Below are 121,896 nucleotides of genomic sequence, written 5' to 3'. Positions count from 1 at the left end.
AGTCTACACAGGTATCCAGGGTTCAAAGGTCTGGGATGAAAGTTTCAGTGATCTCTAGGGGAGAAAAAGAGAGAAGTAGTCATTTTTATGACAGTTCTGTCTATTATTGAATGAGGAAGAGAGAATTCAGTGAGGAAATGTGGCAGTGGAATGAAATCCCTATATTGTGAGTCTGAGCATTTTGTTTAATTAGTGGAGAAGGAAAACGGGTGAGGAAACAACATGCTATTGTTTAGATATAGCTCCAGGGGCGGGGTGGCTGAGGCGGGATGTTGTCCAGAGGTGGAAGGGGGACTTCTGTGTTAGAGGTCATTTAAAGTGACCGTTCATCTCTGTGATAGCAGCGCCGTGGCCTCGGTGCATTAATTTCCCACACAGTCCTCTTTACAAATCATCTCTCGTGGCTCATTTCGGCTCAGTCAAGCATCTGTTCTGAGGCATCAGCCCAGGTCAAGACACTTCTGTGTAGCTGGCTTTCCTTGGCAGAGGGAACCCAGGTGGAATTCTAGTGCCTCCTTGTGGTGGCTAACATTTGCAGCTCTACCTCACCCTCTAGGAAGAAGTGTTTTCTACTAGTGTTTAGGAACCAACAACAGACTTTGCCCATGTATTAGTGTATCTACCCATCCACCTCTCTCTCCCTTCCTCCCACAAGTTTTACTGAGTATCTATAATATTTCATCTAGGCCCTAGAAATAACACTAGCAGAAAAAGATGAGATATTGCCTTCACAGAGTTCACAATCTGGGTATGGGGAGAGGACAAAACAAGTGAACAGTTCCTACTAGTACAAAGAGTTAACAGGAGAAGGATAGCAGGAGGGACCCATTGGCTGCGGAAGCTGTGGAAGCCACCCCAAGGAATTAATTTTCTGGAAGATAAAACATTTTAAAATTTCAATACACAGCTATAGCACTCATATATCCTGGCTGGGGACAGAGTCGGGTGTCCTTAGTTTGTCTTGTCTTCAGGGAGGGGGTGAATAGCTAAGTCACTTTTCACTCACAGCATAGACCAGGGGTGGGCAACCTTTTTGTGAATGCCTGCCAAAACCAGCAAAATCTCTGACTCAAAATTCTTCTGCGTGCCAACCCTAATTTTTTTGAGAACATGTTATGCCTACTTGATATCTCTTAAGGTGTATGTATGTGAAGAACCTTGAAGAAATAATAAAATTCATTCGAGCGACAAAAACACAGTATATGATGATGAAAAGTACATTTATTTTTTAATGTGTACATGTACACTGATAGTCTGACAGAAAACTTTATGACTCTGTTTGATATTATCCGTGGGACTTTTGCTGCTGCATCACTGATGACAGAGATTTTACATCAGGTTTATATTTCGTGACCTTCAGAGATATGCACGAGCTACTACTTTCATCCGTCAGGCTACTCCTATTACGAGACTTAACAAAATTCATCACTGAGAACAAAGATTCACAAGCATATGTGGATGAAACCAAAACACTGGTTGGATCTAGGAAGGCAGGGAGAGTTAAGGCAGAGGCGTAGAAATTGCTCTTCCCCTCTCTCGTCAATCCATGTCTAAGATCTTTAAGATAACTTGTTACGTAAAATTATTTATTTATCTAAGATGCACCTACACTGAATTTATCTGAAAAATAAAAAAGTTGATATTAAGAAAAAAATTGTAAATGGAAAATTATGAGAGGGTTTCGCGTGCCAGCAAAAGTTACTGGCGTGCCATGTTTGGCACGCGTGCCAGGGGTTTCCCACCCCTGGCCTAGACCCTTAGAAGGCCCAGATCCGAGCTCCCAACATCAGGATCCAGATATCAGAGCTCACTCTGCGCCAAAGAAGTGTGAGCAACCTGCTCCCAGATGGGCAGCCTTCTCCTCCTTTGTCTCCTCCCCACCCTTAGCACATATTGTCTGGCCAGGCAATATGTCCATCGGTGAACCCAGGAGAATGCATCTGTCTCTGCATGTGTGGCCCTATACTGGGTCTTCAACACTCCATTTTGGAGCACCTGTGAGGTCAGTTTCTGGAGGTGTTCCTGATGCACAGGGGCTAACTGGGGAATACAGCTCAACCCCCCTGGGAGGGCAGAATTGGGAAGCTTGCAGTAGACAAAGTACTGCTGGGATCCCCTCTGCCAGCAGCCAAGGGCTGGCTCCTCTGCGACCTGAGCAGGCCCTGTGCCTCCCTGGCCTGTGCCTGCCGCAGTGCACTGTTCTCGCGCATTCAGGAACCTGTATCTCCATAGCCTGTGGAGTGGAGGACCACGACTTTGCTCGTTCGGTATCCCTAAACCAGCGTCTTGCACGTCATGGTAACTGGATAAATATTTGTAGAGAGGAGCTAATCAATTTAGTTGCTCTTCTCTAGACCTCTTCTATAATGTCTTTTCTTGAGGCATAGGAACTAAAACAGGAAACAATTTTCTAGGTAGACACACCATAGGTCTGTCCAAACGTAGCACATTTGTTTCTTGTATTTTTTTCTCTTAAAGTATACCGAATACTTTACTAGCTTATTTATTTATTTATTATTATTTTTGGCTATAGCTACATACTGAGTTGATCTAAATGACTCCTGAATGCTTTTATGTATCCCAATTGAGAACTCAAAGCTCATACCCTAATAAGTATAATTTCTTATTAATGACTAAATTAATGCCATTACTGCCCACACTGAAGCTCAATTGCTTGCAAGGCAGCGCACACAAAGCTCATTTAGCAATAGTTTCCTATGAAAGGGAACCTCCCAACCCCCGCCTTTTATTCTCTTTAGAGTGATACATTTACAGATTATCTAATTGTCACAAATTGAAGGCCAGCAGGACCATAGCAACATTTGATTGCTAATTATAAGCAACTATTTATTGAAGAACTACCTCCACTTGACAACACTTTAAAAAATCTATTTTTAACTGCTCCATGTGGGGCTTTTTTGCTGATTGTAGTTTTTTTGTTTTCAAATTTTTTTTCTCATCAGAATATATTACCTCTTTTGGTAACAATACCTCCAGTTTCCTTTACAGAACCATTAGCAGGGGTCCTCAAACTACGGCCCGCGGGCCACATACGGCCCACCGAAAACATTTATCCAGCCCGCCGGGTGTTTTTGCCGCTGCTGTGTGCATAGGAATTTGTTCATAGTTTTTTTTAAACTATAGTCCGGCCCTCCAATGGTCTGAGGGACAGTGAACTGGCCCCCTGTTTAAAAAGTTTGAGGACCCCTGCATTATGGCATAGAGACTAGAAACCTGCAGAGCTGACGAATGTAGTGGCTCACCTGTGCCCTTCATAACAATGGTTAACTAGAAGTTGCTAACACCAGGCCCTATCTTGGGCTTGAAGAAAAGAAGGGGAATTTGCCTGCTGCAAAAAACAACCATAAACTTGGTAGCTTAAAACACAGAATTTATTTCTCACAGCTCTGAAGGTTAAGTCTGAAATCAAGGTGTCAGCAGGGCCGCACTGCCTCTGAAGGCTCTTGGGGAGAATCCTTCCTCGCCTCTTCCAGCTGCTGGTGGCTGCAGAGTTCTCTGGCTTGTGGCAACAGAACTCCAGTCTCTGCCTCCATCTTCACATGACCTTTTTCCTGGTGGGCTTTTGCATCTGAAATCTTCCTTTTCTTTCTCTTCTAAGGATACCAATCATTGGATGTAAGGTCCACCCTAAATCAAGGATGATCTCATCTTGAGAGCTATAATTTAATTACACCTGCAAAGATCTTTATTCCAAATAAGGTCACATTCTGAGGTCCCAGGTGGACATGCCTTTTGAAGGCCGCTCCTCCAGACCCTGAGAGACAGGCTGAGAGATAGAATCCTGATGATATAATTTGGGCATCTAGAGCCACTTGTACCTGTGCTCTAGCAGCAAGGGAGACTGGGAAATGTTTGCCTTCTATCCTTTGAATCAAAAGGCTCAGTGTCCACAGCCTGACATGACAGTAATTTGACTTTTTTGATTCTAGAAATCTTAAAACGCCATGTTTAAACCAAACCAAGTCTGCTTCTCGTATTTTGGAGTGCATTAGAATTACCTGGGGAACTTTACAAGAAAAAGTGCCTGGGTCCAAACTCAAACCTAAGATAGAATCAAAATCCGATAATAAGGCTAGGTCATCTATACATTTAGTAAGCTCATAGGGGAGTCTGCTGAACTCCAACGTTTAAAAAACAATGACTTAGAGGTTTTGTTGACTAAATTGGTCCACATCTCTAAACCTAGGTATTACTCAGTTTTGGTAAATGCTGAACTGAAGATGCAGTCCTTCTGGTTGTTGCTATGTACTCATTGTAAGGGATATGTGACTTTTAAAAAAGCTTTTTACGATTAGTCGGTAAAAGGCAATCTCTCAATCCATCTTTTCATGTTATTTTCTTAGGAGCATCACAGTATGATGAGTCAACTAACATCTTATAAATTGACTGGTGAGATCTAATCTTGTCTTTATTGATAAATGATTTGACTGGCAAACATTTTTAACTCTAAAAACCTCAGTTTTCAAATGACAATTTTATTAACCAGTATACAAGGCTGTTGAGGGGCGGGGTGGGGAGGAAAGACCAATTTAAAAGACCACAAAATATCCAGTTCAAGTGAAAACTGAAGAATGGCCACAATTTTTAGATTTATTTTCTGGCCAATATCAAATTAATCATATCTATCTATATATAAAAAGCCAGCGTCTGTAATGACCGGAATGACTGATTACTGGTCGCTATCATGCCCACTGTGGCCAGCGAACTGGCCTGATCAGGGGGTGGGGCCAGCTGGCCAACCTCCTGCAGCCCCTCCCCCAGGCCGGCCCTGCCCCTGATTGCACCCCCCACCCCAATAGGGGGCAGAGCCGGCTGGCCAACCTCCCACAGCTCCGCCCCCTGGCTGTCCCCGCCCCTGATCACACCCTCCACCCTAATTGGCTGACCAACCACCCATGGCCCCTCCCCCAGGCCGCTGGCCCCTGGGTGGCACCCCCACCCCATTTGGGGGTGGGGCCAGCTGGCCTACTGCCCACAGCCCCTCCCCTTGTCTGGCCCCACCCCCAATCAGCCCCCAACCCCAATTCGGGGTAGAGCCTGCCAATAGCCCGTGGCCTCTCCCCTCAACCAGCCCGGCCTTCATCAGGCCCCAATCGGGGTGGGTTGACTGGCCAACTTCCTGCCATCTCCTCCTCCCAACAGGCCCAACCCTGATCTGCCCCGATTGGGGCTGGGCCGGCTGGACCCCACCCATGCATGAATTCATGCACTGGGCCTCTAGTCTGTTATAAAAAAGTAGCAACCTTAGGTTAATAAATTACTTTCTTTAAGTGTGTAGTGTGAATGAGGTATAGCATTATGTATTCTTAGTTGAGTTCAGCAAAATGTGTTGCTTTCAGCCATTATCTCAAAAGATAAAAACCATCAAAACAGGATTCCAAAATGGCGGAGGATGCTACACTGATACTCTCCCAGTATCAAACTAGAAATACAACTAAAATACAGAAAAACCACCCTGAAAAATCTTTCGTCACTTCTTCAGTAGTCCCCTTCATAGTTCAGTTTCTAACTCTGACCCTATATAACAAAAAATTAGGACTTAAGAAAGGGTTAATGCCCACCCCCCACCCCCAATTAAAGAAAACCACATGAAAGAATTTAGGAAGTACAGAGAGAAAAAAAGCTCATAATCAACCAATCCAGTAAACCCACCAACGGTTAGGTAACCCTATGACATGTACAACAATGGAACCTTGGGTATAACCCAGTGCAGCCCCTCGTGCCATGGTGCTTTTCAGAGCATTTGTCTGTCTTGTCTTGTATTTCTAAATAAATAGTTATGCAGTTATATTGGGATAAGGAAAACCTGGCAAGTAAGTTGGGGTGAAATACTTTTTTTCACAGCCCACAGTGACCTGGTTGAACAGAATGATCTTTACAGGATATTCTCTTTACCAATATTGCCTGTTTGAGATAAGCTAATAATAAACAAAACAAAAATAAAAGACCGAAACTTCTCAGATACAGATGAAACTTTATTTATACATAAAAATTACACCTCAGGAATTCTTCTTTTCTAAGAAGTCTTTTAATTGTAAAGTTCAAAATAAACAAAATTGAAAGGAGCAGTGTATATAGCTTTTTAATTTTGTACACACTCCAGTCACAATTTTTTAAGCTGCAAAAAATATACCTCTCCTATAACAGGAAAAGCATGACCTTTTGTAACTGCAGACTAAAATCACATTATGGCATCAAAAGTCAAAGTGAAATAAAGTAATATTCTGAAATAGAAGACTAGGCTTTGATGCTACATAGGTATGCCCTCTAACCACTTCCCTCCATGTTCATTCTTTCTCTTAGGTATATAACAGAGAATTTTTTCACTAACATTATCATTAAAAAAAAGTGAAAAGAGAAGTGATAAGGGCTTTTGTAAAATTATCTCCCATGATCATACATATCTGAGTAGTAACATTAACATTATCCACCCTATATAAGAAACAAATAATTTATATAATAATAATTTATCTATTCTGGAGCATGTAAGCCTCAATACCATGTAAATTTCAACCTCACTTTTCAAAAAAAATTAATTCAAAGAATCATTAAATGTTCAAGTGATTAAATGTCAAGTGGTTCCTACATCCAAACAAGATTAAAAACACTTAGTAAGACATGGCCATTTTTTTTTTTTTTTTTTTTTTAGAGCAGGGCTTAATATATTACATTTTACCCAATATAAAAAGGATTTAATTTATCTGATAAAACAGATAAGTCTTATTATGGATAAGTCTTATTATGGATTTAACCACCATCTCTCATCTTTTGCCCCCTCCACCAATTCACCCAATTGCAAAAGCCACCATTTATTTATCAGTAATATGGTTACTCTTTGAAACGTCTACATTTATTTCAGATGACAATTTAGAGAAGTGAACAAAATCATATAATTTCAGGTACAATGAACTTAAATGTCACCTTCAACAGTAAAGAATGTCAAGTAGCTGCTTCACTTTTTAACTTAGTGTTGCTCTTTATCTTCTTCATTTTTAAGTTTCAAAAGAGGTCACAGTTCTATAAGACTTGGCCAAGAAGTGTAGGACATTGAAAAGTTCTTATTAGAAAATGTCAACAGTCTCAATTTTCTACCAGATGGATAGGAGACTCGATATTATAATGCCGTGTACAGCCTGAAGAGGAGATGAAACGACTACCTTTCCGTTCTGTGCAAACAGTTGTAATGTCAGTGTTGCTATACTGGGTTTAGTCTCTCCAGGAGGCAAACGACCTCTGGCCTGACATTTTATTAAAACTGGACTCAGGGTGGCACGAAGGGGCATTGGATCCGAGGCAGCAGTGAGGTGGCGAGTCATGGGAAGAAGAAGCTTCTCCCCCTTTTGCGAAGGTCATGGACACTCCAAGGGTGAGAGAAGAAATAAATAGTAAATATGTAATATAGAAATACCTCTATCCCCGTTAGGATGACAGCAAAGCAAAAATAAGTATCCAAAGATGACATTTTTACTGGAAATACCAGATTTCCCCAAAATATGTTAGGAATTCATAGAAGGATGAGGAAATAGATAACATTTCTTCCTCTCATTGAGAAAAAAAATTATAACAAAATTAAATGAAAGCAATGGATGCTCTTGCACAAGCTTTGTATTTAGACAATACCACCCACTAAAATGACATCTTAAGTCAAAAAGTAGCTCTGTTCAATTCTGTTTAGACAAGAAGCCTTTTCATAAATTTGCTTAGGAGAATAATTCATTTTTCAAAAGAGCTTGAGTAAGCTACAGTTTACACAGAAAGTATCATTGGAAAATATTGTACTACTATGATTAAAATAATAATGTGTAGCCTTTTTTGAGTGGTTTACATACTTTTTCAATAAAGCCTAAATGAACTAGGAATCAGAAGCTTTTCCCATTAAAACCTTGTGCTTTATCAAAAAAAAGAACACTGAACTAGCAGAAGTTAGGACTAATCTATAAGAAATATAACTTACAGAACTATTTAGAATTTTCTATTTAACACTTAAAAAGGCAGTACTTAAAGCATTAGAAATTTATAATGCTTCCTTAGGGTGGTTATGATTAGAGTTTCATTTTTTTAAAGGGCTATTTGTGATTGATATAAAAGATCTGTCCCCAACAAATCAGATAAAAATCTGTTAATTATAAATGGGTAATGTGAGATCATCTCAAAGCAGAGTTTGTAGACTTAGAAAGCTTTGATTGAGATCAAAGAGCTGAGTTTTAGACTTCACACTGCTCGTGGTTAATGACATGTCTTTTATATTTTATTTTATTCATTTTAGAAAGAGAGAGAAGGGGGGAAGGGAGAAAGGAGGGAGGGAGGAGGGGGAGAGAAAGAGAGAGGAGAGGAGAGGAGAGAAGAGGAGAGAAAACATCAATTAGTTGTTCCACTTGTTGAGGCTTTCATTGGTTGATCCTTCTGTCCTGACCGGGGATCTGACCGGGGATCCAACCGAAACCTTGGCATATTGGGACAACACTCTAACCAACTGAGCTACCCAGCCAGGGCCAATGGCATGTCCTGTTCCTCAGATTGCCTTCCCTAGAAATACTTATTAAAGTTTAAGAAAATTTTTCCTTAGCACATGAGATAACACAGATATTCCTCTTTCTGACTTAAAAACAAACACACCAAAAAACCCAAACAAATAAAAAGCCCAGAATGCCCAAACAAGCAAACTGTTAACGAAGCAGTCAAACCTCCATATCTTCTATTTTCAAGTAAATGTGTATTCACTGGCTGCAGTTGAAAGGGAATATCCAAACAATTTAAAATTCCTGGATTAACTGTAAGGACCCAGAACACTTGCTCCAGGGCTGGTTAGTGATACCGATGAAGACGTCCAGGCTATGGCAGAGATTCAGTGGACAGTCCTGACCAGTCTGAGAGGATACTTGTGAGCCATCACAAAAATTAGGGCACGGTGGGGGGGATCCCCCGAATAATTATTTGAAGAAAAGCCTACACTTTCTCAGAAGCCAAAGACACACAAAATTCCATTCTACATAAGAAACACCAATTTTATGTTTCCTCCAGACTCTAAAGGATGCACAGAACAAAGTGAGTTTGTATGGTTTTTAAAGTAATCTCTAATCTTAAGAAACTTAAAATGAAAGAATAAAGGTGGACAGACAATAAAAAGGTATTCTTCAACTTTTCTTCATTGTACAGGGAAATCCCCCTGAAGTAAGAAGAAAATTCAGTAAGTTGGAAAATATTTCTAACTTTATTTTCTCTTAAAGCACATGTTAATATCAATGTAGGTTTCATACAATTAAAAAAACCAATGGATGTACTGGAAACAGAAAAGTATTTCCTCCACACTATAAGTTGTAGTTATTTGGAAATGTGTCACATATTGTTTAAACTGAATCGTCCCCTCTTTTAACATCATGTGTTAACATGTTTAGAAAGACAGACCTTAGTAGTTTGTTTTCTTTGAAATACTTTCCAGTCACTAATAATTTATATGGATCATTTTTTTTTCTTTTTTTTATAGCACAGAAAACAAGATAGTTAACTGACGGTAGGGACAATACTTTATTTTCTTAGTTTGATTTTTGGAAAATCAACTGAAAATAGTTTTGGCCGTCTTTTAAAAAAAAATTTAAAAAACAACAACAAAAAACTATAAAGGTTTTTAAGAAGCAACATTAGTTTTTATGTAATTTTTAATCACCTTTATGAACTCTTGTCAGTTTGGACTATAAATGAATGATGTAATGATTTTGGCCCTTACTTTATTGAGATCCTTTAAAAGCAATGAACATTTTTCTAATTGTGATCTTATTTGACATCAAAAGATTACTAGCGCCCAGCCAGTGTGACTCAGTGGTTGAGCATAGACCTATGAACTAGGAAGTCAGTTTGATTCCTGGTCAGGGCACATGCCTGGGTTGTGAGCTCAATCCCCAGTAGGGGGCGTGCAGGAGGCAACCAACCAATGATTCTCTCTCATCATTGATGTTTCTATCTCTCCCTCTCTTTTCCTCCATGAAAGCAATAAAGACCTGTATTAAAAAAAATGCTACTAATAAACCTTTTTTCATCCTTTACACCAGCGGTTCTCAACCTGTGGGTCTCGACGCCTTTGGGGGTCGAATGACCCTTTCACAGGGGTCGCCTAAGACCATCGGAAAACACATATATAATTACATATTGTTTTTGTGATTAATCACTATGCTTTAATTATGTTCAATTTGTAACAATGAAAATACATCCTGCATATCAGATATTTACATTATGATTCATAACAGTAGCAAAATTACAGTTATGAAGTAGCAATGAAAATAATTTTATGGTTGGGGGTCACCACATCATGAGGAACTGTATTAAAGGGTCGTGGCAGTAGGAAGGTTGAGAACCACTGCTTTACACCCTCCTTTCCATTTTTCATAAACTAAACTTTTATTACAGAATTTTAAGTAGCAATGCCCTGTTAGTTATTATGAGAACAAGGCTACTTTTCCATGAACAACATTTATAAGCCCACAAAGGCTGAATTGTTTTAAAAACCACGTTTACTTATACAAAAAGATTTGCAGATTTACAATCTATTTTACTATAAAAGGAAATAGATTTTTACACATAATTATTTATAAACAAAATTTAATTTTAGCCCTGGCCAGTCTGACTCAGTGGATAGATCGAGGGCCTGCAGACTGAAGGGCCCAGGTTCGATTCCGGTCAAGGGCATGTACCCCGGTTGTAGGCTCGGTCCCCAGCCCTGGTTGGAGTGCATATGGGAGGCAACTGATTGATGTGTCTCTCTCACATCAATAATCCTCTCTTTCTGTCTCTCCCCCTCCCTTCCACTCTCTCTAAAAATCAATAGAAAAATTACCTTGGGTGAGGATTAAAAACATTTTTTTTCTTTAAATTTTTAAGAAGCTCAAATTTACTGATATAAAAATATACTTCACTGAAATATACTTACTTATAAAAACATACTGCCTTTGCCATGTGAAAATCTGGTGTTTAGTTCCCTAGATTTTCTTATTAGGGCTTTTTTCTGAGCTTCATCAAACCGATGCACCTTGAGATCCTTATCACGGTCAAATGGTATTCTTTCTTGAGGCTTATTTTTATCTTCAGCAGCCTTATTCTTTAATTTTTTTTGATGAATGTCCATAAGAGATTCTGATCTTTTCGATTCCTGGAGAAAGTCAGAAGAGTAGAAATAAAAATCTTAGTTTGTATAGATTATTGACAGAATATAATAGTGAAACAAAACATTTAAGTAGTAATGGTGAACATTAAGAGGGCTATTTACAAACCTCAACAGGTTTTTCCAAAGCCAAGACAGCATCTATGAAGAAAATATGTATCAGAGGCTAATTCAATTAAACCAAAATGAAGACATCTACTAACTACATGCCATACACACATAAAGAGCAAGACAGAAAGGAAACAAATGTTTAAATAATAGAAGAGAAAAGCATTGTGTGATGTATCAAAATTGGAGTCCAAATAAGTACAAGGGTGAGAAAGAAAGAGCAATTATATCCTCACTTGGCAGCCCGGTTAAAGCTTTATGGATGTGCTGGTCCGTGAAGCCTACAGGAGTGCCTACGAAGGGAAGGGCACTGCCAGGCTGAAGCAAAAACAAGGGCGAACCAGAAAAATAACAGTGCGGAGGTGCCGAAATCCAAGGCCCATTCCCTACACAAGAGAATGTTTGTTCCTTTCAGTTTTGTTCTTTCTCTTACCTCCCCATGTTCTTCCTTCTTAGGTGGGGCAGGTGCTCACATATATATATAAGATATATAGTGAGATGAGGTCTGAGCAAAGGCAATTGGTTTCATAAGTTAGAGATTTATTACAAACCTTACAGTAGTGATTAAAGTAAAAGACAGAATGGCCTGGATGGAAGAAGCAGAGAGTGGGATGAAGGAATAGATACAAGTAATACAGACTAGAAGCTTTCAAAGTCGGGTACATGTGTCTCTGGGGGCTACACAGAGTGGATGCCATGGGTACGAAGGCATGGATAATTTTACGGTTATCTACCCATGACTCTCAACTTCTTCTTGCAGGCTTACTTAAAATTAATTTGCCCAATAATGCATCTTGTGAGAACGTCTCCCCTTTTGTTATAGCCTCTTCCCATTGAACAAAGGTGAGGCCTCTCAGAATCTTATTACAGAATACTGTGTAAGAGAGCAAGTCTTTAGGGCATCAAACAAAAAAATCTGAAATACTAGTATGAGTGAAACTTCCTCTAATCAAGGAAGGGCTTTGTGTCCTTTTTGTCTTAAACATATTTCTCTCAGGAGTGTAATGTCCTTTTGAAATGGGTGTTTTGGCTCTTATTGGAATGTTCTGAGTTTAGATATACTGAAGAGTAGGGCCATGAAAGGTAGGGCACTTTTTGCTTAACACACCATCTCTTCCAGGCCCTGCAAAGAATGTACTTGAGAGCAAAGATTCACATGAAGACAGCCCAGTGAAAGCAAAATAACAAGGCACTGGTAAGAAATGTTAAAGGTGGCAGCATCTTATTTCATGCAGAAGACAAACTCATGGTATCTACCTAACTACTTTAGAATTCAGAAGTGTTACAGGAATGATCATAAACACATCTATTTGAGTGGAAAAATGAAGTCAGACTTCCTGGCAGAAAGTAAGTCTGACTTGGCTGATTTGACAACCAGAACTGACTTTGTCAATTAGGTTATGTGGTAGTTATTTCCTATAAATAAATGAGCCCAATTTGAAGCTATAAGTCTTTAGCAGAATATACAAAAGATGCTGTATTAATAAATATTTAAGTTAGCACTATTTCCATTCTCCCAATCCTTTTTATTTCAGAAATAAAACTTGGTCAACTCTTTAGAAACAAATTGATTTGTAATTCAAGTAGTTTCCAGTCCTCCTTCCCTCCCTTCCATTTCAGAGAGAAAGAGAAAAAGAGAGAGATAGAAACATCTATGATGAGAGAGAATCATTGATTGGCTGTCTCCAACATGCCCCACATTGGGGATCGAGCCCGCAACCTGGGCATGTGCCCTGACCTGGAATCGAACTGTGACCTCCTGGTTCATAGGTCAATGCTCAACCACGAAGTTTTTTATTTTTATATTTTTATTTTATTTTATTTTTTAAAATATATTTTATTGATTTTTTACAGAGAGGAAGGGAGAGTTAGAAACATCGATGAGAGGGAAACATTGATCAGCTGCCTCCTGCACGCTCCCTACTGGGGATGTGCGGCAACCCAGGTACATGCCCTTGACTGGAATCGAACCCGGGACCCTTCAGTCCGCAGGCCGTCGCTCTATCCACTGAGCCAAACCGGTCAGGGCGAGTTTTTTATTTTTAATAAAATAGGTAAAAAATTCAAATGAGCCGAACCGGTTTGGCTCAGTGGATAGAGAGTCGGCCTGCGGACTGAAGGGTCCCAGGTTCGATTCCGGTCAAGGGCATGTACCTTGGTTGCGGGCACATCCCCGGTGGAGGGTGTGCAGGAGGCAGCTGATCGATCTCTCTCATCGATGTTTCTAGCTCTCTGTCCCTCTCCCTTCTTCTCTGTAGAAAATCAATAAAATATATTAAAAAAAAAAATTCAAATGATGCTAAAAAAAAAAAAAAGCATGGAGAAACAGCTAACAACTTAAGGTCCGAATTCAGAAAACCTGGGTTGCAATGATGGTCCTGCTGTTTTCAACACTGGTGACCTTAGGCAAGTAATTTAAGCCCTCAATGTCTCAGCTGTAAAATGGCAGTAATCCTATAAGGCAGTCCTCGGGTCACATTGGACTCGATGTACATCATTTCATGGTTACATCGCCATCTCCCATTTATTTATATTAAAAAAAAAGTTCCATCATTTCGACGTATGTACATATGTGCTTTATGTTTTTTATTATTTATTTCCCACAAGTAAAGGTCAGGAATTGTTATCTTTCTTTTAATTTTTTTTTTTACTGTTTCACTTCATTACTGCTGTGTATGTGCTCCATGTGAGTGATGTAGGTGCTTATGTAGGTGGGTTCTGATTTAAGGCGAAAATCATGTTACGTCGCACCATAGGAACGGATCTCTGACAAACCCGAGGACCTACTGTATAATAAAAGGCCAATATGCAAATAGACCGAATGGCAGAAGGACCAGTCGCTATGACGTGCACTGACCACCAGGGGGCAGACGCTCAATGCAGGAGCTGTCCCCTGGTGGTCAGTGCGCCCCTGCCACTCAGCCAGAAGCCAGGCTCACAGCTGGCAAGCACAGCTGCGGTGGGCAGTAAGGAGCGAGGGGTCCCGGACTGAGAGAGGGATCCCGGACTGTGACATGGCACACGCTGGGCTGAGGGGACCGCCCCTCCGCGCCCCCGTGCATGAATGTCATGCACCAGGCCTCTAGTAATAATAATAATTTTAAAATATTTGGATGAGAGAGGAGTTAAATGATCTAAAGAATACAAAGGATTTAGTACAGTGTTGGCACATAAGAATCTCCCAATAAATATTAAGTGCTAGATTTACTGAGAATTTACTATATTGTAATCCACACAATATCTCTGTAAATTAAATGTTATTATTCCCATTATACAGATTTGGAAAGAGAGAATGAGAAAATAAACTAATGGAATCAATGTGAAAAAAAATTGAAGTTGGCCTGGCTGGCATGGCACAATGGTTGAGCATTGACGTATGAATCAGGAGGTCATAGTTCCATTCTAGGTCAGGGCATGTGCCCAGGTTGTGGGCTTGCTCCCCAGTGTGGGGTATGCAGGAGGCAGCTGATCAATGATTCTCTCTCATCATTGATATCTCTATCTCTCTCTCCCTCTTCCTTCCTCTCTAAAGTCAATAAAAATATATTTTAAAAAATAATAAATAAAGCCCCCCCCCCCAAAAAACCCCCAAATGAATAGCTCTGGCTGACATGGCTTAGTTACTTGAGCTTTGTCCCATGCATTAAAAGATAGCGGGTTCGATTCCTGGTCAGGGTACATACCCAGGCTGCAGGATTGATTCCTGGTTGGGGCATGCAGGAGGCAACCAATTGATGTTTCTCTCTCACTTTGATGGTTCTCTGACTTCAATGTTTTTCTCTCTTTCTCTCTCTCTTCCTCCATCTCTCTCCTTAATAAACAAAACAAAACAAAATAAAAAAGACAAATAAAAAACACATTTGATGCTGAAACCTGTGTTTTTCTAGTAGTAAGTAACTTTCATCTAAAGACCAGAAACTAACTGGGAAAAAAGTCTTTCATTAAGAGATTAAATTTACATTTTACTTTTTTACATTTAATAATTATTCATCAAAATTTGCAATATGTCTACATTGTTTTGATTAACTGGAATTATAACTTACTCCAGAAGTAAAAAAAGTGCAAACATTTAAAGACAGATACAGAAAATTTAAAAAAAACTTTCAATTTCAATTTATGTATATATATATTTGTTCCAGTAAAATAGGACTTATCAGATATAATTATAAAGCTAAATTAGGATAAAATTCTGTGGCAGGAGAAAAATAAAATTATGAATTCAAGGAGAAAACAGGATGAAATAAAATTTCCAACTGTTAGGAATTTCTTGTTTGTATATATATATTTTAATAGATAATGATAAATACTGAATTGCAATGGTATGTAGATTCCACTTTAAACATTTACTAGAGCAATATAATATGCTATAAATTCATGGTAACTATTGAAACTTAGTTAATGAAAAATTTTAGATGTCAAGTAAAAAGTTTCTTTTAGGGGATACCAAGCAGAAACACTTGAAGACCTGATTAATTGAACAGAAATAGATTCCTGCCCTGGCCAGTGTAGCTCAGTTGGATGAGGGTACTCCCGTGCACTGAAAGGTTACTGGTTCGATTTGCAGCCAGGGCACATGTCCAGGTTGCAGACTCCATCCCCAGTGGGGGTGGAGGGGCATGCAGGAGGGAGCTGATTTTTGTTCCACTCTCACATTTATATTTCTCTCTCTCTAAAAAAATCAATAAATATATATATATATTTTAAAAAAGAAATAGATTCCTGAGCCCCACCATAGTAATTTAGTGAATAATAATTGTCAACTGTAGGTCACAGCAACCTGTGCTTTTAAAAACCACCCAGGTTCTTATTCAGGGTAACCATCAGATGTGCAACCCACTGTGTAGATCATTCTTTCTGGCAGAGAATCACAACACAAAAGAGAAGTGGAGTAGGGTTAATTCTAGGATGGGGAACTATAATGTCGTATAAATATAATTGTATGTAAATGCAAAGAAATTATACTATAAAAATTTGAACTTTCAGCACCATTTCTCCACATTTTCCTCTTTCCCCATTAATGAGAAAATAATAATTCATTAATTATACAACAATGATGGAGGTGTCGAGATAGGCTATTAAGAGTTGGAAGGGGAAGGCCCGAGATATTTTTTAAACAGCTGGAGAAAACAGAGAACAAAGTTTGTAGGAGATGAGAGAAAAATGAAGTTGTAGAGGCCCTACTTTACCTAGAGCAGCGGTTCTCAACCTGTGAGTCGCGACCCCTTTGGTGGTCGAACGACCCTTTCACAGGGGTCGCCAAAGATCATCCTGCATATCAGATATTTACATTACGATTCATAACAGTAGCAACATAATTTTATAGTTGGGTCACAAGATGAGGAACTGTATTTAAAGGGCCAGAAGGTTCAGAACCACTGACCTAAAGGCCCTACTGAGAAACAGGATGAGCAAAACTGTACAAAAGATAACAAAAAGCCAACAGAAATGGTGAAATAAAGATGGCAGGTTTTAATGAACTGATCCACTATGCAGACATTTCCCAACATACGATGTTTCAATTTATGATTTTTCGACTTTACGGTGCGAAAGTGATATGCATAATTAATTATGCGAGATATTGAACACTTTATTATAAAACAAGCTTTGTGTTAGATGATTTTGCCCAATTATATGTGAATGTAAGTGTTCTGAGCATGTTTAAGGTATGGTAGGCTAAGCTGTGATGTTTAATAGGTTAGGTATACTAAATGCATTTTTGACTTAATGATATTTTCAACCTATGATGGGTTTATTGTGATGTAACCCCAGCGAAAGTCAAGGAGCATCTGCTTTAGTAAATTAAGTATCAATGAAGACAGGGAATAGATCAAACCACTGGACTATTATAGCCAATTCAAACAATTCAAGGTCTCAAATTTGTCATATCAATTGTTTCGGGTGTACTGTCTGGGTTAGCATCATCTGTACACTGTGACACACATTGACCAAACTACTGCTAGAATCATAAAAAAACAATGAAAAACACCTAGAAAAGTCAATTCACTAAAAATCACATTGAAAGCCAGTTCATGTAGAGACTAATTTGCTGATTTACCTGATGTAATCGTTTAACAAAAATGCATGTTTTATAAAGCTTTATAAAAGCCAGGGCAATTTATGTTAAATGGGACAGTGTTATAGTAGCTTTTAAAAATTCATGCTAAGATCCTAGTTTGTTTTTTATTTTGTCTGTTTAATGGTAATATTTAAAATAGTGCTTGATTTATCAAAACTAAGAATTATAAGGTGGTTTAGTCTTAAGACTATTACTATTTTGAACAGCACATCTCACAAGTAACCAAAATTTCAGTATGAGATTAAAACCCTAATTTTCTGATGCATTTTAAAGTTAATTGCACACATCACTACATGTGCCCTAACTACTTCACCAACCATTTCATTAGCTAGAGTTCAATATTTGTTTACAAGCTTTTATTTTAAAGTAAGTTTATACACAATGCAATGCACAAATCTTAAATTACATTTACTAAGTTTTAGAATTTAAACTCCTATCAAGATCTGGAACAATCCCATCACCCCAGAAAGCTCCGTATGCTCCTTTATACTCAGTCACACATTTCCACTCCAACAACCACTACTGTGATTTTTTTCCACCATAGATTCATTTGGCTTGTTCTAGAGCTTCACTTTAATGGAATCATGGAGGATGGACTTGTGTAGGAAGTCATTTTTCACTCAGCACGAGGACTTTGAGATTTAACCACATAGTCATTTGTAATTTGTTCCTTTTTTTTGTATTTCATTGTATACAGTTTGGTTTTTCTTTCTCTTTGATGGGCACCTGGGATACTCACAAATTTAGCTATTATGAATAACATGTCTATGAATATTCTGTATAAGTCTTTTCTTGAAGCTACTATGAATAAAGCATGTTCAAGTCTTCATGTGGACATGTTTTCATCTGTCTTAGATGCCTAGGATGGAGTTGCAGGATCATAAGGTAGGTGTATGTTTAGTTTTATAAAAATGCCCATTTGGAAAAAGGCACGGCTTGTGGATTTTCAGTTATTCTTCTTTTCTAACATATCTCAATATGGCTATAAATCTTGGCCAAAAGTACCACTTTATATTGCATCCCACATATTTGTATTTTTGTATCATTCAGGTTTAGATATTTTCTAAATTCCATTAATCATGTCTTCTTTGATGCAAAGTTTAAATTTTGAATCTTTCTAATTTCTTATTGTATAAGACTTTTAAGTTATTTGAATTTTAACTTAAATTCTGTGTGGTCAGAGAAGATGGCTTGAATGATTGTGACTTTCAATTTTCTTGAGACAATGACTTTTGAGTTTATCAGTTTTCATAAATGTTCCACGGCAGTTGAGTTTTTGGTCAGTTTCCAAAAATGTTTCCTGTGTGCTTAAGCTTCACTGTCTACATATGTCCAATAAATCATTCTCATTATATTTTTAATGTTTATGGGACTTTTTGTTAACTAATATCTTAGAAACAGAAGGTAATTTTCCTGAACACCTGAACACCTTCCAGGGGCCAATGGGTTAAGTGACATTTATTCTTTGAGCTGGAACACCATTTTTCTTTCTTCTCTTGATTAAGAGAATGTAACAAAATGATGATATGCCAAATGAATACTGACCATTCAGTTTACAAATTTAGATTGAACCATATTTTAAAAACATCTTTCTCCCATATTTAAATCTTCGCATAAAATATTCCAAATCTGCTTATAATTAAAAAATATATGAATTGAGGTTCTCCAGGAGTTAGTAGGGCTCTTACTTCTTGATCACGTGCTACTGAACTCTAGGAATTGAATTTCTTATATATGACTTAAGTAAAAAAATTAACTAAGAATATTCCAAGAAGGATTTTACATAAATATATATACAACAGAGTTCAGACATGTAAAAGAAAGACAAACAAGCAAAAGAAAAAACGAGGAGCATTAAAAGATAGAAAAAAGTTAAAGGTTATATATTTTATTCTGACTTACATTGTATGAGGACACCTGCTCAGCCAATCTCTTTTCCCTTCCTGACAATATATGTTCTTCATCTTTCTTATTGAATGACTTCTTTGCTTCTTTTGTCTCCTGAGGAATGAACACAGATAACACATTACTGAACCATATAATTAAAAGAAAGTAAAAAAGAAATACTACTATTTTCACTCAGATTGAATAATCAGAGACTAAACTAAACCAGGCTTGTTGAACCTCTTTCCATTAGAAATGTTAATATACTCGGTAAGATTTCTATTAGTATTCTAAGATTTTCTTGAAAATAAGAAAAAACAAAAAACACCACAACTCTATCAACTAACTGGAAGAATCACCTATTTCCTGAACTCAGACATGAGTCTGACAAACAATGATGAAATGTAAAAGATAAAATAAGGCTTAAAAAGAAATCTTGTATTATATTTTCAAATCTTGGAAAATCACTCTTGAGGAAACAAATTAAAAAAAATAAAATAAGAGGTGTACAGACTGGAAAAGAAAAATAAAACCATATTCACAGATGACAAACCGTCTAGGTAGAAAACCCCAAGGAATCAACAGAAAAACTGGAACTAGTAAGCAAGTACAGCAAAGCTGTAGGACACAAGGCCGATATACAAAATACACCAGCAATGAATAACTGGAATTCAAAATTAAGATAACCATTTATCATAGCACACACACAAAAATAAAGTTTATACTTAGATACATTTCCAACAAATTTTAGTTAGAAAAAAAAAAACAATTAACAACCATTTTTCAAAGCATACTTTTATACTATTGCTATTTGCTTATGAAAACCAATGAGGCTCTTATACAATTTTTATCTTATTAATGGACTAAAACAACATTTTATTTAATAAAGTATGTTAAAAACACAGAAATAGTTCAATTCTTACTTTTCCATAAAACATTTCCCAGAAAACATAAACTTCTAATTGTAAATATTCAGAAAAAATGATGTTACGGTAGATGGATATAAAAACCTGACCATTTAAGAGTTAATAGATATAGTCAAGACTGGGAGGTGAGAATATAACAGATCTTATTTAATTAACTTATGCATCACCCTTCCACTTCTTCCTAAGGAGCAATTTTACTTCTTTTAGGTAATGCCAGCTAAGTGAATGTGATAGGGGAGATGGCATGCTGCGGAATCAAATATAAAAAAGTAAGATGAAGTGAAGAGAACCTATTAAAAAGGAAGTTAAAAAAAAGGGAAAGGACTAAGATCTGTTACAAAAATAAAAAACTGGTCATGAACTTTACACAGGATCAAAAATATCAGGAAACAAATAGCTTTGTGATAATAGTTTGTTCCACAAATACATGTAATTCTGTGGTACTATCTACACTAATAAAAGAGAAACATGGTAATTGGCGTACGACCGCTACCCTTTTCATTGGCTAATCAGTGAGTATATGCAAATTAACTGTCAGCCAAGATGGCGGCCGACAGCCAGGCAGCTGGAAGCGAACATGAGGCTTGCTTGCTGCAGTGACTGCAGACTCCAACTTCCCCGCCTGCGCTGCCGGCCTCTGAGCTGGCAGTTTGAAACTTTGTAACAAAACCCCGGGATCTCAGAGCTGGAGTTATACATTGTTTCAATTATAGAACGCAAACAAACCAGCGGAAGCCTCAAAGCTATAGCCAGAGTTAAAGCTGGCCCAGAATAAAATTAAAAAAAGAGAAAAAAAAGGAGGGGTTGGGAGCTTCAGTCAACAATTGCCAGCCTGAAAGCAGCCCTCAGCCCCTCACCCAGACTGGCCAGGCACCCAGGTGGGGACCCCCACCCTGAAGGGTGTGTGACCAGCTGCAAACAGCCATCATCCCCTCACCCAGGCTGGCCAGGCACCCCAGTGGGGAACCCCACCCTGATCCAGGACACCCTTCAGGGCAAACCAGCCGGCCCCCAGGCCTCTATCCTACATAGTAAAAGGGTAATATGCCTCCCAGCACCGGGATCAGCAGAGCCGCGAGGCCTCCTGGCACCGGATCAGCATGACAGGGGGCGGTGCCTTAATTCCCCTATTGGCCCTACTCTGTGAGTGACGGGGGAGCTCCTCAACGCCCTGATCGGCCCTGCTCTGTGCATGACAGGGGGGAGCTCCCCAACTCCCTGATTGGCCCTGCTCTGTGAGTGACAGGGGGCAGCGCCCCAACCCCCTTATTGGCCCTGCTCTGTGAGTGACAGGGGGCAGCGCCCCAACCCCGATTGGCCCTGCTCTGTGCGTGACAGGGGGTGGCGCCGCAACCTCCCCATCGACCCTGCCTTGAGTGTAACAGGGGGCAGTGCCCCAACCCCCCAATCAGTCTACCCTGAAAGTGACTGAGGGTGGCATTGCAACCTCCTGGTCCGCCCTGCTCTGTGCATGACGGGGTGGCGCCCCAACTCCCCAATCGGCCCTGCTCTGAGCCTGACCAGGGGCTGCACTTAGGGATTGGGCCTGCCCTCTGCCACCCGGGAGCAGGCCTGAGCCAGCAGGTCGTTATCTCCCGAGGGGTCCCAGACTGTGAGAGGGCACAGGCCGGGTTAAGGGACCCCCCCCCACCCCCCCGCAGTGCACAAATTTTTGTGCACCGGGCCTCTAGTCTGTTATAATATAGTACCACATAAAGGTTAAAGGGTATTATATTCCTTTAATAGTCCTCTGTAAACACAGAACAACACATCTTCAGCCCTGAAAAGAATGACCAGATCTAAACAACTCAAGTCACTGGGCCTATAATCACTTATGTTCAGATTGTATTGCCTAGTCCAGGGGTGGGCAACCTTTTTGTGAGTGTGTGCCAAAACCAGCAAAATCTCTGACTCAAAATTCTTCTGCGTGCCAACCCTAATTTTTTGAGAACATGTTACGCCTACTTGATACCTCTTAAGGTGTACATATGTGAAGAACCTTGAAGAAATAATAAAATTCATTCAGCAAAAGTTACTGGTGTGCCATGTTTGGCACGCATGCCAGGGGTTGCCCACCTCTGGCCTAGTTTCTATTGACTCCATTTTCCTCTGAAGACTCCCTGCATATCTGGCTATAGGCTAGACACCTATTAATCTACAATGAGGAACAGAAGGACAGAAAAGTGCATAAATAAATGTAGGCACAAGTAAAAAGTCCGTGTAAGCAAGGGAGTTAATTATATTTTTGGAGATAATCAAAAAGGCTAAATCAGAAAAACACCAACATTATTTTTATAAGAGACCGGGTAAGAAAGATTACTGTAGATGGGCCTTCCAGCACCAGTCATTCAGGTGTCGCTCACGTCTACACCACATTTTTTGCTGCCTCTTCTGCCCCCATGTGTGTTGGTGCACCTCACCTTTCTACTACAACTCTCAGATTCTTTTTAATCGTCAGGGCAATAGAGAACTTATGATGCTGCCACATATTCAGGTAGGGTGCTAAAATGTTGAGACTTCAACATATTATCCACATTTTAAGAATAACACTATTTCACAACCAATTTATAATTACACTGTAACACAATTTATAGTTACAGAATGAAAATAGGAATCCTCATAAGTCTAGGTACTAATGAACAAGATAAACAGAGTGAGGGGAATGAACTAAGTGTACAACTGTTTAAGGCAGAACTGATAAAGCTATAATCATAAGGTGCTAATTAGTAGAAGATTTAAGATTTGAATGGGATAGCTTAAGGGCATTAAAACCTTTGGATGAAGTAAATTTAAGGAGGACATTGGTTCAACTCCTAATTTACAATTGAGTATTGCATAATAAGCAGAAAAGATTCAAGAGAAGAAAAATGTAAGATAATAATGTATTTTATGCATGCTTTTTTGGGTATATATTTTGTAAATATTTAATGTATTGATAAAAGTGCTTCTTTTTTATTGAGGTATAACTGACATAACATTATATTAGTTTCAGGTGTATAATGTAATGATTCGATATTTGCATATATTGCAAAACGATCACCACAATAAATCTAGTTAACATCCGTCACTATACAGTTACAAATTTTTTTCCCCTTGTGATGAGAACTTTCAAGATCCAGTCTCCCAGCTACTTTCAAATATGCAGCACAGTATTATTAACTATCGTCACCATGCTGTACCTTACATCTCCAGAACTTACTCGTTTTATAACTGGAAATTGGTACCTTTGATCCCTTCACCCATTTGTCCGCCCCCTACCTCAAGCAACCACCAGTCTGTTCTCTAGATCCATGAGCTTGGCTTTTCTGTTTATTTTGTTGTATTTAGCACTATTAATGCAAGTGTGTGCTTCTTGCCTATCTTGATAGTAACAAGAGTTTTATGCATCATTTATCTAGGTTAATCTGTGACTCTGCACCCCCCCCCCCCCCCCCAAGATATTTTAAAAGATACCTTGTAATGGAAATAGTTTGATGCTGTATAAGGACCAGTTTCAGAGTTTCTAACTCTAAGAACTTGGAGTTAGAAAAGTCTAGAATGGAATTATATTCATCACTTACCAGCATTGTAATTCCAGAAACACTGACCTCATAGAGGTTAGTTTCTCCTATAAAATTACGTCAATAAACTCGTCTCAGAGTTTTCTAGAGATTTAAATGATACAATTTATTGGGAAACGGTAAGCAAATGGTGTCACTTTCCTTCCTTCCAACTTTCCTTCAAGGGGAAATCTGTATTTTCCCTTCAGAATCATAACTTTTGAAATAGTACCGTTAAATAATTCTGCCTTGTGCCTTTTCAAAATAGAGCCAACATGGACAGAAATACATGAAAAACCATTTTCACCTTGGCTTTCCTTTCCCTGTCAGCTGGAGTATCTGTCCACACTGATCGATCTCCAGATTTGGTGTCTGTTCTTCTCTTAAAAGTTCTGGGCCCAAGACCAAAGTCTTTCAATTCCGGAGGAAGCTCAGTCATCCAGGACTCCCTTGTAATTGGTTTAGCTGAATCCTTTAAGAGAAACAAAAAGAACTGATGTTTTTATCATTATTTTACCAATTTTTAAAATCTAATTTATTGTTCTTTTGACTTTGTTATCTTTTGCCATACTCAAATGTTTCAGTAGGCAAATTTGCCAGTCTTTTCCTTCTATAGTTTTGGATTACCCAGCTCCTAAATTTTCTTTATATGTATACATACATACCTGTACATATACAGGGTGGGGCAAAAGTAGAGGGACAGTTTTTTGTATGGAAAATAATACAATACATAATAATACAAGCCCTGACAGGTGGTTAGAGCATTGGCCCATTAACTGAAGGTTGCGAGTTCGATTCCTGGTCAAGCGCATGTACCTGGGTTGCAGGTTTAATTCAGGCGCTGGTTGGGGTGCTTACAGGAGGCATCCAATTGATGTGTCTCTCTCACATTGATGTTTCTCTCTTTGTCTGTCTGTCTGTCTCTCTCTCTACCTCTCTCACCCTCTTTCCCTTCCACTTTCAAAATATCAATGGAAAAAATATCCTTGGGTGAGGATTAACAACAACAACGGAAGAATAAACTAGCCCTGGCTGGGTGGCTCAACTGGCTGGAGCACTGTCCTGTGCAATGAAAGGGGGTGGGTTCAATCCCCAGTTGGGGAGGCAACTGATTGATGTTCCTCTCACATCGATGTTTTTCTCTCTCCCAAAATATCAATAAACATATTCTCAAGTGAGGATTAACAAAAAAAAGAATGAACCATGTTTTGCACATTTACCACTGTAAATCTACTTTTGCCCCACCCTGTATATGTATTTTTTAATGTCTATTTTTAAAATTTAGATTTTTAATTTAGTTAGCCTGTTTTTCAGAGTAGAGTATATTTAAAACTTACATCATCTCCTTTAATCAGTTTTTCTTTCATTCTCTGGGCTCTTTTATCAAACTCTGCTGTTACACTATAGTTAAGTGGTCCTTTTGCAGGCATTGGTCCAACAATGTCCTCATCTTCACTGCTATCTGTTTCCTTTTGAAATAAGACATTATCTTTAATTACTTAGAGACAATAAAACAAAAAAGCAAACAATACATTGTCCAACACACTAAACTGAAAATGAGAAGCCAGAATCATAAACCCAAACCCAATCTAGGTTGTAAGTCATTTTGGTATTTTGGATGGGTTAATTAAAAAAAAAAAAAAAAGGTGAGTTATTTATTCAGAAATACAATAGAAAAATATGTACCCTACTGGTTTATATTTTGTGCTGTAGAGTTAGGCAGACCAAGTTTCAAGGCCTCAATTTGCCTATGACCTCAGGCCTGTAATTTGACATTTCTAGGCCTGTTTTGTCATTCAGATGGGGATTAAAACAGCTTCAACTAATAACTACTCTGTTGCTAAGAGAACACTAGTTTTGTTCATCCTCTTTGAAACCATGCTCTTCTCAGGAAACTGGGATCTTCTCTAATTCCTGAGGGAAAATGTTGATAATTCTAAGTCAAACACGTTGGTTTTATTTCTCTTGATCACTTGACCAAAGAAATGTGAGAAGTGGTCTATGGGAAACCTTGGAAGGCTTCCCTCCCCAGAACTGAAGGGCCTCGGGTTCAATTCCTGATCAAGGACTCATACCTCGGTTGCAGGCTTGATCTCCAGTGCAAGAGGCAACCAATCGATGTGTCTCTCTTACATTGATATTTCTCTCTCTCTCTCTCTCTCTCTCTCTCTCTCTCTCTCTCTCTCTACCTGTCTCCCCCTCCCTCCCTTACATTCTCTCTAAATATCAGTGGAAAAAATATACTTGGATGAGGATTAACAACAAAATAAAATAAAAAATAAAAAAGGGATACAGGACAGGGGCCAATCCCCTTCTATGTCTGGACATTGCCATCTGCATGTGACTCTTAGTACTTTGGCAGTCTTGATGTATAAGGGGTCAGCCTAAGGCAGTGATGGCAAACCTTTTGAGCTCGGCGTGTCAGCATTTTGAAAAACCCTAACTTAACTCTGGTGCCATGTCACATATAGAAATTTTTTGATATTTGCAACCATAGTAAAACAAAGATTTATATTTTTGATATTTATTTTATATATTTAAATGCCATTTAACAAAGAAAAATCAACCAAAAAAATGAGTTCACGTGTCACCTCTGACACGCGTGTCATAGGTTCGCCAATGAGTTCACGTGTCACCTCTGACACGCGTGTCATAGGTTCGCCATCACTGGCCTAAGGGGAGTTAACTGTAGATGATAGAGAAGATGGAAAAAAAATCAATGATCTCATTAAGCTGTTGAATTAACAAACCCTGGAATGACCCTACCCCTAGACCTCTTATTATGTATAAAACACATTTTTCTTATTTTGAGAACATAGATTATATACCAACCTGGAAATTATAAAAACCCATTGGCCAACTACATAAATTAAGACAATTCCATTTTGAGTTGAATTTTCTGTTATTTGCAGCTAAAAGCATTCTAGCTGACATACTATCCCCTAGGATTGTTTTTCGGATTAACTTAAATTTATGCTTTTATGCAAATATAAGTAAATTATGCACATATGAGTTTATATTGTACTTTGCAGTGTCTGGTTTGTGGCAAGGGCTCAACAAATGTTAACCATTATTATTATTATTATGTATGCCTTAATTTGGGGGTATATGTTACAAATGAGAGACTAAGAAAAGCCTCTCTTTGAGGAAATATGAAAACAGAAAAAGGAGGGAAATTCCAATGCTAAGAATTCAGAACCAAGATTATCTTGAACAGGTATGCTATGGTGTCATCTCTAAAACTACTGTGGCCCTCTGCTGTGTAACTGTGTTTCACTGCTCGGTATGAATTCTCTCAATGTTACTAGCATCTGTGGACTTCCCTTTCTTTAAGCTCAGCAGTGTATTAATTTTGTTGCAATCTTATTTCCCCCCAGCACTCCTTTGTGATGTGGCTGGGAAAGCCTAGCCTGAACCTGTGAGGGCTCAGCCTTCCATTTGGCTAGAATCCTACCTCTGATAATTTATTCCTGTATTTAAGCACCTTATTAGAAAGGATTTCTATACTCAGTATAAATTCTTCAAAGTTACTCTCATGGCATGGGTAGTAGAGGTGGTAATAATACTAATACTAATAGTAATAATAATAATTATTATTATTATAAATTAAATACCCACTGTTCTAATTTATCCTTACAACAACTCTGTAAGATAACGACCTGTATGCTACCAATAAGAAAACTAAGCTCGCCAGGATTCAAAGCTCTTGCCTACCTCTCTCCCTTAACTCTTTCCTCATTCTCTCCACTCTAACCATACTAATTGTTTTTAAATAATTCTTTATTGTTGAGAGTATTACATATGTCCCCTTGTTCTCCCCATTGACCCCCTCCAGGCCCCCTCTCAGTCTCTCCCCCATACTAAATTTTTTAAAGCCCTTTCTCCCTCTCCGTACTTTTTTTGCTTTCAAATAAGCTATTTGTACTCGCTGGACCAATCTTTCCTGTCCTTTTTGCTAAGCTAGTTCCTACTCATCCATCTTCAGTTTAGACATTTTCTCAGAAAAAAAGACTTCCTCATTTCTTCAGATTAGATTTCCCTGTCATGGTTCCACTATATTTTGTCTCACCTTTTGAATCACTCATATTAGGCAGTATTTGTTTACTGTATATATTCCCCACTACACTAAGCAATGAGAGCAGGGACTGTGTCTGACTTATTCATTCAGCAAATACTTTGAATGTCTACTAGAGATAAGACAAAAATCTCTGTCCTCAATGGACTCATATTCTCACAAGGAGAAGTTAATAATAAACAAAAAGAAGCAGTAAAGTAAATGGTATCTTAGGTAGTGATAAATAGTATGGAGAAAATTAAAGGAGGGAAGGGGATAGAATTAAAGGGAAAAGGAGTTAGCAATTTTAAATTAGGAGGTCAGAAATAACCTCTTTTAGGTGACAGTCCAGCAAAAATCTGAGGCAAGACAAAGATATCTAGGGAAGACCATTTTGGAGAGACTTAGCAGGTATAAAGGCTCAGGGGTAAACGCCTACCTGTTTATTTGAGAAGGTATGGCAAGGAGCCCAGTGTGGTCAGATCAAAATAGAGAGAAAGTCAAGGAGCTAATGGAGGCCAGATTGTAAAGGGCCCTGTAAGGACTTTGGCTTTATGCAGAGGAAGAAAAATTTATGGTCCTGAGTGTGTGACATGATCTGACTTTGTTTCACCGAGGCAACTCTAGCTGCTGCATTGAGAAGAGGTAATTGAGGAATAAGGGCTAAAGCATAAAAACCAATAAAAGAGGTGAAATATGATGTTGATTTGGACCAGGGTGGTAACAGAAGTGGCTGGATTCTGAATGACTTTGTAGGTAGGAACAAAATAATTTGTTGACAGATTAATTTCTGTGACTATATGCTTGACACACTGTAAGAGCTCTATAATGTTGAAAGAATGAATAAATGATTCTGAAGTTCATGATCTTAACCACTGCATAGTATTTCCTTTAATAACAACCTCAGTGTAACTGCTGAATACTCAGTAAAGATAAACATACAGGAAGCCACACAGAATAGCAGAATGAACAAGTGATTTAAAGGCATAAGAACTGGGGCTTTAATAAGAAAAAAATGTGCAATCTTGTGTATATTAGCCAATTTTTCTGGTTTCTAGCATCTGTAAGATGTGATCATATCTATTTCATAACATCTATTTCATAACAACATAGAGAAGATAAAATAATATCCATATGAGTAACATGCATTAAAAATTATAAAGCACTGTACAAATCTCAGCTTGTGTTGAAGATCTGGCTTCCAACAAGAAAACAGTCTTCACTCTTGACTCCAAAATCACTTGATCTATCTTTGCATAAAATTACTTATCCGCCAGTGCCTTTGCTATATACAGGTACCAGAGCTAGGTAGGAGAGAGTTAATTCCAAGGTAAAGATCATTATTTAAAAATTCCTCAGCTTTCTCTGTTCTGGGTCAGATCACATTGATTCCTTACATTTTTCATCATGTTCTATTTTCTAGCACTTTGAAGCTTCCTTTCAAGGATTATCATGAAAATGTAATACCCTTCCAACATTACATATTATTTTTCTAATAGAATCTCAGGTCTTATATTATAATTGATTTATCTACCTATGCCATAATCCTCAATTAATCTGAATATGACTGTCTTACATCACATTTGAGTCAAATAACTGTAGTCATTACTATTATTTAAAAATTATGTAAAGTCTTGAGTTTGTTACAGCTTATCCTTTAAACAAAAATTTTCCAAACCTTAGAGTTGAAATATGATGGTACTTGGTGTCCTGGATCATCTCTGCCTTTGTCACTTTTCTGTGAAGATTTAATAAAACCAGGTGGTAATGCAGGACCTATTATAGGCCTGAAAAATAAAATGCACCTTTATCATTTTCCCCTGACTTTAAAAAGCAGTTGTCAGAATAAAATTCACAAAAATGATAAAAAGCCAGAAAATAGAGGCCTGGTGCACGACATTCATGCACTGGGGCGGGGGGGGGGGGGGGTGTTACCTCAGCCCGACCTGCACCTCTCAAATCTGGGAGCCCTCAGGGGAGTCCTCTCCATCTGAGAGTTCCTGTCTGTCTTTGCAATCATATGAGTGAATTGTCTGAGACCCCAACTCAGTTTGGTTTGTTGCTCACAGAATAATAGAGGCATTTTTTTTTTCTTTGCTTCATTGGTGGAGATTTCCTGGAAGTTTTAGGATATCTTCCCTTTAATTTTTCCTAGACACTCTGATTTTACTTATGTCTCTGACCTTTGCTTTCCCTCCATCCCCGACTTCAACAGTAACTTGCTCCAGGCTCACTTTGCTCTAGTGTCTAGGACAGTGATGGCGAATCTTTTGAGCTCGGCGTGTCAGCATTTTGAAAAACCCTAACTTAACTCTGGTGCCGTGTCACATATAGAAATTTTTTGATATCTGCAACCATAGTAAAACAAAGACTTATATTTTTGATATTTATTTTATATATTAAAATGCCATTTAACAAAGAAAAATCAACCAAAAAAATGAGTTCGCGTGTCACCTCTGACACGTGTGTCATAGGTTCACCATCACTGGTCTAGGAGATCCGTCTGCCACCAGAACTACGATTCCCAGCATTCCTGGTGCTCCCCGCGCTCTGGTCTTCTGCTTCCAGTCCTGGGGCTGCCACCAAAACAACTATTCCCAGAAATCCTGGTGCTCCCCGCGATCTTGGTTTTCCCTTTCTGCTCTGTCTCTGTCCCATGGCCTCCCACTCTGCCAAGCTCTCACTCTCTGCTCTCACTCTGGCGGCTTGGGGAGCCAATTTCCCCAAGCCGCTCCACTCTCCACCGGCTGTCCCACTCTGCTCTCGCCTGGCACCTGTGTATACAAATTAACCCGCCATCTGTGTTGGGTGAATCTGCATACTCACTTCTGATTGGCTGGTGAGCATAGCAGAGGGATGATAAATTTACATGTTTCTCTTTTATTATATAGGATATTTTTATTTATAATTTAGTATTTTCCCACTTAATATAAAAAATCTAATTTTTGGATTTTTATTTCTATTTGTTAGTCAATGGTTAGATACCAAATCTGTAATTCTCAATCTTTATGGCAGTGGCATATACCCACTTCCTAAAAGAACTATCTATACAGTGGGGCCTTGACTTACGAGTTTAATTTGTTCCATGACGGAGCTCCTAACTCAAATTACTCGTATGTCAAATCAATTTTCACCATTACAATGAATTGAATGCTGGGCTGATGTTGTGGCGTTCACTGTGATGTTCGCTGCGCCAACTAGCGGTCGGGTATCTGAAGCTGGCTTGTAACCCGAATTTTAGCTCGCAACTCAAAGCAAAAAATCGGCCGAGAGATGGCTCATATCTCGAAAAACTCATTAGTCGGGACACTCGTAAGTCAAGGCCCCACTGTATAGGTATACTAGAAGCCCGTTGCAGGAAGATTCCTGCAAGAATAGGGCTTCACTCCCGTCTCTGCCATTCCTACCCCACCCTTCTCTGCCGCTGCTATCCAGCCCATTTCTGCCGCTGCTACCACGCCCCTCTCTGGGGCTGCTACCCCACCCGTCTCTGCCGCTTCTCTCCTGCCCGTCTCCGCTACCTCGGCTCTGTTGCTTGGCTTCCTTTTACGGTGTCTTCAGTCTTCGCTCCCATCCGGTATATGCAAATTAGCCACCATCTTGGTTGGTGGTTAATTTGCATATCACGCTGATTAGCCAATAGGAGGCGTAGTGAAGGTATGGTCAATTACCATGTTCGTCTATTATTAGATAGGATAATAGCCTAAGCCAGTGGTCGGCAAACTGCGGCTCGGCAAACTGTGGCTCGAGAGCCACATGTGGCTCTTTGTCCCCTTCAGTGTGGCTCTTCCACAAAATACCAACTTCTGTGCATGGGCCACGAAGTTTCAATTGCACTGTACATGCGTGCCTGCACGTGGTATTTTGCACTTCTGTGCATGTGGCTCATGAGCTGTGGTTTGCCGACCACGGGCCTAAGCGACTGGCTGACCAGCCAATAGCTATGTCGCGCACTGACCACCAAGGGTCAGCTGCTCAACGCAGGAACTGCCAAGCTGAGGTCACTTGGCAGTGGTGGTTGTCGGTTCTTGGGTAATGCACCTGGAATCAGAGAGGAGGGAGTCCGATTCCGATTCTGGGGTGCGTCACCTGAGAACTGCCCTCTCACAATCTGGGACCCCTCAGGGTATGTGGGAGAGCCGGTTTTGGCCTGATCCCCACAGGCTAGGCCCAGGGACCCCACTGGTGCACCGGGCCTCTAGTTTTAAATAAAAATGGTAATTAAAAAGAGTTGTTATTATGGACTAAAGCTTATGAGGATGTTTTTCTATTTTGTGCCTTGGTTTTCAGTTTTAATATTCACTGTCCACTGAAAAATACATTAGGAGCATTGTAATTATAGTCCAAACTTCTGAAGTATAAACTGAGTTTGAAGGACATGTATAGCACATGCACACAACGGATGTTAGTAACTTAGGTTACACGTATCAAAAATCTAAGCCTTGTCCTCACTAATCTAAAAATGATGTGAAGTGTACAGAAAAGAGTGCATTTGAGAAAAAGGAAAAGGTGCTGTGCTGACCACATTTCAACCAGTGTAACTGTTTCCGTAAAGTAACTTTGCCAGATATGAGTCACTCCATTTTCTAGGTGAGCAAAATAACGCTCGAAGGCAACACACACTAATAGGTGGCAGAGCTGAAGTTTGAACCCTGAACCACTTAATGAAAAGTTCATTTTCTTTTAAACTGAGGGAACAACCATCAGTCCAGAAGGGAGAACTGCCTAACTTCTGGGTCTTAAAAAGAGAATACTTTGTATAGAGGAAAAATAAAAGACATTTTCTACTCTTGTTCATACTTTCAAGTTTCTTTATCCTTTCTTTCATACCAATGTCTTTTTCCAGAGATGTCACTGAGCCATTATTACCAAACAAGATGGTGAAGTCCTAAGCTGAATTTTCCAGGTTGCACTGTGCTCAATGAGAGCCTCCCAGACAAGCTCCCTGGCAGAGGAAAAACAGTACTGACAATCAGGTCTGGGTTCTGACCCTAGCCATTCATAACCTCTTGTCTTGGTTCATAAAACCTCTTTGAGCCAAAACAATTTTGTATATAAAAAACAGGGAAGTTTGGCACTGTTAGAAAGACCAAATTAGTTATCAAAAGATATAAGGAAGTACTCCATGGATTTTTTTCTGAGTACAATTATTAGCAATTAAGGCTTAATTCTATGGCCTCAGGAAATTTGTAAAGATAAAATTACTGGTATATGAAATCTTAAAATATAGAATAAGAATATAATCATGACATATTATGGCTGTATAAAAGGTTTCTGCCTACATTATATGCTACCACCTATTTATTTTATTTTATTTTTATTTTTATTTTTATTTTTCTGTGTCAGGCCGTCAACCATCCAGGCGCCCACGGCCAGGACGCTGGGCGTAGGCGAGCCTCTCTGCTCTCTGCCACCTAATGACGCAGGCACGACACGGCAGCCATACCTGCAACGCCTCTAGGGGCAGTCACCTATTTATTTTACACATGTATTTTATTACTGCCAAAATATAATTCTCAAAAAAGATACTGCTATACATCTAATAATTTATTTTCCTAAAAGAAATATTGTATTCTCAGCAAATTTTCTGTAACAGGCCAGATAAGATATTTTAGGCTTTGAGGGCCACATTTGGGTCTCGGCTGTATATTTGTGTTTGTTTTTTAATGGCTCTTCAAAGATCATTCTTAGCTTGGGGGCCATCCAAAAACAGACAGTAGATTGTCTATCCCTGTATTTCTGAAAACAAGGAGCTGACAAATGTGATGATAAACTCTGAATATAATATGTACAACAGGCTTTTTTTTAACTTGCTCTTATATTGGTTTATAGTATTATGAATTATAAACAATTTGGTGTGTGATTTCATATTTAGTATTTCAAAATTTTGCAATTCCAAGAAGACAGGAATCAATACTTACTATGCGCTTACTCTGTGCCAGGCACCATATAAGATACACACACGTGTGTGTGTGTATATATACATGTGAAATGAAAAAGTCTGGGTTAGAAGTCAAATACCAGGATTCTAGGCCCCAGGGCTACCACTTACTGTGTGTGCAACCTTATCTATTTACAAAAAGGGGAAAGAAGGATAATGTTCCACTCAGCCTACCACAAAACACTTGTGTATCAAATAAGAGATGAGGAGGTTCTATAAACTATGAAAGTGTCATAAACATGTAAATAATTATAGAAAATTTTATTATAATTATTTAAAAGATTACTTAAAAGTTTGTTTAAATAATTATTTGCATTATATGAATTTCAAATGTTATAAAAACATGTAAGTAAAAAACAATCACAGAAAACTCTTTAATGAACTACCATGCTCCAGTTAAAATATTTAGAAAAGACTGGCCTGAAATATTATGCATTATCACCTTGGAGGAGAATCGTCCTGCTTTTTAAATCCAGGAGGAAGGGCTGGTCCAAAAAATCCTTCATCATCAAAATCATCATCATCTTGATTTCTCCTCTGTTTTCTGGAAACATAGTAGTGTAACTTTATGCATATGTCAAACATTTTTTTTCACAAGAATTTTAGTTTTTAACTTCAAATAGTTGTATAAATACTGAAAAAATTAATCTTGCCAAATTAAAAAAACCCACACACACAAATACCACAGTAAGTCGTCTACTAATCTTTTCCTGGAATTTATTTTTGGCCTAAAAGGGTTAAGAAATTGGTTACTTTTTTACAGCACTAACATATCAATTTCCTATATTTTCTGTGGTGTTAAAGATTCCACTCACAAAATTTCAAATAGTCTGTTTGCTAGATGTTTCTGAGCAATGAGTTTATGACTTTAGCTTTTAATCTCATTTAAGGAAAAGTTTTATGCTGCTATTTCTGTCTCATACATTGCATAGGTAATTTTAAAAGAATAAATCCTATGGTTTATTTAGAATATTTAGTCACTTTAATAACACCTTAAAGACAAATTCTATAAGAATTTTATTGAAATTCTAGGTATCTCCACATCTATATAGAAAAATAAAAAAATGGGACTACTATTTTAGTACTACTAAAATAAATTTCTTTGTAAAAGGTATAGTTCATGAGAAAATGCCACATGAAATGATCTCTTCCTGTGTTGTATAAATGCAGATGTGCTATCCCCCTTACTAGCTATCTGTTCCAGCCAATGTATATTAGGTTTGAAGCTTGGATTAAGAAAGTGACTGACCTTGCAGGTGGACCAGTGTCATCTTCTTCAGATTCTTGGTTTCCTTCTCCGTACAAAGAATTACTGTCCTCATCGCTGTCTGATGACTCTGAACTACTGCTCTTATAATTAGGGGGTAGAGCTGGTCCTGCAACTAAAGATTTCTCGTGTATGTCATAACTAGCCACAACTGTTCCAATGAAGCCCCAGCTGACATTCTATAAGTTCTTTTCTGAATTCATAGCATTGGCTGGCTATCTTTTATTATGGACTTTAATCTTATTTGCTCCTGTTTTTTTGTACAAGAAGAAATAAAAGGCATCCAAATTAGAGAGGAAGAAGTAAAACTGTCATTATTTGCAGGTGACATGATATTGTATATACAGAACCCTAAAGATTCCACCAAAAACCTATTAGAACTGAATTCAGTAAAGTAGAATACAAAATATTTAAAAAATCAGTTGTATTTTTGTACACCAATAATAAACTATCAGAAAACAATCCCATTTTCAATTGCTTCAAAAAGAATAAAATACCTGTGAATAAATTAACCAAGGATGTAGACCTGTACTCGAAAAATTATAAGATACTGAAAAAAGAAATGGGAGAAGATACAGATAAGTGGAAGCATACACCGTGTTCATGGATAGGTATCCTTACTTCTCAAAGCAATCTATAAATTCAATGAATTCCTATCAAGATATCAACGGTGTACGCCACAGAACTAGAAAAAATATTCCAAAACCTTATATGGAAACACAAAAGACCCCAAATAGCCTTAGCAATCCTGAGAAAGAACAAAGATGGAGGAATCACACTCCCTGATATCAACTATACTACAAAGCCATAGTAATCAAAACAGCATGGTAGTGGCATAAAAACAGACATATAGATAAGTGGAACAAAATAGAGCCCAGAAATAAACCCACGCCTTTATAATCAATTAATATTTGACAAAAGAGGCAAAAACATACAATGGGGTAAAGATAGTCTATTCAATAAATGGTGTTGGAAATACTGGACAGATACGTGCAAAAAAATGAAACTAGACCATTTTTTGACACCATACCCAAGAATACATTCGAAATGGCCTACAGACTTAAAACCATAAAAATCCTAGAAGAAAGGATAGGCAGTAAAATCTCAGACATTCCTTATAGCAATATTTCTTCTGATATATCTCCTCGGGCAAAAAAACAAAAGGAAAAATAAACAAATGGGACTACATCAAACTAAAAAGTTTTGCACAGCAAAGGAAACCATCAACAACATGAAATGACAACCCACTGAAAGGGAGAATATATTCATTGATATATCTGATTAGTACTTAATATCCAAAATTTATAAGGAACTTACTTAACACCAAAAATCCCCCAAACAATCTAATTAAGAAATGGGCAAAGGCCCTGACCAGTTTGGCTCAGTAGCTAGAGCGTCGGCCTGTGGACTGAAGAGTCCCAGGTTCGATTCTGGTCAAGGTTATGTACCTTGGTTGCAGGCATATCCCCAGTAGGGGGTGTGCAGGAGGCAGCTGATGGATGTTTCTCTCTCATGGATGTTTCTAACTCTCTATCCCTCTCCCTTCCTCTCTGTAAAAAAATCAATAAAACATATTAAAAAAAAAAAAAAGAAAGAAATGGGCAAAGGACCAGAATAGACACTTCTCCAAAGAGAACATACAGATGGCCAAAAGGTATATGAAAAGATGCTCAGTGTCACTAATCATCAGAGAAATGCAAATTAAAACCACAATGGGATATCACCTACACTTGTCAAAATGGCTATCGTCAATACATCAACAAACAACAAATGTTAGCAATGATGGGAAGAAAAGGGAACTGTTGTGCACTGTTGATAGGAATGCAGACTGGTGCAGTCACTGTGGAAAGCAGTATGGAGTTACCTCAAAAAATTAAAAATGGAATTGCCATATGGCCCAGTGATTCCACTTCCAGAAATTTATCCAAAGAAACCCAAAACACTAATTTGAAATAATACTATCTATGCACCCCTATGTTCATTGCAGCATTATTTACAGTAGCCAAGATTTGGAAGCAGTGCAAGTGTCCATCAGAAGATGAGTGCATAAAAAAACCGTGGTACATTTACACAGTGGAATACTACTTGGCCGACAAAAAGAAAATCTTACCCTTTGCCACAGCATGGATAGACCTGGAGAACATTGTGCTAAATGAAATAAGACAGAGAAAGACAGGTACCATATGATTTCACTCAATGTAGAATCTAATAAACAAAATGAACCAACAAGGAAAATAGTGACAGAGTCATAGAGAGCAGGCTGACATCTATGGGGGGTTAGGTGGGGTTGCAGGGCTGGGTGAAGGGATTGACCAAAAAAGAAAAAAAAAAAAGAGAGAGAAAAATCATGGGCACAGACAACAGTGTAGTGATTGCTGGGGGGAGGTGTGGAAGGGTATAGGGAGGATAAATGGTGATGGGAAGAGACTTGACTTGGGGTGTTGAACGCACAATGTAGTGTACAGATGATGGGTGGTAGAACTGTGCACCTGAAATCTGTGATATTTAGTTAACCAGTATCACCCCAATAAATTCAATAAAATTTAAATTAAATTGAAAACCAGAGTATATGAAAATTAAGAACTTATGTTCATCATAATATACTAATGAGAGATCAAAAACTCATAGAATTAGAGAAAATATTTGCAGCACACATCTCTGAAAAAAGATTCATGCTGAAAAATGACTTTTGTCCAGACTATATAAAGAACTCTACAAACCAGTAAGAAAAGGGACAACTCAAAGAAAAAGTGAGCAAAAGACTTGACACATATCCAAATGACAAAACAAAAAACAAACAAAACAAAAACAAAAAACCAAACCCATGAAAAGGTGATCAACTTTACTGTCACCAGAGCACAGGACCACCAGAGAACACCGGAGCCCTCACTGTTATCTTGTTGCGTACCATCTTTATGTACTACAAATTTTAGGTGACTATCTTGTACACATCAATGTAAAAGTGTTTCTTCACTTTGCTTTTTATTTAATCCTAGAGATTTCCCCGCTTTGCTTTCCACTTCCCTTAATCTACCACCAGTGGATTTCATGTACCTTCCTTACTTTTTCCCCTTTGATACTAAATACATAAAAAGAACTGCAAAACTGCCATTCTTTTGAGCATTTTCTCAACCCGTTCAGATCTTTATTCGGGGCATGTCCACAAAGATTTGGCTTAAATAGCCCCGCCGCTGTGGCTCAGTGGTTGAGCCTCGACCCCATGAACTGGGAGATCACGGGTCAGATCCCTGGGCTCGGTCTCCAGTGGGGGACGTGCAGGAGGCAGCCGATCAATGACCTCTCTCGTCATTGATGTTTCTAATCTCTGTATCCCGCTCCCTTCCTCTCTCTGAAATCAATAAAAATATCGATTTCCACAAAACTTTTCTATAAGTTTGGACACGTTCTTTCCTCGACAGCAAGAATAATCTCTAATTTACACAGTTGCTACGAGGATTAACGGACTGAATGTGCATTGATAGTTTCGCAAAGCGTCCAGCCATTTAACGCTCAGTGGGAACACATCACTATTATAATAACTACCAGATCGAAACTCGTTTCCGAGGCCCCCACGCCTCCTTCCCCCACTGGTACGGCTTGGGAAGCAAAGTTAGCTCGGGTCGCCCACACCCCTCTCCCCACTTCCCCGCTCTCCAGGCCTGACTGGCACTCAGACCGCTGGGCGGGCAGGGAAGGGCCGGGGGGGCCTGGCCGGCGGGGCGCGCCGCAGCTTACCGGGGCTGGGGTCCCGCTCCTCGTCCCCCGCTGCCCCGAGGGCCTTGAAGCCGGGCGGCAGTGCCGGCCCGATCAGATCCCTCGCCATGCGCGGTGGCCGGTACTGATCCCGCTGGCAAGTCTATATACACGGAGTCAAGCCTTCCTCCTAACCAGCCTGCGATCCTTCGCAGATGCAGGAAGTTTTCCCGGCGCGGACCGATGACGTTTCAGCTTGTGGTTGGCTGAGCCGCGTAACTCGCGATGGCGGAAGTGACGTGCGGCCGGCGCCAATTCGCACGCCGAGCTCCCAGACTGAAGGTGGCATGGCTGAGCCGGCTAGCGGGTTCGTGACTCCCGCGGGGTGGTTTTCGGCCCCGGAGCGGATCCCCACGTTGGGGCCTCTGAGCGACCCGGTCCCGCTGCAGCACAAGTGGATGCTCTGGGCCATGTTGCCGCCGCCGCCGCCGCCGTCGTCGCCGCCTCCCGCCGCGGGGTCGGAGCCTGGCTCGGATACGCAGCCCCCCACGGACACCGTGGCGCCTCCGCGCTTCGACGCCCCGGTTCTTCCCGGGACCCAGACCCTCTTCGACACCCAGTCCCGCCTTGATGCTCAGCCTCAGATCAGCGGCCAGCCTTCCTGGAATTTCCAGGCTTCGACATCTTGGCACTGGAGACCGCCTCCTAGCAGTTTCCCTCCGCATCAGACGTCCCACCACACCCCAGGTAGGCTGCTGCTCCCCCCGTGCCACCCCCTGCCTTTCCCCTCCTCCCCTTCTTCCCTCTTCACTTTTTCTGCCTTCCCCGCCCCTTCTGATTTTGCGCTGCACTCGTGGGAGTCTGATCACTCACGTCTCACAATTGGTCCGACAGGAATGTTTTCATTCAATTGAGCGGTTGGTTATGGAGTTCCAACTATGTATCGGGAACTGGGAATGTGGTAGGAAACATCTGGTGTAGGGAAACAGACAAAATGAAGGTGTGTTTGAAGGCAGTGAGTGCTACGGAGGGAGGTAAAGAAAAGACGGATAGGTAGTGCAGTTTTAAGTGTCAGTCCTAAGGAAGGTGACATTTGTGAAAAGACGTCAAGGAGGCGAAAGATCAGACCCGGGGGAACTTCTGGGGGAATAGGGATACAGGTGGGACGAACAGCAACTGCAAAGGCCTCGAGGCAGGAGCTGTACAGATCCGTGTGTCTAAAGAGGAATGAGCCTGTAGAAAATTGCGGGATAGGGCAGACCTGTGAGGGCTTTGTAGTTGATGGGACTTGGATTTTTACTGTTGTGATATGGATAGTGCAAAGGAGTGACATGATTTGATATATATATTTTTAAAAAATATATATTTTATTGATTTTTTACAGAGAGGAAGGGAGAGAGATAGAGAGTTAGAAACATTGATGAGAGAGAAACATCGATCAGCTGCCTCCTGCACATCTCCTACTGGGGATGTGCCCACAACCCAGGCACATGCCCTTGACCGGAATCGAACCCGGGACCCTTCAGTCCGCAGGCCAAGGCTCTATCCACTGAGCCAAACCGGTTTCGGCTGATCTATATTTTTAAAGGATTAATGTGACTACCAATAGGAATCGAATGAAAGGGAGGCCAGTTAGGAAGTTATTGCAGTTTTCCAGGTGAGAGATATTGGGGACTTGGACCAGGGTGGGGCTTAGGGTGGGGCTCAGGAGGTGATTCTAGATATATTTTGAAGGTAGAGTAGGACCAAAACCATTTGCTGTAGGTAAAGAGATACGAATAACTTAATAGTTTTTTTGCCAAGCAACTAGAGAGGATGTGGATAGAGCAGATTTGGAGAGCAGACCAGGAGTGAGTTAGAAATATGTGTGTCAAGTAGAGATGTTGAATAGGCTGTTAGCTATTTAGTACTTTCAGGGGAGATTTGTGGCTGGAGTTGTAAGTTTAGGTGTCATCAGCATACAGATCATATTTAAAGACATGATATTGTTCACTATTCTCCAACTCTGCATACACTTCCTTTTACATTACACTGAATCTAAATCAGTGTTTATTCTGTGCCAAATGCTAGGAATATCAATGTGCCTAAGGCAGTCCTAAGTCAGGTGAGATGGTTCATAAATGTAAATCACAATACGGTGTGACTGGTGATAGAGGCATATAAAAGGTGATTTCTGAGTGTTGAGGCTTTGGGAACAGCTTTTGGAAGAAATGTCTTGGGAGATGTTTAGGAAGAGATACTTTTAAGGCAGAGGCAAAGAGGTGTCAGTACAAAGAGAGTTCTGAAGATTACAGTGTTCTAGTGTGACTGAGGCAGGGAATGTGGGAGGTATGGGGAAAGAGTGAGAAAATATGCCAGGATCTCATGAAGGCCTCTAGGAAGCCATGTGCAGATTTTGAGTAGAGTTGTGATGATTGGAGGATTATTTTTTGTGGTGTCAATGTGCAGGGTCTGTTCGAAGAAACTGGCAAACAGTTTGGGAGGCTGTTACAGTAATCTGGGTGAAAGATCAGGGCTTCAGAGTTGAGTCATGGCAATAGGGAAGGGAAAGAATTTAGGAGAAAAAGTATTTCACGAGGTTGTTTTCTGGTGTAAAATTGATGTTGAAAGAGCTGTAAAAGGGTTTTTACTGATTACATTTCTAATGTTTGAAATAACTACATTATTGCACATAATGTTTGAAATAATCTGAATTTTATCAGATTAGCTTGCCCATTGCTTAGATGCCTAAAGCATTTATGGACACTTAATCTTGCCACCATGTATTAATTGGAAAAATGTTTATTTGATAGACTAGTCTTAATCTTTGATAATTTGTTCAAACTACTATTCTTAGAAGGTGCAGTTTACCATTTTTTAACTCAAGTATTTGTGACATGCTACAGCAAATACAATTTTAAATAATTGTTTCATTGCAAACATTTATGGATCTCTTTTTGTTTTTCAGTTAAACATTCTTATTTTCCACAACAATATGATGCAGAGTTTACTGACTTCAACTTCCCTCCCAGTAGAAAACATAAAAAAAAGGTATTTTTTAAAATGTTCTTGAATGTAACACTGGTCCCTATGTTACTCTTCTATATCTGTGCTTCTATCATAACTCTCTTAGTGTTTTGCACCCATTATTGACACAGTGGAGCTTTGCTATAATAAGATCTTTAAGGATCTTAGCTTAAGTAAAAATTTCAAGTGAAATCTTTTTGAGAAATAAATGAAAAAATTATAGATAAAGGAAACATTGAATTCATTTTATTATAGTGTCAGGAGTATTATTGAGAATTAGGATTATAGATAAATGTAAATGTTATTAAACCTCAATGAAGTAAAACATATATAAATTACATATGAATATTACTAGAAGATTGGTAGGGGTGATGGAATTAAAAATCTTTTGAATGTTTTTTAAGGAGGAACAACTCTTGGTTATGTTCAGAAACCAAGTTTTAAAATGGGCTTGCTTTATTCTGATGTTTACAATCTGGCCTTTCAACTTCTAAAGTATATAAATAATGTTATTAGTTGAATAAGATTCTTTATTTTGGCATGAAAATATGTAGCTAATATTAACAAAATATTGTGAAAAACTGTACTATACTTATTAACATCTCAACATGAAATATTTCCTATAGAGTTTCTCATTGTAATTTTTTGTTTTATATTTAGGCATAAAATAGAAAAATTGGTATAAAAAATAACTAATCTTTACCTAAATAATTCTTTTTTCCCCTAGTGTAGTTTTAAACATATATGATTTTTTTTCCAAAAGATGAAATGCTGTTTTTTTTACACTAAATACTTATTTCTAGATCATCTTGATATATGCTCTATTAAGTCTTAATTAGGTTACCACTTTGTAAGCTATTCACTTTTTCTTATTGATTTCAGAGAGGAAGAGAGAGGGAGAGAGAGATAGAAACATCAATGATGAGAGAGAATCATTGATTGGCTGCCTCCTGCATGCCCCCTACTGGGGATCGAGCCCACAACCCAGGCATGTGCCCTTGACCAGAATCAAACCTGGGACCCTTCTATCCACAGGCCGACGCTCTATCCACTGAGCCAAACCAGCTAAGGCTATTCACTGTTTATATTAGCTCTACTCAGATTTAAATTTTTTGTTGTGCCTGACTTGTCCTAATATCTTTGCTTAAAAGAAAAGAAACAGCATTATCCCTTTATTAGTAATACTAGAGGCCCGGTGCACAAAAATTTGTGCACTCGGGGGGGAGAGGGGGTCCCTCAGCCCATCCTGTGCCCTCTCGCAGTCTGGGACCCCTCAGGATATAATGACCTGCTGGCTTAGGCCTGCTCCCGGGTGGCAGAGGGCAGGCCCAATCCCTAGGTGCAGCCCCTGGTCGGGCTCAGAGCAGGGCCGATTGGGGAGTTGGGGCGCCGCCCCCTGTCATGCACAGAGCAGGGCGGATGGGGAGGTTGCGATGCCACCCCTAGTCACGCTCAGGGTAGGGCCGATTGGGGGGTTGGGGCACCGCCCTCTGTCACACTCAAGGCAGGGTCGATAGGGAAGTTGCGGCGCCACCCCCTGCCACACACAGAGCAGGGCCAATCAGGGGGTTGGGGCGCTGCCCCCTGCCATGCACAGAGCAGAGACCATTAGAGGGGTTGGGGCTCCGTACCCTGTCACACACAGAGCAGGGCCCATCAGGGGTTTGGGGAGCTCCCCCTTATCATGCACAGAGCAGGGTCAATCAGGGGTTTTGGGAGCTCCCCCCTGTCATGCACAGAGCAGGGCCGATCAGGGGGTTGGGGAGCTGCCCCCTGTCACACACAGAGCAGGGCCAATCAGGGGGTTGAGGAGCTCCCCCCTGTCACACACAGAGTAGGGCCAATAGGGGAGCTGGGGCACCGCCCCCTGTCACATACAGAGCAGGGCCCGTGGGGGGGGGGGGGGGGCGTAGTTGAGGTGCCACACCCTGTCACACTCAGGGCAGGGCCGATGGGGAGGTATGGCTCTACCCCGTCTCACACAGAGCAGGGCCTGTGAGGGGGTTGGGGCGCCACCACTGTCACACACAGAGCCGCAGGGCAATCAGGGAGTTGGGGCGCCGCCCTCTATCACCCACAGAGCAGGGCTGATCAGGGGGTTGGGGCGCTGCCCCCTGTCACACACAGACCCGCAGGGCAATCAGGGGGTTTGGGCGCTGCCCCCTGTCACGCTGATCCCGGTGCCGGGAGGCCTCTCGGCTCCGTTGATCCCGCCCGGCAGGGTCACAGATCCGGGTCCCAGACCGCAGACAGCCTTGCCTGCTGCCGCCTGCCTTCAGTATGCAAATTAGCCGCCATCTTGTTGCTTCAGGGTGGGGGTCCCCACTGGGGTGCCTGGCCAGTCTGGGTGAGGGGCTGAGGGCCGTTTTCAGGCTGGCGGGCGACTGAAGCTCCAAACCTCTCCTTTTTTTCTTTTTTTTTTTTATTCTGGCATTTATTTACCTTCTATGGCTGTCACTGGAGCTGAGAGCCGGCTTTCTCTCTGAGGCTCGGCTGAAAGCAGGTTTCTGGCCTTTGTTTTCTGTATTCAAAACAATGTTGCGGCTCCAGTTCTGAGATCCCGGCTGACTGACAGGAGCTTTCTGGAGTTTTGTTTATCTTCTATAAATGTTACTATGTTTCCAACTGAAGCTCAGAGGCCAGCGGGGAACGTTGGAGTCCACAGCAAGCAAGCCTCCTGTTAGCTTCCAGCTGCCTGGCTGCCGGCCGCCATCTTGGCTGACAGTTAATTTGCATAAGGATACGCTGATTAGCCAATGGGAAGGGTAGCGGTCGTACGCCAATTACCATGTTTCTCTTTTATTAGTGTAGATATTCAGGAGTTTCTTCTATGTATAAAGATTATGTGAAAAATCAAAGTGTGTATTACTAGAAGGATAGTTCTATTTTTATTACCGATGAAATATTTTTCATCTAAAGCCTAATGCCTCTTCATTTTCCTTTGCAGAAAAGAAAAGAACCAGTTTTCCACTATTTTTGTGATACCTGTGATCGTGGTTTCAAAAATCAAGAAAAATATGATAAACACATGTCTGAACATATGAAGGTAGTTTTTTTTTTATTTTTATTGATTTCAGAGGAAGAGAAAGGGTGAGAGATATAGAAACAAATGATGAGAGAGAGTCAACGATTGGCTGCCTCCTGCATGCCCCCCACTGGGGATCAAGCCTGCAACCCCGTCATGTGGCCCAACCAGGAATTGAACTGTGACCTCTTGGTTCATAGGTTGATGCTCAACCGCTGAGCCATGCCAGCTAGGCTATCCTGAAATAATTTTAACAAAATGGGTATTATTTGGTAGAAATTCTGTGCTTCTATTCCTTAAAAGCTTATAGTTCATAGAAATGTTTGATGATCTGACAAATTGGAACAGTGACCCTGGGATTTGCAGTTTGAGGGTGGAGAGCCCACTGCTGCAGGAAGAGGTAAGAAGGACAGTCTGGCAGCTGTCAGTATGTGCGGGTGCCTCTGCCTCGTAAGAGGGCTGGTTCTCCCCTCCAGTTGCTCTGTGCACCTTTGTAAGTTCTTTTCCTTTTAAGGCTGCCCTTGACCATTGATCACACTCTAATTTGCCATGGCCCATCACACTCTAAGGATGGTCTGGATCTTATTAAGTACTTAAATTTTTTTTTTTTTTAACCAGAATATTTGAGAAGCAAAATTAAAGAGAAAGTTCTTAGTTTGGAAAAGATTCTCTTTGAGGTTATAGAAATGCCCCTCACTTTTAGGAATAAAGTAAATAATACGTATTACTGTACTATATACTTTGAAAATGTCATTTCTTTTTAAAAATATATTTTTATTGATTTCAGAGAGGAAAGGAGAGGGAGAGAGATAGAAACATAATGATGAGAGAATCATTGATCGGCTGCCTCCTGCACGCTCCCTCCTGGGGATCGAGCCCACAACCTGGGCATGTGCCCTTGACTGGAATCGAACCTGGGATCTTTTAGTCCACAGGCTGACACTATCCACTGAGCCAAACCAGCTAGGGATGTCATTTCTTTTTAAATAACTCTGTTCTGAAGTGATCTTTGTTTTGCTATTGACATAACTATGAGTGACAACACCATATAGATGGGATAACTATGTAATATGACTAGAAGACGGCTGTATATGTAGTAATGGGTATATTTAACATAGAAAACATTGAATAATCTTTTTTGTTTAATTTTTACAGTGTCCGGAAGTAGATTGCTCTTTTAGTGCACATGAGAAGATTGTCCAATTCCATTGGAGAAATGTAAGTTCTTGTGGTTTTGTGTTTTTTCGATATGTGCTCTTTTCATTTCGTTGATCTATTATCTTCAATAGCTCTTCATTTTACATAGCCTAATAATAACTAACATTTATGCAGTACTTTGTAAGGCAATTTTACATCTATTAATCAATTTTATCCTCACAAACAACTATGTAAAGTAGATAAATATTGGCCCCATTTAAGAGATGAAATAATGATTTGCCCACGTCCTCAGAAACGGATTCTTGCATTTGAGTTTTTTAACTCCAAATTCTATGGTGGTTTTTCTACACCATGCTTCTTCAAATTGTTTTGTGTATTCATTATTTCTTTAGCTACTTCCCTCAATTTTGGTTGTTAGGTCATTAATTTGGGTCTTTAATGTCAGTTGAAAAGTGGATGCATTTACTTTGTTACCAAAATTATGTTACTCCTTTTTTTCTTATTAATAGCACTTATCTACACTAATAAAAGAGAAACATGGTAATTGGTGTACGACCGCTACCCTTCCCATTGGCTAATCAGCGTATCCTTATGCAAATTAACTGTCAGCCAAGATGGCGGCCGGCAGCCATGCACTGAAGCAAACAGGGAGGCTTGCTTCCTCCACGGACTGCGGACTCCAACGTTCCCCGCCTCACTTGCCGGCCTCTCAACTACAACTCTAGGCAACTATTACTATGTTGCAAATAAGAAGCTAAACAAAACCCCGCTTTCAGTCAGCCCCGGACTGCAACATTGTATCCATGTTTTCAGCAGCGAGGCCTCAGAGCTAAAGCTGGCCCAGAATAAAAAAAGAAAAAGAAAACAAGGAGCGGTTGGGAGCTTTTAGTCAACTGCCAGCGGGAAAACAGCCCTCAGCCCCTCAGCCAGACTGGCCAGGCACCCCAGTGGGGATGCCCACCCTGATCCAGGACACCCTTCAGGGCAAACCAGCTGGCCCCCACCCATGCACCAGGCCTCTATGCTATATAGTAAAAGGGTAATATGCCTCCCAGCATCGGGATCAGCGTGACAGGGGGCAGCGCCCAAACCCCCTGATCAGCCCTGCTCTGTGCCTGATGGGGCGGAGCTCCCCAATCCCCCAATTGCCCTGCTGTTCTGTGTGTGACAGGGTGCAGCGCACCAACCCCCTGATCGGCCCTGCTCTGTGTGTGACAGAGTAGAACCATAACCTCTCCATCGGCCCTGCCCTAAGTGTGACAGTGGCGGTGCCCCAACCCCCGATCGGCCCTGCTCTGTGGGTGATAGAGGGTGGCGCCCCAACCCCCCTCCACAGGCCCTGGTCTGTGTGTGACAGGGTAGAGCCATAACCTCCCCATTGGCCCTGCCCTGAGTGTGACGGTGCAGCGCCCCAACCCCTTGATCCGCCCTGCTCTGTGTGTGACAGGGGGCAGTGCCCCAGCTCCCCTATCGGCCCTACTCTGTGAGTGACAGGGGGGAGCTCCTCAACCCCCTGATGGGCCCTGCTCTGTGAGTGACAGGGGGCAGCGCCCCAACCCCCTGATGGGCCCTGCTCTGTGAGTGACGGGGCAGCGCCCCAACCCCCTGATCGGCCCTGCTCTGTGCGTGACAGGGGGTGGCGCCACAACCTCCCCATCGACCCTGCCTTGAGTGTGACGGGGCGGTGCCCCAACTCCCCAATCAGTCTACCCTGAAAGTGACTGAGGGTGGCATTGCAACCTCCCGATCTGCCCTGCTCTGTGCATGACGGGGCGGTGCCCCAACTCCCCAATCGGCCCTGCTCTGAGCCTGACCAGGGGCTGCTCTTAGGGATTGGGCCTGCCCTCTGCCACCCGGGAGCAGGCCTAAGCCAGCAGGTCGTTATCTCCCGAGGGGTCCCAGACTGTGAGAGGGCACAGGCTGGGCTGGGGGACCCCCCCCCCCCGCCTGAGTGCACAAATTTTTGTGCGCCGGGCCTCTAGTCCTATATAATAAAACCCTAATATGCAAATTGACTAAACTGTGGAACAACTGGTCGCTATGATGCACACTGACCACCAGGGGGCAGATGCTCAACACAGGAGCTGCCTCCTGGTGGTCTGTGCGCTCCCACAGGGGGAGCACCACTCAGCCAGAAGCCGGGCTCATGGCTGGCGAGTGCAGCAGCAGTGGCAGGAGCCTCTCCTGCCTCTGCAGCAGCACTAAGAACCCCTTGGGGGATGTCCGCCTGCCGGCTTAGGCCTGCTCCCCTAAGCCCGCAGACGGACATCCCCCGAGGGGTCCTGGACTGAGAGAGCGAGCAGGCCAGGCTGAGGGACACCCCCCTAAAACCCCTCCACCCCCCAGTGCATGAATGTTGTGCACCAGGCCTCTAGTCTAAATATACAGGTCATTCTTTAAAGGAAAAGTCATAGTAAGGATGGATAAAACCCACTTACTTAGTTTTAAATTTTGGGGTATAGAATCTCCATTATCCCCCATAATGTTGAGATTTACTAGTAGTCAAAAGCATATATAAGCTTCCTGATGTTCAGCAGGCTTTTTCCCCCTAGATGCATGCTCCTGGTATGAAGAAGATCAAGTTAGATACTCCAGAGGAGATTGCAAGATGGAGAGAAGAAAGAAGAAAGTGAGTAAAGAGTTTAGAACTAGTGAAATAACTTTCTTTTACTGTGGCAAGGCTGAGTACTTAAAAATAATGACTTTGCTCAAGCTGCTGCTTCTAGAAAATCATACCTCCTCTCTCTTTCAAGTTCTGCTCATTGCTTTAGCCCAGCTGAAGTCCTGCCACTTTGGGGATAGTTTTCCTCATCTGTCTGCAAGAATATCTTGCCCTTCTTTGAATAAGGTATCTGGTAGCTGCTCTGCCTCTTAGTTTAGACAAGCTATATTGTGCTCCTATTGATGAACTTTGCAAATGTATCTTTTTAAAAAATGACTTATAGGCCCTAGCTCCGTGGTCGGCAAACTGCGGGTCGCGAGCCACATGCGGCTCTTTGGCCCCTTGAGTGTGGCTCTTCCTAAGCCTTAGGAGTACCCTAATTAAGTTAATAACAATGTACCTACCTATATAGTTTAAGTTTAAAAAATTTGGCTCTCAAAAGAAATTTCAGTCGTTGTACTGTTGATATTTGGCTCTGTTGACTAATGAGTTTGCCGACCACTGCCCTAGCTGATTTGGCTCAGTGGATAGAGCGTTGGCCTGTGGACTGGGGGGTCCCGGGTTCGATTCCTGGGTTGCGGGCTCGGTCTCCAGTGGGGGGGCATGCAGGAGGTGGCCAATTCTCTCTCATCATTGGAATTTCTATCTCTCCCCCCTGCCTCTTCCTCTCTGAAATCAATAAAAATATATATTTTTTAAAAATGACTTATAGGCTTTACAAATGTAAGAACTATCTTTTACATGGTTGTTTATACGCCACGGTGCCATAGAAATAAGGGATCTTACAAATGTTGATATATATAAATGGAGCTTGGGAATATTTTTATTATGTGTATACTTCTATTTTGGTACATATAAGTAAGTGGTTGGAGAAATCTTGCTGAGACTTTTTGTTGTTGTTAATCTTCACCTGAGGTTATTTTTCCTATTGATTTCTTAGAGAATTGCAGAGAGGGAGAGAACGTGAGGGAGGGAGAGAGAGAGAGAGGCAGAGAGAAACATTGATGTGAGAGAGACACATCTATTGTTTGCCTCTTGCACGTGCCCCGATTAGGCCAGGGATCAAACCTGCAACCCAGATATGTGCCCTTGACGGGGAATCAAACCCATGATCCTTTGGTGCGAAGGGCCGACACTCTAACCATTGAGCAACATGTTAAATTCATGTTTTAAACTATACTTTTGTTATTTTTAAAGAAATTGGGCAGAAGAGAGCCCATGAATTCATTTTGTTTGGAAGTATCTTACAGCTCATTTAGACACCATGAGCAAAGCTCGCCCTCCCTAGTTAAAAAAATGTATAGACGAGAAGTTATCGTTGAAATCAAATGGTGGCAGACATGTCCAAGGAATATTGCGGGAATCTTGTGATAGATTAATGTGTGGAGATGCAACAGAACAATACTGGAATGGTGGTAATATGAGAAAATGTTAGAAGTCTTGGAATGAGTATAAAGAATGGCTATATTCACCAGAGAAATCAACTGCTTCCACATGTTCCCTCTCCACAGCACTTGTTTTATTACAATATAAAAATTGAGTCCTGCCGAAACCGGTTTGGCTCAGTGGATAGAGCGTCGGCCTGCGGACCGAAGGGTCCCGGGTTCGATTCCGGTCAAGGGCATGTACCTGGGTTGCGGGCACATCCCCAGTGGGAGATGTACAGGAGGCAGCTGATCGATGTTTCTCTCTCATCGATGTTTCTAACTCTCTATCTCTCTCCCTTCCTCTCTGTAAAAAATCAATAAAATATATTTAAAAAAAAAAAAAAATGAGTCCTGTCCATTTTCATATTGAACTTTTGTTAAACTTTTGTATTGGTCAAAAGAAAAAAATAGAAATTGGGCAGAAATGTGTTTATCTGATTAATAATTATGGTTGTAAATTAGTAATATAACTAATACTAATTAAATGGCTGTGGTTTTGAACATTAAATTCTCACTACATTGGACAATCATTGAGACAAATCAAATTGATTGTATTTGAATGCAGTAGTTTCTACAGTAGCTTTCCCCATAGGTGTGTGAACTATGCCCCCTTGTGGTGTTGTGCAACTAGTGCTTTAATGGGAAAAAAATCTGTTAGAGAAACTGAGGAATTTTAAGATGCAAACTAGCTTGGGTATCATGTGTTTATATAAAGTCCCTGATAGAAGACTAATTTGATTTTCTAATGTTAGTGAAAAATCTCAGCAAACCTTGCATTTATGTTATATTACGAAATCTTTGAATATTTTCTTGACAATAGTTTATCTTGAAAATTAGAGGTAAACATTCAGTATTTGGAAAGGCAAAGATTTTACTATATATGGTCAAGGTAACTGAAAGTAGATAGGTGTAGACTTTTGCCTTGAATACTCTCACTCATGAGATGTAGGATCATTGTACATGATGTGCCCATGAGATTATAGACAACTGGAGCATTTTTAAGTTTAGCTATCTATCTATATAAAAGCCTAAGTGACCATCGCAACCGAACGAACGACCAAACAGGCTGTGTGAGGTGACCAGGCTGGCAGGAGGGTTAGTGAGGGATGACCAAACGACCAAGCAGCAGGCTGCGTGGGGCGACCAGGCCGGCAGGGGGGTTAGTGAGGGGTGACCAAATGACCGAGCAGCAGGCTGCGTGGGGTGACCAGGCCGGCAGAGGGGGCAGTTGGGGGCAACCAGGCCAGCAGGGGGGGGTGGCAATTGGGGGTGGTCAGGCCGGCAGGCAGAGGCAATTAGGGGTGATTAGGCCGGCAGGGGGGCAGTTAGGGGCAACCAGGCCTGCAGGGGCGGCAGTGAGGGGCAATCGGGCCAGCAGGCAGAGGTGGTTAGGGGTGATCAGGCGGACAGAGGGGCAGTTAGGGGCGATCAGGCAGGTAGGCAGGCAGGTGAGTGGTTAGGTCCAGGATTGTGAGAGGGATGTCCGAGGGGTCCTGGATTGGAGAGGGTGCAGGCTGGGCTTAGGGGGACCCTCCCCCCCATGCACAAATTTCATGCACCAGGCCTCTAGTGTAGGGATAATAATGTCTGGTCAAGGGATACTTGGAGTCTCTGGAAAGCAGGTCATCAATTCATTTTGAAAGGTTTCTTGTAAGAGGTCTAGTTCCTGCCCCCTCCTCTCCATTTATTTTAAGGTATGTTATACATACAGTGAAACTCCCCTCTTGAATGCATAGTTCTGACAAATGTGTATATCTATGTAATCACCACAGTGAAGATAAAGAATAGTATTCTGTCACCCCAAAACATTCCCTTATCGCCTTTGTGGTTGACTTCTCCCCCAACCTTCAGTCCCTGGCTACCACTGATCTGTTTTCTGTTCTTATTTGTATTTTTGCAGAACATTATATAAATGATATCATACTGTCTGTAGCTTTTGAATTTGTCTTTTTCACTTAGCACAGTGCATTTGAGATTCATTTCTGTTGTTGCACGTAGCAGTAGGTTATTCCTTTCTATCGCTATTGTTCTGTCCCATATGGGTGTCACATATATGAATATATCACAGTTTGTTTATCCATTTCCCAGTTGAGGAACATTTAAGATGTTTCCAGTATTTGATGATTATGAATAAGCTTTCACAAACTGATGTTCATATTTTTGTTTAGAGCGTGGGTTTTTATTTGACTTAGGTAAATACCTAGGAGTTGTATTGGTTGGTCATATGATAAGCATGTTTAATTTTATAAGAAACTGCCAAAGCTTTTAGGAGGTGAGGTTTAAAATCGAGAGATGCCTGGTTGGGTACGGAAAGCATTCACATTACATAGGATGGCTAGGATGCAGTGGTGCTTGTATCAGTTAAGATTGTGCTCCAATAAATGGAACAGCAACCTTACTACTGTGGCTTAGACAAAGATGTTTATTTTCCCCAAGTAGAAAAAGTCCAGAGCTACTGTTGCTGCTCAGCAGCACCATTAGGCACAGTCTCTTTCTTGTTACTCCTTAGTAGGTGGTTTCATTTTCATGTCCACCAGGAATTTCCACATATCCAAATTTTTTTTTTAAATATATATTTTTATTGATTTTTCACAGAGAGGAAGGGAGAGAGATAGAGAGCCAGAAACATCGATGAGAGAGAAACATCGATCAGCTGCCTCCTGTACATCTCCCACTGGGGATGTGCGCGCAACCAAGGTACATGCCCCTGACTGGAATCGAACCTGGGACCCTTCAGTCCGCAGGCCGACGCTCTATCCACCGAGCCAAACCAGTTTCGGCATATCAAAATATTAAGTCCACTTTCTAGGCAGAAAGAAGAGAAAAAGACAAAAGGCACCCATAGCCCAGTTTGCCCCTATGCATTAGGAAAACAATAGCTTTGTTTTTAGCTCCAACCAGGAGACTTCCATGTAGCTCTCATTGAAGAAGGTTTCTTGGCCACCTTTAGTGACAGCAAAGTTGATGGAATAGTCCCAAACAAAGGAAAGGGGAGAAGAGGGAGTAACATTTGCCTAAGTGCTTGGTGGGATTGTTGAATTTTAAAACTCTAAGACAGCGGTTCTCAACCTGTGGGTTGCGACCCCTTTGGGGGTGGAACGACCCTTTCACAGGGGTCGCCTAAGACCATCGGAAAACACATATATAATTACATATTGTTTTGTGATTATTCACTATGCTTTAATTATGTTCAATTTGTAACAATGAAATTGGGGGTCACCACAACATGAGGAACTGTATTAAAGGGTCGCGGCATTAGGAAGGTTGAGAACCACTGCTCTAAGAGATACTTGAAAGCAGCTCTATTCTGAATAAGTGATAGATGAGCAAGTGTTTAGTATGCTTATTGGTGATTCTTTTTGTGTGGGATAGGTGGGGGTAAAGGGGAGAGAGACTAGTTGTAGTTTCTGGAATGTAATCTGAAGGTATCACTATGACAGTGAACAGAGTAACTTGGAAGAAGACTGGGCAGCACCTAGGAGTGAATAAGGAGGTTACAGATTTGTGAAATTATAAAATGCTTGAAGAGAATGAGGATGACAATTTTGGATGAAGTTTACTTATACCTATAATATTGCTTTCTAACAAAGTGTTCTGAAATTGTCTTTTGGTGCTTGCCGAATTCATCTGAAGTTCTTCCATATCTTGTTTTTCCACTTGCTCTTTAACATAGTCAGAAATTATTTATATAAGTGTACTTTATTAGTAAAAGTATGATAAACATTTCTTTTGGCATATTTGATAGATTTCTCAAAAATACACTAATATTCTCTCCACTAGTAGTTTTTTAAAAACCTATTATGAAAATATATTTACTTTTAAAATTTATATTACCCTCAACTTAAAAAAATGTTATTTGAACTAAAAAGAGTACATTTCACATTGATATGGCAGAATAGTCCTTATGTCTTGAATTTTATCTTTCTTGTAAGAGCTATATTCTTTCTGAGGAAGCCATTGTATTTTTTGACAGGCAGGAAAGAAAGACCACGTTCCACAACTAACCTGCAAAAAAAGCCAAAAACAAACCAGTTCTTAATTCCTGACCTATGAAGTAGAAATGCTGTGTGACTTGACATTAGAGAAAATGAGTGGTAGAGGTTTATCTCCTAAGCCTCTATTTTAGAAACACTGAGACATGTTTTACAGCAGATGGGAATCCACTAGGTGGCGTAGTTTTGTGACGTTTATTTCAGTAGTTGCTGTAGGTCAAGAAATCCTTTGAAATTGTGTCCCCAATTATTTCAGAATTCCAGCAGAGGGGGTCTGCTCCTAAAGAATGCTACATTTTTTTGAAGTTCAGAAAGACTTTGAAATAAAAATATAGTTGTAGGGCTTGTGTTGAAGCAGTTGTGGGTCAGTAAGAGTAAAGAGAAATTGTGTTTTTATAGAGAACAGGATTAGAGGAGAAGTCACTAAGTGGGTGGTGATTTGGACATAAGGAAAAGAGTTAGAGCATAATGTAACCAGAATGATGTATGCTGAAATTATGGTTGGCACAAGTTTGCCCATTTATTGACTCTAGTGCTTAAGGATTGTCACTGGAGGTGTAAAGAGAAGGTAAAGAGGTGAGATGAAATGAATCAGGAAGAAGAGAGAAAAAGGGCTTATGGTTTCAGGGCCAGTTCCTCTGGGGTATTGAGGAAAGATGGAAGTACAGGAAGAAAAGAGATTTTAGCAGATAAAAATAGAGAAACCAACTATGAAAATACCACTTATTCCAGTGTTTATAACTTCGTAATATCCACTTTAACAGGAGATACTGGGCTAAGTTTTATCTGTACGTAATTGTGCAGTGTAAGACAGTTTGTGATATTTTTCAACAGAGTTTGAATTGGTTAATTCCGTTGTACTTAGGAACCTGCCCTGTGGTTCTAACTTCATCAAAGCTCCAGGCTTATCTTTATTCTTATATCTCAGTATTACATTGCAGGAGCGGCTTCCTGATTGTTGTGTGTGTAACTCTGTCTTATATTTCTGTATTCCTGTTTTGGCATAATTTGCTTTCTAATACCTTTCTTTTCCTTAGTCTTTAGTCTCTAGGTTCTGTGTAAATAAGAATGGTGTAAATTTGGGGCCAAGATTTTATTAATTTAAGCACTGAAAAATAGAATCTTATAGCTTTGCAAGGGATATTGAAAGATCCCTTATCTTTAGGAAAATGATACTTGAATATGCCAGAAAGAGAAAGTGAGCTTTTTAAAAAGACTTCCACCAAAGGAGTTTCCACAATTTCTTGATGTCTCATATAAGGAATTCATTTCACATCTCACCTAAACCACTTGCTATAACATTTACATTCTTCGTTATTGAAAATCTCTTAAGGAGCATCTGCTTGTGTGTATATGGTACACTCAAGTACCACATCTTATTGTTTAGCATATGGCCTAACATGTGAAGGTCTGCAGTACTCAGAAGAAAAATGATGAGGAAACATAAGTAGTATGAATAAGTGAATTTCAGCGATATGAAGGGTGTTGAGTAGCTGTGAGTTATATGCCTAGACACTGGGGCCTGTGAAAGTTATCACCTCTTTTCTCATTGTTTCTGCTTTTGTATATTCTCTCTTCAGATTGAAAAAGCTACCATCCTCTCTGTGAGATTGTTTATTGTCACGTATCTTCCTCTTTTAAAGGCTGCAAATAATTCCAGTTCTTTTCATCTTTCTTCAGAGGTTTTATTTTTTATCCTGCTAATCATCTTTGAGTCCCTTCTGAATCCCTTCCAAGTTTTATTTTTCCTCAACCCTCCTTTTCAGTTTAGAAATATGAAACTGGACACAGTGCCGGGAGTTTCTAACCACTTTGGAATATCGTGAGAGGGAGATTTCACGCTTGAACATGTGCCAGAGGCCATTTCACATAACCTTAGATTATGTTTGCTTTCCAAAAGTGTAGTCTTATGGTACTGACTGGCTGTCAGATTTCTATCTCCTTATGACCTTGATCTTTTCCTCTTATGTTTATTTATAGCTTGTGTATTCATCATCTTTTATTTATGGAGTTTATTTTTCTTAGCCGAATAGATTGCTTTGCACTGTCCTCATTGAAATTCATTGCCTTTTTTCTGATTAGTTTACCACTTAATGTCATTTCAATTCTTATCTTCCAACGTGGCCAAACAATAGGCTTCATATTGGCTGTGTTACTCAAGTCAGTGATGCAGGTTTTAACAAAAAATAAATAAAAAAGAAAGAGGTAGAAACAATGCCAGAATAAGATTTGTTGATGTTTCTTAAAATTCTCTAATGAGCAGCTTGGCTGAGTGGTAGAGATCTGTTTGTGTTTTCCTCCTGTGCTTTTTATACTTGTAAGATCTACTCTTTTCACCACCACAGTTTGGTTCCTGCATCTCTACACAACTGTGCCAAGGAACAAAGAAAGCTTTGTCAGAGCATTTTATCTTGCACACTGCTGTCAAACTTAATCTTAATCACGGCCTTGTACATATCTCTCCCTGTTCATAACTTGCAGTGGCTCCCCATCTCCACTGAATTAAATACAAACTTTCTAGTCTTCCATTGAAGGCACATTTTGGCCTCAGCCTCTCTATTTGGTCTGATTGCCTGTAACTATGTTTCATACAGAACGAACCACTTGTCATTCCCTGGATCTCTCTCATACTTTCTGAAGCCTTGGTTAGTCTGCATTGTTTGCTCTGCTTAGAACACTCAAAAGCTTTTCTTTCTGATTTCTGTTGATTAACACCATTTAAGACAATTTCTTTCATGTTCCTTTCTTTCTGGATTTCTCTAGCTCAATATGATCTTTTCTTCCACCCTCCAATCTTTATATTCTTTGGGGGTAATTACTATATTTTGCCCTTTGTTAAAGCTATTTGTGTGCTTTTCTTATCCTACCTGGTGGACTATCTTTTTTGAGAACAGTCTCTTCTTCATCATGATAACTTTGGATGTTCCTACTATGTATTTGCATAACTGATTACATATTTTTTTCTACAGGTACGTACACACCAAATAGATGAATTGGACCAATTTGAGCACAATGTGTGATATATTTGATTTAAATTTTAGTGTAAAGCTCCTTACCTACTCACAGACTGGTAATAAAATTTGTGGACTCACAGTTGGTCTACACTTTGAGTAGCATTGTTATAGTCGACTGTTTTCCCCTTAAAAAGGTTCTAGAAGGAGGAATTAAAGGTGTATATAAATTTTATATGAAGTTTTATATAAATTATCATTTATCGTGTTAGTCCTTAAGCCAAGATTGATAAATACAGCAATTGCTTGATAGTGTACTTAAAGTTATGTTCTAAAAGTCTTTTTATAATTTTTTAAACTTTATTTTGTAGAAACTACCCAACTCTGGCCAATATTGAAAGGAAGAAGAAGTTAAAACTTGAAAAGGAAAAGAGAGGTGCAGTATTGACAACAACACAGTATGGGTAAGTTCCTTAAAATTGCTTGCATTCTCACTGCTTATTTTAAACATTTATACTTATAAATAAAAAAAGAGCGTATACCAAAATCTTAAAATCTCTACACTCCCGATGCTAAAATATTTGCTTTTGTACTCTTTTACTTAAAAATTTTTAAAATAGTAATTGCCCTATATTTGTATGGTTTTCAGAAAGATTTATAATTAATAAGTCCTTTCTGTCTTTGTCTCCCAGCTAAACAATTCTCCTTCCCAAAGACAATCCATTTTATCCTTTCACAGATATCCCATATGTATATGTATACAGCACATAGATAATAATCTTTTTTTCTTTTTTCACACTATTCTACATCTTGGTTTTTAGCCAAATAATATACTTGTAGATTGTCCCATATTAATATATAACAGATTTCCTCATTCTTTAAGGATGTGTAGGCAGCGTAAGGATATCCCACAGGGTCGTTTTTTGGTAACTATTGACAGACACTTAAATTCTTACCAATCTTTTACTAATAAAAAGTTGCCATTATTGCTCTATACATACATTTTACACATGTGCAGGTATTTCTGAGGATGGATTCCTAGAAGTGGATTTGCTGAGTCAAAAGATATGTATATTTGTAATATTGATAACTAACTGCCAAATATCTATCATAGAAGCTGTTCTAATTTACTCTTCTACCAGCAATGCATGAGACACCATATTTTCACTATCCCTCACCTTCATAGATTTTTTTTTCAGAATTTTTTTCATTTTATTTTTTAGTGAAATATATTTTTAATATAAGTAAAATATACAAATCTTAAATGTACAACTTGATAGATTTGTGTACACACATACACAAACAACTATACACCTAATAATGCATTTAGGCAATTTTGTCATTGTGTGGACATTTTAGAGTGTATTTATGCAAAGTCGAAAGTATAGTATTGCCTACTACACACCTAGGCTATATGGTATAGTTTATTACTCTTTGGCTACAAACATGTACTACCTACTGTAGGCAGTTGTTAACACAATGGTAAGTATTTTATGTCTAAACATAGAAAAGGTACAGGAAAATACTATATAAAAGATAAAAAATGGTATACCTGTATAGGGCACTTATTATGAGTGGAGCTTGCTGGACTGGAAGTTACTCTGTGTGGGTCAGTGAGTGAGTGGTGAGTGAATGAAAGCCTAAGCCATTACTGTATACTTATAATACTTACGAATTTATAATGTTTATAAAACACAATTTATAAAACATGAGATTAAATCAAGCACAAGAGAAAATCAGTCAAGAGATGCAGTAAACATGATATGTATAAGGCTCTACTAATGTAACACAGTATACTGTTTTACAGCAAACTTTTTTTATAAATAGAGTGTTCTAAAATAACAAAGTATAGTATAGTAAAAAAAAAAGTGTCATTTTTACCATTCTTTTGTGTGTAATTTCAAAATTACTTTGTGAGATTCATTTATATTGTGTGTAGCTATAAATTGTTTATTTTTATGGCTGCGTAAAACTCAATTGTGAGAAAATATATCTTCTCACTGTTGGACATTTGGATTGTCTCCAGTTTGGGCTTTATGAATAAAGCTGCTATGAACATTCTTTTACATGTTTTTTGTTGATGTAAGAACTCATTACACACACACATACACACACATACATATATATATACTAGAGGCCCGGTGCATGAAATTCATGCACTGGGCGGGGGAGGGGGCGCCCCTCAGCCTGGCCTGTGCCCTTTCACAGTCTGGGACCCCTCAGGGGATGTCTGCCTGCTGGCTTAGGCCCAATTCCCCCAGGACCTAAGCTGGCAGTCAGACATCCCTCTTGCAGTCCAGGACTCCTCGCTCCTTACTGCCTGCCTGCTCGCTGCTCCTTACCACTTGGCTCACTGTTCTTTAGCGCTGCCGTGGAGGCGGGAGAGGCTCCCACCACCACCACTGTGCTTGCCAGACGTGAGCCTGGCTTCTGGCTGAGTGACGCTCCCCCTGTGGGAGCACACTGACCACCAGGGGGCAGCTCCTGAGCTTCTGCACTCTGGTGGTCAGTGCGCATCATAGCAACCAGTCGTTTGGCCAGTAGTTCCACTGTGTGGTTAATTTGCATATTAGGGTTTTATTATATAGGACTAGAGGCCCGATGCACGAAATTCATGTAAGAGTAAGGCCTTCCTTCCCCCGGCTGCCGGCACTGGCTTCCCTCTGGCACCTGGGATCCGAGCTTCCCTTGCAGCCCCGGCTTCGTCTGGAAGGATGTCCGGTCTAATTAGCATATTACGCTTTTATTATTATAGATAAGTATATACCATACGTGTGCGTATGTGTATTTGTATATCATATATACAATGCACAACATATACTAGGTCATAAGGCATTCATGTATTTAGCTTTAATAGATACAGCCAAATAGTTTTCCAAAATGGTTGTACCAGTTTACACTCCAATTAACTACATCTAATTGCTCTGTATCCTGGTCAGTGTTTGGTACTGTTACACCTTTTCGTGTATTACCATTTCCTCGTGACTAATGATGTCGCACACTTTCTGATACTCTTATTGGCCATTTTTGTATTCTCTTATGATACACTATTTCAAGTCTTTATCTAGTTTTTAATTGGCTTGCTTTTCTTGACTTGTAGGAATTATTTACTTACTGGTAAATACAATCCTTTTTGGAGTAGAATAAATGTATTGCCCTGTTATCTCACAGCTTGTGTCTTGCCATTTTGCTCTCTTAATGGGTGTCCTTTTTTAAAAAACAACAACAATACAGTAGTTGCCAGCTAACAAGGCTCAGTAGTTGAGTGTCGACCTATGAACCAGGTGGTCACAGTTCGATTCTTGCTCCCCCGGGTTGTGGGCTCAATCCCCAGTATGGGGGCATGCAAGAGGCAGCCAAGCAATGATTCTCTGTCATCATTGATGTTTCTAATTCTCTCTTCCTCTCCCTTCCTCTCTGAAATCAATAAAAATATATTTAAAAAAATACAGCAGTCAGTTGCTCAGACATCTGGAGATAGCTGTGGTACAGTTAGACATATCTGCTGATCTTGACAAGGCTCAATTAGAGGTGGGTGTTGATTAACTGATGGCTGATCTAACCTGGCTGATGACTGGGATGCCTAAATCCAGGGTAGGGGACGTCCTGTCCGAGGGCTGGATGAGGCCCGTGAAATCATTTGGTCTGGCCCTGCCAAGACATTAGGGGTGAGTTAATTAAATGTTTGCCCAAATATAACAGACTAATTTAAAGTTGATAATTTTGTATGGCCTGTGAATGATGTTATAAATATCCAAATAGCCCTGGCAGAAGAAAGATTGCCCACCCCTGGAATAGTTGCCATTAATTTCACTGTTTTAATTCTGTAAAACACTTATAGAACAAATATCATTCTTAGAAAAATCTCCCAGCAACTAGAAAATGAGGAAACACTTTGCAGCTTGTTTGAAGAGGCCAGTATGATCTCAATATCCAAACAGTATTACGATAAAGGCAAATCACAAGCAAATATCTTTTAAGCAGAAGCATAAAAATCCTTTTAAAAATGTTAGCAGCCCTAGCCGGTTACCTCAGTGGTTAGAACATTGGCCCATGGACTGAAGGGTCTCAGGTTCCATTCCAGTCAAGGGCATGCACTTCACCTTGGTTGCAGGTTTGATCCTTAGCCCTGGTTGTGGCTTGTGGCTTGTGGCATGTGCATGAGGCAACCAATGGATGTGTCTCTCTCACATCTGTGTTTCTCTCTCTGTCTCTCCCCCTCCCTTCCATTCTCGCTAAAAAAATCAATGGGAAAAAATATCCTTGGGAGAGGATTAACGACAACAACAAAAAATGTTAGCAAATCAATCTGGCAATATGAGAAAAGGATATACATCATTGCCAAACGGGATTTATTCCAGGAGCAAGATTAGATTTGGTGTTTGAAAATCAAATGTTCTTCACTACATTAACAGAATGAGGGAGTAAAATAATGGGATTATCTTAATAAAATAAAAGAAATTTATATAGTTTAACACAGGGGTGGGCAAACTTTTTGACTCGAGGGCCACAATGGGTTCTTAAACTGGACCGGAGGGCCGGAACAAAAGCATGGATGGAGTGTTTGTGTGAACGAATATAAATTCAAAGTAAACATCATTACATAAGAGGGTACGGTCTTTTTTTTTTTTTAGTTTTATTCATTTCAAACGGGCCGGATCCGGCCTGCGGCCGTAGTTTCCCACGGCTGGTTTAACATCTATTCATGAAAAAGAAACTCTAAAAAAACGAGAATAAGAGATAATTTCCTTAGTCTAATAAAGGATGGCTACAAACAACCTACAGCCAAATCATACTTATTGGTGAAATACTGATCATTTTCCTCCTGAGGTTGGAAACAAGATAAGGATATCCATCTGCTATTACCACTTTTATTCAGCATTATATTGGAGATCCTAGGCAGTGTAGTAAAGCAGGAAAAAATTGTACATATAAAATTTGAAAAGAAGTAAAACTGTCAATTTTTAGAGTTGACATGATTGTATATGTAAAGAAATCCAAACAAATATGCAACTAGAGTTAATAAGTGACTTTAGCAAAGGTGCCAAATACATAGAAGTATTTTAAAAAATCAATATATTAGTAAAAATAATATATTCTGTGTATTAGCAGTAGAATTTAGAAAATTAAATTTTAAAAGATACTATTTACAGTAGCATCAAAATATATACCTAAGACTATATCTAACAAGAGATTTGCAAAACTTCTATAATGAAAACTATAAAACATTGCTCAGAAAAATTAAAGTCCTAAATAAATGGAGGGGCTATATAATGTTCATGGACTGGAAGACTCAATGTGTTTATATCAATTCTCCTTAAATTGCTCCTAATCAAAATCCTAGCAAGTTGGATTCTTTTTTTTTTTTTTGCAAGGGTATGGGTGGTAGAATGGTGAAAGAGGGCAGAACTGATAAACTTTAAAATTTATGTGAAAATGCAAAAGTTCTAGAATAGCTAGGAAAGTTAGAGTGATAAAGATAGTGTAGTGTTGGCTAATACCACAATCTCAGATCTATGTGTAAACAATCACCTGACTATGACAAAGGTACAGTATGATGCAATGGAAAAAGGATAGTGGTTGTGTGTGTATGTGTGTGTGTTTTGTTTTTGTTAATCCTCACCTGAGGATATTTTTTCCATTGATTTTTTAGAGAGAGTGGAAGAGAGAGAGAGGAGGTGGCTGGGAGGGGCAGGGCAGGGGTGGAAAGGTGTGTGAGACACATCAGTTGATTGCCTCCTACAGGAACCCCACCTGGGGCAAACCCTGTGGTGCACAGGCTGACACTCTAACCACTGAGCACACCAGCCAGGGCAAGGAGAGTGTGTTTTAACCTTTTCCTTTTAAACTTTTGTGTCTGTGTATTTAAAAGTGTATTTCTTTATTGACTATACTAGGGGCCCGGTGCACGAAATTCGTGCACCGGGTGGGGGGGGTGGGGAGTGTCCCTCAGCCCAGCCTGCCCCCTCTCACATACTGGGAGCCCTCAGGCCTTGACCCCCATCACCCTCCAATCGCAGGATCGGCCCCTTGCCCAGGCCTGATGCCTCTGCCAGAGGTGTCAGGCCTGGGCAGGGGACCCTCATTTCCCCCCGATCACTGGTTCTGCCCCCCGCCCAGGCCTGATGCCTCTGGCCCAGGCGTCAGGCCTGGGCAGGGGACCCCCAGACCCCTCCGATTGCTGGCTCCGCCCCTGGCCCAGGCCTGATGCCTCTGGCCCAGGATTCAGGCCTGGGCAGGGGACCCCCTCGCCCCCCGATCACCGGCTCTGCCCTCGCCCAGGCCTGATGCCTCGGCCAGAGGCGTCGACCCCCATCACCCTCCGATCACCTGATAGGCCCCTTGCCCAGGCCTGACGCCTCCGCCAGAGGTGTCAGGCTTGGACAGGGGACCCCCATCTCCCCCCGATCACTGGCTCTGACCCCCGCCCAGGCCTGATGCCTCTGGCCCAGGAATCATGCCTGGGCAGGGGACCCCCATCTCCCTCTGATCGCTTGCTCCACCCCCCGCCCAAGCCTGACACCTCTGACCCAGGCATCAGGCCTGGGCAGGGGACCCCCAGCCCCCTCTGATTGCTGGCTCCGCCCCCTGCCCAGGCCTGATGCCTTGGCCAGAGGAGTTGACCCTCATCACCCTCCGATCGCCGATCACCGGATCGGCCCCTTGCCCAGGCCTGAGGCCTCCGGCAGAGGTGTCAGGCCTGGGCAGGGGACCCCCAGCTCCCTGCGGTTTCCGATCACTGTCAGTGGCAGGGGGCTTCTTCCTGCTTTCCCTTTCGCCTCCCTGCATTGTGCCTACATATGCAAATTAACCACCATCTTTGTTGGTGGTTAACTACCATCTTAGTTGGCAGTTAATTTGCATATCGCCCTGATTAGCCAATGAAAAGGGTAGCGGTTGTACGCTAATTACCATGTTTCTCTTTTATTAGTGTAGATAATTTGGACATTTTAAAAAATCCAGGCTGAAAATGTTTACCTTTTATAGCTAGGATTTAGTTTATTTACATTTAATGTAATTACTAATATATTTAGGTTTCAGTCTACCATGGTCCTATTTGCTTTACATTTTTTCCAATTTTTTTGTTTCCTTCTTTTGGATTAGTTGAATAATTGTTAATATTATATTTACTTCTCAGTTAGCTTTTTAGTTATAATTACTAGAGGCCTGGTGCATGAAAATTCATGCATTGGAGGGGGGTCCCTCAGCCTGGCCTGCCCCCTCTCACAGTCTGGGAGCCCTCAGGGGCAGGAGGCGACCCTGAGATCAGAGGAAGGCGGTGCCCCATCACACCTCTGCTACTGCCACTGCCAGCAGCGCAAGCCTTGGATGGCCCTGGTTACCTGAGCCTCAGACGGTCCTGGGCGGCTGGGCAGCCGTCATCTAAGGCTTGCCTGCGCCTCAGGCCGCCCCGGTGGGGCTGAGGGGACTGGATGCCGCCATCTTGTGGTTGTGGGTGCCGCCACCTTTGAGGGCGGGGCACTCGGTTAGCATATTCCCTCTTTTATTAGATTGGATTCCTAATCTCTCCACTTCAAGTGCATCTGTGTTTTTATTTTCATTAAATGTTGATTAAATAAACTCTCCTTTTAAATGAGTGTCAAACAATGGTGTAATAGAACTAATCCCTCAAAGGTGGGGTGGAATGCAAATACTAAATAACTATTTTTTCAATTAAGTCTTACTGATCTCATCAGTTAAAGGATCATCCTAACTCATTACTTATTAGTGATTACCTTAAAGATGATCATTCAAAAATGAGCTGTGGTCACGTGCAGGCAGCATCTCTGAATGGATACAGGGAAGGCATTGTGATTGGGAGCCTGAGGAAAGTGGCCACTCTTCATTATCCTCATGGTGATGGTGGGCTAGAGGCAGCAACATTATTTGTTTTGGCTTTGATGACTCTGTTGAGGTATTAGCACAACATTTCTGGATGGAAATTGGTCCATGGTTCTCTGCAAAATTTGGAGCATATATATGACTGGAGGCCCGGTGCACAAAATTCATGCACTGGGGGTGGGGGTGGGGGAGGTTGTCCCTTAGCCCAGCCTGCACCCTCTCCAATTTGGGACTGCTGGCTCCTAACCACTCACCTGCCTGCCTGCCTGATCACCCCCTAACCGCTCCCCTGCCGGCCTGATTGACACCTAACTGCTCCCCTGCCGGCCTGGTTGCCCCCAACTGCCCTCCCCTGCAGGCCTGGTCACCCCCAACTGCCCTCCCCTGCAGGCTTGCTCACCCCCAACTGCCCTCCCCTGCAGGCTTGCTCACCCCCAACTGCCCTCCCCTGCTGGCCATCTTGTGACAACATGGGGGCGGCCATCATGTGATGACGTGGGGGTGGCCATCTTGTGATGATGTGAGGGCTTGAGGGTTAATTTGCATATTACCCCTTTATTATATAGGATTTTTTGGGATGGGACTTTGTAAAGATTATGGTGAATCTAAAAGGATTAAGAACTCATGCATTGCAGAGATATTAAATGAATATGGGAACAGGTGAGCAGGAATTCTTCCCAGGGTTGTGTCTCATGGAATAAAAAAATGAAGCTGAAGTGCAGATCGGAGGAGTTCAAAACAAGGCAGGAATTTATTGCAAACAAACACGGGCTCCCCAGCATTCTGCTCTTCCCCTTATATCTGCTGAAGGCCTGCTCTTTGTCTATCTGTGCCGCTCTCTGATTGGTTTCTGGCCTTTTTGCAACATTTTGTTTTGCACTTGCAAGAAAAACATCTTTGTTTCAAAACATCCTGTTTTCTGCAAAACATTTTTTTATTTGTTTCAGCTATTCTACGATTCCTCCTTCTTCTACTCCTAACCCTATCTACTAATTCTGCTTTAACTCCTTTCAGTAATAACTACCATTTATTAAGGGCCCAGTATGTTAACTTGTTCTAGAAGCACTTCATGGTAATTCTCTCTACATCTCTATGGTTCCCATTCTACATACAGATGAGGGAGTAAACTGACTCAGAGGTATTAATATTGTCAAAGACACAACCAGAAGATGGCAAAATTAACCCAGATTTCTAGTTTTTATACTCCTAAGTGAATTTTGCCTGATGACAAATTAGGATAAGCATATGTATCTTTGTGAAAACTCAGCCCCACCAAAGGATACCTTATATTACAGTCTACTGGGAATAGACCTGTTTGTTTTTTTGTTAGTCCTCACCCGAGGATATTTTTCTCATTGATTGGGAGGGAGGGAAGCGGGGGGAAGAGAAAGAGAGAGAGAGAGAGAGAGAGAGAGAGATTGGTTGCCTCCTGCACTTGCCCTGCCCGGGAGTCATCCTGCAACCCAGGTACATGCCCTTGACCAGAAATCGAACCTGAGACCCTTTGGTGCCCAGGTGGATGCTCTATCCAGTGAGCCACACCAGCCAGGGCATAAACCTTTTTTTTTTTTTTTTTTTTTATGGCCTTTTTTTGCCCTGGCTGGTGTGGCTCGGTTGGGCTTCATCTGTGCACCAAAAGATTACCAGTTTGATTCTCAGGGCACATGCCCAGGTTTCAGGCCAATCCCCCATAGCGGGTGTGCAGGAGGCAGCTAATCGATGCTTTGCTCTCACATCGAAGTCTCTCTCTCTCTCTCTCTCTCTCTCTCTCTCTCTCTCTAAAAAATCAATTAAAAAAAATAAAAAATAATAAAATGACCTTTTTTTCTCTACACGTAGTTTACATTAGAATATGCTGACACAGTATTTTTTTTCCTTTTTTTTTTTTTTAAATATATTTTATTGATTTTTTACAGAGAAGAAGGGAGAGGGATAGAGAGCTAGAAACATCAATGAGAGAAACATCGATCAGCTGCCTCCTGCATGCCCCCCAGTGGGGATGCGCCCGCAACCAAGGTACATGCCCTTGACCGGAATCGAACCCGGGACCCTTGAGTCCGCAGGCCGACACTCTATCCACTGAGCCAAACCGGTTCGGCTTTTTTTTTTTTTTTTTCCTTCTAAGAGGAGTAATTGTAGTGGTTGAGAGGGCACTGAATTTGAGGTAGCTGTGAAATTGTGCTCAGTCTATAAGTTTATCCTCCTGTAAAGTAAATAGTACCTGTCTAACTAATTTCAAAGAGCTGTCATGAAAATTAAACAAGGCAGTATATTTGTAAATGCTTCAGAAACTTTCAGGCTCCTTAAAAATGAGTAGATAAAAGTTAGCACACTTTTTAAAAATTGATTTCAGAGAGGAAGGAAGAGGGAGTGAGAGATAGAAACATCAGAAAGAATCACTACATGCTCCACACTAAAGGCATGTGCTCTGACCAGAAATCAAACCATGACCTCTTGGTTCATGGGTCAAAGCTCAACCACTAAGCCATGCCAGCTGGGCAAAAGTTAACACACTTTATGAGAAACACTTTTTTATGTACAATAGGAATGAAAGAAAGCTGCCTGTTAAATTCACCTGCTATTGATTATACAACATAGCCCAATTTCAGAGGTATTAAAATGTGGGAAGCAATGTGCATCTTGGAATTGATAAAATATGGTATATTGTGGTGTGTTATTCTTTTAAAGTTCTTCCATAGAGTTCTCTGTGTTTGGAAACCATTGAGTTTATTTTATTCTGGTCTCTTTAATGAACTAGGCTACAAGTGATTGATTGACAGATTTCTTTTGCATTCAGTAGACTTTTTCAAATATTTTTTGAAAGGTCAGTGTCTTTTATATTAAAAATAGCATATATATTTATTTTTATTTTTTTATTTTTTTCCTCCAGTAAGATGAAGGGAATGTCCAGACATTCACAGATGGCAAAGATCAGAAGTTCTGGCAGACATCACAAGTGGGAAAATGACTGTGCCAGACAGAGAGCAGCCATCGGATCAAGCAATTCCTTGGTTGATTCAAAGCCTGAAGGTCCACCGAAGGCAAATGCAGACCCTCTGAGTGTTTTGGTAAATACTGATTCTGGTAAGTTAATCCGGGAAAAGGTGTGTTTGTAAGTATAGGCAATGATGCTGAAGTTGATTCTTGACAGCATTGTTTGTAGAGAGTTTAATGGCAAATATGTAAAAATGTAGAATGATGCTTTTGCTTTTATTTTTTACAGAAATTCCTTGTAAAAAACCTCATTTCAGGACATCTTTTCTGAACTGGGGGGTAGATGTATGAGGCAGACAAGATGTGGAAGAAAGATAATATATGTTGGATAATTTTCATAGTATGATGTAATCTTGGAACTTTTTTTTTTTTGTGGTTGTCATTTTTTTTTATTCTTTTTAAAAAATATATTATAATAAGTATTACCAAGGGTATTACATATGTGTCATCCCCCCCCCCCCCCCCCCGCGCCCTTGACAATCCCCTGCCCTCCCTTACCCCCCAGTGTCTTATGTCCATTAGTTATGCTTATATGCATGCATACAAGTCCTTCGGTTGATCTCTTACTCCCCTCCCTTCTGCCCCCAACCCTCTCTGGCCTTCCCACTGAAGTTTGACAATCAGTTTGAGGCAGCTCTGCCTCTGCATCTATTATTGTTCAAAAGTTTGTAATGGTCTTTATTATCCATGAATGAGTGAGATCATGTGGTATTTTTCCTTCATTGACTGGCTTATTTCACTTAGCATAATGCTCTCCAGTTCCATCTATGCTGTTGCAAATGGTAAGAGTTTGGAACCTTTCTTAAGATTGTCCTGAGTGTTGACGCTGTAGATTCAAATTTGCTCAATTATTTGAATTTTTACCACCATAAAGTAGTAATCCCAGTGGAAGTTAGTATTATTTATGCTTCTGATCATTGGGTAAATAATATTAATTCATTGTATTTGAGTAATACTACTACTCTTCCTCGGGCATAGAATATATTTATGTGTTTATTGAATTCCCTCTAGACCTTATGGGGCAAATTTACTCTTGCTTATAAATTGATAAATTAAAGGACCAAAATGCTGCTATCCCATGCAGATCTCATTTAACCTCTGAGACTCCATTTTCCCTTCTGAAAAATGAAAATTTATATATAAATATTTCTATTACCTTTCCTTCCAATAGCATTGGGAGGCTTTATCTAATTGCATGTGTTTCCTCATTTGCAAAGGAGTATTATTAGTGAGTGGGCTAAGGTTACATTGTAGGTTTTCCAGCAGCCTCTGTTCAGCCTGGAAGATAGTGGCTTCACATGACAGATTATTGAACTTGTTTCCTTATAATAAACCTTTTACATATGTACTGTCTCTACTTTCATTTTAGAATTGAAGAACACAAGGTAAGTGATTTACCTTCGTCATACTGCTAGTTAGTGGCAGAACCAGAGTTTGAACTTAGGAGTCTGACTGCACTGGTACACCATACTTCCTCTGAATGTGAAGTCTGAATTTGTCTAAAAAATATTACGTGAGGCTAGGATAGTTGAGATGTGGGAGAGAGTTTAGAAAAGGCAGATGAAATTTTGGGTCAGCACTTAGTTTACTCTTGGGCACCAATTTTCGCTTTCCCTTCAAAAAATGTTGGTGCCTACACTTCTTCACATTTATAATGTGTGACCTTGATGATAAATTACCACCTGTACCCAAATATACACTCTCATGTCATTAAAATGCTTGAAACACAAATATGAAGACTACCATTATAATCAAGTTACTAATTTGAAAATTATTTAATTTTTCACTGATGCAGTTCTCTAAGTGAACGTTTAAAGAACTCTGTAATATTGAGTGGTCTTTGTTGTTTTTGTTTTGTTAGCTTTGGTAGATGGATAATTCTGTTTTCTCATTTTATAAAGAAAATTTCTTAATCCTCACCTGAGGATATGTTCATTGATTTTAGGGAGAGAAAAAAGGAGAGAGAAAGAAAGAAAGAAATATCGATGTGAGAGAGAAACATTGATGTGAGAGAGAAACATTGATCAGCTGCCTGCTATGCACCCCCACCGGGGATCAGAACCCGAAACCTACATATGTGCCCTGACTGGGAATCGCACCCGCAACCTTTTGGTGTATGGGACAGTGTTTCAACAAACTGAGCAACCCAGCTGGGGCTGTTTTCTCATATGTAAAGAAGTATTTCAGTATGTGCTAATCTGGTGAAATAACAATGAAAAGATGATTATATGTATCTTGCTTTTACTTAATCCTGTAGCTAGGTCTTTAAGAGACACTTTAGATATGAGCAACAGTAATAAAAACCTTTCATCCTCATTTTGTGGGGAAAAACTCATGTTATCCTTTACCTCAGATTTCTTCTGGATGTTTACATTTTCCAAATCAGTGTTTAGACAAACTGGTTTTTCAACTTTTCATTACAGGTAGAGCTACAGAAAACCACATGTACCATTTTTTTCAGATGCCCTAAATATTCTCAGCATCTCCACTCTCCAATATATCAGCCTTACACTTGTTTGGAGGTAGCTTCCTTCACCTTGGGCCAGAGCCAGTCAAACCCAGTTGTGTGCTAAATATTCAGGGTGCAGCACAGCGTTGTGATAATGGTGCGTTTGTGTTCTCATATGCACTTAACACTTCTCAGCATAAAGCTGACTTTCAGAATGGAGATCTCCCAATTCCTTATATTTTTTTGCCTTTTTTTTTTTTCTTGGCTCAGAATCTAATCCAGACATCAGCATTCACATTTTAGATAAGACAACAGTTCTTAATCTTTATAAACCTCATATCATACTTAGAAAATCTTTACCTGAGCCCTCCTTTTTGTAATACTTGGTAGTTTGTCAACTCTCACTAATTGTGCATAGGCTTTAAACGTAGGGTTGACAGTGTTTCAAGGGGAAGCATATCATTTGGAGTCTCCCAGTTTGTCACTTTTGAGTATGGCTTGTTGGCACTAGATTTTCTTTTAAACTTTTTGGTATCTCATTTGTTTGGACCACATTTATTTTGTTGCTGTTCTTTAAATATACATACAACATGTTTTATGGCTTTCCTGGCCTGTGGTTTTAATAAGTTTTAACTGAGCACGAAAGAAAGTAGCTGGTCAGTAATGTGTCCTTGATCATTGCTGACCGAAGCGCCTCAGCAGCCACAAAACAAAAAGGACCCAATTTGTCATTTATTCATTGTGATATAGCTATTATCATAGAACACTGACTAGGACAGCATTCTTTGCACTGACATAAGCTAAATGGGCTTCTGTTGTTTAAAAGGTAGATGTTAAAGTAAGAAAATAAGCAGGCCTAGCACACCTGCTGTCATGAATGCCCATTGTTAAATATCTGTTTTTGAGTTGGAAACCATAAAACCAAGTTTCCATTTTTTAAGGATGATTTTTTTTCAATAGATAGCATTTTCTTTACGAGACTTAATTTGAAAATGTTCTTGAGGTTAGAGCATATAACTAACTGTGTTTTGTTCCATAAGGGCAATAGCAAATGGTAGGAGGATGCCCTGCTGGTGTAGCTCAGTAGTTGAGCATCGACCTATGAATCAGAAGGTCACGGTTCCATTCCCAGTCAGGGCACATGCCCGGGTTGTGGGCTCGTTCCCCAATGGGGGACATGCAGAAGGCAGCTGATCGATGATTTTCTTTCATCATTGATGTTTCTATCTCCCCCTCTCCCTTCTTCTCTGAAATCAATAAAAATATATTTTTAAAAAAAGAAAAGAAAATGGTAGGAAGAGAGACAAGTAAAGAAATAAATTGTAGAAAGAAGCCAGATATGAAGCTTTTACAACTAATGTGGAGAGTTGGGCAAGGCATTCAGAAGGCAATTTTTTTTTCTGTTTTCATTTTAATAGGGATTTACTGAGATCCTGCTTTTTGCTTGCCTAGCACTATGATTCAGAGAAGTCTCTCTCTGCCTTCAAGAAACTCAGTCTAGTGATAGGTTTTAGATTATTGTATTATATTTTTGGTTAGTGGGAATATGACATGTATACATGAGAAGTGAGATTTACCATAAGAAAAGTATCAGTAGTGTTTTAACAGTAAGAGAAATTATTTGAGCTGGTATTTTATAATCATTTTAAAGTTTAATTTTATCATCTTCATTGCTACTGTTTTTATACTGATGTTTTTAGTTTCGAGAAATGTTTTGGCTGTTTTTATTAAAAAGTGAGTGAAGCCCTCGCTGGTTTGGCTCAGTGGATAGAGCATCGGCCTGTGGACTGAAAGGTCCCAGGTTCAATTCCGGTCAAGGACACATGCCCAGGTTGTGGGCTCGCCCCACAGTAGGGGTCATGCAGGAGGCAGCCGATCAATGGTTCTTTCTCATCATTGATGTTTCTATCTCTCTTTCCCTCTCCCTTCCTCTCTGAAATCAATAAAAAAAAAAAAGTTACATTTAGAAAAAAAGTGAGTGAAGCCCTAGCCGGTTTGGCTAAGTGGATAGAGCATCATACTGCGGACCAGAGGGCCCTGGGTTCAATTCCGGTCAAGGGCATGTACCTCAGTTGTAGGCTGCTCCTTGGCCCGGGCCCTGGTCGAGGCATGTGCAGGAGGCAGCCAATCGATGTGTTTCTCTCACATCGATATTTCTCTGTCTTCCCCTCTAAAAATCAATGGAAAGATATCCTTGGGTGAGGATTAAAAATAAAAAAGTGAGTGAAGTTTGTTGAGTGTTATTCTGTCATCTAGAACAGTGTCTTTGGCATAGTCCTTCCAGGGTAGCTTCTCAAAATGCCTCTGTTAGAACTGCTAGGTGTGTCTGGAGGGCTTTGGAAACAGCTTTCTCTTTTGAGATGAAAAGTCACCGTACAGGACATTTTGATCAAGTCAAAAGGGATAGCACCCCTTTTCAAAGTGTTATTTTGTGTGGTGGATTTCCAGTACACAGTTGAGGGGGAATAAAATAGGGAAGGAGTTGTTCATTTGTGTGAATTCCTAACTCTTACCTTTGGGAAGGCAGTCAGGTACAGTGAGCTTCGTGACACTCCTAGTAATCATGAAAACACCAAACACCAAGATTGTGGTTTTACCATTCTCCAATTAAAGAGACTAGACCAGAGCTTTTTGGAGAAATGATTGAAGTTTGGGAAAGGGAAAATATAAGGTGAGCCTAGAGCATCTAATGCAGTGCCAGACAGGAAGAAAGTGCTCAAAAAACAGGATGTGGGCAGGTTAGAAGGATATAAGGACCAACTGGAAGTGCTCCCAATGGCTAAACTTGTAACAATTTTGAGCCACAAAATTAATAATAATAGATTGTAGCCAAAAGAATAAAATAGATATTCATGAGTCTAACTGATATAAATAAATATGGGGAGGGGGGACAACTCTTTTTTATAGAAGAATTTCAGTAATAATTGTAGAAGGGTTAGGGAGAAATAGAAAGTCACCATTAGAACACCACAGTAATAATTGTTTCAGGCAAGAGCCACTGGTGAATGGTACTTTAAGGTAAAATAGAGCATTTATATAGCCTCAAAATATCTCCCCCAAATATTAGGTAGTGATGTTGAACAGGCAGTTAGATTATTTTGGAGTTTAGGGGAAAATTGAAGGCTGCAGGTATAAATGTATAATTCACCGGCATCTAGATAGTATTTTAAAATTTGTGATAAAATGAAATCATAGGAGGAGGCAAAAAGAAAAACTCACTGAGGATTGGAACCAGGGGCACTTGAAAAATTTGGAAGTTGGTCAATGAGGAGAATTCAGTAGGGTCTGGAAGCCACATGAATAAAATGTTTTTTAAAAAGTAAAACATGAGCCCTGGCCAGTGTGTCTCAGTTGGTCAGAGCGTTGTCTCATGCACCGAAGGGTCATGGGTTCAATTCCTGGTCAGGGCACGTATCTAGATTGTGGGTTTGATTCCTGGTCATTGTATATATGGGAGGCAGCAGATCAATGATTCTTTCTCATCATTGATGTTTCTGTCTCTGCCTCTCCGTTCCTCTCTGCAATCAATAAAAATGTATTTTAAAAAAAGTAAAACATGATTACTGTCAAATGTTGTCACTAAGTTAAATAAGATGTGAACCGAGAAATAACCTCTAGATTTGTCAACACGGAAGAAGCAGGTTAATTTTGGCAGGAAAAGCTTCATTGGTGTGGAGGGCCTGAAAGACAAATTGGAGTAAATTCTGGAGTGGGTCAGACAGCTGTAGGAAATTTCAGGCCCAGGTGATGTCCTGGTGAATTTTATCAAATAGCTGTTTGGAATTTTGCTGTAAAAGGGAGCAGTGAAATGGGGCTGTTAGTGCAAAGAAGACATGTATTAGCATTGTTATTGACCAAAGAGACATTTTAATAGGATGGCTTCATTTTTTAAAATTAAATTTATTGGGATGACATTGGTCAACATGATCATATAGGTTTCAGGTCTGGGTCTCTGTTACAAGATCACATATTGCACTGTGTGCCCACCACCCAAAGTCAGATTTTCTCCTGTCATCAAATGGTGAAACCACATTTACCACCCCCCCTTTCCCATTGGCAACCACCACACACTGCTGTTTGTGTTCACAAGTTTGTTTTATATCCCACATGAGTGAAATCTTAAGATTCTTAGCTTTTTCTGACTGACCTATTTCACTTAGCATAATGTTCTCAAGGTCCATCCATGTTGTAAATGGTGCTATTCCATCCTTTCTTATGGCTGAGTAGTATTCCACTGTGTATATGAACCACATCTTCTTTATCCACTCCTTTATCGCAAGACACTTCAGTTGTTTCCATGTCTTGGCCACTGTGAATAGTGCTGCAGTGAACATAGGGGTGCATATATCATTGCAAATACGTAATTTCCAGTTTTGGGGTATATACCCAGGAAAGGGATTGCTAGCCCATATTTCCCTAATTGCTTAGTGAGGTTGGACATTTTTTTCATATATCTATTGGCTGCTCGTATGTCTTCTTGGGAGAGGTGTTTCCAGGTCCTCTGCCTACTTTTGATTGGGTTGTTTGTTTGGTGTTGAGTTTTATGAGTTCTTTATATATTTTAGAAATTAAGCCTTTGTCAGAGCTACTGCTTGCAAATATCATCATCTCCCATCTGCTTGGCTGCCTTTTTGTTTTATTGTTAGTTTCTTTTGCTGTGCTGAAGCTTTTTAGTTTGATATAGTCCTATTCATGTATTTTTGCCTTTACTTCCCTTGGAATTGCTTCCTTTAAGAAGAGGACTTTATATCTGTAGGAGATATTCTAACCCTCTAGTTAAGAATTGGGATTTGGAGTCAGATGGCCAGGACTTAAATTTGACCCAGCTGTTGTATACTAGTAATTGTGTTGCCTAAGGGAAAATTATCAGATTCTTTGAATTTGGTTTCATCACCTGTAATTAATACTGAAAGTGATACCTCATAAGGATGAAATGTGCTCATGCTTTTAAAGAACAGGTATCTCTTTGGTATCTTTTTGGTATCTCTTTTTGGGTCTTAGAAGGAAATAATACAGTTTGGCCTATCATCATTCAAATAATGGGATGAACAATCTCTATACTAATATTGTTGTAGATTGTTTTTAATCCATTGAAAATATATATCAGTATTAATTATACTTAGAGAGATAGATAAAAACAATACATATTTCCCTTTCCCTTTATAAATCCAGGAGAAAAGGTGATAAGTTAGCATAAAAATGCCTGGCCGGTGCAGCTCAGTGGTTGAGCGTTCACCTATGAACCAGGTCACAGTTCAATTCCCAGTCAGGGGGTGTGCAGGAGGCAGCCAATCAGTGTTTCTCCCATCCTCTCTGAAAAAAATTAAAAAAATTTATTTTAAAAATTGACAAGCAGTTTTTGGACGGTCTGGTGCTGGGCAGTGTGGATGGGTGGAGGAGAAAGGATTTAACTTCACTAGATTTAACCACTAGAACAGGGGTGGGCAAACTTTTTGACTCGAGGGCCACAATGGGTTCTTAAACTGGACCGGAGGACCAGAACAAAAGCATGGATGGAGTGTTTGTGTGAACTAATATAAATTCAAAGTAAACATCATTACATAAAAGGGTACGGTCTTTTTTTTTTTTAGTTTTATTCATTTCAAACGGGCCGGATCCGGCCCGCGGGCCGTAGTTTGCCCACGGCTGCACTAGAAGGTGGTAGTTCCACATTCATAGAAGAGTATACTCCCATTTTCTATTGGCATGTTTTGCTTTCCCCTAGATTTAGTGGACATTAAATGCTGTCTTGAAACATCTCATATTGGTTGTGGGTTAAGTTAGTTCATTACATAGACAAGTTACTTATTGTCTTCATTCTTCAGTCAGGCTTTATTTTTATTGGTTGTTTTGAATACATTTAATATATTTTTAGACCTGCCAAAAACAAATGTAATAGGTAGCGTCCTGGGGCTACAGCTAGGCTTGTTGGGCTCTGATCAAACACTTTACCTTTGGCAGGCTTTTGAGTACTTCAGTTCTCATGCGTGGCTTGTTTAGTTAAGTTCTTAGAAGTTCACATTCCAAATAATAAAAACGTTGGACAGATTAATTTCAGCAAAATTCTTTGATTAAGCTTTTATCTATAAAATGGCATAAATATTACTTCCTTAAAACCAGTCTTAAAAATAACACAGGTAGATATTGTTATATTTTATTCCTAAATCTAATATTCAAAGTCTGATCCTAATCAAGGGAATTTAATACATTTCTGGTCTTTCTACTATCTTAATGAAATTAATTAATAGCATACATAAAGTAAATACAATAAATTAATAGCAAATACTGTAATTAAATTAATATAAAGAAGGCCCAAATTCCATAATCTGTGAAATAACAGTTGTGTATAGCTTCCATTTGCCCCTGTGTCTTCTCTTTGGGGCAAATTACTTCTCTGATCATGAAGATTTAAACCAAGGAGAAATTTTTCAGGTCCTTTGAGTTTTGTTCTTCGGGAAGATTTAGGAAAAAATTATTTTCCTAACACATGAGGAAGTAGGGGCTGTCAGCTTTCTTTTTATTGTGGTAGATATTTTTGGTATACTGTTTTACTCTTGGTTCTTTTTCTGTTTCAGAGTCTGATAAAGAGGAGAAACCACAAAGTACTGTCATACCCAAGGAAGTGACACCAGCACTGTGCTCATTAATGAACAACTATGGCAGTCTGTCAGGGTCAGAGAGTGAGCCAGAAGGTAAGTTATGGCCTCAGTTGTTGCAATGGGTTTGTTTTATTTTGTTGCTTTTGCCTTTGATATATACTATGCATCAGTAGTGTCCATTCATCCGAGGAAATATGTGTCATGCACGTTCCTATTTGATATTTAAATTCCTATTTCATTTGATTCAGAAGTAAAGTTAACATGGGACAAAGGAAACAAATGGGGAAATGTATTGCTATTCTGGGAGAAAAAGGTAAACATAATACAGTGAGAGAATGGGAAGAAGAGAGAATATCGACTAATGGTATTGAAGAAAATTCTAAAAGATATAACAAAGGAAGTTAATTTCTTGTCTCTACTCTCCCTGCACCTTTGGTGGGTAAAAAGAGGTCCTTTATGACAGAGATGATGATAGACTTTCCTAAATATATATAGGGTATTGCTCTTCATAGAGCAGATTTACATAAATTACCTAACTTTTTAACAAAGCAACCCTGTACTTGTGGTTGCATTAGTTTTAAAGGTTGGAAGAAATGAATCCTTTCAAGAGTCTTTCTGAGAAGTCAGTTATGTTCAGAAGACATATTTTACCCTTAAAGATGATGATGAGCCAGTTTAATCTCTAGCATCTCTTAAAAGAGCTGTGAGTTGCCTTGGCTAGTGTGGCTCAGTTGATTGAATATCATCCCATGCACCAAGTGGTTGCTCGTTTGATTCCGGGTCATGGCATGTGCCCAGGTTGTGGGCTCAGTCCCCAGTGGGGGGTGTTCAGGTGGCAGCCGATCAGTGATTCTCTCATCACTGTTTCTATCTCTCTCTCTCTCTCTCTTTGTCTCTCTCTCCCTTCCTCTCTCTAGAATCAACAAAAACATATATATATATATATATATATATATATATATATATATTTTATTTTATTTATTTATTTATTTTTTAAAGAGCTGTGAGTAGGCCATTGATCTGTTGTAGTGTCATTTGCAGTTCTTAACCCAGTGTTCCTATCAGTAATTCAGCATATGCTTTCATGAATAAGCCTGTGTCCTGCTGTTGTGGAAATCTGACTCTTCATGGTAATTTTATTTAGGCTTTACCAACCATGAGAGAATTCATGTGTATGTATCACAGGCCAAGATGAGTAATCACAATAGGAAATGTACTGAAGATCAGAATATAGAGTCTAACAGTGAATATACAGAATGAAGGGAATATGTGAATGTAAGTGGATGAGGATGGCAGCACTTTAATGTTGACTAGGCTAGAGATAATCAGTGTTTGTATAGTTGGAAGATGTTAAAGAAGAAAGAATTGGGTTTTAATATGAAAGATAATGTTTAGATCTATCTGTAATAGGAATTTTTTTTTCTTTTTAAAATGGGTTCTGGCTTACTATGGTAGCTGGTTAAAAGCTACTTGAAGTTTTTGAAATATGAACTACTTTGGCTTTATCAGATAGTTGCCCCTTTTTTAAAAAAAATGAAAGTATTATTTATCTCTTTACTCTTGTTTCCATTGCACTGATATGAAGATGGAGTTATTCTTTAAACACATATTACATTTTCTGCTTATCAGTTGTATTTATGACAGGTGATAGCAAAGAAAGCTATTACCAGATTACAGAATCCAGTAAAAACAAGCTGTGTGAATGCTTTCTTCTCTCTCTCTTAAGATAAAACATTTAATGCTTTTATACTCATGACTTCATTTTGAGGCTACCACCTTTTTTTAACTAGAAGGAAGAAAAGAAACGAAGGGATCTTTGAGGTCCCACCCCTTCACTTCATAGAACCTTAAGCTTAGAACGGATAAGCTTTCAAAGCTAGTGTGAGTCTGAGCAGATGCAAAGCTTAAGTTTAGGGACTTAAACGTGTAAAGAAGCCAGCTATATTGCCTTCCAGTAGACCCTCTCTCTGTGTGGCATTTGTTGTCTTCTTGCACAGTAAGTCATAACCTTTTTTTTTTTAATTGGGGTGACATTGGTTAATAAGATTGCATAGGTTCAAGTGGACGTTTTGATAACTACCATCTGTGCCTATGAGTTTCAGTTTTGACATCATATAGTTCTTAGCTTTTTCTGATGGGCTTATTTTGCTTAGTATAATATTCTCAAGGTCCATCCATGTTGTCGCAAATGGCAGTATTTCATCTTTTCTTATGACTGAGTAATATTCCATAGTGTATATGAACCACATCATCTTTATCCAATCCTTTATCGAAGGACACTTTTGTTGTCTCCATGTCTTGGCCATCATGAACAATGCTGAATGAACATAGGGGTGCATATATCTTTGTGAATAAATGTTTTCGAGTTTTTCGGGTAGATACCCAGAAGAGGAATTGCTGGGTCATATGGTAGCTCTATTCTTAATTTGTTGAGGAACAGTCATAGTGGTTCTACCAGTTTACATTCCCACCAGCAGTGACTGAGGGTTCCCTCTTCTCCACAACCTCTCCAACACTTGTTATTGCTTGTCTTGTTGATAATGGCCATTCTAACAGGTGTGAAGTGGTATCTCATTGTAGTTTTGATTTGCATTTCCCTAATAGTTAGTGAAGTTGAACATCTTTTCATATATCTGTTGGCTATTTGTATGTCTTCTTGGAAGAAGTGTCTGTTTTAAGTAGGCTGCCTATTTTTTAATTGGATTGTTTGTTTGGTGTTGACTTGTATGAGTTCTTTATATACTTTGGATATTAACCTCTTGTCGGAGCTGTTCTTTGCAAATACGGTAAACCCTTGATTTTGCGGGCCTTGGTTTAACAGACTTTGGATTTAATGGATAAACTATCCAGTCTGTATGTCACTTGTGAAAATTAACAGCCTATTAATTTTAAAATGCTTTTAACCAAGATTTGCTGAGGATTTGTCATATATGGCCTTTATTATATTGAGTTACTTTCCTTCTATTCTTATTTTATTGAGTGTTTTAATCATAAATGGGTGTTGTGTCTTATCAAATGCTTTTTCTGCATCTATTGATAAGGTCATCTGATTTTTATTTGTTGTTATGTTAATGTGGTGTATTACATTGATTGATTTGCATATGTTGAACCATCCTTATGCTCCTGGAATGAACCCCAGTTGGTTGTGATGTGTCATTTTTTTATGTATTGTTGTATTTGATTTGCTAGTGTTTGTTTAGGATTTTTACATCTGTATTCATCAGTGATATAGGTCTTTAGTTTTCTTGGTTCATGTTATTCTTGCCAGATTTTGGTATCAGGGTTATGTTGGCCTCATAAAAGCTGTTAGGAAGTGTTGCCTCTAATTCAGTTTTTTTTGGAAGAGTTTGAGAAGGATAGGTATTAAATCTTCTTTGAATGTTTGGTAGAATTCACTGGTGAAGCCATCTGGTCCTGGACTTTTATTTTTTGGGAGGTTTTTGATGGTTGTTTCAATTTCCTCATTGTTGATCAGTCTATTTAGATTTTCTAATTCTTCATGATTCAGTCTAGGAAGGTTATATATTTCTAGGAATTTACCCTTTTTTCCTATGTCATTGAATTTAGTGACATATAGTCTTTCATAGTATTCTAGTATGATCCTTTATATATCTGTGATGTCTATGGTAACTTCTCTTTCATTTCTGATTTTGTTTATATGAGTCTTTCCTCTTTTCCTTAGTGATTTTAGCCACAGCGTTGTCAATTTTATTAATCTTTTCAAAGAGCCTGCTCTTTGTTGCATTAATTGTTCTCTATTTCATTCAATTCCGCTCTAATTTTTATTATTTCCTTCTAACTTTGAGTTGCTTTTGTTCTTTTTCTAGTTCTTTAAGATGTAATGTTAAGTTGTTTACTTAGGATTTCTCTTGTTTCTTGAGATAGGCCTGTAATGATATAAACTTCCCTCTTAATACTACTTTCACTGCATCCCAGAAGTTTCGCATTGTCATTCCCATTTGTCTCTGTATATCTTTTAATCTCACCTTTTATTTCTTCACTAGAGGCCTGGTGCACGAATTTGTGCACCAGTGGGGTCCCTCGGCCTGGCATGTGGGATTGGGCCAAAACCGGCTCTCCAACATCCCCCAAGGGGTCTTGGATTTCAAGAGGGCGCAGGCCAGGCTGAGGGACCCCACTGGTGCACCATTGGGGCTGGGGAGGGACGCGGGAGGTTGGCCAGCTGGGGAGGGTCCGTGGGAAGGCTCCAGGGCATGTCCAGCCCATCTCCCTCAGTCCTGATTCGGCTGGACCCCAGCAGCAAGCTAACCTACCAGTTAGAGCATCTGCCCCCTGGTTGTCAGTGCATGTCATAGCAACTGGTCAACCAGTCGACTGTCTGCCCCCCCCCCCCCCCCCCCCGCCCCCGGGGTCAGTGCACATCATAGCGAGTGGTTGAGTGACATTAGCATATCAAGATATTACGCTTTGATTGGTTGAACAGCCAACAGTCGATTGGACACTTAGCATATTAGGCTTTTATTATATAGGATTGACCCAGTCATTTTTAGTAGTATGTTGTTTAATCTCCACATATTTGTGCATTTCCTTTTTCCAGGTGATTCCTAATTTCAAAGCATTGTGGTCAGAGAATATGCTTGGTATTATCAGTATTCTTAAATTTGTTGAGGCTAGTTTGTGACCCAATGTATGTCTGTCCTTGAGAATGTTCCATGTGTACTGGAGAAGAACATACAATCCGATGTTCTGCGAAGAAAGGTTCTATAAATGTCAATTATGTCCATTTGATCTAATGTGTCATTTAAGGCCGATATTTCTTTTCTTTTATTTTCTTTTTAATATGTTTTATTGATTTCAGAGAGGAAGGGGAGAGAGAGATAGAAACATCAATGATGAGAGAGAATCATTGATTAGCTGCCTCCTGCACGCCCCACACTGGGGATCGAGCCCACAACCCCCCTGTCCAGGAGTCAAACCATGACCTCCTGGTTCATGGGTCAACGCTCAACCACTAAGCCATGCCTGCTCGGCAAGGCTGATATTTCTTTATTGATTTTCTGTTTGGTTGATCTGTCTACAGCTGGCAATGGAGTATTTAGGTCTCCAACTATGATAGTGTTTTTGTCAGTTTCTCCCTTTAGTTCTGTTAGTGTTGTTCTATATATTTTGGTACTCCCTGATTAGCTGCATTAGTCTTCTTGATGGTAGTGTTCTTTTTATCATTATAAAATGTCCATCTTTGTCTCTTACTACCTTGGTTATTTTGAGATATATTTTACTAGACTTAAGTATGGCTATGCCTGCTTTTCTGTGGATGCTGTTTGCTTGGAGACAGTCTTTCTCTATCTTCACAGATTAGATGTGTCTCCTGAAGGCAACATATGGTTGGATTTTGGGTTTTTTTACCTAACCTGCTACTTTGTGCCTTTTTATTAGTGAGTTCAATCAATTTACTTTTAGGGTAATTATTGATATGTAACCCTTTTATCCTTTGTTTCCTGTGCCTCCATTGGTTCTTTTTCTTTGTATTTCTGTTTGTTGTTTTTGTTTGACGGTATTCCATACTTCTATCCTCTATTTACTCTTTTTTTTAAGTGATGTGCCTCAGTTTGTTTTGTGTGTGTGTGTGTGTTTACCATTAGGTTTATGAAAAAGAAATTTCCACATATACAGTAGTCCTTTTTCTTTTGAATGCATCTGATCTCCATCCTCCGAAAATTCTGACCTTTTCCCCATCCCTTTTTATGCTTTTGTTGTCACAAATGATCTCTGTTCATGCTGTAAGTTTGTTAACGATCTTACTTGTAGTTTTGCCTATTCTTATAGGTAACAAAGGATGCTGTTTATTAATAGATGTGTTTGATTTTGTGTAAATTCATTTTGACTAACTATCCAAAATGCCCTGCCTTATGGAAACGCCCTTGCCAAACATTTCTAAGCTATAAGAATTATTTTATGTAGTTTGAATTCAGCTTTATTAAGCCATCAAGTCACTAACAAATTTCTAGCTTTCAGTATTAATTCTGGCTATAGAATAGGGTACTGAGACATAGGGACTTTGGAATAAATAAAGGAAATAAAGTGGGCCTTCTCTGAGCCATGAAATAGCATTTAGAAGGCTGCTCATTTAAGTGGATTCTAGATTAAGAGAGCTGTCTGATTTTCACAGATATTAACAATTGTTTCTTTTTTTTTTTAAGATACATACCCTCATAAAAAATTAAAGAGCTGTACAGAATGATATGCTGTCTGTATCAAAATGAGGAGCATAGAGGAATGCTTATGAAGTCACTCTGTGACTCACCCAGCATACCATAGGCACTCCCTAAGCACTTACAATAATACATAGTTTTTTTTTCCATCTTTATTGTTGAGAGTATTACAGATGCCCCCCCCCCCTATTTTTCCCCCATTGGCTCCCTCCGTCTGACTTTTGTCCTACCCCAGGCCTTCACCACATTATTGTCTGTGTATCTTTATAGCTAAAATCTGTTTCAATTTAGGGATTGACATAAAAATGTATAGTAGATCTTAAACATAAGTAATGTTTTCCTGGAAAGAGTTTTAAACAAGGAAAGACTCCATCAAGAAAGATGGAAGTAAAAGGTGAGGCTCTGCTTCACCCTGCACATAGGAAAGAAAATGTCAATGAACAGTATTTCCTACTTTTTTTTCCCAATATATTTTTTTATTGGTTTCAGAGAGGAAGGGAGAGGGAGAGAGAGATAGAAACATCAGTGTTGAGAGAGAGTCATTTTTTGGCTGCATCCTGCCCGCCCCCCCTAGGGATTAAGCCCGCCCCCCCCCTCCCCCCCCCCCAGGGATTAAGCCCACAACCCAGGCATGTGACCTCCTGATTCATAGGTTGACGCTCAACCACTGAGCCCCGCAGGTCAGGTAATGAGTAGTATCTTCAAATGGGTTAGTTTGATATCTGTTCTGAGTGGGTTTTTGTTGTTTTCCTCGTTTAGTTATTTGTTTTATTTTGCCATATTAGAAATTAAGTGCAGTTTTACAACTCCCCAAAATTATTGTTTCTTCAAATTGTGTTGGCTATGACTGGGGATCTTTAAATTGACAACTCATTCAAAAGGCTGTAAACCAAAAAGAGTGATTTAGGTTTGAAAAAACTCAATGGCTATATTTTAAATTTATTTGGATTGATAAATATTATCTTCTACTAGAGGCTCGGTACACGAAATTCATGCGGGGGCGGGGGGGGGGGGGGGCGTCCCTCAGCCCGGCCTGCACATCTCGCAATCTGGGACCCCTCGGGGGATGTCCAACTGCCAGTTCAGGCCCGATCCCACAGGAATTGCTGCAGGATCGGGCATAAACTGGCAGTCGGACATCCCTCTCACAATCCGGGACTGCTGGCTCCTAAACCGCTCATCTGCCTGCCTGGCTGATTGCCCCTAACCACTCTGCCTGCCTGCCTGCCTGCCTGATGCCCCTAACTGCTCGCCTGACTGCCTGATCACCCCTAACTGCCTCTGTCTGCCTGCCTGATTGCCCCTAACCACTCTGCCTGCCTACCTGATCACCCCTAACTGCTCGGCTGCCTGCCTTATTGCCCCTAACTGCCTCTGCCTTGGCCCCGCCACAGCAGCTTCGTCCGGAAGGTTGTTTGGCCGTCTGGTCTAATTAGCATATTACACTTTTATCATTATAGATATATATATAAAAACCTAAGTGACTGACCGTTCATCCGACTGATACATCTGACACACACTGGCAATTTGAAAATAAACGTTGACTCGCGCATGCGTGATACATATAAAGCTCTCAGTGCCAATCGCACAGGTGTTTTGATCTGTCATTGCTGATCGTGAATTTAGTGGTTTCAATCGTGAATTCAATTTTCCCATTGAATTTCTTAATAGTACTCCTTCGGGAATGCCATGTCATAAATTAAAATTGAAAGTAGGTGCAATCATCATGCTACTGAGAAATCTTAATAGTAAATGGGGTCTTTGTAATGGTCCTAGATTTATTATCAAAAGATTGTGACCTAACATAATTGAAGCTGAAGTATTAACAGGATCTGTGGAAGGAGAGGTTGTTCTGATTCCAAGAATTGATTTTTTTCCATCTGACACTGGCCTCCTATTTAAATTAATTCAAAGACAGTTTCCCGTGATGCCAGCATTTGCGATGACTATTAATAAATCACAAGGACAAACTCTAGACAGAGTAGGAATATTCCTACCTGAGCCCATTTTCGGACATGGTCAGTTATATGTTGCTTGTGATGTTAAAGTTGTAAATACTTCATCACAAGGGAAATTAGTCAAGCACTCTGAAAGTGTTTTTACTCCTAGTGTGGTTTACAGGGAAATATTAGAATAAATTTAATCAGTTTATTAGTCATTGTTTTTATATCATGTTTTTGTTGTTCTTATATCATGTTAAAATATTAAAATATTTCTTCTAATTAATATCCTTTCAATGTTCACGAATCCGTGCACCGGCCACTAGTATTAAAATATTGCCCTTGCCAGTTTTGCTCAGTGGAAAGAGCATCAACCTGTGGAACAAAGGGTCCTGGGTTCGATTCCGGTCATGGGCATGTACCTTGGTTGCAGGCTCCTCCCCGACCTGGGACCTGGTCAGGGCTCGTGCAGGAGGCAGTCAATCAATGTGCTTCTCTTACATAGATGTTTCTCTCTGTCTTTCCCTTTCTCTTCCATTCCTCTAAAAATCAATGGAAAAAATAGCCTTGGGTGAGGATTAACAAAAACAAACAATAAATAAAGGTGATTAAATGTTTAAAAAAAATGACACTAAGCTGGGAAATGTGGATCTTGAGAAAAATATAAATGGTTCCAATTTCTCATTCTTAAACAGCAAATTGACAATATAGCTCTGATTCATTTGACTTCTGTACTCCTGGGTTGGGAGAGCAGTACTTGAAAGGGCAAGGAATAATAGAAAGTAATGCCCTCGTTTTTCTTTTGCCTTTATTATTCCCATAATTTTGAACTCTATGAACCACTTTGAATTCTTAGCTCCATTCTTTTATGGTTATATTTGTCTTTTTCCCCCTTCATCACTTTGAGGCACATCAAAACTACTATTATCATGACAAGTTATTTTATAGTGCTTACTCTGTATCAGGCCCTATTTTATGTGCTTTACTCATTTAATTATTTCCATAACCTTATGAAGTACATACCATTGTTTATGAGGAAATTTAGGAAGAGTTAAGTAACTTGACCCAAAATCACATAGTAAGTGCTAGTTTTGTGACATTTTCCTGCATGTATATTGACACTCTGTTATTAGCTGTTACTGTTCCATGTTCTTGATACATTTATTTCTTTATCATTATGAACTGTCCCTCTTTATCCCAGGTGACAGTCTGTCCCTGTTCTGAATTCTCCTTTGACTGATATTGATATAGTTTTCTTATGATTTGTGTATACTTGTTATCTTCTATCCTTTTACTTTTAACCTGTGGCTTTATATGGGCAGTCCTCACTTTGCACTGTTCTTTGGTAACTGAGATTTAATCTCAGTTCAAATTGTGTAAAGTAAGGATTACCTATGATTTTAAAGGTTTTTTTGTTTGTTTGTTTTTTTGTAGACATCATGTAGTTCTTTTTCCCCCCTCAGTCTGATCTTAACCTTTTAACTACAGTGTTAAAACTATTTACATATATTGTAATAGTTGATATGATTTGTTTATTTTTGTCTCGTCTCATCTGTTTTTTGTTTGTTTTGTTGTTGCTGTTGTTAATCCTCACCCGAGGATATTCCTCCATTGGTTTTTTTAGAGAGAGTGGAAGGGAAGGGAAGGGACAGAGAGAGAAACATTGATTGGTTGCCTCCCACACATGCCCCAATCAGGGCTGGGGATTGAGCCTGCAACAGAGGCATGTGACATTGATCAGAATCAAACCCAGGATCCTTCAGTCCACGGGCCCACGCTCTATCCACTGAGCCAAACCAGCTAGGGCTGTCTCACCTGTTTTATTTTCTTTTCCTGCCTTTGGATTAATTCTATATTTTTAGGCCAGTGCAAATGTTGGTTTATTAGATATATTCCTTTGTTTTCTTTAATAAGAGTTGGTCTAGAGTTTATAGTATGCAACTTTAACTTATCACAGTTTACTTTCAGATGATGTTATAGCATTTCACATACAATTTAAGAAATTTGTAGCAATACTAGAGGCCCGGTGCATGAACTCGTGCACGGGTGGGGTCCAGCTGGTCCTTGCTGATTGGGCCGGCTGGTGGAAGGGGCCGTGGGTGGTTGGCTGGCCGGCATTGCCCGCTGGTCGAACTCCCGGTCGAGGGGACAATTTGCATATTAGCCTTTTATTATATAGAATATTTACATTTTTCTCTTCCCTTCTTTCGTGTTATTGTTATTATAGATTTTATCTCTACAGATGTTATAAACCCCACATACATTGTTATTATTTTTGCTTTATATTATCATTATATTTAAAAGAATTTTCAAACAAGAAAACAATGTATTTTGTATTTATTCACACATATTGACTGTTTCTGGCACTCTTCATTCTTCATTTGTGTAGATCCAAGTTTCAATCTTGTATTATTTCTTTCATAGGGATCACTTTCTTTAATTCTTTGTGGTAATCTCCTCAAGTCTTGGCAGTTATAATTCCCAATTTTTAAAAAGTATTATAATACATAGTAAATGCCTAGTTCTAATTAATAATTAGGAAGTATTATGGCTGGGAGAAGTTATTATGGTTTTTGTTGTTGTTGTTGTTACCTTTTAGAAGGATAACCTGTGTTTTTGTTTTTAATCTTTGTGGTTTTTATCGCATTTAGAAACTCCCATTAAGACCGAAGCGGATGTTCTGGCGGAAGACTGGGTTCTTCATAGTGATACTCCTAAGGGACCAAATCAAGATGTTAAACCAACTGTTAGAAATTTCTCAGAAGCCAGAAGCCAAAAGAAAAGTTTCAAAAAGACAAACCCTAAGAGGAAGAAAGATTGCCACAACTATCATGCTTTATTTGAACCAAGAACACATCATCCATATCTCTTGGAAATGGTAAATGATTTTCTTTTTCCCCTCTTTATTTTATCTTTATTTCCCCCCATCACCATTTATCCCTGATATGGGTCTTCCATCTCGACCCACCCCTAGACCCCCCACATTCACTACACTGTGGTTCATGTCCATGAGTTATTCCTCTCTTTCTCTCTCTCTCTCTCTCTCTCTCTTTCTCTCTCTCTCTCTCGTTTCGGGTTAATCCTCACTCGAGGATATTTTCCCATTTATTTTTAGAGAGAGTGGAAGGGAGGGGGAGAGACAGAGAGAGAGAAACATAGATATGTGAGAGAGAGATATCATTTGGTTGCCTCCTACACGCACCCCACTCGGGTCGAGGATTGAGCCTGTAACCGAGGTATGTGCCCCTGACCAGAATCGAACCCACGACCCTCCAGTCTGCAGGCTGACGCTCTATCTACCTGAGCCAAACCAGCTAGGGCTCTTTCTTTCCCCCTGCCCCTTTCCTATTTGCTTAATCCTACAATTTTCAAAACTGCTTAAAATAAAAGAATCTAGGTTTAACTGATTGGTTACAAAAAGTGTATTGAGGTATACTGACACATAAAGTTTTCACTGAAAGCACAGCTAAATACACTGGCAGACTGAAAGGAGAAAAGGTTTTTTTGTTTTGTTTTAATCTTCACCCAAGGATATTTTTCCATTGATTTGAGTGGAAGAAAGAAAGAGAGGGAGAAAGAAAGAAACAAACAAACATTGATGTGAGAAAGAAACATCTATTGGTTGCCTCCTATAGGCGCCCTGATCTGGAATCCAACCCACAACCTAGGCTTGTACCCTAAGTGGGAATTGAACTTGCAACCTTATGCTGTACGAGATGATGCTCCAACCAACTGAGCCACTCAGCCAGGGTGAGAAAAGGAAACATTTGTGCATTATTGGCTTTATTCTCAGTGTGGTATGCTAAAAAAATCTATTATCTTTTTTTAAATTATAAAGAGGAAGCAATGCATCTTTTGATTCTAAATAATGGACATGAAACTATTCAAAGGTCCAAGGCTTTCGTGTATAAGAGTGATAGAAATAGAAATATTCCTAAATTTTTAATGGAGTTGTAACACTGTTGACATTCTGTGAAAATTCTGTTTGGTTTTGCCTTGTCAGATAAGTGCTTGTGCTGTAGCTAAAGTGTTCTGTGGCTACACTCCATGAGGGTTACATGTAGACACAGTTGCTTCTGATTAAATGGATCTGAAATGAGCACTCTGTTTTGTAAATTTCAGTGCTATATAAAGTAAATTGTATTTTTAAAATGTTTGCCTAATAGGGGCAAATTAAATCATTTTTCCACTGAAAGTTCCTTATGTGATGTTTTCAAACTACAGTGGGGCCTTGACTTACGAGTTTAATTCGTTCTGAGACCGAGCTCATTAAGGAGCTCGTTAACTCAAATTACTCTGTCAGCTCAATACAAAAAATCGGCGGAGAGACAGCTGGTATCTCAAAAAACTCGTTAGTCAGGACACTCGTAAGTCAAGGCCCCACTGTATATTAAGGACACCAGAAAATAACTTGAGGTCACTTTTATCTTTTTGACAAATTACCAATGACTCCTTGGATATGTACTTATTCTAAATACCAGGGATTTTTAGCTTTCTTTTAATTACAATAAGCACAAAAATGGGAAGTTATAAAAGTCCAGGAATATTGGGATTTTTAACTATTAGATTAGTATTATTACTCTCTTTACTATACCTACTTACCAATTTGTATACTGTTTATAGATTTGGGTTTGGTAGGATCCTGTTTAATATGATTTTTATATTAAAGAATTGCAGGCTTTTAAACCTATATTTTTTGTCCTTTGTCAGATACTCCTAGGGAAGAACCCAAATGTTAACATTTATGCTGTTAAAAAGCTAGATAATCTTGGTATAAATTAAGAGGAAATGTTCTTTCATTCTTTTTTAGCAAATAATTAGTAAATATAATGTACATCTTTATTGTTCTGTGTTTTCATATGGGGAAGGCACACGTAATACTGTAGATTATATTTCTTGGCTATATTTTATTTACTAGCTAATCTCTGTATTTATTGTTTTTTAGCTTTTAGCTCCAGACATTCGACATGAAAGAAATGTGATTTTGCAGTGTGTTCGGTACATCATCAAAAAAGACTTTTTTGGACTTAATAGTAATTCTATGAAAACTGAAGATGTGTAGGTGTCTGATGTTTCAGCACTCAAAATTGAAGCATTTAAAATAGTGCTATGCTCAAGTTAGTGGAGGAAAACTTCTTTTTAAACTGGATTAGTCATTGAATTGTAAGCTTCATATGATACTATGTTGGATTTTTTATTCTTTTCTTTGAATCTGTGTAAATAAATACACAACTGATTTTTAATACTGTGTCTTCTGTATTGTTATTGAACATAATTGCTGGCAGAATTATCTTTATTTGTATATATTGTATGTATTGCTGTCATGTACGGAAATCTGCTCTTGGACCAGTTAAGAATTGAGGATATTGGTGTAGTAGTAAAGAATAAAGCTTTAAAAATGTTTAATTCAACTGAGCAAAGCTGTAGGTTAGAGAGAGAGATATAGTTATTTTGTTTTTAATGCAGGAGAGAAGTATCATTCTTTAACTGTAGGAGGAGGAAATATTTTTAAAATAAACCAGGTTAAATTAATGTAATAGAAAGTGTTGAGATTTAAATTTTTAGTTTATTTCAAAGAACATTTTGAAATTCACCTATTGCCACTACTTAAGTAGCTCAAATATTGAATGTTTGAAATAGTAATATTGATATGGCCTCTGTGTATATTTAGATTCAGTTAAAGTGCTTGTTTTGGTATGGTTCAGAATTGGACCTTTTTAAATTTCCTCATGAAAAAGTATGTTAAGTATAGTACTTGAAGAGGTTCAAATAGTTTCTTATAGCAGAAACAGTTTATGAAATAGTTACCTGAGTTTTAGGTTTAGTTAAAATTTACCCTGTGAAGATAGTAATTGAATCTTTTAAAAATGTTTTAAATAAAAGTTCCTGAGATCTTTTTGTTCTCTATAATACAGAGACTTTGATTTTATGTTCTAGTCACCTGTGCTTGCTAGAGTTAGAGCTCTACCCTTTTGACAAATAGCTAAGAGGGGCTAGGTTTTTAAAAATTAGTCTGTTTTTATAGTTGAAAAATTAATTTTATCTGACATTGTATTTATCGAAGTCCATGGGCCTTGTTTGCAAGAAGGAAGGCAGGAAAGCTGATAACAGCCCTCAGCCCTCTTGTTGCTCCTCTGAGTCTTAAGATCCTACCTGAATCGTGGAACACCTGTCGTGTGGCACCGTGACATCGTAGACCTGAGGTTAAAATTCATGTGTAGATCAGTTTCCCAACCTTGTAACCACCACCCAGATTTTTTTATTCTGTTTTATTCTGTTTCTCCAGTGAGCCCCATATTTTGGAAAATACCTGTCCAATACATGAATTCAGTTAATATAATACTGTTGTATGTTTACCTGTGCCACCACTGTGCATAGATTAAACATATAAAAAGGAATAAAGCCTTGCCTGACTTTAGGAATTCAGTTTAACTTTTATATTATTCAAAGATGTTATTCCTAACCCAATTCACCTCGTTAGGATGAAGTAACCAATATTATAAATTGAGCTGATATTCTAAAATATGACTTAGTCTGCAGTTTATCACTAGTTAGCATGCAAATTCCATGGGCCTTGAATACATAAATGAATTCAGCCTCCTAGGCTACTGTCGTGGACCGCCGTATCTCCAGAGATACTAACAATCATTGCTTTAAGGTGTATTGTGCAGAGGTTTATTTTCATTCTTGTTTTCTAATAAATGAAGCAGTGCCTTGGCTGTGTCTGACAGTTTAGCTGAGGTGACTGTTACTCATTTCTAGTGGGTAATTTCACATTCAGCTGTCTGTATGTTTAACCCAGAAATTATTTAAGTGTGTTTAAAATTTCCAAGCGGGGCTGGGGTGGTAGGTGTAGGGTGGAGAGGGGAGTCAATTTTGGGGGTGGGAGGGGGGAGGGAGGGGATCTGTAATACTTTCAACAGTAAAAGTAAATTTTCAAAAATTTCCAAGCAGATAGATTATCGCCCATGTGGTTTCTACTTTATGGAATATATGCTCAATATTTATAAGTATTCTATGGGTTTTGGGGGTGGAAGGGTGTTTTACCACTTCTTTTGGAGAAGGGTTCAGTGAGGAGGAAACTATTCAGAGCAAACAGCTCAATGGTGCTACAGTGTGGCTACATGCCAGGTTAGTTTTTTGGTTTGCTGCAGCATATCATCAAGTAATTCAATGTTGACTCCATTAAAGTTGTTTGAAATTGAGTTTAGGGTGTTAGGTTCAAAGTAATGGCACTTCAGAATTTTGAGGCTGTAACATGATTGCTGGCACTCAGTATTGCTGATTAAAAGTCAGATACCAATCTGGTTCTATTTATTGGTAAAGACCTTTTTTTTTTCTTCCTAAAAAACTTTTAGGACTTCTTTTTGTGCTTGGAGTTCTAAAATTTCACCAGCATGTGCCTATGTATGTGGGACATTTGTCATTCGTACTGTTAACCCCATGGTTTTTTGACTGAAGAATTGTACCATTCTTGGATTAAGGGCAATTTTGAAAATCTTTAAGTTTACTAATTTGTGTTTTTTTAATGTTTTATTTTATTTTATTTTTTTATTGATTTCAGAGAGGTAGGGAGAGAGCCATAGAAACATCAATGATGAGAGAGAATCATTGATTGGTTGCCTCCTGTATGCCCCCTACTGGCAATCGAGCCCGCAACCCCTGGCATGTGCCCTTGACCGTAATCAAACCTGGGACCCTTCAGTCTTCAGGGCAACACTATCCACTGAGCCAAACCAGTAAGGGCAGTAATTTGGTTTTAAATATTCAAGATTGCTTCTTGTTCTAATTGCTTTTTTTTCATAGATGAACCCTTACATTTCTTAGGATACCAATTAGAATTTTCACATTCTTTTCTATTCCTTGAATTATTTGGTTTTTTTCCCCCATTGATTGTCAACCTTCTGTTTGTTCACTTTATTGATTATCTGTCCTGCTATTTGTTATTTTTAAAGGATCATTCAAGAGATTCACTTGATAGGTAGTTGGTGTGGATTTTTCCCACATTTGTATAAGCATTCCTTTCTCCAAAAGATGTTTACTTTGAGAAAAGGGGGCTTGTTCACACAGACCTTTGAGAATACACAGATGGGGAGTGAGCAGAAGAGCTAGGCTCTTGTCCCATCCTCACTTCCATCTCTTTGCCAGAATACAAAGCACTTTATTCTGAGGATGGCGCTCTTCTGCCCTGGGCGGAACTATCTCCCACTCTCACCAACCATTGGCTTTTGAGGTGGGCAAGGTTAGGACCTGACTGCTGCACCTGGAGGCCTCCAGCTTTCTGTCACTTGTTGACCCTGAGCTTAGAGTATCCCTGTAATTCCTTTTCCTTTCTGATGGTTGTCTCGGGCTGGTTTGGGCTAAGGTTTTCTTCTCTTGTTTCTTGTCAGTCTCATCAGCTTTACAGCGTCCTGGAACTTCATCAGAATCACATGGAAGGCTTGTTAACACCCAGATCACATGGCCCTACCCTCTAAGTAGGTTGGGATGTGGCCTGAGAATTTGCATTTTTAACAATTTATCAGGTGATTTTCCCAGTTATCTGAGGGACCACATTTTGAGAACCACTTTGAGGAACTTAAGAGGAGCCTGTCAAAACCACTGGAATCCTAATATCATCTTTAATCTTCACTATTACAATTCTTCAGTTCTTTTAAAATATATCATTTCAAGGAATTTGGAGCAAAGGAGAGAGATAATACACTGTTTTAATCTGAACTCATAACAGTCTCTTCACTCATTCCTTAGTTTTTTAAGTAGGCATCTTTGTTTAAATTTTTTTCTCCTTTTTATGACTTTTTAAAAAATTGTATTTTAGAAAATTTAAAACATAGGCAAAAGTATAGAAAGTAATGTAATAACACTCCCTTCCCAACCATCACGCAGCTTCAATACTTGATCCATCCGTGGCCAGTCTTGTTTTCATATATAACTCACCCATTCCTCCTAACCCTACCCCACACACCTGAGATTATTTTGAAGCAAATACCCAGTGTCATTTTATCCCTATATATTTTAGTACTAATCTCTAGAAGATAAAGGACTTTTTAAAACACCACATCTTTAAAAATTAATTCCCTACAGCTTTTAACTATCCAATCAGACAAATTAAGTTTCTGTAACTTTTTAAGATAACATAGTTAACATCATTCTGTATATTCCATTTGTGCCTTGTTTTGTATATCAAAGGTGCCATACTGGAAAACTGTATTTTGGACATATAAAAAAAAAAAGAATCCTATATAATAAAAGCCTAATATGCTAAGTGTCCGACTGTTCGTTTGACCGTTCGACCACCAGTGCACTGACCACCAGGGGGCAGACACTCCGATCAGTAGGTTAGCTTGCTGCTGGGGTCCGGCTGATTGGGACCTGGCGAGATGGGCTGGACACACCCTGGAGCCCTCCCGCAGCCCCTTCCCGGTCTTAATCGTGCACCGGTGGGGTCCCTCGGCCTGGCCTGTGACTGACCTCTCACAATCCGGAACCCTTCAAGGGATGTCAGAGAGCCAGTTTTAGCCAGATCCCTGCAGGCCAGGCCAAGGGACTCCACCGGTGGCACCAGGCCTCTAATATATATATTTCAGAAAGGGAGAGGGAGAGAGATATAGAAATATCAACGATGAGAGAATCACTCATCAGCTGCCTCCTGCATGGCCCTTACTGGGGATCGAGCCCACAACCCGGGCATGTGCCTTGACTGGAATCGAACCAGGACCCTTCAGTCCTCAGGCTGACACTCTATCCACTGAACCAAACCAGCTAGGCCTATTTGGGACATATTCAAAAGCTCAACTCATTTATTGTACTTACTATTATTATCATCATTTTTCCCATTAAAAATAGACATTTAAATTCTGAAATGGAGAATGTATTTTAATTGAAATGTGAAAATGGTAGTGCCAAGTACTGTAGAGCTCACTGCTGCTGCTAAGCCATCAGAAGGCAGTCAGGGGAGAAGGAAGACAGCCCTGGTGATGGAGCAGGGCCAGGCAGTTTTTCTAGTGATGGTTTTTAACCTCCACAGCCCACATGCTGAATTAGCATTTGAAACTTGCCTGTTCATGTCCTTTGTCCAGTAGCTATTTGTCTAGACTAAAATGGACTGAATGGCCACTTGGAGGAGAGGAGGAGCCATTTCAACTGTGATGGAAGCAGGAGCTTCAGAGGGCAGACTGGTTCCAGAGCAGTCTCCTGTTACTATAGCATAAATAGAAACTTCTTGAGAGTGGCATTGGGAACAAATGATTATTTCTTCCTACAATTGGAATAGGAGAAAATCAGTAAATGTGAATGAAGAGAGTAATGAAAAGGACAGAATATTCAGAATGTACCCCAAATTGAAATTCTGTTCTTTGCAGCTGTTGCCATAGATTGTGCCCTGCAGTGCACACATACTGTGACACACCAGTTGTGGCTGATTAGAACACTTTCTGGGTGTTTTCATAATGAGAGCAACCAATGTCTTCTATTGATCTTATACCTTATTTAAGGTGACGACTTAAATAAGTCTGTACACACCCAGTAAAAATGATGTCTTCACTTCAGGACCTTTCCAAGGTTGTGTGAAGGTTTCCACATCCCAGTTTCTGGCTGTCTTCATCTCTGGTTACTAGCAAGTAATGCCACCATTTCCTGGGCCAAGTATTTGCAGTTTTGTGTCTACATGTTTTTCTAAATATTTTTATGTTTTTATTTAATTTGTAAATTAAACTATAGGCTTTATTTGGACTTCACCAGTTTTTTTTATGAATGTTCTTTATGATGATTCAATCCAGGATGCCACATTGCATTTAGTCGCTATGTCTCTTAGTTACCTTGTTTTTAGTTCTTTTTAATGACAAAAATAATATGCTCATTGTAGAAATTAAAATAATCCAGTAGTATATGAAATTTTAAAAAGTAAAGTTTGTTCTATTCTATTCCCTTCTGATCACATAAACAGTTTGGCTTGTATTTCCAGACTTTTAAAATGCATATGCCTACAAGTATCTAAATATACTCATATGAATTGTTCTGCAATTTTTTTCACTTAATGTCATAAATATTTGTACATGTGTGTATATAAATATATTTGTATGAATGCATGTTTGTATATATATGCTTTCACTTTTTAAATCATTCCCTTATGGGAAAATTCATTTCCAATTCTTCTGTAATGTTAATGACACTGCAGTGAACACTGCTCTGTGTGTGTCTGTGTCCATGTATGTGTGCACCAATGAATATTTCTGTAGAAAAGAGTCTTAGGTTCAAAGGTCAAATGGCCTTTAAAAGGCTATATCAAATTACATTCTTATTTAAAATGTTTTAAAAGGAAGGAGGTCAAGATGGCAGTGTATGTAAAGGTATTGGCCTCCTCCCATAGCCACATCAAAATTACAATTAAACTACAGAACAACCATCATTCAGAACTGCCCGATATCTGGCTGAATGGAAGTTCTACAACTAAAGAATTAAAGAAGAAGCCACAATGAAACTGGTAGGAAGGACAGAGGCACAAACCATGCTGGTCTAACACCCACGTATGGCATTTTTTTAAATCAGGAGGGATGTCTTGGCTGCTGACATCACTCATGGGGAGCACTGGGACGCAGACCCACACCAGACCCCTCAGCCCAGGGTTCCATGCCAGAAAGAGAAGTCCCCATAACTTTGGGATATAAAAACCAGCGGGGATTGTGGCCGGGGGATTGAGGGATATGGAAGGTTGCTGAAGTCCCAGGCAGTTCCTCTTAAAGGGTCGGCACATGGACTTACTCGGATTCACTCCCTCTGATCTCCAGTGCTGGATGGAGCAGCAGCTTGAAAGGATCCAGGTACATATGGGAGGAACTAAATTGTCTGGTATCAGGGCAAGAACTGGGGGCACCTTTTCCCCAGACAAAGCTGCTGGCTGAGGTCATTGTTCCTTTGCTGAGACCTTCCCGCCACAGAGTCAACAGGCAGTCCCAATATCTGAGTCTCTATCAACCTAGCCCACACTGTTCACCCCACCCTGGTGATTCCCTGAGACCTGACCCACCCAATTTGCAGTCCCACCCAAGCTGGTTGCAGTGGCTTTTCCATATGAATGGCCTGTCCTGGCTCAGGCTTCAAACTTTCCTAATATCTCTCAAACAAGTAGCTGGCTTTGGCATGCCCCATACCTCTCAATAAGTGTCCCCAGGCCTGGCACTAGCAGCAGCCTGCCTTGGTTCACAGTTTGGCCTCTCTTGGGCATCTCCAAGCCCAATACAAGTAGCAGCCATTTGCAATTTGCTCTGTACCTTGTGCCAGGTGGCCCCAGGCAGGGCACAGGCAGTAGCTGACTTTGCACCTCCCAGGAGGCTCCAGAGCCAGTGCACTCAGTGGTCAGCTTCAGACCCTCCACGCCAGATTACAACCCTACAACATCCATAAGTGACACACTCAAGGGGTGGACTTGGTGAGCACCAAAGCCCCACTGAAGCAAGTCCTGCTACATAAAGGCATTTCCTCCATAGCAGCTCTTTTACTGTAGATGCAGCTGATCCTCACAGCCGATTGGCCTGGGGGTCAATCCCTCCGAGTGATGCCAATAGCAATCAAGGTTCAAACACAACAGGATAGTGCATACAGCCCACACAGGGGCACACCTAGAGTGCTCAGCTCAGGTGACTGGGGAGACTGAACCACTGGGCCCTGAAGGACACCTACTACACAAGACCACTCTACCAATTCCAGGAGACATAGCAGCTCTACCCAATACATAGAAACAAACCCATGGAAGCAGCTAAAATGTGGAGACAAAGAAGCATGTCACAAATGAAAAAAACAGAAGAAATCTCCAGATAAAGAACTAAATGAAATGGAAGCAAGCAAACTACTAGACAAAGAGTTCAAAACAATGGTTATAAGGATGCTCAAGGAACTTAGTGAGAACTTAAGGAACTTAGAGCTTCAAGGAACTTAGTGAGAACATCAAAGACATAAAAAGGATCAGTCAGAAATGAAGGATACACTAACTGAAATGAAGAATAATTTGCAGGGAGCAATAGTAGAGTAGAGGATGCTGAGAATCAAATCAGCAATTTGGAATATGAGGGAGCAAAAATCATCCAATCAGAAGAGCAAAAAGAAAACAGGATTCAAAAATATGAAGATAGTATAAGGAGCCTCTGAGACAACTTCAAGTGTATCAACATTCACATCATGGGGGTGCTGGAAGAGAGGGAGCAAGATATTGAAAACCTATTTGAAAAAATAATGACAGAAAACTTTCCTTACCTGGTGAAAGAAATAGACATACAAGTCCAGGAAACACAGGAAGTCCCAAACAAGATGAACCTAAAGAGGCCCACACCAAGACACATCATAATTAAAATACCAAAGGTTAAAGACAAAGAGAGAATCTTAAAAGCAGCAAGAAAAAAGCAGTTAGTTACCTGCAAGGGAGCGCCAAATGACTGTCAGCTGATTTCTGAACAAAAACTTTGCAGGCCAGAAGGGAGTGGCAAGAAATATTCAAAGTGATGAAAAGCAAGGACCTACAACCAAGATTACTCCACCCAGAAAAGCTATAATTTAGAATTGAAGGTCAAAGAGCTTCACAGACAAGAAAAAGCTAAAGGAGTTAATCACCACAGACCAGTATTACATGAAATGTTAAAGGGTCTGCTTGAAGAAGAAGAAGACAGAAAAAATATGAACAATGAAATGGCAATAAATACACATCTAAACAATTGAATCTAAAAGTAAAAATAAACGGACAAGGAATCTAATGAACAAAATAAACACATGAATAAAATATAATCAGAGGCATGGAAACATGGAACAGATTGACCAATCTCAGAGGGAAGGGGGAGGGGGGTGGGAAGAGATTAACCCAAAACTTATATGCATATATGCATTACCCATGGACACAGTATTACAGATGCCCCGCCCCCTCTCCATATAATAGTGTAGTGAAGGCCTGGGGTGGGGTAGGATCTGGGTAGAAAAGGGTAATGGAGGGGGGGTGTAGAAAGAGGAGGGACATCTGTAATACTCTTACCAATAAAGATTTTTTAAAATAAAATTTAAAAATGGTGTTTAACAAACTGTATTGAGGCTTGAAATAAGGAAAGTGGATTACTGCATGCCCTTTCAATGTCACCTTAGAGCAGTGGTTCTCAAAGTGTGGTTTAGGAATCTCTGAGAAATTGAAACTATTTCATAATTCCAAGACATTATTTACCCTTTTCACTTTTCTTTTTATGAATGTATAGTGTAGTTTTCCAAAGGCTAGCTGATGTGTAATGCTGTCATTACTTTGACAGCTTATGGGAAGTGTGCTTGGCTGTTGTGTTTTCTAGAATTTTCTATGGTGGTAGGCTGAGGATATACAAATATGAGTTTTTAGAGGTTGACTCAAGTTGTTCTCAGTACTTTTGCTGTACTCTTACAAGCGATCTTTGGTTATCCCAGCTATAGACCATGTATAACTTCTCTAATTGTCATCAATAAGTTTTATTTGAAATCCCAACGATTTATAAGACTTTAAAATAATGCCACTGAGCTCACTAATTTTTTAAAATATGTTTTTATTGAGTTTAGAGAGAGAGGAAGGGAGAGGGATAATGAGAGAGATACATCATCAATTGGCTGCCTCCTGCATGCCTCCTACTGGGGATTGAACCCACCACCCGGGCATGTGGCCTAAACAGGAATCAAACCAGTCACCTCTTGGTTCATGGATCAACACTCAACCACTGAACCACACCAGTCAGGCTCACTAAGTTTTTTGTATTAGAAAATAGAGATTTGAAAAAATGTTATTCATGTTAATATGTAAATGGTTTTATTATTTTTAAATAAATTAATGTTTAAATTTTATTTTAATTTTTAATGCTGTGAATATTAATGGATATAACCCATGTAAACAAAAGCTTTTGGAGCTCCTTAATTTTTAAGAGTGTGAAGGAGTCCTGAAACCAAAGTGTTTGGGAGACCACTGTACGAGAGCGTTGTCTAACAGACTATCTAATGGTTAACTGACACTTTTTGTTTGTAATTGATTGGGGCCCAGACTCTGCAAAGCTAGATGTTAATTTATACAATATTGATAAGCTGTAAATGATTTTTACTTGGTAGAGTGACATATATTTCTCTAGTAGAAAGAAGGTTACAGTTGTTTAGCCTTGTAGGAGGATATTAACCATTTTACCATCTGACTGTGTAATCTTATTCCAACATTCTTTTCTGGTATCTTTTTTGTCATTTTTAGGGTCTCTTGTTAATAAGTTAAATAAATCTTTTGACCTGTGCTTACTGTGTTATGTTTCCAACTTTTTGAAAATTATTCTTTGGCAAGTACATGAGAATTTATTTTTACCCATGCTCTTACCAATGCATTACAAATGTTTTTACTGGTTTTGCTGATGCATAAGAAAAAGTAAGCATTTCTTCAAAGTTCAACTGGGGCTCACTATTCAGGTGCCTGAGGAGGATGTGAGAGGATAAGAAGAACCAGGCTTCACTTTCCAGACCCCACACAGCATTGGTTAGGGCGGTTGCCAGTCAGCAGCCCCCAGTCCAAAACAGTAGTAGAGGGATCCCTAGGGTTGGACCTTTCAAATGTAACTTGGTTATATTGAGATGACATTATTGAGAGACAAGAATATCTGAAAATAGCTAATACAGTAATTTTGTCCTCTGTCAGGTGAAAGAATGGCCTTTTCCCTGACACCAGTGAGACTAATTTTTTGTGGTGTTTTTTTGTGTCTGTGCGAATTGTCTATTCTAATCCTTTCTTTATTTTCCTATTTGCTAGTCTTCCTTGTAGGTTTTGTGTTCTATAAAAGGGTCTCTCCATTATTATTATGCAATTTTACAGTTAGTGGTTTCTTTTTAATATGTTCAGGAGCAGAGTTATATAATTAAGGCTCTTTTCCATTTTCCTAAAACTATTGAAATTGCTTCCTTGTCTTATTGGAATGGTAGCAGAAGTCACTTCAGAAATTCTGATTTTACATAATCAAAGATTGCTGTCTGGAACTGCTAAGCTGTCTTAAGATAACCAATAATAAGGGTCTTTAAAAAAAAAATGTTACAGCGACCACTCATTTTTTTGTTCCTTCTCACTGGGACTGTGGCCTTTGAGGGACGTAAGTCATATATCCTTATTTTGCTTTACCTATAGTAGACCGGTCAATATTATTTGCAGATGAGTTACATAAATCCCAGGGTAGGAAAAAAATTCTAAAGTGGAAAAATTCTTGAAAATGCTGTTGTTTGAAGATGAACCTAGGATAATAGCTATTCTTTCAGCTCTGGAAGTATTTCCTGTTTTTTGTTTTTAGACATAATATTGTCTTAATTCCTTCCATATTTATTTGTATGTCTACTTAAAACAATGCTGAATCACTATGATAGAAAATAGATTTCCTTGCAAAAGCAGGAAAAAGAAAAATTCTGATTTAGATGTATATTGTTATAACAAGGCTTCTCGCTTTTCTTTTGGATATTTTGAAACTTGGGGACATTTTCAAGAACAGGTATATAGAGTGCAACTAAAATATCAAGGTTTGATTTTGATCTCATAGAGTTTTTAGGGGGACACGATGATATGAGACTGTGAGATAAGGAGACTTTCACACAAAAAATCAAATCTGTGAAAGACAATGTTTTAAAATTGAAGAGCTGAGAAGAAAGAAGATATCAATCAAATTATGTATTGATTCTGGCTTGTAGAGCCTGTAGTACTTATTACTCTTAATTACCTGGCAAGAAAAATTGGTATTTGAAAACTGTATTACACTGATGTAGACCAGTGGCTCCCAAATGAGGCTGACCATCTGAATATAGGTTCCTACACTGAGATTCTCATTTTTGTAGATTTTTGGGTGTAGCACAGGAATATTTTTAACAAGTTCCACCAGACATTTTGGGAACCACTGGTGTAGACCCTTGTATGAGCAGTAGAAACCCTAGTGCAGTGATGGCGAACCTTTTGAGCTCGGCGTGTCAGCATTTTGAAAAACCCTAACTTAACTCTGGTGCCGTGTCACATATAGAAATTTTTTGATATTTGCAACCATAGTAAAACAAAGACATATTTTTGATATTTATTTTATGTATTTAAATGCCATTTAACAAAGAAAAATCAACCAAAAAAATGAGTTCGCCATCACTGCTCTAGTGCTTGTTAAAATACAGACTACCAGGCTCCATCTCCCACCTTTCTCACCATAGGTCTTGGGTAGGGCCTGAGAACTTGCAGTTCATTCCCAGGAGATGCTGCTGCTGGGGCCCAGGGACCACACTGAGTGCCACTGATACAGACCCTCCCTGAGACTCCACAGACCCAGACGCACCACCCTCAACAAAGAAACAACAAACTGAATTCCATGACCAGGTCTTCAGTTTCTGTGGCTCAAGCCTTTGTACTTCTTTGTCATGTTCTACTTTGTGGCTTTCCTCCTTTGGAGTGAGCATTAATGGATGGACCTCTGTCCCCATGGAACGTTTTGAGTGGAAAGAAGACCATAGTTGCTGGCGAGGGTGGCTTGGTAGAATATGAAAATGGCTGAGCAGTGTGTAGATGTAGGCTAACATCCCCATTCTTTGACCCTGGTTTTATTGTGATGTGGGGCAAGTTGCCTAATCTTTCTGTGCTCTAGCCATGGAGCTCCAGCCATGGTTCCTTGCCATGCGTCCTCCTGCCAAGAGGCCTTGCTCTTCTCATGCCTGGAAAGCTCTCCCACTTTCCCTAATGTCTTGTTATTGCTTGCTTACACTTGGATCCCCATCCATCATCACTTCCTCGGGAAAGGCTTTCCTGACTCCCTAACTAGGTCAGGTCCCCCTTTTATGCACAGTCAGCACCATGTACCTGCCTTCTCAGCATTGTCACAGTTACAGTTTTATATTTACGTGTGTGATCATTTAATTTGTCTCTTTCGCCGTAGCCGGTTTGCTCAGTGGATAGTGCGTCGGCCTGCGGACTGAAGAGTCCCGGGTTCGATTCCAGTCAGGGGCATGTACCTTGGTTGCGGGCACATCTCCAGTAGGGAGTGTGCAGGAGGCAGCTGATCGATGTTTCTCTCTCATCGATGTTTCTAACTCTCTATCTCTCTCCCTTCCTCTCTGTAAAAAATCAATAAAATATATTTTTAAAAAATAATTTGTCTCTGTTCACTAGACTGTATGCTCTTGGATTTACAGTGTAAAAAAACCTTCTCATTTCAGCCACAAGCACAGTGCGGGGCACATAGTCATTGAAGAGGTGGCAGTGAATAGGATCACATTGCAGAGTGGGAGGGGAAGGGCAGAGTAGGAATTCCCAAATTGGACTTTCAAGAGTCAGAGTCCAATCTGGAGACAGAAATCACACACATATTTTAACAGGGAACTTAATATAGAAGACTGTTAGCTAGGAATTAGGGAAGAGAAAAGGCAAAGAGGGTACTCAAGTGTCAGAGAGGTTAGAATGATAGGAAACAGCAATCACACCTAAGGCCGGGGGAACAAAATAGGAGGCTGGGGGTTTTGAAACTTAGAAGCTTGGAGCAGGGCCGGCTCGGCTGATCCGGGTTCCTCAGGAACTTAATGGGGAGACTGTGGAGCTGGCATTCAGACCTTTAATGGGGAGATGCTGGCCAGTTAGCGCCGGCGTCTCTGAGCGGGGAGGGGAGGTGGTGATCAGTCTGCATCTGGAAGCGGTGGAAGCAATTGCTGCTGCTGCCATGAAGTGTTGTGTGGCCATGGTGACACTCTTGGGAACAGAAAGCAAACAGCCTCCCAGTCTCCGTCTAGTGCCCGCTGTTGGCAGAGCCTAACAGGGGCCAGCTGGCGAAGGGAACATGCTGAGGATAGAAACAGCCAGTTTAGGATTTTTAAAAGCCTGTTTGACTCGAGTTTAGAAAGTGGGAGGAGGAAATAATTCATTACCTGGGGAGCAGTTGGGCAGTTGTCAGTTGTCTGAGTCTCCAACATTAACTTGAACTTTAGTTTCTTTCTTTAGGTCAGGGAAAGGAGTAGCCATGGCAGCTGACTTGGAGTCATTTGTTTATGGGCAATTACCTGGCCTGTTTTGTGGGGTCTGCTGGATGGATGCAGGAAGAAACAGGTTCATAAGATCCAGGGAGATAGACCTATTGGCAACTTTATTAGATTGCATACACTTTTATGGGCTTCTCATAGAGCTTGTGAAAATTCCTATGATTTTGTCCCACACCCTGATAATGACTGATATCTTTTAAGAGATAGAACACCACAGATATTTGATTATATCTCACCTGTAGTTTCTGGTTCACATGACTTCACTGTATATGAGCTGATTTGTAAAGCATGATGCCAAGGAGAAGTAGTATTTTTTATTTGTATCCTTTCTGGTCTTTGGCTGAGGTCCAGGGAGGTGATGGGTCTCTGTACCAAGGGAGGATTTCAGAGGAGAGATAGAACAGAGAGCAAAAGCTCAGAGCTTACCAAATTAACAGAGAAGTTTTATACGTCTAAGATTTGGTGTTTACAAATAATGGCCCTCCTGACCATTCCTTTGGAAGCCAGAATTTGGACCGAGAAAAATTGGACAAATATCTTAATGGAGAGCACTAGTCCATGTATTGTTGCTGTCTTAAAATAGCAGTGACTGACTTTGACATATAAGTATTTGAAAGTTTTATAGTGAACATTGTTCAAAATCCATTTATTTTATTTTTATTATTTTATTTCATTTTGCAGAAATATTGTTGAGGGACTCCTGGGTACAGCCTCATCTTTCTCCCCCACATGGAACTGTCCTCACTAATGAGTTTGGGATTCACCCTGAGATTCCAGGTGTCTTAAGCCTATGTACCTTTTGGTAGTTCTTTGAAGGAAGGTGGGGATTTTTTCGTTTTAGGTAGTTGGTGTTTGGGTAGTATTGATAAGGACAGCACATAGACCTGGACATTTTGGAGCTAATTCTAGAAGTGGAGCCAGAGGTCAAAAAGGAAAAGAAAACTGAGAAATTAGTTTAGACAAATTGTTACTGGAAAGGGAACCTAGGGTCTGCCTAGGGCCAACCAGTAGTGTGTGGGTTCTTGACTTCGTGCAGAAAAACGTTCACAATAGGAGTCCAGGTGGATTTCAGAGGACGTTTATTAAAGCTGGGGACAGTGAAACAAGAGAGGGCTGGGAAATAAGCCGTGGCTGGGCTGCTTTGGCTCACTAAGAAGTCAGAGAAAAGGGGACCTCGGGGACAGGCTCAGGGTTTTGCCCGGGATGGACTGCCACTTCCCACTGCGGCCCGGTAGAGTCCCTCAGAGTTGAGGAGATGCATGCCTGTGGGAGAAGAAGGGGCAGAGCGAGGGGGAGGAGGTGAGGGCATGGTCTTGGGAAGAAGAGCACACCAAAATCCATTTATTTTAATTGAATGGAACCTATTTACAGCCTGGAACTGGAAATTGGATGAAAGCTCATGCCACATTAGGCTTTCATGGTGGATAATAAGGTCTGAGGTGTTTCAGACAGCAATCTAAATCTAGGCGAGGGACGCTGCCTTTATTATATGTACCCAGTTTATTTTGTGGTTCTGATTGTGAACATGAAAGGCCTGTTTTGTTCTAAATATTGCCGTGTGGCTTTTAGTTTAATAGTTATCATAAGCAAACACTAATTAAATCAGTATATGGATAAGATATGTATATATAATAATTTTACTGCTGCTCAAACAAAGCTTGGAAACTTACTTTCCAAACAGTGGGTATACCCATTTTTGAAATGCTTTTACGGTGTTTCTAAATTTAAAAAGATCCCGGCCGGTGTGGCTCAGTGGTTGAGCAGTGACCTATGAACCAGGAGGTCAAGGTTCCTGGACAGGGCACATGCCTGGGTTGCAGGCTCGATCCCCAGTAGGGAATATGCAGGAGACAGCCAATTGATGATTCTCTCATCACTGATGTTTCTATCTCTCTCTCCCTCTCCCTTCCTCTCTGAAATCAATAAAAAAATATGTATTAAAAACAAACAAACATGCCGAAACCGGTTTGGCTCAGTGGATAGAGCGTCGGCCTGCAGACTGAAAGGTCCCAGGTTCGATTCCGGTCAAGGGCATATACCTGGGTTGCCGGCACATCCCCAGTAGGAGATGTGCAGGAGGTGGCTGATCGATGTTTCTCTCTCATTGATGTTTCTAACTCTCTATCTCTTTCCCTTCCTCTCTGTAAAAAATCAATAAAATATATTTTTTTAAAAAAATACAAACAAACAAACAAATAAATAGAAAGAGGGCCTGAGGTGAGAAAGATACCACCTGAGGTTAAACAGGTCAGCTGAAACTCTTCTGACTGGGTGACTGGACTTGCTCTCTACTAGGCTAAAATGTAGCTGGAGTTATCAACATCAGAACCATGTTCTGAGAAGATTAAAAATGGTGGCAGAGTGGGAGGATGCTGCATGGACATTCTCCCAGGAACGAGCTGGAATTATAGCTGAAATACAGAAAGGCTTCCTGAATAATCAACGGAAAACTCACAGGAAAGAACCCTGATACCCAAGGACCGAAGGTGGAGACCCCATAGAGACTGGTAGGAGGGGCGGAGGTGCCAAAGGGCTGGCCAGGCACCCACAGACAGCTACTGAAATCCCGGAGAGATATCTCAGCTGTGTGTGTGTGTGGGGGGGGGGGGGGGGGGGGGCGGGGGGGGGCGGGGTGTCACTGAGAACTCTGGGATCTAATCCCGAAGTTGGGCTCCCCAGCAGAGAGCACCAAACTGAGGAGGATACCCACATAACATCTAGCTGTGAAAAGCAGTGGGGTGCTGTCTGCCAGGGAGTGGCAGCTGAAAGTTCAGGCACCCTCTTGAAGGGCCAATGCACAAAAATTCCCTGTGGAGCCACCCACCTTATGCTCTGGCAGAGGGAGGGTGAAGTGGACTGGAGCTGTGAGAGCAGAACCCAGGATTGGGGACTCAGGGAACAGAGCTCAGAAGGCAGACACCCCAAGTTTCCTGGGCTGAGTCATTCCCTCACACAGCTGAGGACATCTTTCCCACACAGTCATTTGCCTTGCCTGGGGGAAGACAGTTGACACATTCTACTGGAAAACACCTTTCCCTGAGGCCACTTAAGAGATTAAAAGTAACAATTAGAGAGAAACCAAGATGGTGGCATAGGTAAACCCCGGAAATTGCTGCCTTACAAAACAAATTAAAAAATACAACTAAAAGACAAAACAGACATCATCCAGAACTACAGGAAGGCTGGCTGAGTGGAAATTCTACAACTAGAAGGAAAGAGAAAAGCACACTGAGACTCAGGGGAGCTGCGGAGGTGGAGTGCAGAGGTACGGAGGCGCATGCAGCAAGGGCTGGTGACTGAGGACATGGTTGTCTTTTTGAATCGGGAGGGAGCCACAAGCCCCTGACTGCTCTGAACTCCAGTTCTGGGAAGTCTCTGGGGACCTAGACTCATACGGGGAGAAACTGGACTGTCTGGCAGCAGGCAGAACTCGGAACTTGAGGGCGGCTTTCCCTGAGAGGTGATTGCAGCAATTACCGGGACACTAAGACGCAGGGCCCCTTAGGGCAGGGCTGAGGATCAGCCATAGCTGCTTGCTCCACCCTATTGATCCCCTGAGACCCCACCTCACCCAGGCTGCAGCAGAGGCTTTTGCATATGAATGCCCTGGCCCTTTGCAATCTGATAATTACCTAAAAAACTGCAGCTGGACCAAACAGACCCAGAACTTCCAAGAGAAGACCCAAGGCCCCACAGCAGCTTGCATTGCTTCACAGCTGGGCCTCATCTGGGCACCTCCAAACCCCAAACAAGGAAGAGGAATATGCAGATCTCTTTGTAGCTTCTGCTGGGTAGCCTCAGACAGAGGCTAAATTAGAACCTCCTTAGAGATCCAAGAGCCAGTGTACCCAGTGGTCAGAGTGGGACCATCCAGATTACAACTCCTCGGATCCATAAGGGACACACTCAGGGGGCAGACTCAGTGAGCACCAAAGCCCCACTGAAGCAAGTCTTGCCCCAGAAGGGTGTCTTCAGCACAGAAGTTCTCTCACTGCAAACACAGCTGATTCTCACAGCCAATTGGCCTGGAGGTCAATTCCTCCCAGTGATACCTACAACAATCAAGGCTTGTACAACAAGACTGTGTACAAAGCCCACTAAGGGGTACACCAAGAGTGTCCACCTCAGGTAATTGGGGAGGCTGAGCCACTGGGCCTTATAGGACACCTAACACACAAAGCCACTCTATCAACACAGGGAAGCAGCCAAAATGCAGAGACAAAGAAACAGGTCACAAATGACAGAAATGGAGGAAAGCAAACTACTGGATATAGAGTTCAAAACCACGGTTATAAGGTTTTTCAAGAATTTTCTGGAAACCGCCGATAAATTTAGTGAGACCCTGGAGGATATGAAAAAAGACCAACTAGAAATTAAGCATACACTGACTGAAGTAAAGAATAATATACAGAGATCCAACAGCAGACAAGAGGATCCCAAGAATCAAGTCAAAGATTTGAAACATGAAGAAACAAAAAATACCCAATCGGAAAAGCAAAAAGAAAAAAGAATCCAAAAATATGAAGATAGTGTAAGGAGCCTCTGGGACAACTTCAAGCGTACCAACATCCTAATTATAGGGGTGCCAGAAGAAGAGAGAGGGCAAGATATTGAAAACCTATTTGAAGAAATGATGACAGAAAACTTCCCCTACCTGGTGAAAGAAATAGACTTACAAGTCCAGGAAGCGCAGAGAACCCCAAACAAAAGGAATCCAAAGAGGACCACACCAAGACACATCATCATTAAAATGCCAAGAGCAAAAGACAAAGAGAAAATCTTAAAAGCAGCAAGAGAAAGGAAGTCAATTACCTATAAGGGAGTACCCATACGACTATCAGCTGATTTCTCAACAGAAACCATGCAGGCCAGAAAAGAGTGGCAAGAAATATTCAAAGCGATGAATAGCAAGAACCTACAACCAAGATTACTTTACCCAGCAAAGCTATCATTCAGAATTGAAGGTCAGATAAAGAGCTTCACAGGTAAGAAAAAGCTAAAGGATTTCACCACTAAACCAGTATTATATGATATGCTGAAAGGTATCCTTTAAGAAGAGGAAGAAGAAGAAAAAGGTAAAGATAAAAATTATGAACAGCAAATACATATCTATCAACAAGTGAATCTAAAAATCAAGTGAATAAAAAATCTGATGAACAGAGTAAACTGGTGAATGTAATAGAACCAGGGGCATAGAAAGGGAGTGGACTGACAATTCTTGGAAGGAAAGGGGTGTGGAGGTGCAGGAAGAGACTGGACAAAAATCGTACACCTATGAATGAGGACAGTGGGAGGGGTAAGGGCAGAGGGTGGGGTGGGAACTGGGTGGAGGAGAGCTATGGGGGAAAAAGAGGAACAACTGTAATAATCTGAACAATAAAGATTTAATTAAAAAAATAAAATATAATCATTTTTCTTGAGATATTAATGTTTATTGCATGTAACATTATATTTAAAATCATTTTTCTTAAAATATTAAGGTTTATTGCATGTAACATTTAAAAATGTGTAAATATTTTGCTTCACTATAAATAGAAAGCACCTTTTAAACTATAAAATAAATGCTTGTTACTAATATTGACATTCTGCCACATTAAAAAAGAGTAAATAAATAAATAAATAAATAATCTATATATGTAAAAGCCTAAGCGACCGAATGACCAAACGACTGAATGACCAGTCAACTGGTCACTATGAGGCGCACTGACCACCAGGGGGCAGATGCTGAACGCAGAAGCTGCCCCCCGGTGGTGATTGTCCTCCCACAGCAGGAGCGCTGCTCAGCTGACCACTGGGCGCCAGATGCCACTAGGCTCACAGCTGGCAAGCGCAGCTGCAGTGGTGGTGGTGGCAGGTGCAGTGGGGCCGGGATGAGTGGGAGTGGCGCAGCACCCGGCCCTGGGCCCAGGCTCCTTCCCGGCCGCCTGCCTCTTTGCACTACTACATCCCCTGAGGGTTCCGGGTTTGCAAGAGGGCACAGGCCAGGCTGAGGGACCCCACCAGTGCACAAATCAGTGCACCAGGCCTCTAGTAAATAAATAAAAAGATCCACATTCTGAACACCTCTCTGGGTGTGGCTCTATCACAGGCCCTGAAAATTCTTGAAACTGGACACAGTCACGGCTATTTGTTAATGCCAAATAATAAGTAGGTGTGCTGTAAATAAATAAATGACATAAAACGCTGCAGAAAGAGAAGGGGGACTGGAGCATCTGGGAGGCCTGTCATCAGAGGTCACACAGGGGTGATTTCAAAGCTATTTTGAGCGCAAAGGAGAGCACTTGCTCAAGTAGACAAGGGAGGAGGGATGTTTCAGGAAGAACAAAGGCAAGAGTCTGCCTTGCTGGGCCTCCGGTGAGGGGCCAGTCAGGCAAGCAGAAAGAAGGAGCAGGGAGAAGCTGGATTGTGTGTGTTGGTCTGAAGAAGAGCTCTGAAACTCTGGGAGACTGCTAACCTCTGGGAATGAGAGACTGAGTATACAAATGGGCTATGGCCAGACCATACATAAACACAGAACTCTGACCCACAGCCTGCAGCGAGCTGCCCAGGAAACCCAACCATGACCTACAATAAACTACCCTGCTGGAAGTCAAGGCTTGTAGGAAGTCAAAGAGCTATCTCTAGTGACAGTGCAGGAAGATAAACAATAACTTTTATACAATCTCCCCCAAATGGCCAGGATTTGATGTATAAGTCGAAATTTCCCTATTTTGTCCCAATTTCCAACTTGGGACCAACCAGAGAAAAACAAATATTCATCCTCAACCAATCATCTAGGACCTCCTGCTTCTAGTTAGCCCCCTACAGCCTCTCCATGCCAGCAGCCTCCACTAGGGCACACCTGAAGATTTCCCCTTTTCCACCAGAAAGCTTTCCCCCTCCCCTGCCTGCTTTCCCACGCTTCTGCCAAAATACAAGTGACAGTGGCTGGCTCCCTTGCTCTAGCAAGCTCGGAACAAATAGCTTTTGCTTTTCTCCTTTGGTTGGTCTTCATTTATTTCCACAGGGATATTGCTGCTGCCAGTTCTGATTCCTTTGCTGCATAGCTTCCCCCTTGAATTTCTGTCTCTACTTTAACAAGCATTGTTTGTTCTTTGCTCGGCACTTTGCCCAGGGACATATCAGAAAAAGAGATTAACAGCAATGCCGATGGGTGTCTGTTTTTTGAGGGTCACTAGGAAATGTGTTTCCTTTTAGGTAGAGTAGAAAGAACATCTACTTCAATAGAACAGGCAATGAGAGAGAGCACTGTTTTGATGTAGTCTGAATAGCTTTTTATTATTTTTTTATTGTTTAAGGTATTACAAATAATAATACATATGTCTCCTTTTTTCCTCATTGACCGCCCCCCACCCCCCGTCTCCCCTACTCCCCGGCACTTGCCCTCACCCTTCCCACCCCTCTTCCCCGCAGTGTCTTAATTTTAAGGGGATATTGCTAAGAGTATATTCAGCTCCTCCTGGATCATAATCAGTGGTCGACTTACCCTGTACTCAGTATTACACTCTAGTCCTCTTTTTAAACATTTTATAATCTTGAGAGTGAACTCCAAATAAAGATATTATTGTTTGAGAGTGTCTAATAGTTTGGGATAACTAATTGGAGGGGGTGGTTGTCATGTAGGACCTAGTAGATCATAGTCAGGATGTGACCTTTATTCTGAGTAAGATGGGAAGCCATTGGAGGATTTTGAAGAGAAAAGTGACAGGATCTGATTTTTTCCCCTTAAATATAGTTTTATTGATTTCAGAGAGAAAGGGAGAGGGAAAGAGAGATAGAAGCATCAATGATGAGAGAGAACCATTGATTGGTTGTGGGGATTGAACCCACAACCCAGGCATGGGCCCTTGACCGGAATCAAACCCAGGACCTTTCAGTCCATAGGCTGACGCTCTATCCACTGAGCCAAACCAGCTAGGGCAGATCTGATTTGTTTTAAAAGAATCCCTCTAGCTGTAGCACTGAGAATAGGCTGCTGAGGTGGGGCGAGGACTTGTAGGCAAAAGCAGGAGTGAGATGATTTCAGAAATCCAGATAAGAGGTGATGGTCACTTGGGCAAGAGGATTAGGGAGAAGATCAAATTCTGGATATATTTTCATGATAGAGTCAATAGGATTTCCTCAGTTATTGGATGTAGAACAAGCATGTCAAACTCAAAGGCTAACACGGGCCAAATAAACAAGGTTTAAGTTTATGTGGCCACAAAAAAACAAAAGCTTCAATTTTCATAGAAACGTAGGTTTATTTCGATAGAGACATGCTGAGTACAAAGGGCTGAAACAAATGAGTAATTATTAACATAAAATAATAGAACATTTTAATAAAAATTAATGTTTCTTTCTTTAACATTAACTTATCAGACACTGAATAACTGCACAAATTAATAAACATAACACAAATAAACCTATTTTTCTTGTTCTCCAAAAGCGACATATTTCCTGTTGCGCACGCCAAACAAGTCAGCCCAAGACTAATGACGTGGCAATCGGCTGCTAAAATACTCGCTGCTAGTATTAGTGGAGAGAAATGGTGTGCCTGCGCGTAAGGTGCGTAAGGGAAATGAATGCAACACGATTATAGTAACCAGTCATTAGCGAACATTGTAGTTTGTTATTAATAATTATGTATAACAGGATATTGTAAAAATTAAGTTACATGACAACCACCCCTCCAATTAATTATCCCAAACTATTAGACACTCTCAAACAATAATTTTTATTAAAACGTTCCTTACATACTGTTATATTGGCTGGGCCGCAAAAATATTCGGTGTGGGCTGCATGCGGCCCACAGGCTGCGAGTTTGACATGCTTGATGTAGAATGAGGGAATGCAATCACAGTTGATTCCAAAATTTGTGGCTGAAGCAACTGGGAGAATGGAGCTGCTATGAATGGAAGTGGGGAAGACTCCAGAAGGATCTGGTTTAGGAGAATGAGGGTGGTGGACTCTCAAGAGGTCTGTTTTAAACATGTTAAGTTTGAGATGCTCTTTAGTCATCCACGTGCAGATGGCAAGGAGGTTGTGGCAAGTAGGTTATAGCTACATTCAGAAGGGCAGAATGTCTTATGCCTTATGAATCTTTCTTCCTGGGTTGTTGATTGCCTCAATCAACCAACCAACCAACCAACCAACCAGTAAACAATAATAAAGAGCTTTCTGAGTAGAGGTTAGGAGGGAAAGTTATGAGATTTCTAGCCCTAGACTGGAGAGGAAAAACATTTATGTATTTTTGGATACTTATGAAGGAGGCAATATTTTTGAAAATTGGTAGATAAGGAAAAAGGGACCAAGGGTGTCTTCTCTGTGTCAGTATCTATGAAGACTTAGATCGTGAACTGTTTATTTTCATTGGTTTAAGAAAAGTCTATAACATCTTCACTCTCCTCTGAGGATGCCATCAGGCCTCAGAATGTATGTTGTCATTGTTGCTAAAGACATTATCATTTTTATTGTCAAAACAGTCCCCTATTTTAAGCAATATCTATAACAGTAAAGCCAGTTTAATATTAATAGTTTGAATTCCAGACAGACAAAATGCCTGGGTTTGAATCCTGCTTCTATTATCAATAAGTTGTAATACTTTAGCAAATTATTTAACCTTCCTGTTTTTCAGTTTTCTGATCTGTAAAATAGGAATCATATTAGTACCTATCTCATTAGGCCATTGTGAGGATAAAGTATTAATATATTAAAGTGTTCAGAATTTTCTGGCGCACAGTGAATCTTATATGTGATGGCTATTATTTTTAGGTCAAACACTGTCACATATATATACTGGGTGCCATGATCGACATTGAATTTGACATAATTCCTTAATGATTGTGAATCTATTGGTGATAATTGAGACTATCTCACAGGGAAAAAAGAAAATAAGTTTAGAAAGCTCACTGAACTCAGAACTGCTGGTGGGAAGTCTGAAAATGAACCAGAAATTGCTTTAACCTCCCATACAAGGTCCAACTTGATTTCCACCTAGCACTTAAATAGCAAACTAATTGAGGGTCACAGAGGGCCATAATTTAAATATTTCAGCAACTGCCACATGGAGCAGGAAATATAATGCTGGGCACATTGTTTAGATGCCAGGCCTTGGAGTCTCTGGACTCACACAACTCCAGAAAAACAAGAAAAGCTTGTCTCTGCCCCAGGGCTGAGCCCTGTAGGAGCAGATAGGGATGAATGTGAGGATGATCTGCCAAAGCGCTTCCTGTCGTAGGTGATCAGAGCAGAGGAAAGGAAGGTTGGGGTGGGGGTGGGGGGTGGGGAGGGCGGAAAGAGAGTGTCTGTGAGGTGGGGAAGGATATCAGGAGACAATGTGGTTTTGTTATATATTACTAGAGGCCTGGTGCACTGGTTGGGTCCCTCGGCCTGCCCTGTGGGGATCAGGCGGAAACCGGCTCTCCGACATCCCCCAAGGGGTCCTGGATTGTGAGAGGGTGCCCAGCCGTGGGCAAACTACAGCCTGCGGCCGGATCCGGCCCGTTTGAAATGAATAAAACTAAAAAAAAAAAAAGACCGTACCCTTTTATGTAATGATGTTTACTTTGAATTTATATTAGTTCACACAAACACTCCATCCATGCTTTTGTTCCGGCCCTCCGGTCCAGTTTAAGAACCCATTGTGGCCCCCGAGTCAAAAAGTTTGCCCACCCCTGCAAGGGACCCCACGGGTGCTGCGGGAGGGCTCCATGGTGTGTCCAGCTCTTCTTGCCCAACCCCAATCGGCCGGACCAGCAGCAAGCTAACTTACCGGTCCGAGCATCTGTCCCCTGGTGGTTAGTGCACATCGTAGCGACTGGTTGAACAGTCAGACACTTAGCATATTAGGCTTTTGTTATATAGGATAGCTGCTCAGATATTGAAATTATGGCTCACTGAGACTCTCAGTTAGTTGCTTTGCCACTCAGATGCCAAGTGGAAACCAAGACTATTCCTCTGGGATTGATTGATTGATTGATTACTGAATGAATGAATGAATGAATGAATGAATGAGTCAAGTAAGCCACCAGTCAAACATTTACTGAGTACTACTGATGTATCAGGAAAGATACCACACTTTGGAGATATTTTTACCGGCTGAGGAATGTTTTCTTCTTGTTATTTGCCGATTTAGGGGGAAAAGTAGCTTTTATAGGAGGGTCCCCAAAGAAATGAAGACATTTTAGGAGATTGATTCATCCGGTAAATACTTATGTGTGCCAAGCACTGTGCTAGATGCTTGAATACAACAAAATAAGACCTGGACTCTGCCATCAGGAGTTTACAGGAGAGAGAAGCTGGGGAATTCATGTAGCCCAATGATTGACGGGCGGCCCATAAAACTTACTCCAGTTTTGGGAGTTCAGGGGTATTTGCCCTGAGTCACAGGATGAGTAGGAGTTGCTAGACTTGGGGGAGAGGTGAAGGACAGAGTTATATAATCTAAACAAGCCCCAAGGAAGCTCTGTCATCCCAGTGGCCTCCTGAGCTCAGATCTAATTTTAGAAATGAAGCCTAATGTTAGGCCATGAAGATTAAGTTACCCCAACAGGGGCAGGTGCTGTTACCCAAACGAGCTTTGAGGTTAACTTTGTGCCATAGGCTGGGTCTCTGCTGGCCAGAGCTCTCCTTGGGAGAGTGGAATTTAATGGGTGCTTATTTTTGATGCCCTTATAAAGGGTAATTCCTGAGCTCCCTGAAATGGAAACCATCTAACTCCTAGATGACTGGCAGGCAAGGCCCTGAATCACACCCACCTCTTGGGCTAATGTAGATGCCAGGCAAGTACAATATGTCTGGGGCTTCACTCCAGTATCAAATGGTGGATGGAATGGGACAGCTGCCCAGCGACTCAGCCTTAGATGCATGGGAAAGGAATAGCTGTTCCTTGTGTCAACAAAGAGGCTTTCTTTGTGTGTGTGCACCGAACTAAAGAAATGCAGCTCACTTATTGGTCTGGCTAAACTTCAACAATCTGTGTGTTTTTTTCCCGCCTCCTAGGAACATTTTGTTCATGCTGCTGGTTAAAAGGGGGCAGCTTTCACACATAAGTACAGCAGGAAGTATTTACGTTAGATAAAAGGAAGAACTACTTGGCAGAATGAGTGCAGGACTGGGTTCCCAAGGGGATTATGGAACCTGATTTTTATTCATGGAGTTCTTATTAAATAACTTAATAAGGTGGCAAGGCATAAACCCCCATCACATTTTTAAAAGGCCTGTGCTTTGGGATTCAGAGGAAATGGGAGTGACCTGTGGCCAGGGGGACTGACCTGGCATTGGGGTTTGGATCAGATATAGAAAGAAGAGTGGGGAGGACAGTACAGAAAGAGGTGGAGCAAAGGGGTCAGAGCAGGGAAGCACGAGGGACAAGAGGGCCAGAAAAAGTGGGGTAATTTGGAATGTGGTCTCTGAGAGGAGTGATAATATTAGCAGGTTATGTGAGGACTGGATTATGGAAAGCCTGGAAGGCTTGCCCAAGGTGGTAGATTTTACTCAACAGGCAACCAGAAATGTTGTGGTTTTTCCCCTCCATGTTTTTGAGCAGAAATGAGAAATGATAGAAATGGTGCTTCAGGGATCATGGTCTTTCAGAGACCGAAGGGAACTTACTGTCATGTAGGTCAGTGTTTCTCAAACTCTAATGGCATCAGAATAATTTTTGAGGGGAAGTGCTTGTTTAAAGTCAGACTCCCAGGCCCTGTTCCCAGAAGTTCTCATTTGCAGAATCTGCAATTAAACTAAGTGAATCTGCAGTTAAACAAAGCCATTGTTGATCCTGGTACCACTGGTGTGAGACCCAAACTGGGGGAAGACGGCTGGCCTTCTGGAAGGCACTGTCCCAGGGGTCGAAGCAGGGAAGCCTCTGAGGAACCCACTGGGAAAAAGAGTCGGCCCTAAAATATGTTCAGGCCCAGAAAACAGGCAGCTGGCTTTTGACAGTACCAGTCCACAAGAATCTTTGGTTCCCCTTCCTCTACACTCCAATCTTGGAGGTCCTGGGAGCCTCGAAGGGAGAAAATGGGAAGAAATGAGAAGCAAGCAGATCACACCCTCTTTCCTGGAAAGCAGACCCTGGCTGTGTTGTGCTGTTAAATATTTAACCAGGTTATCACTATTTTTTAACCAGCCCACCAACTCTCCAAGGTAAAAAAGCCCTATCTTGGAGCACTTGCCTATTTCTGTGGTGTAAACACTCCCAGCATGGCCACCTCAGGCTACCGATGTGATGCCACTGACCACAGCGTTGGGAAGAGAAGCCCACGATTGTGAGCCAGTAGGAGCTCCATCCTCCTCGCCATTGCCCCTCACCTGAAATCATGCCCAAGCCTGGGAGGTAGAAAAGAACTAGAACAAAGATTGAGTTGTGGAAGCATATATTGTTCTTGACTGTGCTTTATTATTTAAAGTGACCATAGGGCTTCCTGTTATTGTTCAAGTTTTCATCCAGTGGCAAGGGGAAAAGTGGACAAATTTCAGTTTGGGAATAATAAGAGACAAAAGTAAAGTTGCATTTTGGCAATATCCTAATGATGGTGTCTATCTGATGTATGTATCACATTGACAACTTTTATCTCTAAAGTTGTTAAGATGCTTTAAAAAATAAATGATCAAAACTGAAAGGTACATGTGAAATCTCAACCTCCAAATTGAGAACCACAGATGTAGGGGATTGTATAGTTGATGAGGCTTGTTTTGGAGAGTTTTCCAAAACAGATGTCCCTCAAAGGAAGGCAGCTGTCTCAATGATTGAAAAACAAACGGTTCAAAGATGCTAAGAGAGCATAGGAAGAACCACCAGAAGATGCGGATAAGACCGTTATACTGAGGGAAGGCAGGGGAGGACGGGAGTCGGGGTAGGGGCAAGTGATCAACCAAAGGGCTTGTATGCATGCAGATAAGCACAACTAATGGACACAGACGTGGGGGGGGGGGGGGTCGGGCAGGGCATGTGCTGTGGGGCAGAAGCGGCAGGAAGGGGGCGGGGGAGGAGACATAGTGTAATACTTTCAACAATAAAGAATTTAAATTAAAAAAAGACAGTTATACTGACTTATACCTCACAGATATACTGTTTTAAATGAACAAACATATTTGCATGTGTCTATCACCCACAGTAGGTTTATAATCAGTGGGACCTAGTTTTTCTTCAGAGCTTCATTGTTTCAATGATGTGGGTCCTGTTCATTCCCTGTTAGGGAGCCTCGTCCATGTTAATAAATGCAAGAACAGAACGAACAGAATAGTCTCTCAGGTGTCTTCTCCCCTCTCCTCTCGCTGATACAAGCCTCAGGGAGCCTCCGTTAGGGAGAAAGCGAAGACCTTCTAAGTCCCTTTGACAGGTGGGGAGGAGGAGGGAGGCCCGAGAACCAGAATCAGCGTCCGAAAGGGCTCCGAAGGGCCCGCCGCGAGTCAAGACAATTGCCTGCCGCGCAAGCCGCGGCGAGGACACCGCAGACCGGGCTCCGCGTGCACTCCCCGAACCCGCACAGCACGTCGCAGCCGCCAAACTCTCCCAGCGCCACGCCGCTGCCGCGGAGCCGGGCTGGGGAACCACAAGGACCCCGTCACTCGGACGGCTGCGGCAGGGACTCTGTCCCGGGCTGAGCCGCCTTTACAACCAGCACCGCCTCCTCCCACGACACAAAGCCGCCGGCGGCCGTTGGGTCGACAGAACCTGGAACGCCGCGGGCGGGCAGGCGGCCCTCGCCCGTTTCTGAAGGATGGACCTGTCGGGGACGGGCTGTACCGACGCCGTGGGAACCCGCGGCCCGGCCGCTGCAGGGCCCCGGCCCGGGGGTTTCCCAGGTGCGGGACGCACGGGGGTGGCTCCGCGAGGGCTCCGGGGAGCTGAGCTGGTGCTCGGGCGGCCGCGCTGCCGGGACGCCGCGGGGTCAGGAGCGCCAGCCACCTTCTGGCCTCCGCGGCGGCGGTTTCAGGACCTCACACAGCTCTTGTTTCTTATTAATGAGTCTGAAATCCAAACACCAGGCCTTCTGTACTTGGAAACACCACATCGGTGTATATCTGGAGTCTGGATGGAGTAGAAGGGGATTCACGGGCCTTCGGTAAAGAGCGAAGGGCTACACCGCGAGCCGGCAGGGGTTAACCCGGCGCAGGTTTCGCGCAGGCGCACAAGCAGCGCTAACACCCGGGACTTGCGCAGCGCGGCGGGCGGAAGTGAGAGACTCAATTTGCCTCAGCTGGGCCTCACCCTTGTCGTCTCCCACATGGTCTAGCGGTTAGGATTCCTGGTTTTCACCCAGGCGGCCCGGGTTCGACTCCCGGTGTGGGAACGCCAAGTTCTTTTTTTATTTTTTATTCTATTATTACTAAAGCGCCAATTTAGGTTTAATAAGGCAAAGACTGGTCTTGTTAGAAAACGCTTTAACCCCATTTCGGAGCAGCCCCGCGGGGGATGGGGGAGGGATCGAGGCGGAGGGAGCTGAAAGGGCCTCTGTCTACCTCTGGAGTGGGCGTGACGGTAAAGCAGAGGGAAAGGTATAACTAAACAGTGTGAAAATAGTTCCTGAAATAAGGAATTAAATATGAGGTGAAAAAACGGGAAACAGCCAGTCCCGTGCTAAAATATATGTTTCAATTGTTTTTTTCTACCATAATTTTCCCTTTTACTGTGGATTTGGAGCAAATGATCAAAAGGTGCTCTTGTTTGAAAGAAGGCACATTTTAGGATATTGTAGGGCTTTTTAAGTTGCCTAAAGCTATTCCTTTGAGAAGGACAGCAAGATTTCCAGAAAAATAAACAAACAAAAATTGTTAAGTGCAGAGTAGTTCGGTGTACAAGCTGTGTGTTTGCTATTCAAAGAGCTCACTCACTAAGTCAGTTAATTGGGGAGGGGGTGGGTGGAGAAAAAAGAAAATTGGGTATTACAAATATTGAGGAGTGGCAAGAATTCATGATATACTCGATTAATATTAGAAATCTTAGTATTGATGTGACGAGTCAGTTTCAAACTGTTACCAAATAAGTGCAGCCTCTGCTATAATCGTTTATCTTGCTTACTCTCCAAACAGTTGCTATTAGGAAAAAAACCTCAAGGTGTTTGAAAGCCACACTTCATTCCCACTGGTGTTGCACTCTTTGCAGGTTCCTCAGGTTCTTCCTAGACTGCCATTAACACCGAGAAATGACTGTGAAAAAGACTTGATGTCATATAACTTTGTTTGGAATTTGCTATATTTTTAAGTCCTTTGGGATTTTAAGGGACACAAAAACAAATGTCATCCTTCATGAGACAAATACTAGGCTAAATATATGCTCATTCAAAATTCATAATTAAGAGCTTGGAGGAGAAATTGATCATCAGCTGGTAATTTGTATTTATCCAATCAAGTAGGACAGAACTGATAGGAAAATAAAAAGCCCAACCATAATAATACTAGGTAATATTTAGAGAGCACATACTCTGAACCAGGCTAAATGCTTTACACACCTTTTTTTCAATTTAATCTTTATTTTGTTATGAGCTAATATTATTATGACTATTAACCAGTGGCCTAGTAGGAAACTGATGACACATTCTTAGCAGAGAGTTTAACAAAGGGACAATTGAGGGTTTAGTTAGTGTTTAGGGAAGCAGCAATAATGCAATCCTCAGGGCTGATGAAGAGGGCTGCTACCCAGGAGCTGTGTTTTTTGTTATTGTTTTAAAACTTGCTTTTGCTTTCATATGGCAGGTGAGTTTCATTCAAATGAAGGCTGTCAAATCTATTCATCCTATTAATCATTCATTTTCATAAAATAGATTTTTGGCTTCATGGATTTGACAAAAACTTTCTTTGGGTACCTATGATATGTAAGAGACTCAGAGCATAGTAGATGCTTCTACAGACATGTATCTAATAAAAACTTTACCTTCATGGGGAGATGACTGCCTGAGTTATATCTGGTATTTTCACAGTCTTGCTTTTTTCAAAACAGTTTGCCATAATTTTCATTAATCATCCTCATAATCAGTTTTTAGATGCCTGGACTATTTGAGCTGCAAAGGCCCTTAACAGTCATTTAATAGAGCCCCTCATGAAGCATTGGGTCTGGGATTTTATTCCTCCGAGTGCCTGGCGTTGGACTTTAGATAGTATCCACCAAAAAATGGAATCTTCTCATGATGTTCTAGCCAGATACCACTCCCTCAAAATCCTGGCTTCAGGATTGGGTAGAGAGGAGATACATTTTTAAAATTCTGTTGTATCTTACTTTTGGTTAGTGTTCACAGAACAATTTTTCTTTCTGAGGTTGTGAGGTTTTTTGTATTCACCATATAAACATTTCTAAAAAGTGATGATCTTAACTTATTTGGGATATTTGAAATAGCCATATGTTCTCAATATGTTTCCTTTTCTGCTTACAGTCAAAAACTCTGAGGGATTCTGCATTAAAAATCACCTTATACCCATACACATATGTATTTATAGTTATATGTATTTGTATGTTCCCTCTGAGGCATATACTTTATCCAAAAAAATACCTTAAATAATTGCAACCTTAAAACTTCACATCAATACAGGACAGGGAAGGCAAATATGAATTTTAAGTCACTCATATTGTAAAGCTCAAGAACTTGGAAAAACACTGAATACTTGGAAAATTACTGGAGCAAATCATCAAAAAAATCAATTTGCAAACACCTAGAAGACCACAGGGTACTGGGTAATCATCCCACATAGCTTTGTGAAAAACAAATCTTATCAGATGAATCTAATTTCCTTTTGTCACAGTGACAGGCATGGTGGATGTGGGGAGCAGTCAAGATAATCTGTCCTGATTTAAGAAAGCTTGGGATTTTCTACTTTGTTGTGTACTCTCGAAGAAATCGAAGAAGAAGAAAATGTAGATAAGGTTATTACCCTCTGGCAGTAACACATTTAAACCTGAAATTCAGGGCTCAGCTTCACCCAGATAGGCAACTGACACTCTGTGCAAAAATGACCTCATCCTCCTCCCCAAGTCTCTCTTGCCTGGATTCCTTATTTTTGTAAGTATCATTCAGGTTCTGTTTGCACAAATTACTT

At 40.5% G+C, this 121,896-nt stretch overlaps 2 protein-coding genes and 2 non-coding genes across 7 annotated transcripts; 2 read left to right on the top strand and 2 right to left on the bottom strand.

The window, feature by feature from the left end:
* Positions 1 to 3,383: 3,383 nt before the first annotated feature.
* Positions 3,384 to 38,885, bottom strand: GPALPP1 (GPALPP motifs containing 1). 4 transcript variants are annotated; one of them, XM_070409039.1, is made up of 9 exons: positions 38,704 to 38,885; positions 34,951 to 35,083; positions 34,144 to 34,245; positions 29,439 to 29,547; positions 25,044 to 25,175; positions 24,014 to 24,178; positions 19,260 to 19,358; positions 10,943 to 11,161; positions 3,384 to 3,648 (listed from the first exon to the last, which is right to left on the bottom strand). In XM_070409039.1, the coding sequence occupies exons 1-8, from the start codon at positions 38,789 to 38,791 to the stop codon at positions 10,943 to 10,945; spliced, it is 1,047 nt and encodes a 348-aa protein (XP_070265140.1). In that variant the 5' UTR covers positions 38,792 to 38,885; the 3' UTR covers positions 3,384 to 3,648. The 4 variants fall into 4 exon arrangements, with proteins under 4 accessions (XP_070265140.1, XP_070265139.1, XP_070265138.1 ...); XM_070409038.1 differs by having other exon boundaries at positions 3,385 to 3,614; XM_070409037.1 differs by lacking the exon at positions 3,384 to 3,648 and adding an exon at positions 5,984 to 9,187.
* LOC139007910 (small nucleolar RNA SNORA17) lies at positions 33,099 to 33,228 on the bottom strand. The gene has a single exon (XR_011471037.1). It is a non-coding gene; the product is annotated as a small nucleolar RNA SNORA17 (small nucleolar RNA).
* Positions 38,886 to 38,997: 112 nt separating the features above from the next.
* Positions 38,998 to 90,122, top strand: NUFIP1 (nuclear FMR1 interacting protein 1). The gene is made up of 10 exons (XM_070409036.1): positions 38,998 to 39,408; positions 41,609 to 41,691; positions 44,615 to 44,713; positions 45,848 to 45,910; positions 48,403 to 48,479; positions 57,254 to 57,346; positions 67,615 to 67,808; positions 76,743 to 76,859; positions 87,531 to 87,757; positions 89,825 to 90,122. Exons 1-10 carry the CDS (start codon positions 39,009 to 39,011, stop codon positions 89,939 to 89,941), a joined length of 1,470 nt encoding a protein of 489 aa, XP_070265137.1. The 5' UTR covers positions 38,998 to 39,008; the 3' UTR covers positions 89,942 to 90,122.
* Positions 90,123 to 119,087: 28,965 nt separating this feature from the next.
* TRNAE-UUC (transfer RNA glutamic acid (anticodon UUC)) lies at positions 119,088 to 119,159 on the top strand. Its single transcript has one exon. It is a non-coding gene; the product is annotated as a tRNA-Glu (tRNA).
* Positions 119,160 to 121,896: the final 2,737 nt, after the last annotated feature.

The sequence above is a fragment of the Myotis yumanensis genome, unplaced genomic scaffold, assembly GCF_028538775.1.
Source record: "Myotis yumanensis isolate MYYU_CA2020_CCGP unplaced genomic scaffold, mMyoYum1.0.hap1 SCAF_3, whole genome shotgun sequence".
Classification (NCBI taxonomy): Eukaryota; Metazoa; Chordata; class Mammalia; order Chiroptera; family Vespertilionidae; genus Myotis; species Myotis yumanensis.
The sequence above is the reverse complement of the archived record's forward strand: the minus strand, read 5'-3'. Positions and strand labels throughout refer to the sequence as shown.

Coding starts and splice junctions, on each gene's coding strand:
- GPALPP1 (XM_070409039.1), bottom strand. CDS start 38,791: ATGGCGAGGGATCTGATCGGGCCGGCACTGCCGCCCGGCTTCAAGGCC. Junction 25,176..29,438: donor CATCATATTTCAACTCTAAG/GTTTGGAAAATT, acceptor TTATTTCAAAAG/GAAACAGATAGCAGTGAAGA. Junction 11,162..19,259: donor AGCAGGTGTCCTCATACAAT/GTAAGTCAGAAT, acceptor GACTTTCTCCAG/GAATCGAAAAGATCAGAATC.
- NUFIP1 (XM_070409036.1), top strand. CDS start 39,009: ATGGCTGAGCCGGCTAGCGGGTTCGTGACTCCCGCGGGGTGGTTTTCG. Junction 41,692..44,614: donor GTAGAAAACATAAAAAAAAG/GTATTTTTTAAA, acceptor TTTCCTTTGCAG/AAAAGAAAAGAACCAGTTTT. Junction 76,860..87,530: donor GTCAGAGAGTGAGCCAGAAG/GTAAGTTATGGC, acceptor TATCGCATTTAG/AAACTCCCATTAAGACCGAA.